Source organism: Dermochelys coriacea, chromosome 18, assembly GCF_009764565.3.
Source record: "Dermochelys coriacea isolate rDerCor1 chromosome 18, rDerCor1.pri.v4, whole genome shotgun sequence".
Lineage (NCBI taxonomy): Eukaryota > Metazoa > Chordata > Testudines > Dermochelyidae > Dermochelys > Dermochelys coriacea.
The window spans coordinates 20156092-20300270 of NC_050085.1; the positions used below are offsets into that span (position 1 = coordinate 20156092).

General features: G+C 43.6%; 4 protein-coding genes across 12 annotated transcripts; 1 reads left to right on the top strand and 3 right to left on the bottom strand.

Moving 5' to 3' along the window:
• Positions 1-3771: 3771 nt before the first annotated feature.
• Positions 3772-57957, bottom strand: CEP104 (centrosomal protein 104). Of its 5 annotated transcripts, none has more exons than XM_043499933.1 (22): positions 57932-57957; positions 41601-41732; positions 40248-40421; positions 38905-39043; positions 33217-33279; positions 32502-32578; positions 30284-30452; positions 29891-30049; positions 28853-29083; positions 27331-27534; positions 26499-26666; positions 22488-22661; positions 18622-18798; positions 17992-18198; positions 17135-17251; positions 16308-16344; positions 15629-15710; positions 14854-14962; positions 12497-12635; positions 11949-12016; positions 11173-11263; positions 3772-10329 (listed from the first exon to the last, which is right to left on the bottom strand). In XM_043499933.1, the coding sequence occupies exons 2-22, from the start codon at positions 41711-41713 to the stop codon at positions 10193-10195; spliced, it is 2835 nt and encodes a 944-aa protein (XP_043355868.1). In that variant the 5' UTR covers positions 41714-41732; positions 57932-57957; the 3' UTR covers positions 3772-10192. The 5 variants fall into 5 exon arrangements, with proteins under 5 accessions (XP_043355868.1, XP_043355870.1, XP_038232265.1 ...); XM_043499935.1 differs by having other exon boundaries at positions 41596-41732; XM_038376337.2 differs by lacking the exon at positions 57932-57957 and adding an exon at positions 48437-48594 and having other exon boundaries at positions 41601-41727.
• On the top strand, positions 48697-54718 carry DFFB (DNA fragmentation factor subunit beta). 5 transcript variants are annotated; one of them, XM_038376345.2, is made up of 7 exons: positions 48697-48829; positions 49406-49574; positions 50314-50556; positions 51310-51389; positions 51600-51770; positions 53180-53280; positions 53856-54718. In XM_038376345.2, the coding sequence occupies exons 1-7, from the start codon at positions 48716-48718 to the stop codon at positions 54073-54075; spliced, it is 1098 nt and encodes a 365-aa protein (XP_038232273.1). In that variant the 5' UTR covers positions 48697-48715; the 3' UTR covers positions 54076-54718. The 5 variants fall into 5 exon arrangements, with proteins under 5 accessions (XP_038232273.1, XP_043355872.1, XP_038232271.1 ...); XM_043499937.1 differs by having other exon boundaries at positions 49406-49532; positions 50368-50556; positions 51600-51806; XM_038376343.2 differs by having other exon boundaries at positions 49406-49532; positions 50368-50556.
• C18H1orf174 (chromosome 18 C1orf174 homolog) lies at positions 52033-65116 on the bottom strand. Its single transcript, XM_038376346.2, has 4 exons — positions 64864-65116; positions 60843-60956; positions 58435-58947; positions 52033-57034 (listed from the first exon to the last, which is right to left on the bottom strand). The coding sequence occupies exons 1-4, from the start codon at positions 64876-64878 to the stop codon at positions 56930-56932; spliced, it is 747 nt and encodes a 248-aa protein (XP_038232274.1). The 5' UTR covers positions 64879-65116; the 3' UTR covers positions 52033-56929.
• Positions 65117-107012: 41896 nt separating this feature from the next.
• On the bottom strand, positions 107013-107474 carry LOC119845235 (40S ribosomal protein S26-like). The gene is given in 2 exon segments (XM_038377210.1): positions 107013-107147; positions 107150-107474. Coding segments are annotated over 2 exon segments (438 nt in total). The 3' UTR covers positions 107013-107034.
• Positions 107475-144179: the final 36705 nt, after the last annotated feature.

Consider the following 144179-nt stretch of genomic DNA (forward strand, 5'->3'; position numbering starts at 1 on the left):
GCTCCCTGCAGGGCCATGAGGTTATCTGCGGCTTGGGCATCAAGCCAAGCATATTTGGATGCCCGCTGATATATTTAAAAGATGAATATTTAATTCCTTTATTATTATTAACAAGAGATAATCGTTAATCAACCTCATTTACAAGACTCCCCTATGAAGGGACTTGGGGTTCTTCAAACAGTGAAAATGTAATAATTATAAACTAGAGCTATGCAAACTTGTTAAGAGACACAATATAAAAGCCAAACACTTCAAAAAGCCAAACAAACCAAGTAGGACAATTAAGTATACTCTATCTGGGTATCATAAAGAACCAATTTACATTCTCCTGTCATACTGAAAGAAACTTCAAAAAAATTTACACTGTGTTACAGAAACACAGTTACCAGCAAAATCAAATGCTATCTGTGTCTTCAGAGTATGTTTCTAACTTCTAGTTAAAACACTAGGAGTGAATCTATTGCTCTGCCAACAAAGGGGGTATCTTGTCCACATATGTATCAGTATACTACCAGAAAGCAAGATGACTAGGGCCATATGTTGCTCAATTAGAGCAAGAAAATATTATAAAGGGGTGTTATAGCAAGGAATATTAATACTCTCCACACAGAGGGTCCCAGGCTCGGGGCTCCCTGCAGGGCCATGCGGATATCTGCAGCTCGGGCATCAAGCCGAGCAGTTTCAGCCTCAGGTGGTGGCCCGGGGAGCCTGACCTATCCTGGCAAGCCCGCCCTGGGGAGTGGCCCTGCAGTTGGCCCAAGGCCAGGACACCAGAAGCACTCTGCACATCTCTCCATCTCCCGGGGTGGGCTAGCTCCAGGCTAGGGAAGTGGTAAGCTGGAGCCAGACCTGCTGACGGTGCCCCTGGCAGGTGGCGAGTGTAGGGGCCCAGGCGGGGCGCACGGATGCCTAACTGCTGGCAAGGGTTTGCTGCCCAGCATGGAGGGCAGCTACTGGCTGCACATGGTGCTGAGGACTGGCCTGAGCATCTACTGTCTCCTGCCACGCTGCTCAACCTGCATCAGCTGCAGCAACTAGAGCCAAGGTCCAGGGGGCACTGGGCCCCCTGGGGCTGGCTCCAGCTGGCCCATAATAGCTTGAGCCCGGGCTCCGCTTGGGAGCCACTGCACCCTTCCCCAAGGGGCAGGATGCTAAACTGCATGGTGCATGGTGCCGGGTGCCCTGGGCTGGCTTGGGCAGGTGGATAGGTGATTCCACCCCTTCCTAATGCACCACCACTGCCGTTACCTCCTGCTGTGGCTCAGCCACCTGAGAAGTGCCAGGGCGACCACACTGCCCTGCTCTTTGCTGTCAAGTCAGGGCTGGAGCACTTTGAGTGGCAAGTGGCCGTGCAGGGCCATGAGCTGGAGGTGGCCAGAGGTGGCCGGGTCCGGACCCTCTTCCTTGTGGGAACCCTGCAGAAGGTCAACTTCCTGCACTGGTTCCACCGGCACTGCCCACAGGTCGAGTTCATCTTCCGAGACAGTGATGTCTTTGCGCACACGGGTAACGTGCTGGATTTCCTAGACTCCCAGTGTGGAGACCCCAACCTGCCCTGGCCCTTTGTCAGGGACGTCATCAGTGGGGCCTTCCCCATGCGGAACAGGCACAGCAAGTACATCATCCCCAAGGGGCTCTATGACAAGCCCTACTCCCTGTATGCCAGTGGGGGAGGCTTCCTCATAGCCTACGCCTTGGCCAGAAGATTGTTCTTGGCCTCTGAGACAATCCAGCTCTTTCCCACTGACATGTTCCTGGGCATATGCCCAAGGCCCACCCAGGCTTCAGGACTTTTGGGACTGTCAGGCGCTTGAGCAGTTATGAACAGGGACTCATGCTTCTACAAGGGCTTGCTATTGGTGCACAGGATGACCCCAGAGGCCTTACTAAGGATGTGGGAGCTTGTGCATGACAAGAGAATCAGCTGTGCTAGGACAGTTCATTTCACTTGAAAAGCTCTGGCTGGAGTGGCCCGGTAGCATTAATCCTCTAGGGCCTTACGATAAGCATTTCTGCACTGTGTGAAATCCTTTGCTTTGCAGTGCGACTGGGCATTGCCTCCCCAGATTTACATTTCCTGGTCACTTCTACATTTATTCTGCAACTTTCCCAAAAAACTGAAAACAAAACCCAAGGCTAGATGGCAAATTTGTGAACTCAAACCACAGCGCACACTTGCTCAGACACCAGGGGTCAGCTTTAAACTAGGTGCGGAAAGAGGCTTGTTTTTATGAATAAATGAGACTTACTAAGTCATCAATTAACTAGTTTTTTTTTTTAACCTGGTTACAAGATACAAGGACAAATTCAGAGCTCATGCAAGTTACATGGACATCGGTATACCCTGAGGCAGGAAGGCAAAGAATGTGTGTGTGTGTGTCATAGTAGAATAAGTTTACTATGATGCAAGATAAAGCCTGGGTCTCCCCTTGGAGAGTACATTTCACCTTTTTATTCAGGTTTACACATGGTGATTTACCTCTAACTGCTTGTTCCAGGTTTTCTCAGGACATATTTTCAGGGGGAAAAGATCAGTGATTTAGATGCCTTGTTTGAAAAGAGCAGCTAAAAATCTGCATTTCCTGAGTTCCCTTTTAATTAATGTTCCTGAAAGGTGAGGTGCAGTCATACCAGTGAGCTGTGCCTGCAACTTTAACTTCACCTGCAAAGGTTTCGTGTGGGAACTGAGTAAATCAGAAATCAAACCACTGGCAGGTTAGTGAGCTCAGCATGTGTGCCAGACAATAGCACACACAGGACAGAGCATATTTGTAAAAAGCAGAGACACCATCAGTACTTGCTAAAATAGATGGAATTTTATTAGAATATAGCAATAAAATTTAAATTATATATTTCATCTAGGTGTTCACCCCCTACACATGATGACTGAAGACCTCTAGGATCAGGCCTGCTTTCCACAGATAGTTTATCAATCAAGGAAAAGCATCACAACTGCTAAGTTCTGAACAATCAAATCATCTGTTGTAGTGGAATTCCAAGCAGAGGCCAAGGAGACTCTCCTGGAGAGAGTGAATGCTGTATGCGCTTGAATAGTCTCTGCAGTTTAGACAGATGAAAAAATTGGCAGATACTCTCAGAGCCCACTACTTTAAAATGGAAAAGCCACCTAATAGGAGCCAAAGTCTGTTCTCTCTTTAGAAGGTATGCTGCACCATTGCTGAGCTAAGAGTACACAGGATGTTTTTGGAGGGAAGGGAATTCCTTTATCCTGCAAGATGTGACCTTGCAAAATAGTTTTAGCTCCAGAATATTTTACTCCAGAACCACAAAAGCCACTGGAAACACCTATGTTTCTTCTTTCATAGCATGGGAATGTGTCTTGTGTTTTTCACTCAGGAGTTTATTTTAACAAAGGATGGAAAACAGACTGTTTATTAAAAAGAAAGCAGCCTGTTAAATCATCATTTAAAAATATATCTATAAATAGTGTTACTGTGTTTATTAATAAAGGTGTTCTAAGGTCTCTGAAAATTTCCACTTATCCACCTCTAAATTGTGTTTCTAATTCTAGATGGTTTAATAGGATTAAACCTCTATTTTGGGATTGCAATTTTGATTTCATAGTACATGCTCAGATATATATAGACTATTACACACTCTAAAATCCTTATTAAAGTGTTCACTTCCTAGAAGATGTTGCCAAAAAAAACAAAACAAAAAAAACCCAAACCAACCAACCAACCAAAATCCCTTAAACTACCCTGGACTTAATGAAAGGAATTAAGGACTTAAAAGATGACTTCACAGGAGTTGCCATGGGGTACATATTTTTATTGTTATTTTAAATGCTGTGTGACAACAGGCTGCATCCTCATTTCCTCCTGTGAAACACGCTTTCCAATCCATAGTACGGTTTTGTAAAATAGTTGAGATAATGTGGAAAAAAGATCATCAGAAAAAGTTTGTTCTTATGTTACTAAAACCTTAGGTATTACCCTACTATATTTACTACGACAAACAGAATTTTAAACCTATATTTATTTTTCACCATTTATGCTGTGTTTACTTTTTGCACATCAGTCACTAGAGACAATGAAAACAGAACTGACCTGTCTTGTCACGTTCATAAAGTTGTGTTTGGATCACAACCCTGAAGGGGAAAGTTTACATGTAAACAAAGTTTCCATTGAAAATTAAAAAACACACAAATACACAAAAACATTTAAAAGCTTTAAAAAGTGTTAACACAACATCCCTTTGGGTATGATCGACACTAGCAAACTATGTAGCCATAAGTCAACAGCGGTGGAACCACTGGAAGGCAGCAGATGTTGAAGCTGTAGTGTAGGGCTCAGCTATTTTTGCTACTGTCTCATCTAACTTTGCTCAAAAGCTGAAGGACATCAGCAAGGTGTGGCTCCTCTAGTGCTAGCAATGATATGAATGGAACAATGATAACCTGCCCGTGCTTTAAGCCCTGAGGTGCATAGACCTGCACAGAACAGAATTAGTGCTGCACCAGGAGTGAGTTACAGCTATGATGTTTACTAGGGCAGATGCAGCCAACAGAAATTTGGATCCATTCTGTTCATCCCAGAAGCCTGGAATGTCAGAAGAGAAATAAGGTTATTTACAATATGTAATCCTGAGTTTATTCATGGAGAGAGGAGCTGCTTGCATTTTAGAATTTCATGGTACTAGCCTGCAGAAAAATGAGTACCGTTCTCCTTTACATAACATGAAACGTGTGCAACATTAAAAAAAAAAGCTATCAAAATAATGTAGGAATGGCGTTACTAGGTCAGACCAATGGTCCATCTAGCCCAGTATCCTGTCTCTGACAGTGGCCGGTACCAGAGCTTCAGGGGGAGTGATCCACTGGTCTTCCCCTCCTGGCTTCTGGCAGTCAGAGATTTAGAGTTGCCCAACCATGTGGTTGCATTCCTGACTATCTTGGCTAATAGCCATTGGTCCATCTAGTCTCCATGAATTTATCTAGTTCTTTTTTTAACGGAGTTTATTTTTGGCCATCACAACATTCCATGACAATCAGTTTCACAGGCTAGTTGTGCTTTGTGTGAAGAAGTACTTCCTCTTATTTATATTAAACCTGCTGCCTGTTAATTTCATCAGGTGACCCCTGATTTTTGTATTGTGTGAAAGAGTAAATAACACTTCTCTATTCACTTTTTCCACTCCACTCATGATTTTGTAGACCTCTATTTTATCCCACCTCCCTTAGTGACCTCTTTTCTAAACTGAGCAGCACTTGCGTCCCTCTGTGTAGGGAAGCTGTTCCATACCCTAGATCATATTTGTTGCGTCTCTCTGAACCTTTCTGTATTTTATTTAGGGAGTAAGCAATGTCCCCAGTCCCGATAATGTTCAAAAGTGCTGAAGTTTTTGGGTCTTTGTATTAGCAAGTATAAATCCAAAAGCATTTAGCACTGACTAGTAGAACGTAAGGAACCTGTGCAGTTATTGCACAGACGAGAGGCCTAGTTAAATTCTAGAAAGTAGCTTAAGATAGTAGGAAAGCAGTTCATAAACCTGCTGTGAGGTGCTGATACATGAAATGGGAAGATACACATTTTAGACAAGTGACCTAAGCATCACAACTTTCAAACACCTTTGAGATGAGTGAGTCCGAGCCCAGGGAAGGATTGGAGATGCCAGAAAGAAGCAATAGTGAATTCCTGAAAACAATGCCAAGTTCAGTCCCAAATTACAGATATTCAAAATGGTGAGTAACAATAGAAATATGGCCTTTATTCCAATTCCTGGGGCTTAACCTATAGATATAGTTATAAAAGTCTACCCCTGACCCTGTTTTCTCGGCTGCCCCCTAGTCAAATTAAGAGACAGCGAGCATATTTGCTGCTTCAGTAATGTGAAGGATTTAACTAAATGCCTTTGTTTTAACTATTAATCACCTGATTCGTAAGACACCACACTCTAAGAAGGGTCACATTTACCAATGCAGTACACCCCAGGAGGGCCCAATCCAGCAAACATTTACACGCACAAGAACCTTTCTAGACAGGAGTAGGTCCATTGAATTCCAGGTGTAAAAGATTACAGGTTTGGACCAATCAAAGGTAAATTGTACTCTGGGATCTTATCAATCGACCCTGCAGTTACTACATAGGCTAAACTCTGAGCAAAGTCAACAGGACTTTTGCCTGCATAATGGACTCCAGGATCAGGTTCTAAAATGGAGAGACAGTTTAATTTCTAACAAATATGTGAAGGAGTGTTTAAAGGTTACATACAACAGCATTTCAAATGCAAGTGCTGCAACGTGCTTATAAAATTCATAGACATGTACAGAGCACACAAACAAGCTCTATTAAAAACTGTACACTACAAATATAGTATATACAAAATACAATAAATACAGCAAATTCGTATCAATGTGGCAAAAGAAAAAATATTGCTTTCAGATTACTAATAATCCCATATTTCTGGATCCTGCTGTGGACAGTGGTGCAGAACAATTAATTTTATCTTGGAAGGAAATATCCTGAAATTTATAATGAATAAAAGGTGTTTTAAGTGCTGTTCCAGAGTGTACATGAATTTTAACACACTACACCTCAGAACTCAGTGTTCCGTTTAAAGCAAAACTGCACAGTGGAATGTCGATTTATGAATGTTTATTTTACTAAAAAGCTAATGAGAGAAACTGTTATTATGAAACTGTTATTAGGGCACTGAAAATAGCCAGGGGAGAAGGTCACTAGAGCTAAAGCTTTAAAATATATATTTTTTAAAACGGATTTTTACTTTTTAGTAATTATAGTTCCTAAAACCCTTCCTCATTTTTAAGGCAATATTCAACCAACCTCTGGGATTCTATTTGGAGCTGAGTCTTGGCGTTAACTAGGATTTGGGCAGCACTCCTCCTTGAAAAGTCTAGACTTATGATTAAACAGAAGGGAAGGCCAAATTTCACTACAGGTACCAGGTCTTTCCTCTGAGTATAAACGGCTTTTGTTCACGCCTCCAAGGATCATTTTGGTAGGGTGAGCTACAGAGGGGAAATCAGTTTCAAGACTATACCCCTCCCCTATTGCTCCCAGCAGTGGAGCTACACAGGTGGCAAATTATGGATCACAAATTTCCTAGAGAGAGACAGAATCTCCGAGGTATACCACATTTTCCTTCTCATGCAGTCAGTGCTCCTGCTAATACCCAAGGAAGGTGCTTGTCCACACACACAAGGGAGGGCATACAGTTAAACATTTTACTATGCATTTACACTAGTGTTATTAACAATTTAATGAGCTGCAAATTCCTGTGGTTATACAAACTGTTCCCTTCTAATCAAGAAGTATTTTCTCCTGCAACAGACATTTCCCCCTCCCACTCTATAGCCTTTATTGGTAGCAGGTTTCTATTAGCCCACTCTTACGAAATCAAACAATTCTATCTAAAGGAACCTTTTGCCATCCCAACAGACTACTAGGCAATGGAGCAACAATCTTATTCAGCTCTGTGGGTGGAAAGTGATGTAGAAGTGCAGCATGTTATGTTAAAAGTTAAATAATAAATAGATTGGGGTAACACTTCAAACAGCTGCTCACAAACACATAGCTGTAGAGTAAGTTAGACTGTGGGTGAAATTCCAGCCCCACTGAAGTCAATAGCAAGACTTCTATTGAATTCAACAGGGCCAGGATTTCATCATGCATTTTTATGAATAGGCTAGTCTCTTGTTTGCAGTTCAGAAAGCATTATGTTGTCTGAGCAAATAGGATGGGGAAATCATTGATGGAGACTATGTGGTTGTCAAAGAGGCCATTTAAACAGCAACTTTTCTAACACTTTGGTGACTGTAAAAAAAATTAAAATTTATTGGGAACTTTTATTGTCTATTGGAGAACCACATTTTGGAATATGTACTGCACTAACTATGCACAGCAAATGCATGTCGTAAAACCCACTGAAAAGTGTAGTAAAAGCCTTTGAACAGTAACTTCTCTCCTTTGAGAGAAACTATTTTTCAAAGCTACACTTCCTGGTAGTTTTTACTCACAGACATGTATTGTTATAAGGGCTGATCCAAAACCCACTGAAGTCAATCAGAATCTTTCCACTAAACTTCACTGGGAGTCGAATTTGGTCCTAAATGAAGAATAAATCATTGTTACAGAAAAATACTATGCACAATCTCAGTTTAGAAACATGGCAGGTTTGAGCTGAAGCACACAGAAGAAATGACTAGTTTTTTACAGTTCTGTAAGTTAAATGACCAAAATTATTTCATCCACTTTTGCTAAAACAAAATTTTTCTCCTCAGCCAACAACCTGCCTCCCAGAATGATTAGAAACCCCTGGACAGATGGGATTGCTGTAGACACATAGATGGTACCCACAGTCAATGGTTGTTGCTGAATTACTATCAAATCATGTTAGTATGTGGCATAATGGAGAATTACAGTCTCCATAGAATGGGATGATATTTTGCTTTACAAGATGTTAGGGTGGATAATAGAGAACAAGGCAGTTGACAAAAACTTTTCAGTTTCTTGTCCTGTTTATAAACTGGGCACCTTATGGGTAGAGAGAAACTACAGGTTGGGTCTTGCAGGATTCAAAATATGTTCCTGGCCTGTGCTGGTGACTCTCCAATGTTATTTCTGAATTAAACAGCTCTGGTACAGTTTTATTTTAGGGAAACTAATATTTCACAAGTTCACTGCTCCAGGTGTGTATCTGTTCACAAGAGTCCATCTAATCATATTTATGAAATAATTGTTTTGGAAGTACAATCTGCTTTTTTAAATGTGACTTTAACTGACAGAATAATTTATGCTTAAGCCCTTGCTATAAATGTCTAACAGGTACTCTGTATAGACAGGCATATTTTTCTAAGTATACACAGTTATAATATAATATACAAGCTGCTACCTGAAATATTCATTATACTGATCATATCAAACTTGGATCTGGAGGTAAGAGCCAACCCAAAGGAATATAAGAACAGTTAAAGTTTTTCTAGAAAGAGCATATTGTTTACCCACATCATTCTGTGACTACGGAACATTGGCCAGCTAGAGAATTTCGAAGTGTCTCATAAAGGAATATTTTTAGCTGCTCAAGACTTTTTACTTTAATTTTTGTTAGCTGTACATTAGAACAGTTGGGTTGTGACACTCCTATGACACAAACTTAATGACAGCAAAGCTACTGTGATCGCAATACAGCTATTGTGTTTCTAATATTCAGTGATGTGTTTCAAAGTCTAAATATGATAATTTCTCTGTAGATTGGTTTTGATTTGCTGGACTGGTGCAGAAATAAACCTAGTAGACCTATACTATAAGACTATAGTATTATTTACCTATTGTAGTTCTATTTCTGTACAACTAGCACTTCCCCCCCTCAATCAGGTATGTAGTGACACTATTAATTTTACTTTGTCACACACCCAAGCAAGTTTTGACAGAGAACAATTACCAACAAATTTTATAGTGACTTCATTATAGTGATAAAGTCACATGATACAATGATTGCAATTTCTAAACATTTGGGGAGTATTTGTCAGTGCACATTAGCTTTGGTTCAAAGGAACAGATACCTCAAAGCTTTGTTCTGAAAACCTGATTTAGTTGGACTCAGAGTCTCAGCTATGTCCCGAGGAAGGGCCAAAACAGAGCCAGTTGTGACCCTGGGGCCAGTTCCTTATTTGTCCTAGCATCAAGGATGCTCTTGGTTACGCTGGCTATCACCCTAGTCCCATGGGATCATACACTGACCAGGGATAGCTGAAGCATGCTATATTTTGGCCAGGATCTCTACATTGGTTGCTGCTGCAGTGGATAGCTCAGGATCTGGCTATGCTGGATCTATACTCCCCCATGCTGAGAGAATCCTCACCAGGGAAGATTCAGCTGCTTTCTGCTCCCTCTGTGCTATTGGGGAAGTGCAGAAGGAGTGCAGCAGGCCAGAGGCTCTATCCCCAAAAGACTGCAGATCACTAACAGTGAGATGCAGGTTTCTTGGGATAATTATACACACCACTGCACAGAGAGAACCAATATATAAGCTTTAACTATTGGGTAAATGAAGCAGTCAAACACTATTTATGGTTGATAAACAGCAGCGTGTAGTTCAGGTGAAATGGATGACGTGGGGCTCCTATCACTTGCAAACAAATCTTGAAAATGTTGTGCATTACATAAAACTTGCTCAGTTATGGAGACAAAGGAAACAAGTACTTCTCATGTCATCGCTTTGCATATGTTCTGCCAGTGTTTTTATTCGGGCCCCCTTTTGGGGCAGGGATCTTGCTTCCTACAGAGGGGGATCGAAACTTTGTTGCTGTAGGACCTGATTTGGTTATGGTTAATCCTGCTGCTTTTCCTGGGAAAAGAACAAAGATTATCAATCACAAACAAATACTGCACATCTCTTGCATTTCAAGTACTTGCCTTAGCTACAACATTGACAGAAATAATAAGATTGACTTTGAAGTGACAGGATTACTCACAGGAGTGGTAACTGGAGATGGATCATACATTTGAATCCAGGTCAGGGAGTAAACATTAACATCTGACATCAACATACCATCAGTTTGTTCACAGACCCATCATATGTGGCATGAGTCCATGGTCAGAGTTCAGTTCCCATCTACCTACCTGCCACAGCCATTTGTATGATGCTTATCAACCCAGTGTCCTAATTTCTAGTTCTCTACAGGATAGATAAAGACTACCTATTCACTTCACTCCATCCCATAGTTAGGATTAGATCAGCACCTCTAATTGGCCCGTCTCAGGCCTGAGGCATATTGACAATATAGCATTTAAGCAGCTGCCTGTGCACTACTGTATCTTTTCGGTTTATAGCATACCGTGTGATATAAGAGGGCAATTACAGCAAGAAGAGTCTTTGGGGTATGCTGCTCCATAAAATGAGACAAACAATAAAACAAAATTAAAAACGAGGCAACTTCTCCACTCCATTACAACAGCGCATCTGTGCTGAAGTAATTGAGATTGACTGGAGTATCAAAGGGTAATTTGCCCTCTGTATGTGCTATTCTATACCAACATATTTAGAAATACAGAGAGTCAGCATATACAAATACTTGAATAATGCATTGAACTGTTCTTGACTAAGGATCAACTTGCTTTCTAGAATAGAGCCTTTTGCTTAAATAAGTAAACCAAGTGAAAAGCATAGTAATCACAAGGAAATCCATACCAGGCTGCATCAGCAGAGTTTTATTTAGCGTAGGTACCCTCCGCAGATTCATTTTACAGCCATCTTTGCCCATTAGGTGAGATTTCCAGGCCTATGATCAATTAAGAAACAAATGGTGTTACAAAAGCAGAGAAATAGCAGGTCTTTCATACGAACACTATTTCTGTATCTACACATATGCACAGCCATGCAAACGCGCACACACCTTTTATAGCCTCAAAGGAAAAATGAAATGCTAGGTGTCATTTTACTGAGAAAAGCAAGCAGATTTCAACAGTTTTGACCCACACTGAGGACAAAATCTGGAACATCTCACAGTCAGCTTGGGTTTAAGGTGACACTGAGCTCATTGTCTTAGTCTTTTGCCTATTAACTACAGTCTTGATCAGATTTAGAAGAGACCTCTGAATGAAAGCCAAACATAGATAATCAATTCCTGCTGTAACCTGAACAAGCCTAAATGTAACTCCATCAAATCACTTAGCAAAGCAAATTAAGGCAGGGGGAGAATTGGAGGCACCATTTTCTGCTTCAAGGCTGATCTCAAAAGAAGTAAGGTGGCCATTAAATTCCTGTTTTGCACAGCCTTTGAAAGTAGTTTGCTACCAGTTTGCTTTATTATTCTTGTTCTGAAGCCACAGGCAGAGAATCCAGGCACTTTTTGATATGGTTATGTTCAGACAATGTAGGTAATTTCAGTGTTAAAGAACAAACTATTGAAGTCTTAGTGACAAGACTACCAAGACCAATTTGACATTACACTCATTTTCTCTTACCTCCTCTCCTGGGGCGAAGTTTTCGTGGCACAATGGACAATGGTTCGCCACCTTTTCTGGTTTTGCAGCTGAAATGATTAGAAAGAGAAAAAAAAGTTACGCTATTGCCAGTGTTTCGCCAAATGCAAGAGGAACAGATTGATCTCTGCCAGTTTCTGTGAGCAAGGGATGGAACTGGCTACTATTCTATCTTCCCCTGCCTAGTCAAGAAACCGATTATCAAGAGAAAAAATGAAAAGGAAAGGGAGAAAAGCTAACACAGAAGTGCCTTCAGCTTGTTCTACAGTGATGAGGGTGCTCTAAACTGTGGAGCAATCTTCAGGGGTTTTCTGTTCTTGCTCATAAGACACTACCACATACATTAATAGGAGGTAAGTGCAGGGAGCACTGAAAGGCAAAAACATTTAGGCCAAAAATATTCAATCCTTAGCCTCAAGTTAGGATTCCAACACCAGCACCTAAATTCGAAGAGGCTTGATTTTCCAAAGGTATTGAGCTTTTGAGATATTGAGCAGCTCCCCCTGCTTATTCCATTTGAAACTACTCACGATTGCAAGTCCTGCCCTTCACATGTTTGGGCAGTTCCTCTTTTGGAAGGGCCTCACTACAGCGCTGACATTTCCCAAAGCCATCTTTTTTATCACACTCAGTCAGCAAGTGTTCTGTCAGGCTTGCTATCTCCACCACCTGCAACAAGAACACAGACAGGTGGCTGAGAATATAAGAAATACAGGAATAGACTTGTATTGGGCTATGAAATTAAGAATAATATTTTCAAAAGATCTTAAGTGACTTTAGAGCTCAAGTCTCATTTTTAAAAGCGACTTAGGCAATTACAAGCCTAAATGTCATTGAAAATCAATTAGACTTGGGCTCCTAATTCACCTTTGAAAATGGGGCTCAGGGTAAAATTTCAAAAATGCCTAAAACTGATAACATTCTGCTTGTGTTTTATATACATGTAACCTGCAAATTTAAAGCAAAAATGTATCATTATAGGCTTAAAAAACAAAACAAGGAAAGGTAACTTAAAACTTGTTCCTGTGTTTAACTCTATTCTTACCTTGAAATACAGTTGTTAGAAATGATTCCATGTATTGTACTGTGTATGAACACAGAAGTTGCTAACACTGCATGTATGTACAGGCAGGCACTGTGACAAAACAGGAATACATGCTTTTCCCTGGGATAATCTTTGTACAACATAGCTAGCAGCATCTAGATAGATGCTTCAAAGCCACCTTGACTGGCAGTGGTTGAGTAAATCAATGAAAGATTCACATTAAACATCTCAGTAAGGGCTCCTAGGCCAAGTTCATTGTGAAATAAATGGATGCAACTCTTGGGGCCCACAAGTGGCATTGTAAGCTGAACTTCAGGTAGAAGTTGGTCACAAAGCAGATGTAAATATTGAAGTACATTTGGACTGATCTAAAAGTCAATGGGTGTACAAAATAATGGCGCTTACACACTAAAGAACATAAAGGTAGAGGTGGGAGGAGGAACAGGAAAAGCAATTGAAATAAGCTGTCCCAGGCCTCTCGCTTTTTAGTCCTTGTTTTAATTGCTTCTCCAGCTACATCCCTCTTCTGCCCACCCGAGGTGTAAGTTACATTTGTTTTGCACTTTCAGTTTATGACAAATTGAAGCAAGTTACTCGACAAGGAACACTGGAATGTTAAAGTGTCCCCACAAATAAATACATATCTGAAACAGGGCCCACACTGAGCTGGTTAGTAGTCATATGGCATGCTGCCTTGTTCTCCAGAATCTCAGCACTTTTTAAAAGACAAAATCTAGTCTCTAGATGTGATAATTATCAACACAGCTCAGAAACATGTATGCCTGCCCACGTTTGCAGAACCTGAACCAACGGCACTGAGTGTAATCAGCTGCCTGATTCATCTCAATGGGAGCTTTTTGAGATGCCTAAAATGTTAACAATACAGCTGATTGTCAGACTGTGTAAAAAAGGAGAGGGAGGGTTAGATTATGAAAATCTGCACATGCACAATCTACTGTGAATGACAGCTCCCTTTGGCACCTGCAGTAAATGGGTTTGGGAGACACTGCTACATTCCTCCCTCAATCAAGAAAGAGTTGAGCCCAGCAGAATCCTATTAATGAGAAGCCAAGCTCAAGGAGCCCAGCAGAGTCAGCAGTGTATTAGGACCCAAGTGGTGGAAAAGCCGAACCCAGAGAGCATGCGGGATCATATTTTGAATATCTGCACAATCAACTATGACTACATGTCTCCTGTGGGCAGAGCTGATTTCGTGGGTGGAATCTGGAAGAGTATCACTAACTTCTCCTCCCCAAATATGACTTCTGGTCTGAAATGATTTAGAATTTCACACACAGCAAGAGCTCTGATTTTCACACATGCATCCACAGCTTATACTGCATAGCAGTGATTCCCCTATAGATGGAAAAAGAAAAGGAGTTCTTGTGGCACCTTAGAGACTAACAAATTTATTTCAGCATAAGTTTTCGTGAGCTACAGCTCACTTCATCAGATGCATCCTAACACGGCTGCTACTCTGTCCCCTATAGATATGACACTGCCTTTCCTTCCAAACAACACTATTTAAAAGGTATTTGTCCTAACCCAGAAGAGAGATCCCCTTCCTTTTCCGTTTCCTCATTCTAATGGTGTTACATTTTAAATGGACAAGTATGTTGAGCAGACTTACTTTGGTTGTTAATTAGGTTCCTTATACTGCTCTTTTCCTTGTGTTATTTTCCATGACAACGATTCTGCTACAAACTGAACTTTTTGTTAAACAGCAATTTTCACCTTTTGCAGCTTATCAATTGACAACAGAATAATTCACTACTTGTGTTAGTTCTGGAATGTGTAAGTTAGGTTGAATATTGATACAGGCTTTCGAGTCCAATGCCTGACCTGTTTGCAGTGCTCACATCTTGTCAACATAGGGCAATGTTTCCAGTAATGGAGATCCAAACCTTCCTCTGTGAAGGATTCATCCCTTTCACCACAAAAAATGCATAGGCTGGAGAAGACAGAAGAAGAACAATAGATGCTATACATTACTAAAAGAAACAAGGGAAGGGAACCTCCTTCCAGTTTAAAATCATTCTGTGACAGACAGTTTGTTTTGTACAAAACATCTTCCCTACATAATACCTGCCTTTGATTGGGCTCAGGCAGAGACTTTTGTAAAGTTGAAGTGTAGCTATAACTAAAAACATTCACTCAAAGAGAGAGACATTATTACACATAAATACCGGGAGGACTCACTTAGACAGTTTACCTGATCTCAGAAAGCATTGTATATCTTCATCAAGCTCTTACGTGTGACAATCTTAGTCTTAGTTTTGCCTCTGTTTCTGTAGCAGTGATATGCTGTTATATTGTGACAGTTTTCTAATCCATGGACACAACTTCTCAAACACATGTACAAACCTCACGCTGTACAAGTGGTGAAAGATATGTAATCCTGATTTGTCCAATATTAAGTATATTTATTTTGGAAGATAAAGAATAAGGAGGAAGAAATTAAAATATTCAAAATGCCACCTATTAACACTTAACAATTTAAATCTTATTTAATGAACTGTCCACAAATGTCAGTATAGATATTTGCATTTGGATGATCATTAACTGCTCTTTATCAATTACTTTTTTAAAGTGGTTAGAAGCTGCTGATTTTACTTACTTATCTAAATAATTTGCAACCGAGGAATGATCATCTGGAATCTCTGTTGCCGCAGGTAGGGTGACTTTCTTTCCCTGCTCACCTGTAACAAGGAATCTATTAAACTCAATAGATGGTTCTTAGTTCTTTTTGGATAAATATTGTTTCTCAAGGTCTTACTGGCAACTGACTATTTGGAATAGTACATTCCTAAACGTTGAAAAGCACAAGAAGAAATGCTTCCTGGATACAGCAGGACAATTGCTTGCCTTTTGAGTGCACTGCCATATACAAAACAACAGCAATGGATTGTTTGCACACACAGTCATCACTTAAAATGTTGGTGAACATTTTGAAAATAAAGCAGCAGATGATTTCACCTCAATGTGAGGAGAAATGCAAACTGGCTCCAATCCAAGCCAATCTGAGTTGGTGTAAGAAACCACCCACCTAGCTGATGGCAACCAATGTTGGCACACTAAATGGTCAATTATCCCCTGAAGACTGAATGATTCTCTATGTCAGATTGAGTCAGCCAATCCAAAGCTCTAGGATTTGTGTGTTTCTCAACTCAGATGAGTCAGCGTGCATTATATCATAGTCAGTCACCTATTGGTTATGTATCCTAACTACTTCCCCATCCAAAACATTTCAAGGCTAATTTGGTTTCTGTGTTTCGTTGAATAGTTTTAAGCTTTACCTTGAGTCTTTAGCTTTTGAAAATCATTTTCTTTCTCCTGCCAAACAGAGAAATAGATGTCAGTAATTCCCTTGGTGACTAAGGCACCACACAGGAAAGAACAATTTCTTGGTATTTCAAGAAAGAAGAACAGATAAATCCAGAGAAAGTTCAGTCAGTGAACAAACGAGAAGCATGGTCAAGGCAGCACAGGTTGTGGTGCAGACAGTCAGCCTTCCCAAAGAGGATATCTCCTAAGTGCTGGGACACAACAGTGTTCCTCCAGGAGACATATCCCTTTCCCTGCCTTGGTACAGGCACATATATTGCAGCAGGGTGGGCAACAGCCCCTCTACCATGTCAGGGTGCAGTTACTAACCTTTTAAAGTCAGGTATGTTCAAATCCAATTGATGACAATTATATAGTATAGCATCCTTCTAAAGTGACCTACATGAGTTATTATGTATAGTATCCTTGCACTGCTCTAACAAGTACTTGCACATTTTAAAGCTTGTAGAAGCAGCCTCCAACCACCACATGATGGATTAAACAATTCAACATGGATGTAATTTTTGTACCACTGTACCAAAAACAAAGCATAGAATTTTAATTTTGACTTCTCTTTCTGCCGTGAGTAAAGACCAGTCCCTTCATGTATTTCACTTAAACTTCTTGTGGTTTAATATAGTACCAGAGTTATCACAAAGCAACCTTCATCTCACAGAACACAGCAGCTTAATCTGTTTCCAGCATCCATCAGGGAAAAATAATAGGACCAGTACCTGTAATTATACCACCATTACAAGATAATTTCAACCCAGGACATCTGATCAAAAATGATATTGACCTTTCCAGCCTGAACTTCTGCCTGGATCTCCTTCAGTGCTGCTAGCTGCCCTTGCAGGACCTTAATCTCCTCTTTCTTCTGTTTTTCTGCTTCTTCTGTGGCTGCTTTTTTCTGTGCCTGTTAAGAAATACTCTTTCAGTTACAGTGGTTTTGTAATACTCTCTCATACAGGGAAGGATGCAAAAACACCATTTAAGCTAGAACATAATGTTGTTTTCTTACTGTGTGCAAAACTAACAACTGGTCCATTACAATATAAACAAAAAAGGATCTTCTATGCTAATTTTAAATAAATGCATTATGATTCAGACATGTTTATCATGTAAATACCCCACTGACAGATAATGAATAAATTAACACATCTTCCATTTGTCCCTCCGTCAAAGAATGACCATACTGCCACTGACACCTAGATTTTTACAGGTTTCAGAGTAGCAGCCGTGTTAGTCTGCATTCGCAAAAAGAAAAGGAGTACTTGTGGCACCTTAGAGACTAACAAATTTATTTGAGCATAAGCTTTTGTGAGCTACAGCTCACTTCATCGGATGCATCTTTTTTCTAGATTTTTACCTTACTGATGTGAAAATATTGTTACTGTTTCAGAAATATAACCTGTGCTTTTTTCTATGTTTGATCCCTATCATAACAGTGATTAAAAATGGATTTATATAGTAAAGTGAGTGCAAGTCTGTTTTTTACTATACAACCGTGATATTTACAATTATGAAATTCTGCCATAAGTGTTATAACCATTTTTTTTTTACCATCAGTGCAGCTACAAATTCAATACACAGTTCCACCAAGACACTGCTGAAAATACAATATCTTAACACACCTTCCACAGTCTTATTACTTACCCTAAGCTCGGCCTCAGTAAGTCTACCATCTATTTTAGTAAATCCATCAAAGAGTGTTTTATAGAGAACATTCTTGCGTGTGTTGGCATCATCTGGAGGAAGATAGTCCAGTACAATGGCCTGATGCTGCCTGTACATGTCGAAGATAATCCGTAATGCTGTATCGCGTACCTCATATACTCTGTGCTCCAACGCCCCTGTCGCAAACTGAAAATATTGGGGAAAAAGGTTATTCTTACTTTCTTCTGGAGTTAAACTGGGCCGGACTATTCTCACCACATGTGGGGGAAAAACAAAGATAGCTTTAAACCACCTTCGCCAGCCCCGATTTCCACTGTGTGCTGAGCATACCTCGATCAGACCAAAGGATCTCTCGCTTAATTTGGAGCGACTGCCCACTGCAGTGGGAACATTGATATTGCCTAGTTAGACAGACAGACATGTTTCTCCAACCAAATATCTTTTATAGCTTTTCTTTTGAATTATGGATCTTCACAAGGTTGACTAATGCCACCTAGAGAAGCTCACTGGGCCTTATTGACTGGTATATGTGCCAGGCACTCTAACACAAATAAACTAATAATCATTCAAGAAAAAGAGACTTAAAATACTGTAGTTTCAGATGCTTACCCTCATGACGTTGTCAATGGTAAACCCAGAGTTTTCTGTTCCCAGGTCTTTCAACAGGCGTTCCACCAAGTCCACCTGACTCATTGCCAGATGAGTAGGAGAATTCGGTTTCAATGGCTGGACCAGATGAACCGGAATGATTTGAAGAGGTTTAACTTCATTACACAGTGCCATTTCCTATAGGGAAATACAGAGTTAACCCGCACAGGAAAATGCTGAAACAGGATGAAACGCTTTGCAAAGCGAATGTTATTCAGGACCTCATAACCAAGAATGTCCTGTGTTAGTTACAATGAGATAAGCCTTTCAGGAGAGGAAGATGGTCATTCATTATTTCAAACAGTCTGCTGTACACAGCATAAAGAGAAGAAAAAAGTGTCAGTCTTGCTATTGACAACAGCTTTATTGATAGAGAACATGCAAATATTGCATCTGCTGAGAAATATGTATTTCACTGGGATCTCTCATCTGAACAAGACCTGCAGAATTGGATACTAAGTTTTTTTTGTTTTTAGATATCTGAAGGAGAGAGGAAATTTCCTAGAGGAAGTCTGATGATAATGCCTCAAGACTGATCTCAGGAAAGTGCTTTAGCAGAGGAAATCTACCACCTCACATTTTATTGATCTACTAAGGAAAGAGCCTCACAGCTGAATTCTGTCGTCATAAGATGCTTGCTGTTCCATCCTTTCAATGCTAGATAGTACCTATTCTAGCTGTATGTGCAAAACTGATAATTTTAATGTTTGTAGAAAAAAATACAGTAACTTTCACTTAACATTTTAGTTTTATTAGGCTAGATTCTGATTTCAATACGAAACCTGGATTAAATCCACCAGCTCCTGATTTAGTATGTAGCATAACAGATCAGAATCTGACCCATTGAGTACATTTAACTAATAAATCCAGTTATTTTTCCCGGTGAATAAATATTATTATGCATGAATCAATTTTTGTTCCTTCCACTAATGAACAGTGAAGACTAGCATTTTCATATCTTCTGTGCTTTTATGAAGGGTAAAGAAATGCATATTTCTAGGACAGTTCTCCATTCCTACATAAGTTCTAAATCCTAAAACATGGTCAATGCAATTGGAGTCTCACTTGTGTTCAAATTACACTAACTTCTGTGCCCATTTCATTTCTTCAATGCCACATTGCAAAGATAAGATTTTGGTTTGAATTTTTTAACGTTTCAAGTAATGTTTGTAATTTGGATCACTGGTTTATTTTTACTTTCAGTGTGGTGCCAAGCATCATTATTGTCTTCAACACCAAAAAAAGTCATAACATTTAGTTTAATAGTTGTGCTTTAAATTTGCTAAGGTCACATGAAAAAGGATAAAAGTATATTTAAGCTAAGGTTTCCTGACTTGTCTAAGGAGCTACCAACAACAAGGAGATTAAAAGAAACACCCAAGTCAGTTGTGACAATAGAAGTATGGAAGTAACAGGCACCAAATCATGAGGCTATGAAGCCAGGTAGTATTCCTTTGAAATCACTGCACTCTGTCCTCTTGTAAGCAAACTTGACAAAAAGGGGAAAAATTGAGAAGCAGCCAGACATTAGTTCAGGTAGGTTGTACAGAAAGAAGAATCTGTTGTAACAGGTTTACTGCAACATAGCTCAGACCATAAGCCACTATTGGTCTTGTCATCACAACTGACTGAATAATGATTGTCAGTGGCTAGGAAAGAGAGAGTAACAGCTTACAGGAGAAAAGTGAGACGTGTGAAGCAGCTTGCACTAGGATCAAAAGAATATGTAGTGGATGCACATGGAGGAACAACATTGGTCTGCATTGCACAGGATAATTTATGAAACTTTCATGTGTCTGTTCTGTGTGGGAGCCCTGTGCCAAAGGAGGAAGTGGTGGTAGCAGTGGCATTAGAGAAACAGCTTCTTTTATAAATTGGTTTGATTTTAAGTGTCTATGGAGCAATGTTTCATTTAAAGTTAGTTCATATTTCTTAAAGGACACATGAATTATCTGCATTCACTTTTCAAGTAAGAAGCAAACCTACTGGAAAAGGTATTAAGTGTATATAGGAAAAGGGATGCTTGACCATCTTTTATACCTCCTGTAGGGAAATGTCATACAAAAATCCTACAGGAATATTACACTGTCACTCTAAATATTTCTTAAGTTTTACTGTTTAGGTTCTATTAAGCTTTATTTTCTGCTAGCAATAATGTAGTAAGTACATCTTCCTCCTTTTCAAAGCCAAGTACTCTATGTCCTGGCTACAAAACTACAACAGTAATGGCTTCCTCATTTCCTTTCAAGTATACAATTACGAATCTAGTGTACACGAGCAAAGAGGTATTCATTAAAAAAAAAAGAGCCACCTTTGGCTTTAGAGTGACAAACCAGAGCAGTTCTCACACTATCCCTGTTAAAATCTGAGTCAAGTCTGCAGTGAAAGAAAAACTGTTTCTCCCAATCTCAATGAATGCAATGATAAAATAACCCAGAGCCAGTGACTCACCTAGTATCCTCCTGAGATTATATTAACACATATACACAGAATTACTGTTCCTGCTTTGAAGTTTTACTGGAAAACAGAGTCTGTACTTCTTCAACAACTGTTCACAAATGCTCACTGCCACCACACAAGGAATAGATTGCAATAATTTATTGCAATTAGGTTAAAATAGCTCTATAAAATTATCTAAAATTCAGACACAGAACAGGTAAGTTTATTTATAATTTTACAATTAGTTTGAGTGTAAATATATTTTCTTTTAATCAAAAATTATACCATATTACAAATAGGAGTCAAGGAGTATCTAGGTACTTTCATAGCTCTTATCACTGCAGTACCCCTCAAATTCATAATAAATAATAATAATAAAAAAAAAGGCAAAATAAACTGTGTGTCCATTCTGCTCTTGCAGGAGTAGACTGAAAGCTAGCAGATTACTCCACAACCAGTAGATTTGAGCAAGCTGCTGAAAAAGTAATTGTGAGGAAGCTAAGTCAAACAAATGGAGTTAGTTCCAACTACTGTGAGGTTCATGGTCATTATCTCTTCTGTGAGTGAATTCCACAGTTTAGGTCCAAATCCTGTGAGAGTTCTGTCTCCTGCATTCACAAGCAGTTCAAGATGAATCTCAGGAGTTCCAGTTCACAAGAAATTTCAACATTTTGAAATATGGTTTAATTCCAATTCAGCACAATATTTTGAAATTTCTTGTGAACTGGAAATCCTGAAAAATATTTTGCTTCTCATACACCAACACATTACATTTCCAAAAAAAGAAACACGCTTTCCAGAGGGCAGCTGTTGACTAAAATTGACTTTCTTGGCAGTTTAGCCACTGCTACAGCAGTGAAATGGACAAGAATGTCAATTTCAGTCAGCAGTTGCGGGAGATTCCAAGTTTTGCAACTTTTGGGGTAGACCTTCTTGGGGCTGGGGATGGAAGGCTTCCAGACCCGAGGGCAAGCTGGCTTCCATGGCTGCCTGCTTGGGAGCTGAGCAGCCCAGGAGGCAGCCAGCCGAGGAGCCTGGAAGTCCTTGGTGGCCCTGAACAATCCACATGAAAATATGATAGTGGAATCTGTAATGAAGTATTTACCAGAAATATCACATTCAAACCAAAAGGGGTAATTAACATTTAGTGTCAAAACGTACAACCATGATATGGAGCTTATTTAGGTTAATCCAGCAGCAGTAAACTGATTACTGTAGCGCCAATATATCTTACTACATTTTCATATATTAACTTTACATTTGATTTTGGACAGATGTCATGCAGTCCGTGTCTTGGTGGCATTCTAAGTCTGTCATATGTGTGGGTAAAACAGTTAAATGTTGTTTTAAAAGTCAATCTAATATGCATTTCCAGATGACATTCCTACCTGAATAAAGTTGGCAGCCACAATACGAAGACGGGTTGAGGAGTCGCCTGTTCTAGAAAGCAGATTTGGAAGCGTTCTTTCCACACAATGAGCTGTTTCCAATTTACCTAGTTTATGCTTTGGTATATACTGAGTGATGATCATTTTCAAAAGTTTCAGGGAAGCTTGGAAAACCTGAGTTAAAAAGATTATTAAAACAAAAAATATTTTAAAATTTCCTATTTCCACGTAATATCACTCGGTTTGTTTTCTAGAATTAACAGAAACAGCAGAAGTCTAGAATTACCAATAGGGAAAACACGGTAATGGAAGTGACCTCAGTTTTTTTTCCCCTAGAAAATATGAGTTAAATCCTCAAGTGAAGGCCCAAACAATATATTCTACTGATTTTCTATAAAGCCCAGCAAGCTCTTGAAAAAACTGAGCTTTTCCCATCTCCTAAGGCCTAGCTGGAGACTAAAAGTTACCCCCCTGCAATCCCTTCTGTTCCCTGTATCAACTTTATAAAAAGTAGTATAGCCCAATTTTAGTACATATTGCATCAGTAGTTATTTCTTCAAGCCCATTACTCAACTTTGGCTTACACAAACGTGGAAAATATTGCCTTGATTTTATCCAACCCTAGATTAAATGACTTAAATTAAGGCAGATATTCAAGTAAAGGCAGATAGTCTAGCTTTCTTTATTCATTCTGAAAAAGTCTGCACAAACTATTTGTTGCAAGAACCAAGTTGATTTAACTACACCAAAAGAAACTACAGCATTTGCTCAAGAAACTCCCTGAAAAAGCACAAGAACAAATTCGCACGAACACACCCCTGGAGCCCCGACCTGGGGTATTCTATCTGCTACCCAAGATCCATAAACCTGGAAATCCTGGATGCCCCATCATCTCAGGCATTGGCACCCTGACAGCAGGATTGTCTGCCTATGTAGAATCCCTACTCAGGCCCGACATTACCAGCACTCCCAGCTATCTTCGAGACACCACTGACTTCCTGAGGAAACTAGAATCCATCGGTGATCTTCCTGAAAACACCATCCTAGCCACTATGGATGTAGAAGCCTCTACACCAACATTCCACACAAAGATGGACTACAAGTCATCAGGAACAGTAACCCCGATAATGTCACGGCTAACTTGGTGGCTGAACTTTGTGACTTTGTCCTCACCCATAACTGTTTCACATTTGGGGACAATGTATACCTTCAAATCAGAGGCACTGTGATGGGTACCCGTATGGCCCCACAGCATGCCAACATTTTTACGGATGACTTAGAACAACGCTTCCTCAGCTGTCTTCCCCTAATGCCCCTACTCTACTTGCGCTACATTGATGACATCTTCATCATCTGGACCCATGGAAAAGAAGCCCTTGAGGAATTCCACCAGGATTTCAACAATTTCCATCCCACCATCAACCTCAGCCTGGACCAGTCCACACAAGAGATCCACTTCCTGGACACTACGGTGCTAATAAGTGATGGTCACATAAACACCACCCTATATTGGAAGCCTACAGACCGCTATTCCTACCTACATGCCTCTAGCTTTCATCCAGATCACACCACACGATCCATTGTCTACAGCCAAGCGCTACGATATAACCGCATTTGCTCCAACCCCTCAGACAGAGACAAACACCTACAAGATCTCTATCAAGCATTCTTACAACTACAATACCCACCTGCTGAAGTGAAGAAACAGATTGACAGAGCCAGAAGAGTACCCAGAAGTCACCTACTACAGGACAGGCCCAACAAAGAAAATAACAGAACGCCACTAGCCCATCACCTTCAGCCCCCAACTAAAACCTCTCCAACGCATCATCAAGGATCTACAACCTATCCTGAAGGACGACCCATCGCTCTCACAGATCTTGGGAGACAGGCCAGTCCTTGCTTACAGACATCCCCCAACCCGAAGCAAATACTCACCAACAACCACACACCACACAACAGAACCACTAACCCAGGAACCTATCCTTGCAACAAAGCCCGTTGCCAACTCTGTCCACATTATCTATTCAGGGGACACCATCATAGGGCCTAATCACATCAGCCACAATATAAGAGGCTTGTTCACCTGCACATCTACCAATGTGATATATGCCATCACATGCCAGCAATGCCCCTCTGCCATGTACATTGGTCAAACCGGACAGTCTCTATGTAAAAGAATAAATGGACACAAATCAGACGTCAAGAATTATAACATTCAAAAACTAGTTGGAGAACACTTCAATTCTCCGGTCACCCGATTACAGACCTGAGAGTGGCTATCCTTCAACAAAAAAAACTTCAAAAACAGACTCCAATGAGAGAGTGCTGATTTGGAATTAATTTTCAAACTGGATACAATTAACTTAGGTTTGAATAGAGACTGGGAGCAGATGGGTCATTATACAAAGTAAAACTATTTCCCCATGTTATTTCTCCCCCCCCACCCCACCCTCCACTGTTCCTCAGATGTTTTTGTTAACTGCTGGAAATGGCCCACCTTGATTGTCACCATGAAAGACTTTCCCCCCCTCCTGCTGATGATGGCTCATCTTAAGTGATCATTCTCCTTACAGTGTGTATGATAAAACCCATTGTTTCATGTTCTCTGTGAGTGTATATAAATCTCCCCACTGTATTTTCCACCGAATGCATCCGATGAAGTGAGCAGTAGCTCATGAAAGCTTATGCTCAAATAAATTTGTTAGTCTCTAAGGTGCCACAAGTACTCCTTTTCTTTTTGCGAATGCAGATTAACACAGCTGCTACTCTGAAACTTCTGCTATGCAAATTTAACTGTTACTTGTTCTTTGGGTATTTTATAGAATTAAATTGTTAAATTTAAGATGAATTTTAGGATTCTCAGCTTTCATTCATGTTTTGTGGAGCACAGCGGATAATTACAGGGTAAATTACCCATAAATAAGGCTACATTTTAGTCACGGTATATTTAGTAAAAGACATGGATAGGTTACGGGCAGTAAACAAAAATTCACGGCCTGTGACCTGTCCATGACTTCTATTATATACCCCTGACTAAAATTTAGGAAGGGGTCAGCTTGGGAGGATGGCCCTGGGAGCGCCACGGGGGCTTGGGGAGAGGGGATTGGTGGGGCTGGGGCAGGCTCACTACCTGGCTCCTGAGAAGTGGTGATCCCAGCTCCTAGTTCCACGTGCTGCCTCCGCTCTGTCCCAAGCCCTGGTTCTGCAGCTCCCATTGGCTGGGAACCATGGCCAATGGGAGCTGCAGGGGTGGTACTTGCAGGCAGAAGCAGCGTGTGGAGCTAGGAGCTGAGGGAGGGGAGTTTTTGTCGCCCTTCTGGGGAGCCTCCCCCCGACTAGGTAAGTACCGTCCCACATCCTAACCCCCAGCCCTCCCACACCCAAACTCCTGCTGCTAGGGGTGGGAGGGCCTGAGACTGCCCCAGGAGAGGCTGGTGTACCCTGAGCTGCTCAGGCAGCCCCTGGGCCAGGCGCTCTGGCTGCTGCAGAAGTCACAGAGGCCACGGAAAGTCACGGAATCCGTGACAAACATGGAGCCTTACCCATAAAATATGTTATTTGCTAAATAACCCAAGTTTCTCTTTCTACTATAGCATTTAAGTTCTGTATAAAAGTTTCACAAAAAACTTATTTATTGAGCACTGTCAGTATTCTTAGTGGTATGCAATATACAGACAACTCAAGATGCTCACATTTTATAAACTATTTACCTCTGTATATTATGCAGTTCCCTAAATTCTGCAGCAATTAAAAAGCTGCATGAACTCACATTTTTGTAAAATTGCACCTATAATTCAAAGCCAAAGTTAATATAACAGCATTCCCTTTTAGAGTGTAGGCTATTCAGATATTTATTATTATTAAATTACCATTATTTTCTCAACTAAAAGCCTTCATTTACTAGGCCCTGATCCTGAAGCTTGTTCCATGTGAGTATAACCTTGCACAAGGCTGTGCAGGACTGGAGTGTCAATGAGGATATTTTTATTATGAAACAGTATTACTCACTGAAGACACTATGTCTTTTATGGCTCTTCTTATAAGAAAGACAGCAGCTCTAAGCATATTCTTTAAATCATCCTTAGATGTGCTGGCAGAGATTTCCATCAGCTTTTTATATATAGCAAGCAATGCATCTTCTCGATACGACCAAGTCTTGGAATATGCTCCTGCAACCTGATACAGAGCAAGATTACTGTTAAAATGGCTAATACTGGCAACTCAATGCATAATTTAGTGTGACATAGGAAGAGATTTGCAAAGGCAAAATGGAAATTAGGCGCCCAAATCCCATTTACTTTCAATGGGACTGAGGCATCTTACTTCTTTTGCATTCTTGAAAATCCCTCCTATAAAATTGCTTAAAGGTAAAATGAGACTTTATACCAAAGGAAATGGGATTAATACTTTAACCTCAACAAACTAACCCAGATTTTGGCAACTATGTATCTACCGACAAAGCACCATTCACTGTGGCACTAGCAGTGAAACTTCCATCAGAGGACAAATTCTAAAGCAGATAATCTGTAAACGTCTTCTTATCTCACTCTTGAAAATGGATGAACTAAATCTACACGAATTTATCTATATATAATAGATTCCTCTGATAATATGTAATCAGCTCATTAGCAACCGAAAGTTAGGTAGCCATGTAAATGCTGAAAATAGGTACCTGATTTTAACACTAGTTATAGCAATACCAAACTTTAGATTTGCAGTTCTATTTAATCATTACATATATGAAGCCATTATCTCATCATGCTTTTGTTCACAAAGTGAATTCTAAAATGACTAAGATCTGGATTATAAATGTGAAGTGGTTTATTTTTCTGGTCTTTACCAAGGCCTCTCCGAAAACTTCAGTGGCAGGGCTGGCCTCCCTCAGCGCTTTCTCAGTTAATGGTTCTGGTTCCCCAGTGATGCCACTTCTTGGAGTATCACTGATATCTTCTTCATTCATCTCTGGCTCAAGGTAGGCAAATCCATCCTCATGCTGCTTACGAATAGCTGGAAGAGGTCTCTCATCATAAGGCAAAAATTCAACCTAAGGGAGAAGATAAGGAAAGTAATTCTAATTGTGACTCAGATCTGATATTGTTCCATCACTACTTTGATTCATTTCAACACAATCCACCCAGACTTTTCTCCAGAGTTGTATCTCCTGCATTTTAAATGCAGGTTTGGAAGTTTTCATTTTTTTAATCATCCTGTTACCATGGCAACAGTGCTTTCAGAATGGAAGTCAGAAGTAAGGATATATTTTATATGACATTAAGCAGATAAGATAAAAACATTATGGAATTCCATTTATAGCCACTCTCCAGATATGAAGACAACGCAAACAGTTACATTATTTTACTCCAATGTGCTGTAAAGAGATTATTGCTGCTCTTAGGGTCCAATCCAACTCCTACTGAAGTCAATGGGAGTCTCCACTGGCTTCAGAGGAAGTTGGACTGGCCTTATTGGTTATGTCTGCACTGCAATTAGACATCTAGAGCTGGAGGGTGCATCTGACTTGGGCTTAGGCTAAGAGGCTGTTTAACTGCAGTACAGATATTCCAGCTCAGGTTGTAGTCTGAGCACCAGGCCATCCCACCTCACAGGATCCTAGAGTCTGGGCTCCAGCCTGAGCCTGGATGTCTATACTGCAATGAAACAGCCCTGTAGCTACAGCCCTGTGAGCCCGAGTCAGCTGGCATTGGCCAGATTAGGGTTTTTAACTGCAGTATAGACATAGTTTTAGTGTTTCTGGTTCCAAGAATTTTATTACAATTACTGCCTGGATTACTTTTCCTCATGGTGCATGTGACATCAAGCCATTACTGTGTTCTTCAGTCTCATTCTAGCATATTCTTTGCTGCTGTTTTGGCCCTGAGCCTAGAATCACACATGATCATTTTTAAAAGAGGAGTGTTATCAGATCATTAGAGGAACCGGCTGAGTTGTAGCCCAGCTCTAAAGTGAATCAGCAGTGTGATCTCAGACAAGTCACTTAATCTCTCTTTACGTCAGTTTCCCTATTCGTAAATTGGGTCTAATCTTACTTAACTCATCTTCATGAATGTTTGTAAAGGCTTTCAAGGGTCTCACACAAACATCATTACTACTAGATGAACACAGATTAACAGCAGAGGAAGCCAACCTCTGATGCCATATGAGACATCAGCATAACCAAAAGATGATCATATTTCTAAAGGAAGCTCAATGTATTAAGAAAATAATTTTCTTTGGTAGATTCCTATAGAAATGGCCAAGAAAGGTGACTTTTGGCTAGACATGATTATATGACAATCTCTTGCAAATGTGGGAGGCCTCCAATCAGAGAAGCAGAGAAGACTCAGATAAACAAGATCACTTACATTTATCTTTGGAAAACCCTCTACAGAGGCTGGTGGCTGGGCTACAGGAGAAGTGGAGTGGTCAGGGACAATGGGCTCAGGAGAAGTTGTCTCAGGTGGCTTTTCTTGTGGCAAAGGCTCAGTCTTCTGTGCTTCTGTTTTTTCATGCTGGGGTGACTGCATGGGTTTCTTTTGCCGAGGGCTAACTGAATAAACCATAGGCTCAAGGGGAAATTCAGGAGGTCTTCGGATCTGAGACAAGAAAGGGCAATTTTGTACAATTAGATTTCCAGACATGGCTTCAAACTAAAATGCTGAAAGTGAAGCTCAGTCACCACTACTATATCAGCTGCTTTTGTACAAACAAAACGTCACTTATAAAAATTAGTGGAAATCGTGGCTCTAAATGCAGGTGTCTGGCATAACAGCAAAGCAACACAAGGGAGAAGACAACAGATTATAAGGAGCCTCACCTAATTGGCAAATAATGCTTTCCCAATAGCTTTCCAAGCTATAATACCCCTTGGGGTTGTGGTATGTCCTCATTTTGAACTCCTGTGATTTGCAGTCAAGCCACCAGAAGCCCTTTATGCATGTATGTTAGCAACAACAAGAGGTGCTTAGTAATATGAGAAAGCCACATGTCTTGGTTATGTTTAGGTCAGACTAAGTGATCTAATGGCCTCTTTTATCCTTGAAAATCTGTGACTCTATGCTGGATGGCCTTTAAATTAGACAAAAGACGTGAGTATATCTAGTGTAATTGTGATTGTTAGTGCCTTTTCATTATTATTTATAGACCACTAAGTGTATATGGCTGGAAAAACTAGATGAGTACAGATCAACAGCAGAGAAAGCCAACGTCTGATGCTATATGAGCAACTAACAATCCAAGTAAAAAAAATAAAGATTTAACAAAAATACTCTATGACAATTATCTAATGAGTCCTATCCCTTGAGTTTATTTTAGCTTCTCAGATACATATAATACCACATGATAAAGCCTTCTGAGTCAAGCCACCATGTGTTTATTTTTATATTATGACTAGTGATCCCTACCATCAGCTCTGGATCCAGAAGGTTGTGCAGCTCCAGTTGCTGATACACCTTCAGGCGGTACTCTTCCATCTGCTGTTTCTTCTGTTTAGCAAGATCATAATCTTCCTTCTCTACAGCACAGCGCTTTTCTACCTCATACCGCCCGAGTCGTTCCCCAACCTGAAAAATGGTGCTTTTGTGTCATTAAGGTTGCTGGAAATCACATTCTTTTAAATGTATATAGAATTCCAGCCTGTAAAATTCAATTGTCTGACTCTTCATTTGTTATTTTTAAAAACACCAGAGGGGTCACCTGCAGCCACCAAAAATGCATTTTACTGCAAAGATTGAAGACCATCTTATGGACAAATTAAAAACTCATGGATTTGTGACATGACAGTCATTAAACAGTACCTTTTGCAAATCAGCAATAGCTTGTTTGAGTTTCTTGGCATAGTCATAACGTTCATGATGGACAGCTTCATGCTTTTTCTCATCCAGTTTACGAATTATCTGAGCAACTTCCGGATCCTGGTACATATCGAAAGCCAAATCATCCAGTGGTGAAATAGAGTCAGGTTTTCTGGAGAAATATATATATTTTTTAGGTTAATCTGAAGCACCAGCTACATATATTCCTTCTCTTTTTGCTGTGAGAAGATTAATATATATTAAGATGACAATTATTTTTTTCTCATTCTTCAGTATACTGTGGATCTCACTTACTTTAAATGGCTCATCGAAGTCACATTTTTCCTGTTTTACTTTGAAATACAAGTTTAGCTCTTGTAAGTGTTATTTCTTCTGTTGGGTTCAATAACATTTAAGCAAATGTATATTTTCCATTTTACTCTACACAGAAGTTTAGTGGATATGTTATCCCCTTACTCAATGTTCTAGACCTATCACTAACGAGACTTTGATGTGATCTGTTGTTTTCAGTGACATCTATATGATTAAATTATCACATTTCTGTGTAAATGAAAGAGTTCCTCAAGACTCTGGTCATTGAGATTTTCTAAGGAAGAAGAACAGATGTCTGTTGTAATGTTCATACGCTGCTTTGAAGATTTAAAGTACTAAATAGCTAATTATTATACTCTTGTTATTTCCATCATTCACCAACACCTCTTCCTCCCAGCCCAGATCCAATTTGAAGTGTTTCTTCCTCCAAATCCGATAAACTGGAAAATGCTGCCTCTAGCACTAGTCTATGTTGCTATGACGGCAGCGATTTTAGTAAGTAAACAATTTGTCAGTGACCACAGAAAATTGTCTTTTATTCAAAAGAAAATGCCTTCTACTTACAAGGGAAATTAACCACTATAACATCTTATCAAGGAACATGGTAGATTCTCCATCATTTAAGTCTTTAAATGACAATTGGATGTCTTTCTCAAAATATATTCTCTAACCCAACCATAAAATAAGGGTTTGATAGCATTTCACCCAGTAATTTCTGTAAGGTCTGTGTTATACAGTTCAGACTACAATCCTAGATGATCACAATGGTTCCTTCTGATCTTAAAAATATATGAATTTATAACTGAGAGTAACACTCTCTTCTTTTAAGTGAGATGCTAACATTTTTAAAATGAACAAAGAAAAAAGATCCAGAAATATAAAATTCCTGAAAACTAAAATATTGTGTTATTCTGATTGAGTGTTTTTGTGTACTAGGCATGCAATGATATGACCTCTAGTTGTCATACAGGTAATTCAATAATCTGCTGATTATTCTGAACAAATAATGCTAAGATTGGATCAATTTGATCAGAACAAGCAGGAAGTATTGTAGGCCAAAATATCAAAATCTTATGCAATGGACACAGATTGTTCATATACCGCCAACACATGCAAAAACCAACGTGTGTGTAAATCAAGTAACTGCACATTTACTGGCATACAAACTGAGTCAGTTACTTGATCTGCATGCCCAAAAGAGGGCTTCTGTAGGCACAATTTGTATGGCTTTTGTAGAGGTTTGAAATATGTGGGCCATATAATTATGCAGCCTAAAAAGCCTAACTGAGAAACACAAGCTCTCTGACATGGCTGTTTGCTATGACAATATTATCGGTAGGAGAGTAACTCAGTAAGACTCAGAGATCTAGCTAGCTTCTGGAGAGTATAGTCTAGTCTGTTAGCCAAACTACTCTCCTCATCTGTCACCTGATAAAAGAACTACCACTGGACAAATTTGCAGTGCCGCCACTGGTTGAATCCCTGACAGCCAGCATACATGTTGTTATGGCAACCACACTGTAAATGTTAAAGAGGAAAATAGGATGAATGGTAGTTAAAACTGGGCTGGTTCACAAGACGCCAAGAAGAATAGCTAGTGCTATCAATTCTGTAATAACTGCTTGGGTTCAAATTTTGCATTCAAGGAACAACGTTTCTGAGAAATAAGACACAAGGGTAGCTGATGAAGAAATAAGACCCAACAGAATGTGACTGCACTCTGTTAATTCATTAAGCATAATTAAGTGCTGAAGTTCAACAATAATCAGCACAATTCACAGCTTGGAAATGACAAAGTTCTGGCACGTAAAATTGTTTTTAGTTATAGCTCATCGGGTCACTAGTTTTATTAACTCCTCTGATCCAAATCTCAGCAGAGAAATCTTACCGAAGGTATGTTCCATCTAAGGTTAGGTCATCTAGATTGTTCCCAAGGTAATGGTCAATCAACTTCTCTCTTGAAGACTTTGAAAGAAAAAGGTTAATGAAATGTCACCAATTTTTTTTGTGAACAGGATAGAAACTATAGATTCAAACAATTAAAATTAAATGTGAGACATCATGTCATGCCTTTTTCTATATGCCTCTATTTTTAGACTTAAATAATTAAGTTGAATTAACAGCATCTTCAAACAAACTCACATATATAAAAAGGTCTCACAGTGTTAGTAGAGTTTTTACTACATCTCTGACAAAATACTAGTTTTGTTTAGCACAACAGTAAAAGTAAACATGGCAAAACTATTCTCTTATATGCAAATTACACAGTAAGATTTAAAATAAAACTATCATTTATATTTACTGTACTATAAGAGAACAACAGCATTTGTTCCAAACATACTCAGTTCCGTTATGCTATTTTGGTTTACTTCTTCCAAGGGAATTTCTTTTCAAAATTACATTAAAAAGAAACAATCAACCAAAAACCAGAAAATAAGTGCATGACAGCTCTGTTTAAACAACACTAATGTAACAACAACAAAAATCAAAAGGCACCCTACATTAGGTGAAGGACATCATTATTAAGTATGTGTAGCAACATTCAAAGGACAGTTTATGTTTGAGATGGAAACTTTCTTCCATAATCTACTTTATATACTTACGTTATTGCTGTCATTGCTGTAGTCTGCAGGTTCCCCAATTATATTTATTGCTACCAGAGCAACCTAAGATAGAATTAAAAAGAAATACAGATATACAAGACCACTATTACTTTACTTGCATTTTATGAAGACTGGAACAACGTCATTATATAACATGCATTGAGCCATTACACAGCTTGTGCTGGCACCTCTAAAGAATTTTTATCACTTTCTGAAAATTATCTAGGAGTGAATTACTTAAATTCATACAGTCTATGGGCCCTATGCACCCAAACATACATAGGCAAGAGCTCATTGTAAGCGTAAGATGCGTAAGTTCAAAAATTTGTTATTAAATTAGCTAAAGGTAACTTCGCTGGAAACAACATGGTGTAGTGGTCCGCTACTCCCCTTTTAGGGCCATAATCCCTGGTCTACACTAGGAGTTGACGTCGAATTTAGCAGCGTTAAATCGATTTAACTCTGCACCTGTCCACACGACAAAGCCCTTTTTTTCGACTTAAAGGGCTCTTAAAATCGATTTCCTTACTCCACCCCTGACAAGGGGATTAGCGCTGAAATCGGCCTTGCTGGGTTGAATTTGGGGTACTGTAGATGCAATTAGATGGTATTGGCCTCCGGGAGCTATCCCAGAGTGCTCCATTGTGACCTCTCTGGACAGCACTCTCAACTCAGATGCACTGACCAGGTAGACAGGAAAAGGCCCGCGAACATTTGAATTTCAATCTCCTGTTTGGCCAGCGTGGCAAGCTGCAGGTGAGTGCAGAGCTCATCAGCAGAAGTGACCATGATGGAGTCCCAGAATTGCAAGAGAGCTCCAGTATGGACTGAACAGGAGGTACGGGATCTGATCGCTGTATGGGGAAAGGAATCCACGCAATCAGAACTCCGTTCCAGTTTTTGAAATGTCAAAGCATTTGTCAAAATCTCCCAGGGCATGAAGGACAGAGGCCATAAAGGGACCTGAAGCAATGCCGCGTGAAACTTAAGGAGCTGAGGCAAGCCTACCAGAAAACCAGAGAGGCTAATGGCCGCTCCGGGTCAGAACCCCAAACATGCTGCTTCTATGATGAGATGCATGCCATTTTAGGGGGTTCAGCCACCACCACCCCAGCCGTGTTGTTTGACTCCTTCAATGGAGATGGTGGCAACATGGAATCAGGTTTTGGGGATGAGGAAGATGATGATGATGAAGTTGTAGATAGCTCACAGCAAGCAAGTGGAGAAACCATTTTCCCAACAGCCAGGAACTGTTTCTCACCCTGGACCTGGAGCCAGTACCCCCCGAACCCACCCAAGGCTGCCTCCCAGACCCACCAGGCGGAGAAGGGACCTCTGGTGAGTGTACCTTTTAAAATAGTATACATGGTTTAAAAGCAAGCATTTTTAATGATTAATTTGCCTGGCATTTGCAGCTATCCTGGATGTACTCCCAAAGCCTTTGCAAAAGGTTTCTGGGGAGGGCAGCCTTATTCCATCCACCATGGTAGGACACTTTACCACACTAGGCCAGTAGCACGTACTCGGGAATCATTGTAGATCAAAGCATTGCAGTGTGTTTGCTGGCATTCAAACAACATCTGTTCTTTATCTCTCTGTGTTATCCTCAGGAGCTTGATATAATTCATGGTCACCTGGTTGAAATAGGTGCTGTTCTTAAGGGGACATTCAGAGGTGCCAGTTCCTGCTGGGCTGTTTCCCTGTGGCTGAACAGAAACATTCCCCGCTGTTAGCCACGGGGAGAGGTGAGGGGCTAGCCATGTGGTGGGGGGAAGCAAAATGCAACCTTGGAACGAAAGCACATGTGCTATGTATGTAACGTTAACAGCAAAGTTTACCATGAAAGAGTGTACCCATTGTTCTATAAAATGTGTCTTTTTAAATACCACTGTCCCTTTTTTTGTTTCAAGGATCACAGGATCTTCTCCTTCCCAGAGGCTAGTGAAGATTAGAAGGCGAAAAAAATGCACTTATGATGAAATGTTCTCTGAGCTCATGCTGTCCTCCCACACTGACAGAGCACAGACGAATGTGTGGAGGCAGACAATGTCAGAGTGCAGGAAAGCACAAAATCACCGGGAGGAGAGGTGGCGGGCTGAGGAGAGTAAGTGGCAGGCTGAAGAGAGGGCTGAAGCTGAAAGGTGGCGGCAGCGTGATGAGAGGAGGCAGGATTCAATGCTGAGGCTGCTGGAGAATCAAACTAATACGCTCCAGTGTAAGGTTGAGCTGCAGGAAAGGCAGCTGGAGCACAGTCCCTGTGTAACCAACCGCCCTCCTCCCCAAGTTCCATAGCCTCCTCACCCAGATGCCCAAGAACGTGGTGGGGGGGGCCTCCGACCACCCAGCCACTCCACCCCAGAGGATTGCCCAAGTAACAGAAGGCTGGCATTCAGTAAATTTTAAAGTTTTAAACTTTTAAAGTGCTGTGTGGCCTTGTCCTTCCCTCCTCCGCCACCCCTCCTGGGCTACCTTGGCAATTATCCCCCTATTTGTGTGATGAATAAAGAATGCATGAATGTGAAGCAACAATGACTTTATTGCCTCTGCAAGCAGTGATCGAAGGGAGGAGGGGAGGGTGGTTAGCTTACAGGGAAGTAGAGTGAACCAAGGGGCGGAGGGTTTCATCAAGGAGAAACAGAACTTTCACACTGTAGCTTGGCCAGTCATGAAACTGGTTTTCAAAGCTTCTCTGATGTGCACCATGCCCTCCTGTGCTCTTCTAATTGCCTTGGTGTCTGGCTGCTCATAATCAGCGGCCAGGCCATTATGCCTCAACCTCCCACCCCGCCATAAACGTCTCCCCCTTACTCTCACAGATATTGTGGAGCGCACAGCAAGCAGTAATAACAGTGGGAATATTGGTTTCGCTGAGGTCTGAGCGAGTCAGTAAACTGTGCCAGCACGCTTTTAAACGTCCAAATGCACATTGTACCACCATTCTGCACTTGCTTAGCCTGTAGTTGAACAGCTCCTGACTACTCTCCAGGCTGCCTATGTATGGCTTCATGAGCCATAGCATTAAGGGGTAGGCTGGGTCCCCAAGAATAACTATAGGCATTTCAACATCCCCAATGGTTATTTTCTGGTCTGGGAAGAAAGTCCCTTCCTGCAGCTTTTGAAACAGACCAGAGTTCCTGAAGATGCGAGCGTCATGTACCTTTCCCGGCCATCCCACGTTGATGTTGGTGAAACGTCCCTTGTGATCCACCAGTGCTTGCAGCACTATTGAAAAGTACCCCTTGCGGTTTATGTACTCGCCGGCTTGCTGCTCCGGTGCCAAGATAGGGATATGGGTTCCGTCTATCGCGACATCACAATTAGGGAATCCCATTGCAGCAAAGCCATCCACTATGACCTGCACATTTCCCAGGGTCACTACCCTTGATATCAGCAGATCTTTGATTGCGTTGGCTACTTGCATCACAGCAGCCCCCACAGTAGATTTGCCCACTCCAAATTGATTCCCGACTGATCGGTAGCTATCTGGCGTTGCAAGCTTCCACAGGGCTATTGCCACTCGCTTCTCAACTGTGAGGGCTGCTCTCATCTTGGTATTCTTGCGCCTCAGGGGAGGGGAAAGCAAGTCACAAAGTTCCATGAAAGTGCCCTTACACATGCGAAAGTTTCGCAGCCACTGGGAATTGTCCCAGACCTGCATCACTATGCCGTCCCACCTATTTGTGCTTGTTTCCCAGGCCCAGAATTGGTGTTCCACGGCATGAACCTGCCCCATTAGCACCATGATGCCCGCATTGCCGGGGCCCGTGCTTTGAGAGAAGTCTGTGTCCATGTCCTCATCACTCTCGTCACCGCGCTGACGTTGCCTACTCACCTGGTTTTGCTTTGCCAGGTTCTGGTGCCGCATATACTGCTGGATAATGCGCGTGGTGTTTAATGTGCTCCTAATTGCCAAAGTGATCTGAGCGGGCTCCATGCTTGCCGTGGTATGGCGTCTGCACAGAAAAAAGGTGCGGAACGATTGTCTGCTGTTGCCCTGACGGAGGGAGGGGCGACTGATGACATGGCTTACAGAGTTGGCTAACAGGGAATTAATATCAACAAAGGGGGTGGCTTTACATCAAGGAGAAACAAAAACAACTGTCACACAGAATGGCCCCCTCAAGGACTGAACTCAAAACCCTGGGTTTAGCAGGCCAATGCTCAACCCACTAAGCTATCCCTCCCTCTGGTATTTCAGGCAGGACTTCACGGGGGGGGTGTGTGTGTGGAGCAAATGAATACAAAACAAATCTGGTCTATTTCTTGTTTAATCCACTCCATCTATCTCTTATATCTTTGGCTAGCAGCAGACGGTGCAGAAGGACTGCAAGCCATCCACATCTCCTGGCTGGTTGGCAGAAGATGGTGCAATAGGACTGCTACCCATCCTCATCTCCTGCCTGCCCGGCAGAAGGTGGTACAATAGGACTGCTAGCCATCCACATCTCCTGCCTGCTCACCATAAGATGGTACAATGCCTGCAGGACTAAAGAGAATGACCTGGTCGAGTCACTCCTAATTTAGTCCCTGCATCCATATCTGCCCAGGCGCTCTTGACTGACCTTACAGAGGTGGCCAGGAGCACCTCGAACATGATGAGGATGGTTTTCAAGCCTATTGTACTGTCTGCTGTCACAAGGCAATGGGTTGCTGCTGCCCTGTAGCAATGCAGTACCGCGTCTGCCAGCACCCAGGAGACATACGGTGACAGTGAGCTGAGCGGGCTCCATGCTTGCTGTGTTATGGCATCTGCACAGGTAACTCAGGAAAAAAGGCGCAAAATGATTGTCTGCCGTTGCTTTCACAGAGGGAGGGAGGGTCTGATGACATGTACCCAGAACCGCCCGTGACAATGTTTTTTGCCCTATCAGGCATTGGGATCTCAACCCAGAATTCCAATGCACAGCGGAGACTGCGGAAACTGTGGGATAGCTACCCACAGTGCAACACTCCTCAAGTCGACGCTAGCCTTGGTACTGTGGAAGCACTCCGCTGAGTTAATGCACTTAATGCACTTAGAGCATTTTGTGTGGGGGGACACACAATCAACTATATAAAAATGATTTCTAAAAAAACGACTTCTATAAATTCGACCTAATTTCGTAGTGTAGACATAAGTCTGATTTATACACAGCATAAGTATGCAAAGTTAGAGAGGGTGATTCTCAGCTTCTTTCATTTTGGATAGATGTGCAGTGTAACTACTTAATTGTTTTGGTTGTATTATACAATAAGCACTCAGAGCTCAAAATGAAAAACAGCATAGAACTGCACACTTGATTAATCTGTTCTGGATACACTGAATACCACTTCTGGCCAATCTGATAGAAGAGCAGCCAGCAAGAGAACTTTTACCTTCACATATTATCTACACTCTTAATATACAATGCAGTGCTTGGATGAAAATGTGCCAAATGAAAGCTCTCATGATTATATCCAAATGTCTTAAGTGTAGTATAGAAATCTTTAGAATCCTATATATGGAAGCTAATTGAAGCTAATAATTTGCACATTAAAAAAAAAAGAGACACCAGACTTTTAATTGACATTTTTCTGAAAATTACTCATTCACAACAACTTCCCACTGGCAATTTTAGTTTTATAAATCAAGGCAGCATTTTGCTACGGCAGTCTTGGACAACTGCAATATTGTCTAAAGCATCAAGTCACCATTTTAATTAATCTTACCTGACTGTACAAGTTGTATCTATTGATGTAATTTTTATGGAAAGTGAGTTTTAGATACTGTCCTACTGCATCCACGTAGACTGACTTCAGCTCCCGTGCTTTGTACCCAGTCTTCTCATTGTCTGAGAGAGAGACATAACTGTAGAAAGAAAATTGATTAGGCAGATGGAATGTGTAAAAACATGCACAAATAAGTAAAATATATTTTGTTAATATAGAAAATCCATTCAAATTAGTATTTTGATAAGTTTTAAAATGGTATTGAGAACTGAACTAAAGAATGCCATTTCTCTTTTTAAAAAAGCATTCTACAGTCTTAATTCAAAGTGCACTGAAATCAACAGAAGTTTTCGCAAAAAGTAAAGGAGTACTTGTGGCACCTTAGAGACTAACATTTATTTGAGCATAAGCTTTCGTGAGCTACAGCTCACTTCATTGGATGCTGAGTGCTCCTTCTAACATGGCTGCTACTCTGAAACAGAAGTTTTGACACTGACTTCCAAGGGCTTTGGATCACTTCCTATATCACTTCAGTAGAATAAGCCCCAAAGCCCTGAGCCCGCATTGAGAAAACATGTAAGTGAACCCTTGGGGTTCTACTCTGGCAGCCACACATATGGACACAATTGCAGCCCTGGGGCCTAGGTATTAAAAGAGTTGGTGTGTTAAATATGCTCAACTATTAATAGAATACCAGAGAACAGAGATGCATAAAACCACCTGAAGTTATGGCAACCACCATCCCTTTAAAACTGCAATAAAAAGGATTTTTCTATCTGAAGATATTAAAATTGAAATCATGTACTTAGAGTATAAGGTCTTTGGGACACAGATCATATTTTTGTCATGTGTTTGTATGGCATCTAGCACAGTGAGGCTTACAACTAGGGCTTCTAAGTGCTACCACAATACAAATAAGTAATAACAACACAGGACTTAATATATACTGTTTTTTTATAGATTTTTCTTCTTTCGACAACTGTGCCTGCTCCACATGCATATTTAAAAAGATGACATGTCAGCTTGTGTACTGAGAGATATTGGTCAATAAGTCTAGTAAGATGTCTATATCCATGTTTAATAAAAACACAGAAAAGAATGCAGCTGTCATGTGTGTTCTGAAAGTCCGGGGAAAAATTTTGTCTTCAGTTGCACCCATACAATTCGAGCGACTTCAACTTTATTACTATAGCATTCCACAGATGCAACTGCGGGACAGAATTTCCCTTCCCTATTTCCTTAACATCACGTCAACATTTTACCCATGACTAACATACCACTCCCTTCCCCAATCTTACCTTTCTGATTAAAGTGACACTATCATTTAGCACCTTTTGACTTACCCCAGTCTGCGAAACCTCTCTGACTGATACGGTGCAAAGTACTCAGGCAGATTTTCACTAATGTAGAACTCAATTTTGCTTGAAATCATATACTGGTGAGCGAGTAATTGCAGCTTTCGAACTCGACATCTCTCCACCATCTGAAGGACGATTTCTTGTGGATACTGGCAGAGTCTGAAAGTAAAGAAAATTTTCAATAGTCATCTTCTTAAAGGAGTTATTGCCAACTTGAATCACATTTTGTCTAAAAATGGTTTCTCTCTTATTGCTACAAGTAGCCCCTAACATTCAGAGCCATGCTGGGAAGGATGGGGGGAGGAGGGACAGCTTGCCCAGGTGCCTTGTTTGAGAGGGCTCCTAAAACCAAGTGATATTGTTGCCTGGCATGCAGGGTCATAGTGCCACTCACAATAGAAGGTCAGCCAGATCAAACCTCAATGGCTCTGCAACTCCATGTAATAGGTTGGAAAGCTCAGACTAGGGAGCCAGGCCCAGCCCTGTGACACAGGAGCCAAGCTCCTGCTGCGGGCTGAGTGTAGTGGGGCTCACTCTCCAATTCCTCACCTTCCCTCAGTGGTAACTTTTTTAGCAGGGTGGGGGCCCTCGGTTTCAGATCTTGCCCAGGCACACCAAAATGTGCAGCCCTGCTAACATCACTATAGCAAGTTTTTTTTTTTGGGGGGGGGGGGGGGAAGAGGCTCTTTTTTCAATGTACTTTGTTTATTTAACAGCAGTATGTATAGACATGGCCCCCTGCTGGATGTGTGGGCTGTGGGCCTGTCACACAATAGAAGTGGAGAGAAAAGCATTAAAAAAATAATAATAATAAAAAAAAAAATTAAGAGAAAGCAAGTGATTGTAAAACCACAAAAATTGGCAGGAAGACTCAGAGGCAGATGTAGTGCCCAAAATCACTTTTTTTTTTTAAATTGACTTGTTTCAAGTTAATGGTATCCCTTTTAAGAACACTCTGGAGTTTTGGGGGACAAGAGCTGTCTGGGATGAAAGGCAACTAAAGAACTTGGTCCATAGTTCTCACAATCAGTGAGGTCCCTCATCCTGCAATCTGCTTTGGGCAGACAGAACCAGGGCGCTGATTTTGATGGGGTCTCACGTGGACACAGGAGTCTGCCTGGAGCAGTTCACAGGACTGGGGCTGGATTTTGTCAAACTCTTTGAGATCTTGAATGAGAGGCAATTATGCAAAATCATGATTTTCTATCTTAGATTTCTTATTTTTTGATGTAATCAGATACCCAGGGTAGAATTATTTCCCTGTGAATTACTTATATCTCATATTTTAGAGACACTTCAATGCATCCTTAATATAAATAACTCTTTCACTTACAGTACCTTGGTGATCTCCATCCATTGACTGTTGGTGCATGAACCATCAGTTCTTTTGCACTGAAGCCATCTTCATGTCCCGATGAACTGATAACTACAAATCCAATTTTGTGTGGCATTCTGCACAGTTGAGCTGATAAAACAATGACTTTTTAAAATTAAGTTAATCCATTTTATAAAAGCTACAACTAAATAAGTACAACCCACTCCGGCAGTCTCTACTTAGACAAATTTCAGAGTAGCAGCCGTGTTAGTCTGTATTCGCAAAAAGAAAAGGAGTACTTGTGGCACCTTAGAGACTAACAAATTTATTTGAGCATAAGCTTTCACGAGCTATAGCTCACTTAGACAAAATGACTGTTGACTTTCATGGGAACTTTCTTGAATAAATACTAGCACATCAGATTCTTAATCTAAATCCTATCAAACCTCATTAATATTAAAGGTATTAGTTTTAGCTAACTTTACAAGCATTGTTTAATAAAGCCAATAAAAACTTCCAAACTCAGAGGGAACTTTGTACTATTAGCCAAGATGGTTAGGAATGCAACCCCATGCTTTGGATGTCCCTAAACTCTGACTGCTAGAAGCTGGGACTGGACAACAAGGGATGGATCAGTCAATAAATTGCTCTATTCTGATCATTCCCTCTAAAGCATCTGGCAACGGTCACTGTCAGAAGACAGGACACTGGACTTGATGGACCATTGGTCTGACTCAGTGTGGCTGTTCTTATGTAATAAATGGAACTGGTAAGTGAGAAAAGTAGATTTACCGAAATACCTCTGATATCACAACACTCTACATAACTCAGTTGCTCATGAGGCAAAAGCACAAAAAAGTGCATGGATCTCTCTGATCAAAGAACAGCCTCCTGGTTAGTGATTCTGGTTAGTGATCTTATAAAACTGAACTCATTTCACAGTGAAAGGATACAGAGCTAACATGTAACACCTGCTTTCCTATAATGTCTGTAAAACATATCCATCATTCCCGCACTTAGAATGGTCTGCAAACAGGTTAATTGGCAACAAAATAACTAAGAAGTAATGTATTAAGTTATCTTTGAAAACTGAGCACATGGTAGTTTCACTCAAAAAGTAGGCGGCAGGAAGGGATGACGAGCTCCCTTCTCCTGTAAAGTTCATGAACTTTGTAAAAGAAATGCTCCCTTCTAGTAGAACACTTTCAGTTTTCATCAGCATCTGCCTCAAAATTCATCACCTCGTTTTAAACTCTCACAAGCTGGTTTGTCATGAGTTGCACTCTGTTTTGAAAACTAACATAAATGGTCTATAACATCTGACAAAGTAAATAAAATGTATCATGATTAGATTAAAATGAGATACATGCAAAATCCTGGGAGTTTGTGAGCCTACCACAAAAAATATTAAACAGAATTCAACCAGACCACTGGTACTGGTGACTGGAGCAGGCTTTAACACCACAGAACACATTATCTTGTGGGCTGCCCTGTACACCCATTACTGTTATCCACTTGCATGTGTTAAAATGGTTCTCTTGGGAGGAAATTCAGTTTTGCTAAGCTTCTAGGCCACCTCATCATGTTTTGTGCACAGCAACCAGTGGCAAGTATTAATACAGCACATGCACTTTCCCATTTCTCACATTCTCTGAGCCTGCACTCCTCGAGCCCCCTCAACTCTCAGTGACCCTGGGACAGGGCACAGGGGTGCCATTTCAGATTTCGGTAAGTGGGGGGGCAACTTTAATTGTGATTCCAAGGGCTACTTAGGCACCTGAAAACTCTAGGTTTTTTTTGTTTTTTTGCAGATGACTTCAAAATAGGAGCACTGTATCTAATTCATATATAAATAAAGGATTTAATAAATATTACTCACTTAGCTTTAATACTAACATGTTCTCACATCTTGCATCAAAATCACTTAAGGAACACTGGTTAGGTTTAAAATTTTAATGTATATTCTTTGTTATTAACTCTTGAATACAACAATTGAAACAATTGCAGAAATATCTAGATTACTTTCTATCACTTTTTTGAAGTTCATCAAGCTTGGAGTAGATCATTTAACTTTGGAAACATCCTACTAGGGCAAGGCCCCCTGAGTTTATACTGCACCTGCCTGGGGCTCTAGAGGCGTTATCTCACTATAAATAATAGACTAGAAACTAATCTTAAACAGGAGTGAAGCTGACACTTTCACAGTATTGCCAATCCCAAATGTTCAAAAATGATGAATCAGACTCCACAAAAATCATGAGATTGGCTTTAAAATCATGAGATTATGTCAAAATAACAGAATTGGGATTCTTTTTTTTTGCCTTCTGCTTTTTGAGATATTAGGGTGCACTAGTGTCACAGTTTGAAGCTTTCTCCACAGCCAGGAGGACTAAAAACTTCATTTTTCTTTAAGAACGAAGGCTAAAATCATCACATAGCCACCTGACTCCAGGAGCTGGAGCTTTAAGGAAAACAATCATCATAAGACACATGACAAAAATAATAAGAGTTGGCAACACTGCTTACTTCTGTTTAAAAGCTAGTTACTTTTCAGAAAGCTCTTAAACACAACACTACAGCAATTGTGTTGCAGTTCTCACAGGAGAATATTTAAAACCAAACACCAAGAAAATTCCATATTTTAAAGTTGAGAAAAAAAACAGACTTCTGAGGTATATCAGGGCAACTGCAGGCAGGAAAGGAAAATAAACAGGCACAGGAGCTCTGGGCAGCTCTTCCTTTAGAAAGAAAGTTGGAGGGTCAAATCTTCTAGTCCTTAATCAAGTAAAACTTCTATTGCCGTAAGTGCCTCCACTCAGAGCTATAAACATCACAGTGAACATGTGATAACGTGTGGTCAATAACTGTACAACCTCATACTTAAATATCTGAGCCATCTTATCCAGATTTACACATTTTATATGCATTGGCTCAGGGTCTGGATTTTCTGAAGAGTGCTGAGCACACATATGGTGCCCAGTGAATAATTCAAATCATGACAATCATTGACTTTATGAAAAGAGAAAAGGAGTACTTGTGGCACCTTAGAGACTAACAAATTTATTTGAGCATAAGCTTTCGTGAGCTACAGCTCACTTCATCGGATGCATGCGATGAAGTGAGCTGTAGCTCACGAAAGCTTATGCTCTAATAAATTTGTTAGTCTCTAAGGTGCCATAAGTACTCCTTTTCTTTTTTATCTGATACTTATATGACACTTTCTCGTTCCTTCCCTTTCTCAAACTCGGAACAAATAATGACTGAACAAAATGGTTTTCAGTTAAAATGTAAAACTGCACAGCAGCCATTGCTCTACAACCCAGCATGGCGCAGAACCTGCCACCCCTTGGGAGTTAAGTGATCTCCTCTCATCTGACTCTCATTCTCCATCCTTCCTAACCTCTGTGCTGCTTTTCATGCTGTCAACCATGACATCCATGCTGGGACCATTTGCTGGAGTCTCAGAGAACTGGCCGCCTTGGTTTTGCTCCCATCTATCAGAGTCCTCTTTTTTGCAGCATGCAGCAGAGAGAGAGGGTGGTCTGCTAGAGAGGGAGCTAGCCCTGAGAGACCTGGGTTCTGCCCCCCCGCATGGACTTCCTGTCTGACCTCACCCCAGGCCAATGCTTTAAGGACAGAATTTCAAAGGTGTTTAGGCACCCAAAGATGCAGTTAGATATCTAGTGGGTTTTACAAAGTACCAAATCTTCTAAGTGCATTTGAAAACCTCACTAGGTGCATAAATACCTTTGAAAATCTGGCCATTAGTCTGTGTGTGCCTCCGTGCTCCGCCTGTACAATGAGGATAACAGCATTGCTCTACCGTGCCATGGGGTTGGGAGGAGAAATAGGTTATATGTTGTGAGGCGCAGCCTCAGATACTGCGGTGATGGGGCCACGTAAGTACCCCGGGTAGAGCGGGAACCTCTCTATACACAGCTAGCGCTGCCCTGGGTCTGACGCCTTCTTTCCACCTACACCCCCAAATCTCCCCCTTTTATGAATGTAACCTTGGCTCAGTGCTTCGCTGTATTTTTTCTAACTCCCCCGTTCTTTCTAACACATCTAATCCAGGGACAGATTCCTCTTTTACAGGCTAAACTTCCATATCCTTAATTTAATGACCAGCCAACTCCCTGAAAAAGCACAAGAGCAAATCCTCACAGACACACCCGTAGAACCCCAAGCAGGGGTATTCTATCTGCTACCCAAGATCCATAAACCTGGAAATCCTGGATGCCCCATCATCTCAGGCATTGGCACCCTAACAGCAGGATTGTCTGCCTATGTAGACTCCCTACTTAGGCCCTACATTACCAGCACTCCCAGCTATCTTCGAGACACCACTGACTTCCTGAGGAAACTACAATCCATCGGTGATCTTCCTGAAAACACCATCCTGGCCACTATGGATGTAGAAGCCTCTACATCAACATTCCACACAAAGATGGACTACAAGTCGTCAGGAACAGTAACCCTGATAACGTCACGGCTAATTTGGTGGCTGAACTTTGTGACTTTGTCCTCACCCATAACTATTTCACATTTGGGGACAATGTATACCTTCAAAATCAGTGGCACTGCGATGGGTACCTGCATGGCCCCACAGTATGCCAACATTTTTATGGGTGACTTAGAACCACACTTCCTCAGCTCTCGTCCCATAATGCCCCTACTCTACTTGCGCTACATTGATGACATCTTCATCATCTGGACCCATGGAAAAGAAGCCCTTGAGGAATTCCACCAGGATTTCAACAATTTCCATCCCACCATCAACCTCAGCCTGGACCAGTCCACACAAGAGAGCCACTTCCTGGACACTACAGTGCTAATAAGCGATGGTCACATAAACACCACCCTATACCAGAAACCTACTCACCGCTATACTTACCTACATGCCTCCAGCTTTCATCCAGATCATACCACACGATCCATTGTCTACAGCCATGCTCTACGATACAACCGCATTTGCTCCAACTCCTCAGACAGAGACAAACACCTACAAGATCTCTATCAAGCGTTCTTACCACTATAATACCCACCTGCTGAAGTGAAGAAACAGATTGACAGAGCCAGAAGAGTACCCAGAAGTCACCTACTACAGGACAGGCCCAACAAAGAAAGTAACAGAACGCCACTAGCCATCACCTTCACCCCTAACTAAAACCTCTCCAGCGCATCATCAAGGATCTACAACCTATCCTGAAGGATGACCCATCACTCTCACAGGTCTTGGGACCAATTCTCGCTTACAGACAGCCCCGCATTCTGAAGCAAATACTCACCAGCAACCACACACCACATAACAAAACCACTAACCCAGGAACCTATCCTTGCAACAAAGCCCGTTGCCTACTGTGTCCACATATCTATTCAGGGGACACCATCATAGGGCCTAATCACATCAGTCACACTATCAGAGGCTCATTCACCTGCGCATCTACCAATGTGATATATGCCATCATGTGCCAGCAATGCCCCTCTGCCATGTACATTGGCCAAACTGGACAGTCTCTATGTAAAAGAATGAATGGACACAAATCAGACGTCAAGAATTATAACATTCAAAAACCAGTCAGAGAACATTTCAATCTCTCTGGTCACTCGATTACAGACCTAAAAGTCACAATATTACAAAAAAAAAACCCAACCCTTCAGAAACAGACTCCAATGAGAGACTGCTGACTTGGAATTAATTTGCAAACTGGACACCATTTACTTAGGCTTGAATAAAGACTGTGAGTGGATATGTCATTACACAAAGTAAAACTATTTCCCCATGTTTATTTTTCCCCCCCACTGTTCCTCAGACGTTCTTGTCAACTGCTAGAAATTGCCCATCTTGATTATCACTACAAAAGGTGTTTTTTCCCTCTCCTCCTGGTAATAGCTCCCCTTACCTGATCACTCTCCTTACAGTTTTCATAGTAACAGCCGTGTTAGTCTGTATTCGCAAAAAGAAAAGGAGGACTTGTGGCACCTTAGAGACTAACAAATTTATTAGAGCATAAGCTTTCGTGAGCTACAGCCCACTTCATCGGATGCATTTTACAGTGTGTATGGTAACACCCATTGTTTCATGTTCTCTGTGTGTGTATATCAATCTCCCCTCTGTATTTTCCACCAAATGCATCCGATGAAGTGAGCTGTAGCTCACGAAAGCTTATGCTCTAATAAATGTGTTAGTCTCTAAGGTGCCACAAGTCCTGCTTTTCTTTTTCTGATGCAGACTAACTGGGCTGCTACTCTGAAACCGGCCTCTGTTTGTAAACAAAATCCTGACTCCCTGCCCCAGGGGCACGTCTCCTTTGCACAGCGTCGCACTAACCCGGTGCTGCAGTGAAGGGCTCCCCCTGGGAGCTTGCACACCTCCTGTTCGAAACTCGGGGGGGCGCTCTGCCCTGCTCAATTGGCGCTCTTGGGGGGGCGGGGGAGCTTGCTGAGGCGCCTGCACAGAGGGGCTGAACACAGAAACCGGAGCGGGGGGAGGGGGGGGCTCATCCCCGCTGGAAACCAGGCTCTATCTCCAGGGCGGTCAAAGGGGAAGGGTCCGGGGGCCAGGCCCTAAACGCTGGGGCTGGGTGTGTTTGTACAACTCGACACAGACTCCGGCGGGGGCGTCACTGACAAACGCAACCTGCGGCGGCGGCGGCGCCAGGGGCTCACACGGGGGCCCCGGCCCTGGCCCAGGCCCGAGCCCGGGGGTGCCGTGGGGGAGGCGGGACCCCACAGGAAGGGTGAGTCGCGAGGCCTGTGGGGGCGGGGCGGGGCGGGGCCGGGCAAGGACACACGTTACCGAGGACCCCGAGCGGGGCGAGGACCCCCCCCTTCCCGGCAGCCCTCGCCCTCAACCTACTTCACTCCGGCGCCATCGCCAGGGCCACCGCTCTCATGGCAACCGGCCTAGTACGCGCCCCCTGCGCATGCGCAAGATCCTGCCGCGCGGCCGGGCCGCATCTGCGCATGCGCCAGCCGAGCTGGTGAAGGGGGTGGGGGGAGACTGCTTCCGCCTCGGTAACTCTCATGGCGTCCGGAGCCGGGGGCCTGCCTGTGAGCATGCGCAGAGTGATGCGCGGGGCGCTAGGGCCCGGGAGCGGCTGATGCCAGAGGCTCGGGCCCCGCTCTCGGCTGGGCCATGGCCCCGCGGCCCAAGGCCTTCAAGATCCGCAGCCTGCGCGGCCCCCAGAAGTACGGGGTGGCGGGGCGGAGCCTGCCGGAGCTGCTGCGCAAGGCGGCCAAGCTGCTGCAGGTGCTGCCTGAGCCCGCCGCCCCCGGGACATAGGCGAGCCCGGCTGCAGGCAGCCCCGGGGCTCGGCCGTGGCCCCGGGGGCCGATGCGGGGGAGCTCGGCCTGGCTGCGCGCCGTCGCTCCCCTGGGGCGGGGACCAAGGCGCTGTCAGTACCGCCTCCTCCCACGAGCCCTGCGCCCCCGCTGTACATCGGCGGGGGGCCGCCCGCTTTGTGCATCTCGGGGTGTTCGTGGCTGCCCCAGAGCTAGCGCACCTCAGCGCCCCCCCAGACAGGCGCGTCCGAGTGTGGGAGTAAGGGGCGCATCACAGCCCCCCCCCGCTCGGAGCGATCTGCCCGGGTACCCCCCCTCCGCTCTTCGGGAGCGGAAGATCATGGAGCCACTGCACCTTCCCCCTGTCCCGGAGTCCAGAGACACCGGTCGGTGCTCGTCGAATCTGTATTGTTGCACCTTCACTGCTGTTCCCTTGTTTATTTTAACAGATTTCACTCGTAAAGTTTTCTCTGTGTCCATTTTCAGACTAGCTTCATTAAAGTGCAAATGTGTGTCTGTGTGTGTGTTTTCTTTTTGTGAACAGCTTTCTTTTCCCGACTGCCGGCTCTGTTTGTATGAGGATGGGACAGAACTGACTGAAGGTTACTTCCACAGCATTCCAGCCAATACAGACCTTGTACTGCTAGCCCCAGGGGAGACCTGGCAGGGTTGTAAGTGGGAAAAATTTATCCATTTATCTTGCCACTTAAACAGTTTCACATTTCAAAACCCCAAAAGGGAAGGAGTCAGAATTTAGGATCGTATCTCCATCTTTGCAACTGTTGCTCAATGTGACCTTGTAAAGGCCTCCTTGTGCCTGAGTTTACCAATCTGCAAAAAGGAGTATGATACCATACTAAAACTTCATTACAACATTCTACGATGCATTTACTAGTCTGAACTACTAAAACTAAAGCTAATCTACTGCGGTCATCTTAAAAATACGTGTGGATGCGTTATCATTTGGTTTTTGTTCACACCCTTATTTTAAAAATGTGTGCAATGGGCCACCCACTTCTTAGTGATGTGTTACTATATTACTAAGGTAAAAGTAAACTGGAAGAAATTTCCCTCATTTTTCAGAGTTGGTCACAGGGGTGGAGAAAAGCCTGGTAGGTTTTTGAACAGGTGCAGAATAAAAGTAAAGATGCCTTTACTCACCCTGTGTGGAATCTTACTCCCCCCAGTAGTCATGTTGAAGTCAATGGGGCTACTCTGAGCAAGGTGCTATTCAACATGAATAAGGTGAGGGGAAGTTGGCCTGAAGGGAAACCCTTTGCTCCCACATTTCTGATGAAACACTAGAAAGTCAATACTGCGGGTTTGGATTTACTTTTAATTAAGATATAAATGTTGGCAAGTAGCGTAATACTCTTTTAAAATGTTTTTTATTCAGTCCCAGAGAAACTTTTTATGGAACACATCAAAACCCCAGCTGAAAGCACAGTTCAGACTACATAAGTTGCCTAGCACTAGTTTGTTTTTTTTCTTCATTTAAAACTACAGTTGTCAGTGACATAGATCACTTCCTAAATACATTTTACACACAAAAAGATGATGTTGTTGAGGCTGCACAAAAGCTGCTATCAGATGAGCAGGCTCCCAAGAGACAGAAGCTTCTAGTGGATCTCATTCAAAACCTAAGTGAAAACATTTTGGCGGAAAGCAGAGAGGAAGACAGAAAGTGGTTTGAAGGTAAGTTCTGTATCAGTATAGCAGTTAAATCTCTGAGCGGAGTGATAAATGAGATAGTTTAAAACCATTTCCATCTTTAATTTCTGTGATTTGATCACAACACATGGTCTAGATCTTCAACTCCTCTATGCTTTATCAAATCTAATTCTAAAATTACCCAAGTGAAGAGGATCCTGCCATTTTCCTAGGAACATTATTGTACAGATCAGTACATATGTCAGATATTCCTCTTACTTGCCTCCCATTTCTTCTACATGTACAGTCTCTGGGCAACTCTTTAGTATTTAGATGTAATTCCTCTTTATGTTTAGATATCTATTCCCTTTAGATGTCACTCAGTTAAGCTATATCTATTTGGCTCTTTCCATATCTCCTTTTAAACCCATCCATTTGTTACCCTAATCATTGTGATGTTCCTTTCTAAACACCCTTCAGTTTGTCATCTATCTGATACAGAAGTGCCTGGAACTAAACATCGTATTCCAGGTATGGGCCATCAAGGAGTACCATTAGGAGCAATGATTGGTATATGATTTATTAAGTGCAAACAATGTACTGAGCCCTATGTAAAGCCAAAATAGTAAGGCATTCTTGGTGTCCAGAATGCTTACACTATGAACAGGGAAGCAAAGCAAATAAACAATCATACTCACTTCATTTCATAAAGAAAAGGAGCTAGAGATCCAGCCAAGTAAAACAACACCTTGAGATTTTTTTGTACAAGAAGTCAAATATAATATTTATTTCTTTTAGGTATAGAGTCTCGCTTTAAGAATAAATCAAGTTATATGAGATACAGTTGTGAAAGCAGAATACGAAGTTATATGAAAGAGGTAAAAATTGCTGTTTTGAATGTAGCTTGGTTTCAAGCTGTTATTAAAAATAAATCTTTATATTAGACTGAACAGCTGAATTTTTTTCCCATAAACAGCCATGGAACTATAAGTTTTACATTTAAATCTATTGGATTTATTAAGTAGATTCAGGGTGCAGTAGGCACCATCTGAGCTAGGAATGACATAGTGCTTTTTATTTTCTTAAAGGTTAGCAGTTATACTTCAGCTGTTCATCCAGCAGCACAAGCAGAATATAAAAGAATAACTGACTTTATGTTGGATAAACTAAAGTCCGTTAAATATAATGGCTGTTACTTTGACAGAAGAGAGGAGGCGGCGGTCCGCCTCTGCACTACTGAGGGATGGTTCTCCTGTCAAGTAAGAAACTATTTAAGACAAATAAGTGTGTGTAAGATATATTTTAAGTGCTATGCTTATGAAAATAAATTGTAATGGGAGTTATGCATTTAAAGGCAGAATAAGCGTCTGGGCACTGCAAACTATTAAACTAAAGAGAAATAACTTACCTACCTACAGTGACTGAAGGACGCTGCCAGCATAATTTGTTCTCAGATAAAATTCTTTGGTGTTTTTACTAAATTTAAACAAGACTTAAGACCAACAAGTGTTTTGTTTTGCCTTTTGGAGTGATATTTTAAACATCACAGCACTGAGAGTGAAACTGACTAATTACTCTGAGCATCCAACTTTTGAGAAGCAAAGTGTGGCATATTACCTCTTTTATTAATCAAGGGTGTGGGTAACATAACTGATTTACAACATTTTAAGTTGACAGTGCCCCTTTGCTGATTGTCATACTGCTGAACAAATTCAAGCCTTATTAAAGGAGGCAGGGCTTTCCAGGATTCTGTATTTTATTTAAGTAAAAATGTCTGATTTAGGCTGACATTTCATTTAGGCTTTCAGCAGGACAATGTGCCAACGGTTGTGTAAACAATCACTCAGCTTTAAAAGAGGACTTGTTTCTTGCCCTTTATAAGCTAAAAATTGGATTTCACATCTGCTCTCCTGAACCACTGATCCTCAAATTGTTGTAAAACAGCAGCGGTATCGGGCTTCAGTACTAGCTTTCCAATCATTGTTAAAAAGTTCCACCATGCCAAGAGCTGCCCCCCATTCACCTCTTACATTGCCTAAGAAATGACTGTGAAATGTGTGCCTGAGTTCTCTGCTGCAGGAAGTGCTGGCATGCTCTACAGCAGTGGTGGGCAACCTGCAGCCCATCAGTGTAATCCGCTGGTGGGCCGCAAGACAGTGTTTACATTGAGCATCCTTAGGCACAGCCTCCACGGCTCCCAGTGGTCACGGTTCACTGTTCTCAGCCAATGGGAGCTGCGGGAAGCGGCGTGGGCTGCAGGGATGTGCTGCCTGCCGCTTCCCACAGCTCCTATTGGCCAGGAATGGCAAACTGTGGTCACTGGGAGCTGCGGGCAGCCGTGCCTAAGGATGGTCAATGTAAACACCGTCTTGTGGCCCACCAGCGGATTACCCTGATGGGCTGCAGGTTGCTCACCACTGCTCTACAGTGATGGAATTTGAGGAAAGAGATAACTACTTAGATACCTAATTAAATACAAAGCATAAGTTAGCTTACTGATATTGATTGCTTATTTGTGCAGGGAAGAACTATTAAAATTTTAACCTGTATTTCCAAAGGCAGGCTTTGTCAGTGGATGGCCTTGATTCTTCCCATATCTTTTCCTATGCAACAAGTTGAATACATTTTGCTGGGTGGATACCATCCCACTGCCTTTATCTTTTTACAGGGTCCTTTTGACAGGGATTACTGCCTGTGTAAACATTCCATCAATCCCTACAGTAACAGGGAGAGCAGAATCCTCTTCAGTACATGGAATCTCGATCATATGTACGTATAAAACATTAAATCAAACATACCTGTTACGCACTGTCCACCTTCAGCATCAAACAAGATACCAACCCACCTTGTTTTCATCTTATGGGGAAGTCTGATAGTTGGTCTGCTCATTTTATCCTAAATCCACTGAGATGGAAGGTACTCAGATATTGCAGCAATGGGTGGCAAGATAGAACTCTACAATACATACTACATCCTAGTACATTCATTGTTAACTGCTCTTCCCTTACCCCTAACTTCTGTTTATTAAAAACATCCCCCACTAGGCTCCTCAGATGACTGGTCTTTCATTTCTGCCCCTGCCCAAAGCTGTTTCAGGCGTTATGTACTTAGAAATTACATAGGATTCTAGGGTCCACATTACTCATGCTAAGCTCCTTTCTTTAGAATTTAAAAAAAAAACCTACCATCACCACAACATACATCCTAATATCAATGCAGAAAAATCTTACACATGACTGAAAGGTTAGCTCCCATCCTTCCTTTAGGGAATACATACATGGTTTGTAAAAAGAAAGTTTGTTACGGTCAATAATAGGAAATGCTTCTCTCATTTTATATTGCAGAATAGAGAAGAAACGTACTATTGTCCCAACACTGGCAGAAGCTGTCAAAGAACAAGATGGAAGGGAAGTTGCCTGGGAATACTTCTATCAGTTGCTATTTACTCTGGAAAATTTAAAACTAGTGCATATTGCTTGCCATAAGAAAACCAGCCATAATCTCACCTGTGATAAAACTAAAATATACAGAAAAAGAAAGCGAATACAGAAGGTCTCAAAGTGACTTCCCTAAAAGTGGCTTTTTGCTATGGTTTTCTAAACTATATGAAAGGACACTATTTATAATAATATTTCTGAAATTCTTAGTAAAAGATCATAATAGATTGATTGCAGCCACATCTATATTAGGGAATTTAGCAAGAAGAGATCAAACCTCATTCAAACATTTGTCATTCCACCTTTTATACACTTGGTTCCTGAGGCCCCAGCTCATTTTCTGTAAGGCAGTAAAGTTGTTCTACAGAGCTTATAGCTAAGCAAACAATCCCCGTGCCTTAGATTTACCAAAGGCCACCATACAGTTAGTGGCAGAGCTACTCCCAGTTCTGTGTCCCTGTGACCTCTGCTCTAATCTACTAATGGTTCCCATTTTTTAACCTATTATTTTACATACATATTTTCTAAAGAAACTATCCATGGTGCTAGATTCTGTCTTTTTTCTTGGTTCATATTCCCCTTTTGTTTATTTAAATACCATCTTCCAACTTCCTTGGCTGTTTGACTTTTCTTAGTGTTGTGCAGTACTACATACGAAGGCTATTATAGGAAAAGGTACTGTATGTTCAATCTCTTTGATAATTATCTGTTCATCAGCTGTGCTCCCCTCTACCTCTTAATTATGTAGTAAAATGTGAATGATTTTTTTTTAAAAAAGGCCATCTGAAATCAACTGAATTCTCAGAAACTATGTTAATGTAAAACTTCAATGTATTTTTATATATTTGTTTAATAAAGATCTTTCAGGCATCTTTTGCCTCGTACATAAGTTTAAAGGAGAGACAAGGTGTGTACAAGCAACTAGTGCAAAATCAAATTAACTAAGACCCACTTCTGATAGAGTGAAGTATAAATTGGTCAGGCTAGAATAATGTTTTTTGGCACAGAGTTGTATTTTTACATTTGGTGAAACACTGGTCACAACATGCCCGTCTGTTTTTTTCCATGTACTTGCTTCTCTCTTTTTTCCACCACAAACACTACTCCAAGTAGCATTAGGTTATTAGTAAAAAAGTACCATCTTATTATTCAAAGTGGGGAAGTTTTACTATATTAAAAAAAAGTGAGTAACAAACTCAGAAAATAAGCATTCAGCATTGCTGCTATACAATGAGCAGGTGCATTTTTAAAGCAGGGCTATGGCAGACCCAATAGTTACCTGTCCCTGTTAATTTTTAAACATATACTTCTTTATACAATCAAAACAATTGAATAATAATCTGTAACTGTTTTAATACCTGTAAATAAGAAATCACACTCCAGGATATTTTTGGAGATGTCATAAAAAATGAAGATCCTGTTCTTGCCCTGCTGACAAATATAATGTGGTCTATACAGTATGTTCTCTAAATAACTTATCACCCTTCAAGATGCTATTCAAAATAAATGTTATTCTGCCTGAATAGACACTTAGGAGGGACAGTAGTTCACACGTAAATCCCCAAAAGCCTGAAGAACAAAGATATAGGGATTACAGCAAGATTTAGTTGTTAAAAATCATAACTACACTATTTAAAAAAAGTTGAATGCCTTTATATTAGAAAAGAGGAAAAGCAGTAAGACATTGCTGACAGCAATATCATATCAGAAGTGAAAATAAGTGAATGAACATACCATATACAATTCATTCAGCTTTTATGTGGATGCTTAATAGGCAATAGCTGTAGAAATGAATATTTATGTAAGCCATCTGCTGATACGTTTCCTACTTTTCTAGAAATATAGAGAGCAAGTACTTAAAAGTTTCAAAAATAAAGATCCTGAAGCTTATTGCCTAATAACCTCTTCCAATGAAGTGTTACCAATGTTAGATGAACTAACAATTTTCATGAAGTCATTTGAAGCTGCTCATTTTCCAAAACCACTACAACCTGGGAAAATCAGGCAGACCGACCTTATTCTGTACTTCCAACACCCATTCATCTAGTAATAAACTGTTGACGAAAGCTCAGAGATTAGTTTTTATTCCTTCTTGAGCATCAACAGAATTATTTACTGAGCTCCCATAAATAAGAGCTGTGTAAACCAACTGAAGAAAACAGTAAAGTTACATAGGTATAAATGAGGGCAATATTTATCCTGCAGTATCTTTACTGCTAGTAATATGTGTGAAAGAAAACAAACCCATCTTATAGCTCAGATAGTAGATGGAGTTCATTGAACAGGCAGAGAGTAAAGCTCTCATACTTGTTTGTAAAATAAGCACATTTGGTCATCTAGAGACAAAACAGAACCCACACTGACATTTGTACAGGGCCAGTTTTCCCAACAGAACCGCAATTTAAAGGTTTGTAAGTTGAATTGATTAGTTTCAGAAGTAAACAAATGGTATAACACTAAACATAAGAAATACAGGATGGACTCTCTCTTAGGTATTGGGTACCAGCAGCTTACTTACTAGGCACCTATGATGAACACAAACATGTGTTAGTCGCATTTTGCTTTTAAGAAGATCACTGTTAGCCCCACGGCGACCTATCTGTGTTGTATGTGCTCAAATTTACATATCTCTTTGCAACAAAGAGATAAAGTAAAATTGCTTAGTTTATTAAAGCAACAAGTCTTTTAATTCTGTTAAATTGGTAAATCAGTAGCTGTGGCTTCTAAATCCTACAGACTTCATATTTCCACATTCACTAGTAAAGGCACTCACTCTCTTCCACACCCAGCTTTGGGGTTTTGTCTAGGATTCCCAGAGAAATAGACAGTTTCTCTAGGAAAGGCACTTGCAGAAAGATGTCATGCCAGTGAAATGTGATGGGTAGGATAGCTAATTATAATAGGATCACTAATTATTTTAACAGACTTGTAGAAAAAGAGAATTTAACAACTATAAAAGTTTTGTTTTTTGCATTCTGTGTTTAAAGTGCATCATCGTCGTCATCATCTTCCTTTGCAATGAAGTGCAGCTTTCTAAATTCTCGCCTGCTCATTGTGGTGCACGTGACTGCAGCTGCTGGGAGATCCTTTAAGAAAGAGAATTTATTAACAAAAGCCAGCTGCTGTAGCAACTAAACAGCCCTCCCATACAGACATTTCACATTACTTTATACAGGTTCCTCAACTGGTATATGCTAGACATTAACATATACACTACTGCAGCTGAATGTGTTCACATAAAATCTTAAGTAAAAGCAGAAGCAGTTTGAGGTGAGCCTACTCAAACTGCTCATTTTTTGCTCTTAACATATCTGCCTTAGTGTGTGGTTCTTGCTTTCTTTTTTTAATACTTGGGGAAAAAAATTGGGCTAAGTGCTCTACAAACAAATCTGCACATTACCCCTGTATGATGGTTAAGCAAGTATTATTCCTCATTAAAACAGCTGGGGGAAAAGATTATGTCTTGTCCAAAATTACAATGCATCAGTGGTGGATCTGGGAATAGAACTCAAAATCCTGTCCCATACTCAATCCATTAGTTCAGCTGGTGGGAAATTTCTGTTCTGTGAGAAAATTCTCAAAAATCCTGATTCAGAAACATTCTTTTGCTTAGGTAAAAATGTTTAGTTTTGGTTGTTATATTAGAATATGAAAGATGGTCATATTTATTATATTATTAAAACATAGTAAGTCAATAATTTGACACTATTGAAACGAAACATTTTACCTTATCAAAACAAAATGATAAAGCTGAAAAAACATTTAGACATTTTCCTTTCAAAATCAAAAGTTCCTGAAAAATGTTTCAATTTAGATTAAACTGCCCCCCCCCATTTAAAACAAACAAAAACAAAACAAAAAGAAAAAAGGAGTTTCCAGCAGTTAGCAAGAAAATGGCCCACCTTGATTATCACCATAAAAGGTTTTCCTCCTTCCCTCCCCCCCCCCCCACTTCCTGCTGGTAATAGCTCATCTTAAGTGATCACTCTCCTTACAGTGTGTATGATAAAACCCATTGTTTCATATTCTCTGTGTGTATATAAATCTCCCCACTGTATTTTCCACCGAATGCATCCGATGAAGTGAGCTGTAGCTCACAAAAGCTTATGCTCAAATAAATTTGTTAGTCTCTAAGGTGCCACAAGTACTCCTTTTCTTTTTGCGAATACAGACTAACATGGCTGCTACTCAAAAACAAAACATCAAACTGTTCAGTTGAAAGATTTTCAGCCGGCTGTATCCAATAGCTCAGAATGCTTTGAGCAGGGGGTTAGACTAGATGACCTCCTGAGGTCCCTTCCAACCCTGATATTCTATGATTCTATGTTTGTCTAATAAATTGTCAATATTGGTCAAATTTGCTTGAAGTTTTGGCACCACTAACATTTTTTGGACATATTGACTAGAAGCTAGAAAGAAGTTCATAAGAGCAAAATTAAAAAACAAAACAAACAAAAAAGACACTTCAGAGTTTTATTCCTCTTACCTGCATGAACTCAATGTTTCCAAAGAATCGATCCACTGGCATTGGCTGGTTACTGTCCTCATCTAAGAAAGCACTATTATCCAATTGTATTGGTTTCTTCTGGAGATCCACAGTCTCCAGCCCAGACTCATCTGAAAACGCAGTTCCACAGCTGCTCTCCTCTTCCACATTTGGGATATGGTTTTGCAGAAAAGTTTCACCTTCTTCTTTCTTTGGTGGGCAGCTATTTCCCTTCAGCGCAGATGGTTTTATGGAAATATCATCATCATCATCCCCCTCTCTCTCTTCATTAATCTTTGGAGTACTTTTGATTTTACTCTGTAAAGGCTTCATATTGGGGTCAACTGAGTCTCCCAAGAGTTGATTCTCATCAGATGTTTCTGTTGGTTCTTTCAGACGGTGAACACTTCCATTTCCAGATACAAGTTCTTGTAACTGCAGTTTCACTAGACTGTTTTTTTCACATTTTAGCCTCTTTGAAGGGCGTCTGTCAGTTGCTTTGTGTGAAGAAGCCTATCACAAAAGAAAGAAGATCTAAGGTCTAGTTCAAACAAACTTCACTAGACAACATTAGTGGCAGGCTGGATATGAAGCTGAACAGCTTAATGAAGTGAGCACTGGGTGTTCTTTAAGGGGCTGCCGTTTGATCTAAAGCTATATGCCTAAGTAAAGTTGATTTTATGATAAACAGTGGGTTTAAAATTTGATGCAATTACATTTCACAAAATTACAAACAAACAAACAAAAAAAACAACCACCATTTGGAATCCTCTTCCCATGGAAAGCACAGAACTAATGTAGCATGTGGATAATCACTCATCATATTTTTCACAATATTCTTCTTGATAATTACCATAACAGAACGAACAACTTTATACACCTTATTTTATAAGATAGCTATTATATAGGAATTCATAAGACAGTACATACACACACTGTTTACCACAGTGCACTTTATGCTGTGAACAACAAATCCAGAAAACTGACTCCACAATGTATAAACTTGTTCCCTTGATTGTGTTTTTTTTGCATGGCCATATATCAAATAATGTAAATATAGTGAATCTGAAAAAAGTTTTCTTTAACCAGTTCTCAAGCTAAATCTATCACACTGGTGACTCATTTTGTAGCTGTTTATAATTAGATGCAAAAAACCCTTCGTTGCTGTGTTTAAACAGATTTTAAACCTCAGAAGAACTGTGGTTCCCACAGCAGCCATAAATAGGCCACATTGCACATATATTAAAGTTAAAACCCTAGACAAAAAGTAAGGGATAATGATTGCTGGGGAGGACATATTATTTCTTAGTAATTAGTGACTTGCTGAAGCAATGGAGTCATTAACCTCACCAGCCATTGACTGACCAGAAAATGCCTTAACTATTCATTATTGCCATTATCAACCATGAAACTACAAGTTTAAGGAAAAATAAATTACTACTTTATAAACTCAAGATAAAAACTACATATTAGTATAGAGTACTTCTGTTTAAAAAAAAAAAAAAAAAAAAAACCCAAAAACAAAAACTCCACAGGTTAACTGCCAGTACAGTAGTCAACAGGAAGACAGGATTTAATTTTCAGTGTGTTCCTCTATAGTATGCTGTTGTTCCTTAGAACCATTTCCAAGGTTTTATGATACAAAATTTGGACAATTCAACCTTAGTATAGACATAATATGCAAAAAAAAAAACCCTTGTTTTTAGAGTGAAAAGAAAAAGGTGCCAGTGCATTTATTTGTATGTATGCACTACTGGTTGCATGTTTAGAAAACACATGCCACTGCCACCCTGATATTCTGAAGTAACAACCTGAGGAATCAGAATTAGTTGTATCTAATCTGGAGTACCTCAAATTACTGACACATCCATATTAACAAGCAGAAATGAATGTTTCATACGTCAATATATTAAATGTTCATCACTATGTTTATTTATATAGCTAATACAAGGCATGTATGTTATGCATGTTTATTTCCATCTCCCTTGCTCTCTGGATAATCATGTGTAAATTAACTAAAGTTTAGCTGTAGCCATGTCAGTCCCAGGATGTTGGAGAGACAAGGTGGGTGAGGTAATATCTTTTATAGGACCAATTTCTATTGAATGGTCCCTTAGCATTTAGCTGCGACACTCTAGAGTACCTTTCCCAGACCTGAAGAAGAGCTCTGTGTGGCTCAAAAGCTAGTCCCTCTCACTAACAGAAGTTGGTCCAATAAAAGATATTATTACAGAGACAAAATGGGTGAAGTAACTAAAAACATTTTGCTCAACATGTAATTTTCATGGCCTTACTAAAAGTCAAAACATCCCCTATATCATATTCCAAAATGAACAGCTCATTGCAAAATGAAATTACTTCACTTTCTGAAATGTTTTAAGAATGTTAAAGTCACAGATTTTTCCTACCAGACACACTGTTTTTGTAGATTTGCAAAGATCAACTTCTTGATGAGATGAAGACTGGGTTGCTGTGTTGTTTCCAGCCTTCTGGGGTGCTGAAGATGGCACTCCATCTGCAAGCTAAACAAGATGCAATTTTACAATGCAGAAGGGATGTGGGGGTTTTGTTAAATCTTTAGCAATAGAAACATCCATTCGAGCAACAAGGACGCTCCGAAAGTATCCCAGCGTGCACCCAAACGATCTGACACAGATCCCACAGGAATGCAGGGCAGACCACTGAGGCAGAATCCGCTCTCCATTTAGGTAAGGCAGGAGGTTCGCCTCCTTATCACCTGGGAGAAGTCCGCACCCGAACTTGGAAGTGGTTAGGGTTAGCAAGAGAGATCGGGACAGGAACAAGGCGGCTCCTGCGGGGGGCAGTCTGGGGGAGGGGTAAAGGGCGCCCGGGGGGGACGCTGGTGGGGGACAGTCGGGGGGGTAAAGGGCGCCCGGGGGGGACGAAGGTGGGGGACAGTCGGGGGGGTAAAGGGCGCCCGGGGGGGACGCTGGTGGGGGACAGTCGGGGGGGGGTAAAGGGCGCCCGGGGGGGGGGACGCTGGTGGGGGCAGTCACGGGGGGGGTAAAGGGCGCCCGGGGGGGGGACGCTGGTGGGGGGCAGTCACGGGGGGGTAAGGGCGCCCGGGGGGGGGACGCTGGTGGGGGGCAGTCACGGGGGGGGAAAGGGCGCCCGGGGGGGACGCTGGATGGGGCAGTCACGGGGGGGTAAAGGGCGCCCGGGGGGGCCGCTGGTGGGGGGCAGTCGCGGGGGTAAAGGGCGCCCGGGGGGGGACGCTGGTGGGGGGCAGTCGCGGGGGTAAAGGGCGCCCGGGGGGGGACGCTGGTGGGGGGGCAGTCGGGGGGGTAAAGGGCGCCCGGGGGGGGACGCTGGGGGGGGCAGTCGGGGGGGGTAAAGGGCGCCCGGGGGGGACGCTGGTGGGGGGCGTCGGGGGGGGTAAAGGGCGCCCGGGGGGGACGCTGGTGGGGGGCAGTCGGGGGGGTAAAGGGCGCCCGGGGGGGGACGCTGGTGGGGGGCAGTCCGGGGGGTAAAGGGCGCCCGGGGGGGGACGCTGGTGGGGGGCAGTCACGGGGGGGTAAAGGGGGCCCGGGGCGGGGACGCTGGTGGGGGGCAGTCACGGGGGGGGTAAAGGGGGCCCGGGGCGGGGACGCTGGTGGGGGGCAGTCACGGGGGGGTAAAGGGCGCCCGGGGCGGGGACGCTGGTGGGGGGCAGTCACGGGGGGGTAAAGGGCGCCCGGGGCGGGGACGCTGGTGGGGGGCAGTCACGGGGGGGTTAAAGGGCGGCCCAGGGGCGGGGACGCTGGTGGGGCAGTAGCACGGGGGGTAAAGGGCGCCCGGGGCGGGGACGCTGGTGGGGGGCAGTCACGGGGGGGTAAAGGGCGCCCGGGGGGGGACGCTGGTGGGGGGCAGTCACGGGGGGTAAAGGGCGCCCGGGGGGGGACGCTGGTGGGGGGCAGTCACGGGGGGGTAAAGGGCGCCCGGGGGGGACGCTGGTGGGGGGCAGTCACGGGGGGGTAAAGGGCGCCCGGGGGGGGACGCTGGTGGGGGGCAGTCACGGGGGGGTAAAGGGCGCCCGGGGGGGGGCCGCTGGTGGGGGGCAGTCGTGGGGGTAAAGGGCGCCCGGGGGGGACGCTGTGGGGGACAGTCGGGGGGGTAAAGGGCGCCCGGGGGGGACGCTGGTGGGGGACAGTCGGGGGGGGGTAAAGGGCGCCCGGGGGGGGGACGCTGGTGGGGGGCAGTCACGGGGGGGTAAAGGGCGCCCGGGGGGGACGCTGGATGGGGCAGTCACGGGGGTAAAGGGCGCCCGGGGGGGGACGCTGGTGGGGGGCAGTCGCGGGGGTAAAGGGCGCCCGGGGGGGGGGACGCTGGTGGAGGGCAGTCACGGGGGGGTAAAGGGCGCCCGGGGGGGCCGCTGGTGGGGGGCAGTCGTGGGGGTAAAGGGCGCCCGGGGGGGACGCTGTGGGGGACAGTCGGGGGGGGTAAAGGGCGCCCGGGGGGGACGCTGGTGGGGGACAGTCGGGGGGGGTAAAGGGCGCCCGGGGGTGGGGACGCTGGTGGGGGGGCAGTCACGGGGGGGTAAAGGGCGCCCGGGGGGGACGCTGGATGGGGCAGTCACGGGGGTAAAGGGCGCCCGGGGGGGGACGCTGGTGGGGGGCAGTCGCGGGGGTAAAGGGCGCCCGGGGGGGGACGCTGGTGGGGGGTAGTCGGGGGGGTAAAGGGCGCCCGGGGGGGACGCTGGTGGGGGGCAGTCGGGGGGGTAAAGGGCGCCCGGGGGGGGACGCTGGTGGGGGGCAGTCGGGGGGGTAAAGGGCGCCCGGGGGGGGCCGCTGGTGGGGGGCAGTCGGGGGGGTAAAGGGCGCCCGGGGGGGGACGCTGGTGGGGGGCAGACGGGGGGGGTAAAGGGCGCCCGGGGGGGACGCTGGTGGGGGACAGTCGGGGGGGGTAAAGGGCGCCCGGGGGGGGACGCTGGTGGGGGGCAGTCACGGGGGGGGTAAAGGGCGCCCGGGGGGACGCTGGATGGGGCAGTCACGGGGGTGTAAAGGGCGCCCGGGGGGGGACGCTGGTGGGGGGGCAGTCGCGGGGGGTAAAGGCGCCCGGGGGGGGACGTGGTGGAGGGCAGTCACGGGGGGGTAAAGGGCGCCCGGGGGGGCCGCTGGTGGGGGGCCAGTCGTGGGGGTAAAGGGCGGCCCGGGGGGGACGCTGTGGGGGACCGTCGGGGGGGGTAAAGGGCGCCCGGGGGGGACGCTGGTGGGGGCAGTCACGGGGGGGTAAAGGGCGCCCGGGGCGGGGACGCTGGTGGGGGGCAGTCACGGGGGGGTAAAGGGCGCCCGGGGGCGGGGACGCTGGTGGGGGGCAGTCACGGGGGGTAAAGGGCGCCCGGGGGGGACGCTGGTGGGGGGCAGTCGGGGGGGTAAAGGGCGCCGGGGGGGGACGCTGGTGGGGGACAGTCGGGGGGGGTAAAGGGCGCCCGGGGGGGGACGCTGGTGGGGGGCAGTCGGGGGGGTAAAGGGCGCCCGGGGGGGGACGCTGGTGGGGGGCAGTCGGGGGGGGTAAAGGGCGCCCGGGGGGGGACGCTGGTGGGGGGCAGTCGGGGGGGGAAAGGGCGCCCGGGGCGGGGACGCTGGTGGGGGGCAGTCGGGGGGGTACAGGGCGCCCGGGGGGGGACGCTGGTGGGGGGCAGTCGGGGGGGTAAAGGGCGCCCGGGGCGGGGACGCTGGTGGGGGGCAGTCACGGGGGGGTAAAGGGCGCCCGGGGGGGACGCTGGTGGGGGGCAGTCACGGGGGGGTAAAGGGCGCCCGGGGGGGGGACGCTGGTGGGGGGCAGTCACGGGGGGGTAAAGGGCGCCCGGGGCGGGGACGCTGGTGGGGGGCAGTCACGGGGGGGTAAAGGGCGCCCGGGGGGGGACGCTGGTGGGGGGGCAGTCACGGGGGGGTAAAGGGCGCCCGGGGCGGGGACGCTGGTGGGGGGCAGTCACGGGGGGGTAAAGGGCGCCCGGGGCGGGGCCGCTGGTGGGGGGCAGTCACGGGGGGTAAAGGGCGCCCGGGGGGGGACGCTGGTGGGGGGCAGTCACGGGGGGGTAAAGGGCGCCCGGGGCGGGGACGCTGGTGGGGGGCAGTCACGGGGGGGTAAAGGGCGCCCGGGGGGGGACGCTGGTGGGGGGCAGTCACGGGGGGGTAAAGGGCGCCCGGGGCGGGGACGCTGGTGGGGGGCAGTCACGGGGGGGTAAAGGGCGCCCGGGGCGGGGACGCTGGTGGGGGGCAGTCACGGGGGGGTAAAGGGCGCCGGGGGGGGACGCTGGTGGGGGGCAGTCACGGGGGGGTAAAGGGCGCCCGGGGGGGGCCGCTGGGGGGGGGCAGTCGCGGGGTGGGGAGAGGAGAGGCGCTCGGCAGGGGGTTGCCTTTGAGCGCGTAGCCCCGAGCCCAGGGGGGCGGGACTGGCCCGGCCAGCGCAGCTCCAGGCTCTCCTCACCTTTCGGGTCCTCATAAGACGCCCAGGAGGGGGCGGCTCTGGCCGGGCGCCACCAGCCCCAGCCGCCTTCCCCGCCCCAGCCGGCGCCGCGCCGCTTCCGGGACGAGCTCGGACGTCGCCCGCCCCCGTGCTGACGACACTACGCCACGCACGCAGCGGCCGCCATCTTTGTGATGGGCATTCTGACCGTCGCGGGCCGGGGGCGAAAGGCGGGGGAAGTCAGACAAAGAACAGGCGCCATCTTTGTGAGGGGGGCGCTAGCGCACGCGGAGGGGAAGAGTTCGGACGCCATCTTTCTGAAGGGCATGAATCGGGGCGGGGCGGACACCACCGCCCTCTTTGTGACGGGCACCGCCCCCCTCCCCCCGCCGGGCACGTGGGAGCCCTCGCAGTTGCATCACAGTGTGGGTTTCAGAGGAGCAGCCGTGTTAGTCTGTATTCGCAAAAAGAAAAGGAGGACTTGTGGCACCTTAGAGACTAACCCATTTATTAGAGCATCAGCTTTCGTGAGCTACAGCTCACTTCATCGGATGCATTTGGTGGAAAAAAACCCACCAAATGCATCCGATGAAGTGAGCTGTAGCTCATGAAAGCTTATGCTCTAATAAATGTGTTAGTCTCTAAGGTGCCACAAGTCCTCCTTTTCTTATCACATTGTGGGGTTTCTGGTCCCTCTAGGTCTGTCAGTTGTGGGAAATTGTGGCAGGGCCGGGGCCAGAGACTATTTAATACAGTCCAGGCTGAGATTCGGGAAGTTGATGCTTGATAGCCTTCAACCGAACTTGTCCACACGCCCCATGTCAAAACATGCAAAGGAAATAGCCTTAAATCAAACTCCCTTAAGGTCTCAAGCAACATGTTTCGTACTTCGCCTCTCTGTACATTTCCATTATTACTGCTGGGAATATTCTTCACCAGTGTCTGCGTGGCTGGTGAAAGCAATGTTTATCCATACAAATCTATTTTTCCAACCCCAGTTATGTGCAATTCGATGGGGGAATTCTTCTCCACAGAAGTTCCCATGGCTCGGAGGGGCCACAGAGAGATTAGATCACTATTGCCAATCGCCAGCTTTAAGAAATCCTGAGGCAGCCTTCTTCACTCCACAATAGGTCACATGGTTGGCTTAAAAATAATGAGATTTAAAAGATAATGATTTTGCAGTTTGACATGATATTTGTTACCATGCTTTTGCTGCCTTGTGTTGTCACCCGGTGGGAGTCCTGCAATGACTGGTGTTTTTCATGATGCTCCAGTTCTTGGAGTCATGGGAGTATGGGGGAATCTCAGCTTTAATTTAAAATAGAGTAAATTTCTAGTTCCCCGTGGTTGTGAAGAAAAGCTTGAAAATGTGACCCTTAAAAAAGCTCAAAGTCCAGAAAGCAAAAATAACCCCACATTTATTGTTTTAGAAAAAATCATGATTTTAAACTAATCTCATGATTTCCAGGGCTGCACTCATGATGTTTGAATGCCTGATATTGCAATATTATAGCTTATGTTTCACATCTCTGGGATGAGGGCAATAGGGGTGTATGTGAGGGAAAGTCACTTCATTTTTTATGAGATCCTTTCAGCTTCGTCTTGCTCTGACCTTTGCTTTCTCAGAAACGTGGCACACCTGCAAAGCCATGGCTCTCAAATGTCACCCATCACAAGGGAACATCACTCATTTTAGTGTTAAAGTTACTTATACCCCTCTCCACCACTGTGACAAACTTTTATTATGGACAATTATTTTACATCAGAAATAAAGGGTCTGGAAACTGGTGCTATCAAAAGACTGATTACACAACACGATTGAATCCTGCAGGGTTTGAAATTGCCTGAATTAATAATTTTGGTGTGTTCCCCATTTTGGGTCTGTGTCACATTTGTTCCACATTTGGGCCTTGGCATGGAGAGTTTGGAGGAGACGGAGGAAGGAACACATGCATCTTGAATTCATTCCTTCGCTGTTCTCTCCTTTAACTTCCTGTACATTTATGATCTTTTCTGTAATGGTTGTTTTTGTCAAAAAACATTGTGGAAATCACACATATTCCCCTTTCTGAAGGAGGGAGAACAAAGGAGACCCATTCCCCTCACCAAAAGTTTGCAAACAAACAAATGGTTATATTTTGGGAGATAATTCAGGGCATAAAAAGAGTTTTAAAGTGGATATAATAAAGGGGCAAAATTCTCCTCTGCATGCTGGGTCTCTAGTGCACATTTTGAATGTGGAATAGCAATTGATGCTAATTATGGGCAGAACATTCACTGGAGGCTGGCCGTGCAGCTGGGAGTAGAGAATTTTGCCCACAGACAGGACTATGTTAAAATCAACTTTTTATAAAAATGAAGAATCTTGCTTCAAGTTGCTCCCCAATGGGCTGACGTTTGGAAAAACACAATTTTTGCCTTGTCGCTCTATCAGTTATAAACATTGCAGATCCTTTTCCTTTCCACTGCATCTCCTTTCTGTAACTGTAGTTTGATTTATAATATGTGCAGTTAGGGACTTATTCAGATTTGCCTCTCACTTCAGTTGTGCAACCCACAGGGAACAAAGTATGTTAGTAACTCAAATCTCTGTTTAACTTCAAGGACTCCAGTGACACCAATGATAATAGATGAATTTATGTGAAGCAAGGAATGAGACATTTCTGCATTTAAATATGTAGTTATTTTTTTAGTAAGAATTATTTAGTATTTTATCATTTCAAGTAATGATTGGTATCTGTGGTCTGTAACTGATCATGTTACAATACCCAGAGCACATATGCTAGGAAAGAGTTGGAGCCCTATCCAAAGTCCATTTAAGCCAATGGAAGCTATTGACTTCAGTGGGTTCTGGATTCGGGCCTTGGTGCATGCATATCTGTGAGTGTCACCCTAAATTGCACATCTGCTTTTTGTTGGTTTAATGGATCAAGAATAATATGGAAACTTTTATTGCTATGTCATCAGTTGAATAACAATGCAGTACAATACCATAACTGTGACTCTGAAGTGACAAGTGACCATATTAAAGGCCTGAATGCTGAATTCTTCACAGGGAACTTTTCAAACATTTGCAGATTTCAAAACCATACAAACACTCATCAGTGGTTTGATGTTCCCACCTTCTGTCTCCAAATCCCTATTGCTCAGGGAACAACTCTTGTCCACACCTCTCGGCCTTAAAAGAGTGAACAACAACTTATGTCTTAGAAACAAATGGCAACAGCTTAATGTTTTACCTATGAGAAAATTCAGATAAGACATTTTTCTCAGCAGCATAAAGTTCTCACAGTTAAACTGAGGTTGAGAGACATGCCTGCTATATTGTTCTGCAATTTCATGCACTGCTCAAGGGTCCTTCTGTGCTTTGTTCTTTAGCTGAAGTGTAATTCATATCCTTCTCCAAAAGCATCCTAATGTTCTCTATTCTCTTACAGAATTGTCACTTGCAGCCGAGCAATACAGACAATTGTTTTTATTATATAGTGAAAATGTCTATCCTGCTTTGAAAACACATCAGGACCAACATTCAACTTTGCTTTAGCTTGGCCAGTCTTGGCCAATACTTGAAATTAGCAACTCTTCCTTTTCAGAATAATCTAATCTAACACGTTGCACTACCTGAGCTTCTCTCCTCTGAAGATCTTAAAGCATGTTCTGAACAGGGGTGAAAGTAACTTAAGGGACTTACCTGTACGCAGGGCTGGGGTCCTGAGCAGGGGGTTGGGGCCTCAACCGGAAGGGGTGGGGCCTTTAAATCTCAAGGTCCTTTAAATCGCAATTTAAAGGGCCCGGGACTCCGGCCCTTTTAAATTGCTGCCTGAGAAGCTGCCCCCTGCTGGTACGGTTGGCTGTGTACCGGCTCTTGCTGGTATGCTGTACAGGACCATACCGGCTTACTTCACCTGTGGTTCTGAACAATTATGCCTCGCATAATTCATTAAAGTTGGGAGGTGGGTATTGTCATTATGGGGAAAATGAGGTGCTCAGTGGCCAAGGTGCTTGCTCATGGTCATACAGTGAGTCAGAGGCAGGTGTGAGAAGATAACTTAGATGTCCTGCTTCCAGCTCCTAATACTGTTCCTTTCAAATACTTCACCCTGTAACTTCTGACAAGATAAAGTACACTAGAAACCAAGTGGCTTGATATCCTCTCTAAATGAGGTTCTTCCCCTCTCCTTCCTAAACATGTTATACTCAGTGGCCATGGATGTTATATAAGAATGTATGACTTGCCATTCTGACTCAGATCAACATTCCATGGCAATACGATATGATAATTCTGTTCTTTACTGTAGTTTCTACCAGTTTGCCTGATACCGTCCTGTAATTGCTAGGATCAACTCTGGAGCCCTTTTAAAAAATTGACATTACATTAGCTACTTTCCAGTCATCTGGTACAGAGGCTGATTTAAGTGATAGGTTATACAGTACAGTTAGTTCTGCAGTTTAATATTTGAGTTTCTTCAGAACTCTTGGTGAATACTTTCTGGTCCTGGGGACTTATTACTTTTTAGTTTATCAATTTGTTCTCAAACCTCTTCTACTGACACATCAGTTTGGGACAGTACTTTGTATTTATTGCACAAAAAGAATAGCTCTGATGTGGGTATCTCCCCCACATCGTCTGCAGTGGAGACCAATGCAAAGAATTCATGGAAGTTCTGAATTCTTGCAGCTGAAGATCTGGGACCTTTTCTGAAGTAGCCCTGCTACTATGCAGAGTAGTGTGACATAGAAAATGCACCATAAAAAGGGAGCTGGAATGGAGATCCCCTTTGAGGCCAGTCCAGACTTCTTCAGGGGACAAGTGACTTGAGAAATTGCAATGTGACCAGTAACCAAGGAGCCCTACAAGGGGATCAGATTGCATAAAAGAGGATGTATTTTCAATTAGATTAAAAAGTGTCTTTTTTAACCTTTGGGCTGACAGGCAGGAGAAAAAAAAAAGATGAAAAATGCTGTATTGAGAGCTCGCTTGTCTTTAAGCAAGGGGAGTCTGGGGTGGGGAAACCGGACTATAATCTTATTAAACATGCAGCAAGGTACAAGCTGTGAAATGGAATGTGTAAATTAGTCTGTTACAGCACATTTCTCTGTGTCTGCCACACTCATCAGTGTCTCTATTTTTTTTTTTTATAACCTTCTGGGCTCATTTGGCTGAACATTAGGGACATGATAGGGACAGCAGTCAAAGGAATGAATTTTGCCTGTAAGTGTAATGACTATTAACTGTTGGATGGTTCCCCCCACCCTCCAAGCCAAGTAATTATCGAACAGAGACACTTGGTGATGCTTTTCTGAATCAGAAAGTAACGATCTTGAGCTAAGGTGTCCAAATTCCTCTTTGTTAAGAAAATGTGGGGGTATTGAGAGTGAGAGCATGAAGGCTAGGGAACGGTCTACTAATCAGCAGGATACTTCTGCCCAGAATGGGCTCCACATCCCTTTCTATGTCTGATTGAGAAAAGATGACAATTGGGAATAGTCCCAGCTGCATGAGTTAATCTTTACTCAAGCTGTTGAGAACTTTAGCTCTGGAGTTCTCTGGTTCAATCCATAGTCTCAACCAAGATGAAAAGGAGGACTTGTGGCACCTTAAAGACTAACAAATTTATCTGAGCATAAGCTTTCGTGAGCTACAGCTCACTTCATCGGATGCATTCGGTGGAAAATACAGTGGGGAGATTTATACACACACACACAGAGAACATGAAACAATGGGTTTTATCATACACACTGTAAGGAGAGTGATCACTTAAGATGAGCCATCAAGAGCAGGAGTGGGGGGAAAGGAGGAAAATCTTTCATGGTGACAAGCAAGGTGGGCCATTTCCAGCAGTTAACAAGAATGTCTGAGGAACAGTGGAGAGTGGGGTGGCGGGGGGCGGGGAGAAATAACATGGGGAAATAGTTTTACTTTGTGTAATGACTCTTCCACACCCAGTTTCTATTCAAGCCTAAGTTAATTGTATCCAGTTTGCAAATTAATTCCAATTCAGCAGTCTCTCGCTGGAGTCTGTTTTTGAAGTTTTTTTGTTGAAGGATAGCCACCCTCAGGTCTGTAATTGAGTGACTGTAGAGATTGAAGTGTTCTCCAACTGGTTTTTGAATGTTATAATTCTTGACGTCTGATTTGTGTCCATTTATTCTTTTATGTAGAGACTGTCCAGTTTGACCAATGTACATGGCAGAGGGGCATTGCTGGCACATGATGGCATATGTCACATTGGTAGATGCACACTGCAGAACCACCTGATCAACATCCTCTACAGCAAACAGGGAAAGATTAAGAATGAGCTCTCAAAACTGGATACTCTCATAAAGAACCAACTTTCCACCCAAACTTCCTCGTGGCTGGACTTTACAAAAACTAGACAAGCCATCTACAACACACACTTTGCTTCTCTTCAAAAGAAAAAGGACACTAAACTCTCGAAACTACTACATGCCACAAGGGGCCACAACAGTGGTTCCCGTAACCCACCCAGCAATATTGTTAATCTATCCAACTATACTTTTAACCCAGCAGAAGAATCTGTCCTATCTCGGGGCCTCTCCTTTTGCCCCTCCCCCCCGCGAACATGATACAGTTCTGTGGTGACCTAGAATCCTATTTTCGATGTCTCCGACTCAAGGAATATTTCCAACACACCTCTGACCAACATATTAACCCACAGAGACCTTCCTACCAACACGACAAAAAGAAGGATTCTGGGTGGACTCCTCCTGAAGGTCGAAACAGCAGACTGGACTTCTACATAGAGTACTTCCGCCGACGTGCACGGGCTGAAATTGTGGAAAAGCAGCATCACTTGCCCCATAACCTCAGCCGTGCAGAACACAATGCCATCCACAGCCTCAGAAACAACTCTGACATCATAATCAAAAAGGCTGACAAAGGAGGTGCTGTCGTCATCATGAATAGGTCGGATTATGAACAAGAGGCTACTAGGCAGTTCTCCAACACCACTTTTTACAAGCCATTACCCTCTGATCCCATTGAAGGTTACAAAAAGAAACTACAGCATTTGCTCAAGAAACTCCCTGAAAAAGCACAAGAACAAATCCGCACAGACACATCCCTGGAACCCTGACCTGGGGTATTCTATCTGCTACCCAAGATCCATAAACCTGGAAATCCTGGACGCCCCATCATCTCAGGCATTGGCACCCTGACAGCAGGATTGTTTGGCTATGTAGACTCCCTCCTCAGGCCCTATGCTACCAGCACTCCCAGCTATCTTCGAGACCACTGACTTCCTGAGGAAACTACAGTCCATCGGTGATCTTCCTAAAAACACCATCCTAGCCACTATGGATGTAGAAGCCTCTACACCAACATTCCACACAAAGATGGACTACAAGCCATCAGGAACAGTATCCCCGATAATGTCATGGCAAACCTGGTGGCTGAACTTTGTAACTTTGTCCTCACCCATAACTATTTCACATTTGGGGACAATGTATACCTTCAAATCAGCGGCACTGCGATGGGTACCCGCATGGCCCCACAATATGCCAACATTTTTATGGCTGACTTAGAACAACGCTTCCTCAGCTCTCGTCCCCTAATGCGCCTACTCTACTTGCGCTACATTGATGACATCTTCATCATCTGGACCCATGGAAAAGAAGCCCTTGAGGAATTCCACCATGATTTCAACAATTTCCATCCGACCATCAACCTCAGCCTGGACCAGTCCACACAAGAGATCCACTTCCTGGACACTACGGTGCTAATAAGCGATGGTCACATAAACACCACCCTATATCGGAAACCTACTGACCGCTATTCCTACCTACATGCCTCTAGCTTTCATCCAGATCACACCACACGATCCATTGTCTACAGCCAAGCTCTACAATATAACCGCATTTGCTCCAACCCCTCAGACAGAGACAAACACCTACAAGATCTCTCTCATGCCTTCTTACAACTACAATACCCACCTGCTGAAGTGAAGAAACAGATTGACAGAGCCAGAAGAGTACCCAGAAGTCACATACTACAGACAGGCCCAACAAAGAAAATAACAGAACGCCACTAGCCATCACCTTCAGCCCCCAACTAAAACCTCTCCAACGCATCATCAAGGATCTACAACCTATCCTGAAGGACGACCCATCACTCTCACAGATCTTGGGAGACAGGCCAGTCCTTGCTTACAGCCAGCCCCCCAATCGGAAGCAAATACTCACCAGCAACCACACACCACACAACAGAACCACTAACCCAGGAACCTATCCTTGCAACAAAGCCCATTGCCAACTCTGTCCACATATCTATTCAGGGGACACCATCATAGGGCCTAATCACATCAGCCACAATATAAGAGGCTCGTTCACCTGCGCATCTACCAATGTGATATATGCCATCATGTGCCAGCAATATCCCTCTGCCATGTACATTAGTCAAACTGGACAGTCTCTATGTAAAAGAATAAATGGACACAAATCAAACGTCAAGAATTATAACATTCAAAAACCAGTCGGAGAACACTTCAATCTCTCCGGTCACTCGATTACAGACCTGAGAGTGGCTATCCTTCAACAAAAAAACTTCAAAAACAGACTCCAGCGAGAGACTGCTGAATTGGAATTAATTTGCAAACTGGATACAATTAACTTAGGCTTGAATAGAGACTGGGAGTGGATGAATCATTACACAAAGTAAAACTATTTCCCCATGGTATTTCTCCCCCCCACCCCACCCCACCCCCCACTGTTCCTCAGACATTCTTGTTAACTGCTGGAAATGGCCCACCTTGCTTGTCACCATGAAAGATTTTCCTCCTTTCCCCCCCCTCCTGCTGTTGATGGCTCATCTTAAGTGATCACTCTCCTTACAGTGTGTATGATAAAACCCATTGTTTCATGTTCTCTGTGTGTATATAAATCTCCCCACTGTATTTTCCACTGAATGCATCCGATGAAGTGAGCTGTAGCTCGCGAAAGCTTATGCTCAAATAAATTTGTTAGTCTCTAAGGTGCCACAAGTACTCCTTTTCTTTTTGTGAATACAGACTAATACGGCTGCTACTCTGAAACCTGTCAACCAAGATGGCGGTTGTCACGCAAGCTTAGTAATACATTAAACCCTCTACTCCCAGTTGTGGTGTGTCCTTCTATCATTTCATCTCAGTTCAAATAAAATAGATCTTATTTAGACTCCTGAATCATTCTAAGGTGCCTAGCCCAGCATGAACAACAGAAAGTGTCACTCCATAACCTAACTCTCCAATATCCCAAGTCGCACTGTACAACTCTAGTGTGCCTTTATTAATATCACAGAAAATTATTCACATCAGAAATAAAGAGTGCTGAAGCAGAGATTATAGACAAAGTTATTTACATTAAAGGAAGGGATTTTTTGTGTCCTGCTCTTCGGATCTTTCTCATATACTGCATCCTACATTAGAGTCTTAGCAGGGTGAGAGGTGTGGTCAGAAGGGATGGAATTAAGCAAGTTCCGCAGTAAGGTACAGCTAAGAGAGGATTTATGATATGCATGACCTTAGCCAAAAAGTTTAAGGGAAGGAGACAGGGAATCAGAAATTTCATGGTCAGATGGGAATGTTATTTACCAGAATATACAGTTATCTCTTGCAGGCCTCTGAATGTTTCTGGTATTACAAAAGATACTGGATCCTGGCCTGTGTTCCCTGTTGTTGGCAGTAGAATCCATTTAATAGGTCCCAGTAATCAGCACATTTACTCAGTCCTTAGCCCCGATGTGCTACTCATTGTCAAAGCACTTTGCAAACCTTAACTCATGAGTGAATGGCTTTGAAATGAGTCCGCCTCGGTTCTATACCCCTTGCAATGCTTAATTGCTTTTTATAATGCTTATTTTCAAAGAATTTCATCAAAAATAATAAATCTCTCCTAGCAGTTATCCCACTGAGCATCTAAGAGTATGTCTCCATGGCAATTAGACACCCACGGCTGGCCCATGCCAGCTGACTTGGGCTTGCAAGACTCTGGTGAAAGGGCTGTTTAATTGCAGGGTAGAGTTCAGGCTCAGGCTGCAACCCAAGCTCTGGGACCCTGCCCCTCACAGGGTCCTAGAGCCGGGGCTCTAGCCCAAGCTTGAACATTTACATTGCAATGAAACAGCTCCTTAGCCCGAATCCTGGAGCCTGAGTCAGCTGGCACAGGCCAGTCACAGGTCTCTAATTGCAGTATAGACCTACCCTTAGAATCGCTACCATTGCTTCAGGAGCTCGTCTGATCCTTTAGAGCAGGGCTGAAGGAATGAGCATTGTCCTGAGGAAGCAACAGAAATCAGGGATTCACAGAACTTTTGTTCTGAGTTAATTTAACTATGGCTAAGTTAACCACGCCAATGTAATACCGACAGACCCCGGTCATCGTCGGGCGGGATCGAACCTCGGACCTCTGGAGCTAAATGCATGAGTCTCTACTGTATGAGCTAAAAGCCATAGAAGAGATTAACTAGTCTGCTCTACAGCCTTAGCTAAGTGGTCTCGGTGCCACTTGATGGGACAGAACACCACACCCAGAGGGTATGTGCGTTACACCAACACCCACTTTTTAACCACTTTCCATTTCCTTCCCAAACCTTAGTTCTCCGGGTTTATGGGTGAAATTGCATCAAGCTCTGAGTGCTTCTACCCACCGAGTTACTTATATGGTCCCCTCACTGGAGTATCTGAGTCCCTCCCAATCATTAGTGAATAACTCTCACAACCCCCACATTCTCCTTTTGTGTATGAGAAAGGGGAGCCAAGGCATAGACAGGTTAAATGACCCAGTCTAGTTTACATAGAAAACAGGTGGAAGAGGTAGGAAATGAAGCCAAATCTCTTGACTCTGCATCCAGTGCAAACCTCAGCAAGCTTCACCGCGTGGGGGTGAACCAGGATTAATTTGCAGCACCAGCAGCAGCTACTTATTTTGAGTCCTTCGATGCAAATTACTTGTCAGCTGTTTGTCTGTCTGTCTTTCTTAGTGCCTCTCCCCTTGGTGTTGTAAAGGCTAAACAAGTCATCAAATAATGAGCGCTGGGTTGGAAACTCTCTGATTTTGTTTAAACCTCCCAGTTCCCAAACACTTGGGGTCAGTATTAGACAGGAAATTAACTACATAGACAAGGAAGCAGGCAGCAAGGGCAGCTCACTGCCATGTGGTCATAGTGGTTCTGGACCCTGGCTATCCCTATGTGGGGGAAGGGAGGAATGTTCCAGGTGTGGGGCAGGGTGGGGCTTGGCAAAATAGAGGGAGCAAGCAGCACATCTCTTGACTCCCAGGGTTGACAAGTACAGCCTGAAGCCACAGCAGGGCTGGGGGAAATGTTGATTTTCCATTTCTCCATTTGCAGACTCCCTCTCAGCACCCTTGAGACAACTGGGGAATGAACATGTAATATTAAAAATGTATTAATGGGTGAGGAGCAGCTGTTCTCTGTTGTAGAGCTGATTATCATGAAAGGAACTTACCTACTGTGTCAAGCCATTTAGCTCTCTTGCGGGTGGCCAGATTCCCTTGCTGCGGAGCCCGTGGGGAGTCACAGAGCCAGAGCTGTTATTTTATTTAATAGCCCTGACAATCTGCTATTCCCAGCTAGCGTGGCACTTGACATCAAACAGTTTCACTCTTGTTTCCATCAGTCTACTGTCACTGTTTCCATTTGCCTGTTGGGTGCAGGTAAGCAGTCTGGGCCTGGGGTCCCCACCACTCCCGAATTTCAGCTGAGCAATCCAGATTTTGATAGCTTTACTTCCTGTCTCCTGCAGGACTAAACTTGGGGAATGCTTAAAAGTCCAAAGTTTACAGCGGAAATTCTTTTCCTGTTATTCATTTGTTTTTATTTACTCTCCAATAATTTAGAAAAGGGTATAAAATGCACCTGGCAAAACACCTCTGGGCACAAGAGCAAGATTTCACACAACACAGCAGGTGACTTATTCCCACATAGAGTGACTTCTTTCCACCCACCCGCAGGTCCTTTCAGGCAACTCACACAGATCCACTCCCTCACACACACATGCTTGGCACATCAAGCTGGGTTCCATCCTCCATGAAATCTCTTAGTCAGGAGTCCAGAAAGCAGGTTGGGAATGGATTAAAATAAAAAAAACAACAACTGATACTTGAGGTTGCAAAATGAAGTCCAGATAGAGGAAGGGCATGGGTGGCTTTAGGCCACCTCTGCACGCTCTAAATTCTGGCTTTGCCTGGCATCTGTCTCACTTTAGAGCAATTCCAGGGCAGGGCCTTACATGTGAGGCTAAGAATCATTCCCCCCTTGCTCTGAACCACTCCCTATTCTGGGGACTGTGCAGGAGCTTGATATTAGTGAGGGAACCCTTGTATATAAAATGATATTCCTTTACAATGCTTTTGTGCTCACATCTCTCCTCTACATCTGAGAGACCTGGACACCATACAAATGGGATATCTAACAGCTAGAGGCCTTCCATATGCAGTCTCTGCACACCATTATGGGGATCCACTGGCAAGACAAAATTACCAACCTGAAGGTTTTCCAAAAGTCAAATACCACAAGCATCAAGGTCATGCTGATAAAAGCCCAACTACGTTGGGTTGGACACGTCATTAGAATGCCTGAACATTGACTCCCCAGAAAAATTCTCTTTGGAGAATTGGCAACAGAATCCAGGCTGCCTCAGAAAGCGCAAAAAGGACAGCATCGAGAGCAGCACACACCTTGGTGCAATAAAACCAGATGATCTCCAAGGCTGTGTCAAGTAGATCAGCCTGGTGATGCACAGCACCCAGAGGTTTCCAAGCCTTTCAAGAAGCCAGAAATAATCAACTGTTAGCTGCAAGGGGAAAGCATCAGACCACTGCTATAGTCACCAAGATGCTCACCCATGACTTTGTCTGCCCGATATGCTCATGAGCTTGCACATCATGCTTTGGACTTCAAAGTCATTCCAGAATCAACAAAAAGAGATAGCACGGAAATGTCACTGTCGAACCAATGGACTACGCAAGAGAGATTTCTCAGAATGGTCATTTCACCTCCTTTATGCCTCCAGAGCAGTGCAAAGGGGCTGAAGTGGGAGATAGAAACAAGCATCATTCATGTCTAAGGCCCTCCCAGTTTTGGACTTTTCTGTCCCTCTCTGCTACTCCCCTCCCTTGGGAGAGGCCTGCTGTCTCTTTCTCTTTCATGTCTGTACTGGGCCATTTCCCCTCTGACTCTGCTGGCTCCTAGGTTTGGTCTAAGGAGTACTTGTGGCACCTTAGAGACTAACAAATTTATTAGAGCATAAGCTTTCGTGAGCTACAGCTCACTTCATCGGATGCATCGAAATGCATCCGATGAAGTGAGCTGTAGTTCACGAAAGCTTATGCTCTAATAAATTTGTTAGTCTCTAAGGTGCCACAAGTACTCCTTTTCTTTTTGCGAATACAGACTAACATGGCTGCTACTCTGAAACCTAAGTTTGGTCTGTGTTTGATCTGTCATTGCTGGACTTCCTGCAACCCACTGGTCCTCAGAGTAATCTGATTGCCAAGCAGCTGTGGTTCCACATGGAGAGAAGGCTCCTTACCCCCTCCCTTCTTAGATTTCCGCTTAATTACCAGGCTTTCTGTACTGACCGGATTCATGCAGAACATTCTTACAGCTCTGTCATCCTGTGTGATACACCTAACAGTTTGGAATCTCCCTTTGTTCCACGTTAACACTTGCTCCCAATATCTGCCTCTTTCAAAAAGCCTATTGATGCTTTGCCAGCTCATCAGGACTTTGACAATATTGGCCTAAGGCCTGAAAAAATACGCTGCTGGACGGCTTTTTGTTTGAGAGATTTCAGGCATTATCCTCCTCACAGCCACTGGAACTACCTGGTATTGGTGCTAGCTAATGAGCTGCACTCAGTCACGCCTCCATTTGTCCATCGCTTTTTCAGAGAGGTTTTCTTCCAGGGAAGGTCTTCCCTTCTCTTTCCTGTCTTGTGGCTTCCTCGTTCCCTGCTGATTCCTCTCTGCCCATCACACTCTCTCACCCTTGGGTGTCTGTTCTTATTAGAGAGTGACATAAAGCACTTCCTCTCCAGAGACAGTGCATGTCCCTTTGGAGGAGCATGCACTAGCAATTCTGCCACTAGCTCACGAGACCAGCCCCCTATACTTATTCTCTGTTTCTACTAATATAGGCTAATAATTCTCTGTGATTTGCGCTGCTGCCCTCTGACCCAAGCGCTGAGCACCAAACACCTCATTCAGGAGGAACTCTGATTGAAGACTCAAGGTTCTGTTGCTCAGAAGATTGTCTGTTATGTGGGGAAGGGTTTTAGTGGAGTGGGTCCCCAGTTAGATTGCTGGATGTGAGCTACTCCCTTGCTCCCTAGGCTTTGGGGAAATCCCATTCAGGTTTGATTCCAGGTCTATATTTGGTGTCTAAAGCCCATCTCTAGTTCTTAGACATCCTTGAAAGTCAGGGACACACGACACATAAAAGCAGACCTTTGTGTTATGAACTGGAGGACAGTAAGGTGGTACTGTCTTCCCTCACTCGGTTCTAAAACTTTTTGTTGAGACTGGATGTAGGAGGTCTGAAGCAAAGTTGGACAACCTGGTGTGCTCATTTGTCCCACCTCCCTCCCATCTCCAGGTATTTCATAGCAGGCTTAGTGTCAGATCTCTGACAACAAATTGAATAGTGTGTTGCACTGAGATCCTGTCTCTGCAGTTTGCAAGCATGTATTGTAGGAGGCTACACCTCATATGCCTCTGGACATCTCTTCCAAGGGAAGTGCGGGACACCTTATTGCCTGGAGCTTTGAACACTAGTCTGGATAAAGCAAAGGAGAATTTTCTATAGACTAGATGCTGTCTCTAACTTCTGTCTGGGATATAAATTCAAACATTAGGTGCAATAAACATGGTTCTAGGCTTAAACTGCTCAGGTCAGCCTCTGTCAAAGCTTTCCGTGGAGCATATTTCAGAGGAAATAGCAAGAGAATGCAAGATGCATCCATCCTACATTTTAATGAATATCAGGCTTAACTGCATCCAGATTTTCCTTCAGTACCAGGAAACATTTTAGTAAATGTTCTGCATTATTTAGTATTGTTTCTTTGGGGAGATTAAAATTGCTTTGTGTAAATAGTAGCTCTCCACCACACATACCTGACAATGACAGAGGAGCCCGCTTTTCAGAAGGCTCATTAAAAATATAAACGTTATGTTGATTTCAGCAGCTTAAATTACTTAAGCCAGTGTAATGGAATAAATATTTGATGCTGAACTTTTATTAAATTTCCATCAATAATATGTTGTTGCTAAATATGCGGAGGGCTCTTTAAAAGCGGCTTGGTGGTCTAGGCAGGGAGATTATTTAAAACCCATCTCAAAGCTCTGTGCTCATTGCTTTTGGGCTGGAAACGAATTGCATTCTTCCTGTTATCATCTGCAGGTAATAGCAAATAATTTCTGGTGCCATCAGACCACAAAATATCCTGGGTCAGATTCTCAGCTGAGGTAAATTGGCTTAACCCCATTGAAATCATTGATGATTTACATCAACTGAGGATCTAGCCCACTCTAGCCCAGTCTGTAAGCAGTGGGTAATTTCTAGGCATCACATTGAAAAGTGAAGGCACATTCTGTCATGCTGCAGTGGAAAGTTGACTTGTGGGAGTGCGTGTTTAGGGGATGTTCTACTTTTTAAATGGTTTGTTTGCATAGTATCTTTTATTGTCACCTTCTTGGACTTTCCCATCCCACTGCTGTGCACTTGGCCACAGGAAATGGATTGAGGTGAGAAGCTGATGGAGAGGAGAGGCAGAGCTGAGGACAGGACATGCTGCATTAAAGAGAGAAAACTCAAGAAAGCTTGAAAGAGAACCATCTGACGTAAATGATGCATGTTCCTGAAGTCCAGCTCCTAATCAGGCAAAAAGTGGCATTCACAGAAGATTACTGTAAAGATGAAGTCAGACAATGAGTCTGAGAAACTGCTGATCCAGCAACCTCCTCTCCTGGGGAGAAGGGACTGGGAAGGGAGTATCTCTCAAGAGGCTTCTTGGGAGGTGACAGATGCAGGAAGTGGTGCTGACAGGCCCTGGAGGGAGTCTTACTCTACCTTATCAATCACAAGAAGGATCCTTTGTGAGGAGCAGAGTGTTAGGTTAAATGGGAAATCCCAGATGATCTCCCTGCGCCCACAGATCCAGCTGTTTTTTATTGCTAAGCTATAATCAAGAAGTTGTTTTCAGTGTGTTAGTTCCCCAAGTGATTAGGGCTCCATTCCGCACCCCTTGCTCAGGCAAAGCTCCCTCAGAAGTTAATGGGACTTTTGCCTGAGTCAATAGTGCTCTAAAGTCCAGTGCAGTCCAAAGGGCTGAGGCAGCCACCTTGGGGCAGTGTGTAATAAAGGCCTGTGTTTTCCAGGCCACTGCCCCAATTATTTAAGCTGAGAATTGCTATTTCCCAAAGCTGCTGGGCTCTGCAGAACGGGGGATGGGGGTGGGTTCTCCACTCCTTTTAGCGCTGGGAAAGCAGTAAAGGGTGGTTGCGATGCAGGTGACATCCTCTTCTAATCCTCAAAGTGCAGAGAGGGAGTTAGGAAACAGGGTCTGGCTTTGATTCATCTCTAACTTCTAACCTTCAGTCTCCACTGCCTGGAAGCTGACTGACATAATGGTCCCAGTCTCCCCAAAATTGCCACAAACCACATCTTTCCCCTTGATTATGAGTTTCCTTAAAATGCACTTGGGTGTCCCATTGCTCCTGCTGTGCCTAGGGACTCAGGTGTTTGTGTTTTGCTTATTCAGGTAAGAACAGTACTTAAAAGGTCAACATGGTTTCAAATTAATTGGAGTTTGTCCGGCCATCTGACAGGGTACACTGTGCATTAGCTCTCTAGTGGAACCGTGGTTCAGAGCAGGTGAACAGGGCCAGCTTGAAGGATGGGAGGCAAAATGGAGGGGGCCTTCCCAAAGTCTGAGGTGAATATTTAGCTCCAACTTCGTATATTAAAAAATAAAATCCAAACAGTCCCTTAAAGAGACCTTTTCCCAGGTGACCACCGAATTCTGACCCATCAATGACACTATTTGGCTGTGAATAAAGATAGGACTTATCCTGCCTTTGTGAGAATAGACTGAGTAACACCATGAACCTCTTCAGCAAAAAACATTGTATAACACCGATGAAGGAACTGGGGCAGACACTGAAAGGCCTAGCTCTACAGCTCTTACTAAGAGGCGTAGTCTCATAGACTCCAGCAGTATTACCGACCCCAAGTATCCAAAAATCACGAGTTTGGCTTAAAAATCATGAGACTCTAAAACAATGCATGTGGTGTTCTTTTTATTTATCTGCTGGTGTTCATGTTCTCCACCTTTTCTTCATAAGTGTGCGGGACAGAAACATATGGATTTATAATAACATGAATCCAGGAACTGGGACTTTAAACCTCCCCCCCAAAAACCACCACTGAAATGTTGCGAGACTCTAGAATTGTGAGAGTTGGCAATACCACTTTAATAGTACCTGGATTCCATCTAAAACACCTTATGTAGACTGGCTAGTCTGAGCAAGAGCTGCAGGATTTGACCCTTAATTTGTGTTTGTATTGATAGCAAGTATATCGTAGCAATGTTATTGGCAGTCACTGGCAATGAGCTGTAGCCATGTGGAAACTTATCAAGATGGACAGAAACTAGAAGGTTGCATGACTAGATTCTGTGCTGATCTGAGTTGAGGGGTCTTTCAATTAATTGTCATTGGGGCCATCTAAGGAGGAACCACAAGATTTTGCCTGGTCAGATAGTTTGGCAACACCATTTTGTTTCATTTGGGAAAAAAAAATCTTTAACAAAATCTACCATGAGGATAAAGTGTTTCCACTTTGATTTAAAGAAAAGGAGTACTTGTGGCACCTTAGAGACTAACAAATTTATTAGAGCATAAGCTTTAGTGAGCTACAGCTCACTTCATTGGATGCATTTGGTGGAAAAAACATGAAGTGAGCTGTAGCTCATGAAAGTTTATGCTCTAATAAATTTGTTAGTCTCTAAGGTGCCACAAGTACTCCTTTTCTTTTTGTGAATACAGACTAACACGGCTGCTACTCTAAAACATGTCACTTTGATTTAATTTAATTGAAATTAGTTATTGAAATCTAGACTTTCCTCTGCTGTGTCTGCAACCCAAACACAACATCCTTTGCTGGTGCAGGAGAATCAGAAAATGAAACTGATCAGTCTGGCTTCTCTATTTCAAGTGGAGAGAAATGCAAAGAAGTTAGCAGAGTACAAAAATGTGGAAAACGTCAATGAGATTGTGTTGGATTTGGAGCTGCCTGTAATAATTTATGAATATCATATGTTGACCTGGTTAAGTGATGTTTACTATATACGTACACTGAGTTAATTCAGGTTTCATAGTAGCAGCCGTGTTAGTCTGTATTCACAAAAAGAAAAGGAGTACTTGTGGCACCTTAGAGACTAACAAATTTATTTGAGCATAAGCTTTTGTGAGCTACAGCTCACTTCACCAGATGCATCTAAGGTGCCACAAGTACTCCTTTTCTTTTTGAGTTAATTCAGTAGCAGCATTTTCAGTTAGGGGTGTGGTGAGGTGGATCCTGGTATTCACTTTTCACAAAAACTTGAAGCACAATGCAAGAGCCATTGGCTTAGATGTTGTGCTTGGATTGCCATACCCATTTCCTGAATGAATCAGTCCCTGTGTGAGGAAGGAAGATCAAATGGTCCAAGAGGTTTTAAAGAGAGACACAGTCCATCAAGCAGGAGGAGAGAGAGTTAACACCCAGCACAGACTTTAGGGGTGGTTTAGCCTTAGTCTGCTAGGTCGCCATGTTGGCATGGCAGGACTCTAGGAAAATCCATTTTCTTCCAGTGCTTTGTTCCTACAAAATAAACCATACTTTGGTTTCAAAGGGCTGTATGGGGTCTCTGAATACCATTGGTCACAGGCTCCTGAAGAGGAACAAGGATCCTAAATCTCATTCAAACTGCAGGGTATGAGCGGTTGATGCATAGGTACTGCAGCCAAAGGCATGGTAGGATAATCGTGTGAGTTCTCTGAGAGGAGTGAAGGCAGCCCCTGACACCAGAGGATGTGCACTCAGAGAGACCACAGAGAAACAGAAGTGCAGTGAGTGAAGCAACTGTGACAGAGATTTTAAAATTTTCCTCAGGTTCACCAGCTTCTAGTATTATTAGTAGCACAGGGAAGGACAACAATTGTTAAAATATTAATGTTTATTTTAAGTAATATTAATTTTATCCTGACAGTGTCTCTCCAAGGACAGTCAGAATGTTTTAAACCTTGATCCTACAAAGACTTACACGCATGCTTAACTTTAAGCTTCTGAGTAGTCCCATTGAGATCAAATTAAAGTTAAGCACATGTGTAAGTTGTTGCCTTGTGAAGTGATTACCATGTGGCCTCTCTCCCTCCTTGTCATTCTAAATTCACGGTTGTTATTTTTCCATTTCTTATCCCGTGAAAACTCAATAAAAATAAAGTTTAGGAAACACCAGCGGTTCAATTCCTGCCTCCTAAGAAATGCCAGTTCTTAAGAAGATGAGTCATATCCCTATGGACTCAAGTCAGCCAAAACAGAGAAGCATAAGAAATAAAACTTTCTGCCAGTCACTGATCTGAGATGAAGTTAGCTAGGCCAAGTAGCATCTCACCATTGCAAGGAAAAAACCCCACAAATATTTTCCTTGGCAGGTGTATCTTTCTCCAGTGTCTTACAGGGTGGGAGTTTACACCACTGTAGAAATATCATTCTGGTTCACTGCTTTCATGCTTCCCCCATGATAAAAGGCTAATTACCAATGAACACATGCTAGAGAAAAAGAATATGGCCAGGCGTTTCCCTTAAAGAGCTGCACTCATCTCTTTATCCGAGAGTGTGAGGAGATGTGGAAGTAGTGGTGGTTGCACCAGTGGGTCCTGGGGGCACTGTTCCCTCTGAGCTGTGCCTGTGTGCACGTATACACAGATCCTAAACCCCGCGCACATGGCAAAACCCCACGTGCACAAAAATTTGCACAGAAGAAATTTTTTGCGCACACTGCCTGTCAGAAATTAGAGGGAACGTTGCCTGGGGGCAGGATTTATATTTGTAAAATGGGAAAAGAGAATCAGGAAAATATTCTTACTTTCCTCCCAGTTCTCTTTAAGAGCTGCTAAATTAACAGATTTCAGAATAGCAGCAGTGTTAGTCTGTATTCGCAAAAAGAAAAGGAGTACTTGTGGCACCTTAGAGACTAACAAATTTATTAGAGCATAAGCTTTCGTGAGCTACAGATGAAGTGAGCTGTAGCTCACGAAAGCTTATGCTCTAATAAATTTGTTAGTCTCTAAGGTGCCACAAGTACTCCTTTTCTTTTTGTAAATTAACAGAGCAACTCTTCCGCTGGAAAGGTCCATGCTAAGGCAACTTCTCCAATGTCCCAGTCTGTAGTGGACTTATGGACTCAGTCCATTCCGGGTCTCCAATGCAGCAGCAGCACTTCAATGACCAGCCTTGCATCCACTCAGATTCAGGGAGCCAAGGCTTTGGCACAGACTCCTCCGTCCCTGACATTCCATCGATATGATCATATCCCAGGAATGTCACTCTGTCTTCGTTCACGTTGAAGACTGCCACGCGACGGGAGCAACTACAAGCCTGGCTGAGGGCTCTTTTGGTTCAGAATCTCACCAGGCTGAATCATTATGGATTTTATGCTGTGTTACTATCCCGTTTTAAAGTTCTCAGCCGTTTTGAATGGTGTGCAGCGACAGTAGGGCAGGTACCTATGCCATGCCAAGAGTCCCCAGTGATATCAGAGCTGACTCAACCAATTACCACCCTGCCTCTACAGCTAATTTGCACTCAACAATTTCATTGGTGATCTAAGGGAGACTGGTTGTTTACTTGGGCAAATGGCCACACCTATGCGCCCAACTGCCATGAGCACAAATCAACACAAATCACTCAACACAACCCAGACAACAACACAACCAGCCTACCCAGCCCCAAACACACATAGTCCCTCACCACTGCATCCCCCCATTTGCCACTCACACAAAACTACACAACTTTGCCAGCACAAATACACAACTAGTGTGCAAATATCCCCCTACATCCTCCTACCAACCACCAAAGGGAACATTACATCACTGATTCATTAAAAGCACTTTTTGCAAGAGCAGGAAGGGTTGCCTGCGTGTCCTGGCCAGATTTGGACCTTCTGCAATTTCAGCTGCGTATGATGTAATTCACACCACAGCTTCCCTTGTTGCGTGTAACCATATAGAGTCTCTGCAATCAGTTGTTCCATGACAGGTGGGTAAGCTCTTCCAGGCTTCTTCTGTGCACACTGACAGTGCTCAGTGCATGATGCGGAATCACTCAAACAGAATTAAATAATAGAACCTTTGGGATGAAAAGTGCTATCAAAACGCACAATCCTGGCTGAAAATCTACCTGGTGTTTTCTGCCTGCCTTCAGCATACTATATCTCTTTAAAACCAACCCTCTGGGGCTGCTGGGAATGAAAACAGCTTTTTATACTTGGAGAGTTTTTGATTTGAGTAACACGTCTGGGCTTGAGACTGTCATGCCAGGTCATTTGTGCTGAATCATGAACTGTCACTGGAAGGAAGTGCATTGTAAGCATGTGTTTGCAGAGTCTGGGGTGGCTTTGCTTTGAGGGCATAAACACAGATTGTCACTTCCCATCTTTGTCTGCCCGGATGGCTGAGATGCAGGAAGGTGAATAACAGGCTTTACAGTTCCAAGGCATCTGTGTTTTCAGTCCATTTGCACACGGATTCTGGTTGAGGTTTGTGTCATAAACCCTGTGTCTGTTGAAAAGGGGCAAGTTTTGACTTATTCTCTGGGCACACTGATTTCTGCTCTTTGGAAATACTAACATGCTGCTCTTTTGCCATAGCTTTCAAGGCTGTAAAAGATGTCAAGAGCTTACTGCTGTCTTAAAGCAGCTAAAGTACTAAAGCCTAATTGGTTATAAAGTCAGGGCACTTACAACACCAAACAGGAATCATCCACCCTGGCCAAATTCAGTTTTGGGAGAACTCCACTGGCACCATTAACCAGATATCGAGATTTTTGTGAATTTTTTTGAAAGGACACCTTCCCTCTCTCTTTTCTGAGTGCAATTTGCGCCTGTAAAATTTGCACCTTCATTTTCTGCCCACCAATCAGGGATGCAGATCAGGTCATTAGAGGTGCAAGCACTCAGAGCTGTGCACACGGTTCATTTGCAGATGCCAACATGGCAGATGGGACTTGTGCCCCCCAGAAAAGGAAACTGGGCCTTAACCAGGCTTGATACTTGACCCAGAATTTGTAAAGAGCTTGGGATCCTTCAGGACAAAAGGTGCTATACATACATGTGAGATAACAACAACAGTCATACCTGTTAGCGTACATACAGGATCTTCCTTACCAGATTTTCATAGTCAACCCCCATTGGTGATCTCTTTTCAACCAAAGAATCAGTCCTTCAAATGCCATCTTAAAGGGACAGAGGTTGTGTGCTGTCGAATTTTGACATTTTGTGACATGACGTCAGCCAACATGAGAGACTTCTTAAAAGAATAAACTATTTCCTGCTTTCCTCCCTCATGTTGTGATTTTAAATGGAAAACAAAGCATGCAGCTCTTGGCACTGTTGGGGAATTGGAGCTCGGGCATGAAGGACAATTTCCTTAAGGGAGCAAGCATAAGATAATAAAGTAATGGACTGCAAGGTGCAGACTGGCCTCCTGTGGCCAGTGAGATCAGAAGGAAGCACTTGAATGGATCTTTTAATCCTATGCCTGGGTGGAGGATGGAAAATGGTTTTAGCCAGGTTAACATAGGAAGGATCTAACCTTGATCAGTCTGCATGATAAATAAGCGCAAGTATTAGTAGGGTTAAAGTAAAATTAAGTCAGTCTATCATGCTACAAATGAGTAATATGGATGGCCCAAATAATGGTATTTGCCATACAGAGCTAAGAATATAAACATACAAATAGGTCAACTACAGAATGCCTCAACAGCAGTCATTCTAGGTGTGGGGATCTATCATTCTGGGGCTCTGCTGAATGACAGAGGAAACACATAATTTGCTATCCAAGTTGTTCAGAGATGCAGCTAATAAGCTGTTAGTACATTGCAGCTACACATCTCCATGATTTTTCACACAGTTAGCAGGGCTGCATTCCCCTTTGTGAGTCATGGATTGTATATGGAGATGAGAGGAGCATTCTTGATGAAATATGCTGTTTTGTCAAAGCCAAAACATTTAGGTTTTGACAACGTTTCATTGGGAAGGCAAATTGGGTCAAAAGTAATGGGGGAGAGAGAGCAAATGCTACTGAGACTGACTTGATAACCTGGTAGCTAGGACATTGGCCTGGAATGTAGAAGACACAGGTTTAAGTCCCTACTTTGCTGGATTCAGAGCAGAGTATGTTATCCCCAATCCTGCTGAATCAACAACAGAATGAAAACAAATTTCTAAACTTTGAAAGTTACCATGAAACACATTGCTGTCCTCTAAAGGGCTCTAGTCCTGTATATTTCCCATAGGTCCTGATTTTTTAGGGCCACATGTGTCTCATCTGGTGTTTAAGCCAAGGTTGCTACATAGATTTATATTGGGGTGTTGATCTGGTTCTTATGTCAGCAGGGACCTATGTTCTTACTCAGGGGGCACATTGTGTTGTTTTTTGTCATATGATTTGTCCACAGGATTGTGCTGTGGTCAAGCATACAGAGTATAGGTCCCCCAGCTGCTTACCTATAGCAGTTTAAAGGCAATGCATTCTAATGTAGGGTATATGTTCCACTTTGCTTTGTGCTTTGGGTCACAAGCTCTTGCTGCAGCAGTGAGCTTTCCCCTGTTTTGTTTCAACAGTGTAGAATCAGGGAAGGGAAGAAAAACCCCAAGACTCATTCGTGTTGCATCTTCGGCGAAATGTAAAGAAATGGATCTCCATAAATATTTCATGATGGAGTTTATTAAACTACTAAAATGATGATTACTGCATTAAATATGTCTGAGGCTCCAGTGGGGTATTTTTTAAAAACAATCCCAGAAGTTCCTGCTGTGCTCACCATCTTCAGAGCAAAGATACCTGGCCTGAAAGGGTGAATGGGGCCTGCACAGCCGGGTGGACTTTATGTCTAGTGGTTCATCAAGGTTCCTTCCCCACTCTGAACTCTAGCGTACAGATGTGGGAACCTGCATGAAAACCTCCTAAGCTTACTTTTACCAGCTTAGGTTAAAACTTCCCCAAGGTACAAACTATTTTACCTTTTGCCCTTGGACTTTCGCTGCCACCACCAAACGTCTAACTGGGTTTTTTATTAGGAAAGAGCCATTTGGAAACGTCTTTCCCCAAAAAATCCTCACCAAAACTTTGAAGCCACCTTCCTGGGGAAGGTTTGGTAAAAATTCTCACCAATTTGCATAGGTGACTACAGACCCAAACTCTTGGATCTTAAGAACAATGAAAAAAGCATTCAGTTTCTTAAAAGAAGAATTTTAATAGAAGAAAAAGTAAAAAGAATCACCTCTGTAAAATCAGGATGGTAAATACCTTACAGGGTAATTAGATTCAAAACATAGAGAATCCCTCTAGGCAAAACCTTAAGTTACAAAAAGACACAAAAACAGGAATATCCATTCTATTCAGCACATCTTATTTTCTCAGCTATTTAAAGAAATCATAATCTAACACATATCTAGCTAGATTACTTACTAAATTCTAAGACTCCATTCTTGTTCTGTCCCTAGCAAAAACATCACCCAGACAGACCCAGACCCTTTGTTTCTCCCCCCTCCAGCTTTGAAAGTATCTTGTCTCCTCATTGGTCATTGTGGTCAGGTGCCAGCGAGGTTATCCTAGCTTCTTAACCCTTTACAGGTGAAAGGGTTTTTCCTCTGGCCAGGAGGGATTTTAAAGGTGTTTACCCTTCCCTTTATATTTATGACATGGTTGTTTGTTCCTCTCCTCTGCAATTAAAATAAGGCACAAAGATGTGTTTTGTTGTTTGGTGGACTCTTGGGAAGATGTTTGGAATACATGGGCTTCATTAATTCAGCTGCAATTCAACTGTGAGCCTGATTATAGTAATAACAACAATACCTAGATCTTCATCAGTAGATCTTAATGTGTTTTACAAAGGAGGTTAGTGCCATTATCCCCATTTCACAGATGGGGAAACTGAGATACAAAATGACTTGCCCAAGGTCACCCAGCAAGCCTGTGTCAGAGCCACGAATAAACCCCAGGTCTCCTAAGACCCCATGCAGTGCTCTGTCCAATAGGTCACCCTGCCTCCCAGGATACTGCACAGGACCTATCCTTTATAGAAAAACAAAATCTATAGTTTTGAGAAGAAAGTGAAATGTGGTGGTGAACTATTAGATACTGTGCCTAGTGACTGGAGCAGAGGACAGAGACTGAGGATTCCTGGGTTCTCTTGCTGGCAGAAAGAGGAGTATTTATGGCAAGTAACTGAGAACTGATGCTCTTGAATGCTGGTTCCAGCTCTGTGTGGAGTTGGGAAGTGTGGTTGGAGTGGGAATCAGGAGTCCTCATTTCTATTCTTGGATCTGGTTTTCACTCACTACAGAGATATTCTATTGAAAAGGACTATAGAATCGAAAGCATTATTACTGGTATAAGATGCTGCACTCACCATATATTGTGTGTGTATTAGGGATAAAAGCCAGGTCTGGAATAGGTTTTATCCTTAGTAATCAAACGTCCAGATTGGCAGGTCTGAAAGATGATATTGTCCAGCCCAGGGATGTCTATTCCAGGTCATTAGTTTGTGATTTCGAAGTGAAAAATTCAATCTGAGCATATTCATAAGAGAGACACCAAGGACTGTAATATCCTGTCAGTGCATGAGATCATATCTGATATGTTTGCAAATCCCACTGTTAATACTAAGGGAAGTTTCCTATACAAATCTCCTTTCTCCCCAAACAGAGAGGAAAATATGTCTCATACATTTAGAATGGATTTTGAGTCTCTCTAACTGTGAAAGGGAGTGGTTGGGTCATTACATCCGATGCAGCCGATGAAGTGAGCTGTAGCTCACGAAAGCTTATGCTCGAATAAATTTGTTAGTCTTTAAGGTGCCACAAGTGCTCCTTTTCTTTTTGCAAATACAGACTAACACGGCTGCTACTCTGAAATAGGTCATTACACATATTGAATCTATTTCCCCATGTTAAGTATCCTCACACTTTCTTGTCAACTGTCTAAATGGGCCATCTTGATTATCACTACAAAAGTTTTTTTCTCCTGCTCATAATAGCTCATCTTAATTAATTAGCCTCTTACAGTTTGTATGGCAACTTCCACCTTCTCTGTATGAATATATCTATCTTCTTACTATATGTTCCATTCTATGCATCCGATGAAGTGAGCTGTAATCCACGAAAGCTTATGCTTAAATAAATCTGTTAGTCTCTAAGATGCCACAAGTCCTCCTGTTCTTTTTGTGAAAAGGATGTTGCTCCTTAAATATTTAAGACTGTCAGTGAGAAACACAGGAGACAGCTGTAATGTTCATATTGCTGTTTGGGCTGGTATCTTCTCCAGATCCCAAAAGGACTGGAGAGATAACTCCAACTCCATTTTCTTTGTGACGGTAACAGCGCTGACAAGGGTTATGGCAATTACAAGAGGGCTTGAATTTATGGTTTGTCTGGAATCACAAGCACTCATTGGTCACCAGTTCTTTGCCCAGGCTGCAGAATGACAGGGCTGTGCAGCTGGGACCAAGACACCATGGGGAAATAGTAATGCTGAGTTTGATGTTGGATCAGATGAACTCCCTTTTTCCATTGCTTCAGCTCTTCTCCCATCAGTTTCAAGTGGAAAACTTGGTAAAGGATCAGAGCTAATGTGGGCAGCCTTAAAATGACACCCGACTTAAAGGAAGGTTTTGTTTTTAACGTGTGGTTTTATTTGCAAAAGTGACTATGTAAAAATGGTGTCACTTCATAGATCTACTGAGTCTTTAGTCCAGCTAGCTCACTTTATTGTTTAGAACAAGTTGTACTGCTCTTTACCGACCTTAGATTCTTCTGCAGCACCCATCATTCCCATATCTATGAGCTCTAAAACCCATTAGCCCTGCAGGGCTAACACAGCTAAGAGAGCAAATGAGCTGGATTCTACCCCTGCTCGTGTGTCATCAATAGAACGGCTTGCTACATTTCTATCACTTGCACCTGGCAAACTTGTTGGCAACAATGGGGCTGCACAGGTGTCACCAAGGGCCTCATTTGACCTGTGGAAACTTTACTGGTGGCAATGAGCAAGGGAAGAGCCCAGCTTGGCTCTCCGATCCCAGGCTGAGTTTGCAGGGATGAAAGTTAGAGAGAAAAGCCATTATTTTATTTATAAACTGAGTGGATTTGACTAGGTGTCCCTGGGAGACAATGAAACCCCTGCAAAGCCATTTTCCAGTCATGTTTCAGAGCAGAAATGCACATTAACTGACATGCGGATTCTGGAAAGACTGAAACCTCCCCTCTTCCTAAGCTCCGCTCCCTGAGACCCAAGGACTGCACTGTTCTGCAGCTCTTCTCTGAATGACATGAGGGCAGCATTTGACAAATGCTGTTGGGAGATGCATCCAGCCACCCATCCCAGCCACAAGGAAGGTCATCTTGACACAACAGGGAGCAGAGAAAGACAACTTGGGGCAAATTTTTGCCTAGAATGGCTGGTGAAATTGTCCTACTCTCCCTGCTGTCTCTAGTGCTGCTCTGAATGCTGGACAGTGACACATGTGATAGGTGGCTAGTCTCAATCAGGTTCCCTGAGATCAGGTGTCCACATCACCCCAAACAACCTGGAGCCGCTAGCTCCCCTCTCAGCAGGGAGGATAAGGAATAAATGTACCAACCTCCACTCTCACTGTTGGGAACCCCAGGGCACATGGTGAGGAGCATTAAGCAGGGGTCCACTTGGTTGTGTTTTCACTGCTGTCCCTGTCTATGGATAAATGTAGGATCTCATTCTCCAGGGTGATAGTATGGCCCTTTTCAGCAATGTTACATCCAAGTGCAGGACAGATTTTTTTTTTAAAAAGCAGCAGACTCTCTAGGGATTTCTTCTCTTCTTAATTAGGCAAAATGCATCCGCCTAATGTGATCTTGTTGCTTAAATCCCAATTCTAGCCTCTTGAGATTAATTACCTTCCCCCTGTATTGGCATCCTGCCTTTTGCATTTACATTCAAATCAGTTTAAGAGATTATGTGGTCTTGGAAGTAGAACTCCCTGTCACTAACCGGCAAAACAACTTCTTGAGAAGTTTCAGAGTAGCAGCCGTGTTAGTCTGTATTCGCAAAAAGAAAAGGAGTACTTGTGGCACCTTAGAGACTAACAAATTTATTAGAGCATAAGCTTTCGTGAGCTACAGCTCACTTCATCGGATGCATTTGCTTTTTTTTTTTTTTTTGCTTTTTTTTTTCTTGAGAAGTGGCTCAGAAGGGAGCCAAGGGAGGGTGCCTGTGGTGAGTGCTGCCCAGCCGAGCTGCACTCACCCCTTTGGCCAGCTGGCACTTCACAGCGCCAGTTACACAGGCCTTCAGATCTAGCTCTGCATGGAGCAGAGGAGAATTGGGCCTTTTGCACTTCCACAAAACATTCTGTGTCTCCAAAACCACCAGCGACAGCGAGGATGTGCCATGGTACAGCAGCACCTGGCGGTGAGGGAAGTCCTCAGTGACACTGAGAAAAAGGGTCAGCATCAGCTGATGCTTCAAATGCTGCACAGACACGGCCACCGACCCTTCTTCTCATTTGAACCTGGGAGCTGCTAGCTCTTGTAAGTGCCTGAAGTGAATATGTCCATGACACTGATGTGCCAGACATATTTCTCTCCTCTGGAAGTACAGTCTTGTGGCATGCTCTGCCGAACATTACATCCTGCAAGGGGCACATGCACATGAGCCAGCAGCTCCCAGGTTTAAATTGGAGGAGGCACTGGTGCTGGCATCTGTTCAGTGAGGGGCCATCGATATTGCAACTTACTCCCCTGCCTCAGTCTATCAGAGCTTGGATACATCAATTTTCAAGGCATGCTGAAAGGCCTATCCACTCTCCCTGGTGGTTCCTGACAGGACAGGTTAAATGGGGTGTGGATGGGGGATGAATGCACAGTGGATGGGATTTGTGGTGGAAGGACAGCATTTGAATCTTTGCAGACAATTTTGAAATGGCCGATATTGATTTAGATTTATCAAGTATCCTTTTGTCACTAACAGTCTATTTCCCTCCCTCTTTCCTTAGGTTTTTATGGTGCTGCTCACAGAGTAAGGATGACAAGATCAGGCCTTAACTAAAGAGGAACAAAGCACACACATGCAATCAAACGCAGAGCCATGTGCTCACACCCAGTCACCCATAGGTGCATCCCCCCAACAGAAATGCCTAACTCCCATTCCATTGACATTTAACCAAGCACTGCTTTGTGTTTCAAGGGCAATTCATTGCCAATAGCCATTCCTTCTCTTGGCTGCCCATTGCTTTGAAATCCTGAACTCATTTCTCACCCCAGATCAACAGCCGTAGCTGCATTCTGCTAACTGGGCATGTATGTTCCAAATCCATCACTCTAACAACCCCATGGAAATGCAAATAAAAGTGAGATTATGATATTTTACGTAAATAAGCAATGTAGCAACTCCAATCTGGTTCAGGCTGTCAGTGGAATTCACTGGAGAGATATTAACACTGAAAGATTTGAGCATGTTCTCATGGAACATTTATTGTGCAACTCTGGGCTCCAATAAAGCTTTTCTATAAATTATTCATTATGGAATTCAGATGAAATGCCAAAAATCCCTCCCATCAAGAGACTGTTTTGTTTATTACTACGAAAATCTAGTCTTAGTTAGCAACTAAGCTGTTATATTGGCATGCAAGGTAACTAGGAGGGGGAAATGAACAGTTATATCATTGCCTCACGGATCATACACTATTACCCTTCAAATATGCTTGACATCCACAGATAAGGGTTTTCTCAGCTAAAACACAAAAAGTTTCTGTTTATCAAAGAATATGAGCATTTAACTACTCTGCTTCTCCTTCTGGGCTATGGAAAGGGACAAGTAAATATTTTGCACAGAGAGAACTACAGGGGTCTGTAGGCAGTGCAAAATTACCTCGCACACTGTTAGCACTATGAGGAATAATAAGTAGCCACTCCACCATAACTGCAACCTAATTGGATCTCACTAGGCAAGGCTGGGCTTGGTCAGTGCTTGGATGGGAGAGCAAGAGGAAATATGTACTACAAACAGCAGTGTCAGTGGTATTGCCCGGTGGGTGAGCAACCTAGAAGTGTATGATGAGTATCAAGGTCTGGGTGAGGGGTGGAACTGCTGGTGTATTTGGGAGAGGGGACAGATTTTTAAGAAGAAGAATAGGTGTTTCAGGGTAGGGAGGGTATTTCATCTGTTTATGGCCGTCGAGGTAAAACATTTTCAAAGGGAGCCTCTTCACTGATGCGCAGCCTCAGCACAGAGGGTGAGGCTGAATGTGACATGGGCTGGCATTTTCCAGTGTGCCTAAGGGAATTAGGCACCCCAACACCATTGACATTCAACTGGAGTTGAGCACTTAACTCCCTTGGGCTCCTTCGGCACTCCCAGTCCTGGAGCATAAACTGCTGTCTCATCCCTGGATGGGGCTGCTGATACCATGGGGGCAAATGCAGTATGAAGCCCTAGGGAGAGAAGGCCATAACTGAGACATGTTGGCTGACGTAGCTTAGGTCAACTTGCTGCGGTGTTTACACCGTGCTGTGTCAACGGGAGACGCCCTCACAATGACCCATCTTGGGGAGCTGGAGTACTGGAGTTGATGGGAGAGTGCCTCAAACCACATCATCTCCCTAAACCAGGTGATGCAAGTCCTAGATGATACAAAGGCTTGGCAGGTAGCAGAGGAGGTTTGGCTGCGTCTCTGGAGAGTAAACTCCTGTGGCTCCCATCCCAAAAACCGAGACTCCACCAAGAAGGGTGTTAGAACTGGCCAAGGGATGTATCTATAGCAAAGGTATGGGGAGCCGGGCACAGTTGTACCAAGAGCTGCCTTAGATGTCAGCACATTAGTGAACAGCTTTGAAGGCAGAGCAGCCAGTCCTACATCAACGAGGCAAGACTTCAGGGTGTAATACAACACACACAAACGCTGCTGATAAATAATGGATCAAGCCTGCTGCCTTCCAAAATCTGCTCAGGGTGAGAATCCACAGGCTGGGCTTTGCTAGAAGACGGTGCCAGCTGGCAAACAGTTCTGTTTAGTAATTTCACTGGCCTAGTGGGCACTTCTCATCTTCTCTCAATTCCTTCCGCTGCAATTAATGTGGATTGGATGCAAGAAGCCAGCACAGTCCTGGGCGAGGGGTTAGGCAGACCTCCGGGCAGCACTGCGGTTTTGCTGTGACTCTGTCACACACAAAGTCCCGTGTTCTACACATTGAATAGAAGAAAGTTAATGCCCTGTGCAGACCTTGTGAGAATGGCTACAGAGCGGCTAATCTCGGGCTGACTTTCCATCTCCCTTAGTTTTAAAAAGCCAGGGAGCCCTCCTAGAGAGTTGGTATCCTCCCAGGGAACAGCACAATCTCCTCTAGCTTGAAAGTTCCTCGGGGGCAGAGGCAGCATTGCAGAAATAATTAATGATGTTCTGAATCTCAGCATGTCCTTTTAAAAACTCCTTGGCAACCTCCTAAGCCTCCATTTTCAAGGTCCCCCTGTTTAAATTGTAATGGAGACCGTGTCTTCATCAGGCTTTCTGCCACCATTTCTAGCACCCTCCTGCTGGCAGCAGCAGAGAAGCCCTAGTGTAGACCAGCTCCTGCCGTAATCTCTGTGCCACTGAGACCTGCTCTGACAATCACCACATTGCTTACAACACTGCTGACCAGCTGGCCTCTGCTGTCCTGGCTGCTGTTTCCACTTCTCCAGTGCCTCACGAGGGTGATTGTCACAAGAGCGCAATGCATCCTGGGAGATTCAGGGATTCTGGAGAGTAAAGCGGTTATATAAGGAACTGATGACTGGGAGCAAAAGAGCTCCTGAAGGAGACAACTGCCAATTTGCTTGGAAATAAGATTCTGCCTTTCAAGGAAGAGCGTAACGATTTGCATTATGGCTACACACACACAGCATAAGTGTTTCCCTTTATGGCTGTGTGAAGGACCACAGTGTGGCAGTTGCCATGGCAACTCCCTTTTTGAACACTCCATTGTTAAATAGTCACGTAAACTCCCCAGTAAGCGTTGCTGCAGCGCCCTGGGCGCTGACACTCTCCGGCTTTTCTCCTTTCACTCCAGGAGCCCGTCTTGCTTCAGATCACTGGTATCCTGCAAAAGCCTGGGCTCATCAGCTGATTTGTACTGCCTAGAGGGTGCTGCTGGATGCTGCTCATGTGCTGACCATGAGGGGGTCCCTGACCCTCGGGGCTGCAGGCAGGGGGTGGGAAAAGGAAGGCCAAATGGAGCCCAAATCACCCAAAATCTTACATTTCTGTGAGAGGGCTCAGTCCCCTGACCTGTCCGTGGGCCTCTGGAGAGTCTACCGGCCCTTTGAGAGCTTGCTCTCTTAGCCTTTTGGCACAGCTCCTGCTATCTTCAAATCCTTATGTGGTATCCCTCTTGGGCTTGGTCACAAGACCTAGGGCCCAGAGAACAGGAGAAGGGGGACCCACTTAGGCTGGCAGGATTTCCCCAGCTGTCTCAACCCAGTCCCCAGGGAACTTCAGGTTCTGCTCCTAAGGCAGCTTCCTGCTACTTGGCTGTTCAGGCTGGGTATTCCCCAGCCTCTCTAGCAGCCCCCCTCTCCTCTTGCAGCCCCTTATCCCAAGCATGGCTGGGCAGCCAATTAGCGGCAGCTGGGGAGATAGTGACTGTGTCCCTTAACCCCTTAGTGGCTGTGGCAGAGTGGGGTTTATTCATCCTCATCCCATGCTGCTACAGGTTTGTTTTTTTTTTTTAAACTATTTATTTACCTAGAAAATTTTACAGGTTTCCAAATTCTGGTCTATAATACCAGAGACAGAAGCTACCACCATTACAACAGGGAGCTTTTGTTTAGAGAAACATTACACAGCCATCTAATCATTCAATCTCTCTAATATAATCCTTTTCTAATCTTCCTCTCATTGAAGGCTGCCTGCCCTTCCCTAGGTGAAGGGCAAAATGAGTGTCACACAAAAATAAACATCTGCCATGCTGGAGAGCCATGGGTACCTCCACCTGAGACCCTTCCTACAGGAGTCAGCCCTGGGGCATGGTAGCTAATCCTCACTGCACCCAATATACAGTGCCTCGGAGACATGGGAAATGCCATGGTACTACCAATACCATGGGACAGTTGCTGTTTACTTGTTGTTGGTGCCCAGGGTTAATCAGACTTTGATTAGAGTGTTGATGTAGAAGTATTATTTTCATGCCCAGGGGGTGCAGAACCAAAGGCAGGGTTGGCGGTAAGCCCAGGAGGCTGTGAGGAGGCTGAGTTCCACAAGGATGTGGTGTGAATAGCATCTCCCCAGGGGAATCATTAGGGCTCTAAAATATTAACAGTGACATGGCAAAACCAAAGAAGAAAACAGCACTTAAAATCCATAGAGACTGGAGCTTCCAGGGAATGGCTTGCCCAATGCCCATTGACTTTCAGTGGGATTTGGGTACTTTAGCTTCCTTTGAAAGTTCCAGCCCGTATATTGGTGATAATCCCATGGTGGATATGATTGGGTGAAATGTAAGATGGGCCCCTGGTGACCAGCGTGGGTTCTGTCCTTGCAGGAGCTCATCTTATTCTCACCACCTTGCTATCTACTCCCCTCTCTGGTCAATGTTGTTTGGTGATGATGTGTTATAACATGTTGCCGTAGTTCTGGGATAACAAATGGAATGATTGCAACAGAAGATTACTTTTTTCACTTTGAATGCAATGACACTAACACTCCTGCGGTGTAGCTGCACTTGCAATTAGTTATTTTGTGGGTTTTTTCCACAAATACTATTTTTTTTCCATTTGTGACTCTTCCTCTTTAGCTTCAGTATATGTTTCTTGAGGATGATTTAGGCTGCCCTCATGGAGGCAGGGGGATCAGACCCCAAATAGGTAGGCTTTTGTTTCATTACTGGTTTACAATGACTGTGCCACAGATACCCCTAAATTTAAACAAAATAAGTTGAAGTTAACAGCTCCTGAGTTTGCACACACAAATGGACAGTTAGGCATGCAAAAGAGGCATTTTAAAATACTGATCTGAGCATCCAGAGGTGAGATTTGTATGTGTTATTTAGCTTCCATGTTTATAAAGTAAGCTCCCTTTCTTTAGGGAACCCTTAAGGACACTGTATAGTGTGAGGCTTGCCTATTTGCAGCCTGACCTACTTCCCAACAGACATTTATATTTGTAGCATTACACTGCGGCCTCTGGCGGGAGTGTTAACATGCTAAAATTCAGTTAAACTGGCATAACAACGAAGTCCCCATTGCTCTGGATGGTATGGTGATACCATCTAATAATTACTGTTTCTTTCCTAAAGCTCTTTAACAAATTAATCTTGTAAAACTGTGCCTACATCTGCACCTACATCTGCAATGCAGCCATTTCTACAGCTGTTAACAACTATACAGTGATACTGCATATGGGAGTAAAAAAAAAATCACGGCTGGATTCTCCACTGTTTTGCATTTGGTGCCATCATTTATTTCTGTGCAAACTCGGAGTAAAACTCTACCAGAACAGAGTAGTAGCCTTTTACATGAGTCTTGCACTGGGATAAATGACCAAACTAGCCGCAAGGGACTGGACACTCCTTCCTTGGCCAGATTCTGATGTTATTTATCATGGTGTAAATCCAGAGTATCTCTACGGAAGTCAGTTGCATTGCCTTGGATTTACACAGGTGTAAATGAGCTCAGAGTCTGTCCCTGTCTCTCTTACCGGGAGTGTCATGGGCCTGTCCTGTACAGAAATGGCCAGGGCCCTTGGCTTTACATCTCATTTCAAAGACAGCATCTCCAGTGGCTCAGTCCCCCCCGAGCAAACTCTCAGGGCCATTGGTTCAGTACTGATTCAGAGGATAGGGGACTGACACCATTTCCTGCAGTGCTTGTGGGGCCAGGAGATTCCTTAGAGGGGTCTGATCCTGTTAAATGATGACAGGAGGGAGTCACACACCCAGGGAGAACAGAGCCCTACAGATGGCCCCCCCCCCCTAAATTGACACGTGGCACCTGCATAAATAAAGATGGGAAAGTAACACATTGCAATAGTTACTGCACTTTATTAGCTTGTTCACAGTGTAGCACTTGCAGTCCTACATAGCCCATAGAACCGTAACTGTAACTTTTTTATATCAGCAGCTGTCTCTGCCTCTGGCAGCCTTTTATGGATCATCAGAAAAGCTAAATGGAACTTTCTCTTTCTTTTGGAAGCACATCAAACACCACTACTGGTGTATTGTTCTCTGGAGCAGAGGGCTGTGTGCAGGCCACCTGGGAAAGAGAGAGCAGTGGTGAGTTGAAAGCAGCTCAGCGGCTTCTCCGGTACCTCTCTGCTTCTTCCTTACCCCACTGCCATCCCCCTGCTTTGTGGGAGACAGGGCCAGCCTCATGGTGCTGGGGCCCCAAGCAAGAACTCAGAGGATTTGGAATCTGTAACCACAGACATGTACCAGGAGCTAAATCCTCTGGCTTTTTGACAGTTAGAAAGTATTCCCTGAAGTGAGTGTGTTTTGTGCATCATGGGTGTATGTTAACATGTGTGTTCATGTGCATGCTTAGTGCTCTGGATGTGATGCTGGCACCTGTCTTCATGCATATTGAGAATTAAACAGCTCGCAATGGCAGCAATGACAGGTTTCAGAGTAGTAGCCGTGTTAGTCTGTATTCGCAAAAAGAAAAGGAGTACTTGTGGCACCTTAGAGACTAACAATTGCAGCAACTTATCCTGGGGGAGGGTTGGGTGAAAAGCTATTGCAGCTTGTCCTGCTTTTGCAGGAAGTGAGCTGGGGCTGGAGATGCTGTTGGCATGAAGCAGAACTCTATGGCTTTGCCGATTTGAAATATTTAGAAAGTAAAACAATGAAGCAACCCCGCTTGTTATGTCCACCAGGCTGTGTTCAACTGGGAGCGTTCACATCCCTACTTTTGGTTTCTCCTGGACAAACTAGGATGTCTGTGTCCCACCAAAAGTAACAGCAAGCTTTTACAACAGCAAGGAAAAGCAAACAGAGGGTAAACACAAGAGGAAAGGCCCAGGGACTTTGCCATGTCTTGCACTGGTGGCACTCATGCTGTGACCTACACCCAGTGAGTGACAATCCAGCAGGACACGTCACTCTCACTACAGATGCAGAGTGAGTGCAGTTGCTCAGTGTGTGTGCCACAGGCAGTGAGGGTGCTGCTCTCCAGTGAGTGGCAGAGGTAAAGGGCCCTGGGATATTGACTGCTGAAAGGACTGAGATTCTGGAAAGGGGCAGGGAGGCCAGGGGGCAGGAATCAGAGAGACTCCTGCAGAAGGGAAATGGTAAAGTGTTGTTAAGAAGCCAATCAAGGCAGCAAAGTGAAAGGAGGTGCCACTCCATTCTGGCAGAGTCAGGCGGGACTGGGAAAGGTGCCAAAGGAGCCCTGGCAGCAGAGAGGAGAGGTAAGGACAGTGCCCTTTGGTGGGGAGGGAGGGCATTCAGCACAAAGGAAGAAAACACAGATCAGCAGTTCAATAGCAAACAACCACACTCTGACAGCAGAGAAGCGTAGGGAGCTGCTTGCGCTGGGAGAGGGGAGCGTGAGGCGGCCAGGGTGGGAGCTGTGCAAGAGACATAGGCCTGACACAACCCATGCAGGAATGGAACAACCGACATGGCAGAGGGAGAGGGTGGGTCCTAGGGGGGCTGACATCGCAGGGGAGAAGAGGCCAGGAGGAGGAGGAATAAGAAACAAACCTTCTGCATATGGCTGCACTGTGGGGGTTGGGGGTGGAGGTGGAAGGGGCTGGGTTTGCAAGGATGTTGGGATGTCCTTGGATTCCCTGGGAGCAGAATGGAGCCCTGCCTGGTTGTGTCATGTCAGGCCTCTAGCTTAGCTTACCTTGGCTGGCACAAAGGACAACCCAACGTTTGCTGCCTCCTGGCAGGTGCAGCTAAGGCTTGGTGGCACAATGGGCTCAGGCATCCACTATTCACTTGTCTACTTTTGCTAAAGTGATCCAGCTACTCCTAGACTCCAGTTCTTCTGGAGTCTATGTTGTTTCCCTAAGGCCACTGTCACGTTAAATAAAAAGAAGTGGGATACAGCAGAGGCAGAGTGGGGCAGTCGGGTTCAGTGTGAGGCTCACATACTGTGTGTGGAACCAGCTGAGCACGCGTTGTGGTAGCTTTCCCTGTGTGCCCTCCAGTGGGGAATAGGGATCGCTACTGCTCACTCCAGGGATGGAGGCTCAGCTTCCCTTTACAGTGTATATGATGGTCACAAGTGGAAATGCATTTACTGGGTCTCAGCCAAAGCTCTGGGGGGCTCTTATCCACATCACACACCCACTATGTGCCATCTGTACCTGACAAGTGCAAAAGTCAAGCAGGTGGAATAGAGAATGTTAAGAATGAGGCTCAACATTAGGCAAATTTCCCTCCCACTCACAGGTTTCCATATTGCATTAAAGGAGCTGGCTAAGGAACACATGCAATATTTTCTGTCCTTCTCCATTAGGGTACGGGGGTTATCAGGAGGAGGAATGGCCAGAAGTTATATTTCAATGAAGCATGAGGAAATGCTGACCTGTAGCACTGGCAAAAGGTTTAGCCACACCTTTGTGGAAGTACAGAATTGATGGATAGGTTGGCTGACCCCAAGGACACAATGGGAACTTGTTGGAAGCCACAGATCATCTTCTCTGGCAATAAATCAAGCAGATTGTGGTTGCCTTGGTAGTACTCACAAGGGATCCGTGGTCTGGGAGGGTAACACCTCTCCTTTGTCTTTCCTAATGAGGTGTGGCTCACACGGAGAACTCAGCTTGCAACACGTGATCCTAGGTGGCACATCTGTGTTAAAGGACAAGAAAGCCACAGGCCATCCCCTCCATGGGTTACATTTGCCTGTGGAAATTGCTCTGACAAGCCTTGATTTGTTTCTTGTAGCTTTGCATTCTTGTGTCAGGCAGCAATCTCAGCACAGTGTGTGGTGCGTGTCTCTTTGTGGGCATGATTATGTTGCTAGGTCTTTTTTGGGAGTCTATTTTTTGCTCATCTTGCTCACAATAGTTTATAGCTGTGTGGTAACTTCAACACTGAGAATGTGTCCTGAGCAGCACACAAACCATACTGGAGGTCACTCGGTAGCCTGTTGAAATGCTGATGCTCATTGAGATTGTCCTTATTATGCACAAAGACTTCAGAAAGTTCGCTGTCACATGGATTCTGCTGATGCTAGACAATAGCAGCAAAAGGTATTTTTCCTCAGGGATGGGGAATGCCCCAAGTTAGTCCCTTTTTCAGAGCAGTTGGGCCTTGTCTGTATGAGAAAGTTGCCCTGGTTTAACTTAAATTGGTTTATAAACCAATGTAGCAAACCTGGGGCAATCCCCTGTGCAGACCCCATTATTTCTGTTTAACGGTGGTTTATTTAGCTTAAACTGATTCTTCCCTCTTGAAAGCTAAACTGAACTAAAGGCCTCCCCACAGGCTTTTGCACTGGTTTAACATCCCACCTTAAGTTAAATTGGTTCATAGACAAGCCCTTAGACAGACAGATGTTGTAAACAGGAGTGACAGCCCTACCACATCCTCTGGATCCTTCATCTATGATAGATGCCTGAGAAAAAGGTGGCAGAGAGCGATTTCGATAAGCTCTGCTTAGTGCAGTGAGAATCTCTGGGGAATCCATGTTTAACAGAAATAAAACTGTATCCACTTCTGAGCAATATGATCTATCACCTCTAATACACATAACAATTAGGGATTTAAAACAACAGTAGTTTTCTATGACAGCATTTACTTTTAGGACAAAAGCCTGCCCTCCAGTGTGCATGTATCGCCCCCAGAGGACAATGTAAGCACTTCGGAGAGCAGAACCTAGCTCTAAGCATCTGCTTCTATTCATCTACAATCACACTCCTCTCCCTAGAACTCCTGGAAGCAAAGTGTGAATTTTTTGCCATTCGCTGAAAAGCTGCACAGTGCCTCCATGCACTGCTCCTGGTGACACTGCTCTTTGTTAACATAATGTGTGAAAGATAACAGCAAGAGAACGGTAATTATAACATTACACTCTTAGGCTTCAACCTCTGTTCGGCTTGTTTCATTGGTAGGATGGGAAATAATTTCACTATAGAGAATGTTAATAAGGGCTTTGTATAAGAGATGAACACACAATATCTACCTATCTATCGCAATACCGAATAATGAAATTCAGGGAGTAATAATAATCAGTGCCTGCGGATTCCAGACAGAGCAATTATCACAAGTGCTGTATGATTAACTACTTTTTATTTTTACAGCTATCTCCCATCCCTTAGTTTGTTTTCACAAAACATTGCTTCAGGTGGCTCCATCTCACACTGATAAGGCTTCTAGTGTTTTTTGTTTAGTACTCTCATCTTAAGATGCCTGTCAGGGACTTACAATTAAACGCATTCCCAGCAAATTTCAGCAAGCAAATGTGCAAGATCTTAAGAAATCAATTGCATTGAAAATTAAAGCTGGAATCACTGTTACAGTGAGAAAAGATTTGCTAACATTTTGTTTACAAATCACAGATACTGAAGACGGCAAAGTGGATATGGAGTGACATGGAAAACTCCCCCTCCTCCCCCACCAATTATGGTGCAGTCTGAGATGCCTCCTATCCTTAGGGTTAGTAGAGTTGGCACGATTTAAGGAGCATTTCTTGGTCCTATTGCAACTGAATGGGGAAGCAGGTAGGTGACTAATCCCTCTTTTGGCCCTGTGTTTGGATGTGAAGGCAAATGAGTTTGGTTGCTGCTGCCAGATCACATAGGCACAGCAGATACCTCTTGCAGCACATCCCCCCTCTTGAGACAGGATTGTTCCCCACTTTAGATGAACTACTAACATTTAGCTGCTTGGTTCTGCAGAGAAAGGCAGAGCCGCCAACATGATTCCCACGCCTCCTAAAGTCTGCATGTGAAGTTGGAATATCAGCTCCATAATCCTTGATGCTGTAACACTCAAGAAATAGAAAAGGAGTACTTGTGTACTAACAAATTTACCAGAGCATAAGCCCTCGTGAGCCACAGCTCACTTCATCGGATGCATCCGATGAAGTGAACTGTAGCTCACGAAAGCTTATGCTCTAATAAATTTGTTAGTCTCTAAGGTGCCACAAGTACTCCTTTTCTTTTTGCGAATACAGACTAACACAGCTGCTACTCTGAAACCTGTCAAGAAATAGAGACATTGAAAGCACCAAGGTTGCATATATGATGCTTCCAGGCCAGATGCCAGCTCTTGCCCAGGCTGCAGGCATTAGCTGGAATGGACAAACGTGTAGCTGCAGACCAGACCAGTTGACCTGTATGTTAGTTTGGCTCAAAATAGGTATTCATCTTATAAGAATGTATTTAGTGTTTAGACTCTATGAAATGCTTTTAAGTTGCTGCCTGCGTTAATCTCACTTGCAATGTGGGTATTGCATGCTGTAAGAAAATATGTAAGTTTTGCTTTATAACTTTGAAAATGTTTGCTCTGAATTTGTGAACCCAGGCACGAGAATCATCTCCCTCGCCTATCCAGAAGGACAATCAACTCAGATAGGCCATCAAGGAAAATTGCAATACAAAGGGTTGGTTAATGGCCCGATGGCACCTTGAAAATGCTACATGCAAGGAAGCGCATCTTGTGGACTTGGAAAATTTTCCTATGACTTTGTTTATTTCCTTAATTCATCTTCCATCTCTTCACTGTTTGAACTCTCACGGGGCTAGAGATACCAAATGGAAACCAGAGATCCCTTCTGAGTCTGCCCTGAAAGATACTTTGAATTGACAGAACACTATAGCTCTGTCACTCTTAGGATTTAAATGATAATCCATTTGTGTGTATGTTTGCTGCTTTAAACTTTAAATAACTCTTATTTCCTTTTCCTAGTTAATACACCTTTAGATAGTTTATTACGGACTGGCTACAAGCATTGTCTTTGGTGTAAGATCTAGGTACCAATGATCTGGGGGTACGTGACTGGTGTCTGGGCACTGAATATTGTGTGAGTTTTGGTGTAATTGACCATTTATCACCAAGTCCAGTTTGTCTGGGTGGCAGGATAGACTGGAGAGTCCAAAGGGACTGTCTGTGACTCCATGGTAAGACTGTGATAGCAATCCAGGAAGTCACATTTGTTACTTGCTTGGAGAAAGCTACTTATAGAACACACCACAAGTTGGGGTGTCTGCCCTGGTTTTGACAGTCTGCCCTGAGATAGGCGCTCACACTTCTGAGCCGCTCCAGACAGCGTGACAGCATGGGCTCATTAAAACCTGCTCTGTTATTGCGTGCTACTTTCTGAAGCCGCTAACTCCGCCACCCTGAAATGAAGCCTGGCATCTCAGCAAGGATTTTTTCTGCAATATAAATATTTATAATAAAATATACTTTAAAACAATGGCAGAAAGAGCATGTTAGGCATTAAGAGCCAAATTCTGCCATCCTCTTTTGTGATGAGAGATGATGTAATTACAGATTGCGCCTTTTTTTGCATGAATTTATTTCCTAGCCTGTAGCACAGTATGTCTTCAGAATGTCTTTGTTTTGTCTGAGAGATGATCGAGTGACTGGGGACCTTGAGAAAGACAGCAATGTCAGTTTCTCATCACAAAGTTTCTATTTAAGATCTGTGGCGTATGCTGGCAAATATGTCGAAGGTTTCCTCAGCTGCCTGCCTCTCCCCAGCACTCTCATGCACTGCTTGGGCCATACCCAGCAGCTCTTGCAAAACTCAGGTAAGTAGTTCTTTGAACAGGCTAAACTTTAAGAGGACATCCTGTGGCATGAGTCAGCGCTGCTTACCCCAGAATAAGTCTGGAGTGGTTCCGGTGGAATCAGTGAACAAAATACAGAGATCCAGCTGGTGAAAGCAAACTGATTTTGGTTAACAGGAGAGAGGAGAGGGAATTTTTTTTTTCCAGATGTAAAGTCATTTATTGAGGCAATGGCTCAAGGTGCACATTTCCAGCACCATCTCCTTACATGGGCTTGGGGGAGGTCTCGGGGCAGCACCCGCTGGCCTGAACCTGGGCGGAGGGGTACCTGGGCCTCCCAGGAATGGTTCCTCACCACCTTGCTGTGGATGGTGCAGCTGACGCAGTAATGCAGCTTCACATACAGCTTGGGCAGCACGTACGAATTGAAGATGCTGGCTTTGGAGATGTCCCGGACGACGAACTTCTTGATGGCCTTGTCCTTGGGCATGCAGCGGGCACAGCGGATGGCCTGGACGTGCCCAGGGCCCTTCTTAGCGCGCCCGTTGTTCTGCCTCTTCTTGGTCCTCTTGGAACAGACGAGGTGAAGTAACTTAATCCCTGTCCCCTGCCCCGACAAGTGGATCTGGCAGCCAGGACCAGCCCAAGCAAACATGTCGTTCACAGGGCTGATGGTGAGGGGAGCAAGGCACAGAGAAGTGAGTCAGTATCTGTGCTGGGGTTAGAAATGTGCAGCTCCTAATCTTGTGTTTACCACCAGCATCCACACTCCTGTCTCAACAGACAGCCCTGGGCCCTGCTGCTGCAATGGGATCTTCAGGTGCAAACCTTCTTGAGTCTTCCGGACTTCAGCAGGACTTTGCTTGGGGGCCAGGGACTAACCAAGTGGATCCTGCTGCAGCATCTGGGCTTTGCATCAGTTTGGTGGATTTTGTTCTGTCTGGGTCGGGTCTCCCTCCTGGCTTCTCAGCAGAAATGACACAGTCTCTGGGGTGGTGTGTGTGGGGACATGATGGGAGAACCCCCAATGTCCTGACCTGCAGGAGTTTGTGGGGTAGGACGGACTGAGGGACAGAAGAAGCTGGGGGATCCACAGCTACACTGATCCACTGTTTTGCCACCCCCCCCACTCAGCACCCAGGTAGGAGACGAAAGCAGCCACGGTGATGCAGTCTTGGCCATGGAGTGTGGTCTGGGAGAGTGGGGGGGTTCTCCCTCTGCCCCAGGCAGTTCCAGTAAATCTCTGCCGAGCATGGCCAGTGCATTCAGGTCGTGCACTTAGGAGGAGGAGGAGGAGGAGGAGGAGGAGGAGCTGGCGGCCCCATGTCCAGCTCTGCACTTAGCTAAGCATGCATGGCCTGCCTTGGGGCGGCAGGTGTTTGCGGGTCTGTGCACATTCCAAATACATATGTTGCTTTAAAGCCACATTTTAAGAACTGGCCTCTGGTTTTGCATTGAGCATGAATTGTGCCTACAGAGAAGGCAGATGGGACATCACCATAGGTGCAAAGGTAGAGGCTGGGATGAGGGTCATTTAAACATATGGAGCTCAGCATGTCTGTGCTGTGACATAAGCAGGTGTTAAGCATGAGCCCTTGGGTAAAACTCAGACAGCACACACATTCTCTGCTGAGGGAGCCTCGCCCTTTGCTGCACTGGACCCTGGCTTGCAGAGACTGACTAGATTTTAAGTGTCATTATTTAGAATTTAGCAAGTCTTCCTCTGTGTTCACCCCCTCCGGTCATGACTTCAAATCCCAGCTTCCCTCTCTCCCAGTCATGAGTGAGGACGGGAAGGGAACAGTGGGAAGGGATCATAGACAGGGGCTTTCCTGCAGCCCTGCAGCATCTATGTCTAGCAAGCCAGGAGGATTCACTTTCCCAGTCAGACATACTCCTATGGAAGTTGGGATGTCAGGCAGGCCAATAGGCACCTGGAGAAATGGGCCCTTGCTAGGACTTTTCTATGGGTTATGAGAAGCCTTAAATGAATGAGGATATTGCATGGATTCCTTTAGCTGCTCAGGTACAAAGCAGATTACAAACCTACCACCTGAACAGGGACTTGACCCCTTGGATTAGGACTCTAATGCTCTGTTGACTGAGCTATCCAGCATCACAGGGGCAGATGGCTGGTTAGGCCAGAAAAGCAACTGGGTAGACACACTATAGGCAAAAACCTGCAGGAACATTGCATTTTTTTGGTCCAGGGCTCTAGCCCATGGGTGAGAATCGCCCTCTTGGTTCTGCCTTCCTTCCTCCAGCACCCAGAGGCTTTTCTGCCTCCTGACAAAGATGTGAGTCCAGCCTTCCCATAGTCTAGGACCCGTGACACTAGCAAACCAGGTGCCAGCTCATGCCAAAGTTCCCATGTCTCAATGGAACATTGACAGATACACGGCTGGAGCCAGTCTGGCTCATCTGTGTAATAATTTTGTTAAAATAGGTGTTAGAATTATAAACTGTGTCTAGTGTTTAGGCTTTATTGAATAGTTATGAGTTTCTAGATGCATTAATCTCACTTTTAATGTCTGTATCCCATACTGTAAGGTAATATTTGAGCAGTTGTATTGTGAGTCTGTGTGATGCCCAGGGGGGTATATCTGAAGGAACTGTATCTCTGTACTGCTTGGAGTCTGCAGGGCAAGGTTTCTAGGCATAAGCAGCAGATCCCCAGCTGCTCAGCCTGGATTAGCACTAAAGGACATATAGAACTTGCTTATTATAGAAGCTTCTATTGCCTTTTGCAACCTATGATTGTAACTCATTTGTGTATCTGTTTACCTGCTTTAACCTTGTAACTAACTCTCATTTCCCTTTTTAATAACTCAATGTAGTTTATGATAGAATTGGATACAAAGGATGTCTTTGGTATGAGATGTAAGGTACAATTTACCTGGAGTAAGTGACAGGTCCTTTGGGACTGGGAGTTACATGAATACTGCTGTGATTCTTGCTGTAAGGGACCATCTCTCACAAAGGTAAGCTCACCTGGGTGGCAAGGTAGATCAATGTACCCAAGGGGACTGTCTGTGACTCATGGTTAGGCTGTTATAGTGCCTGAGGAGTTTATACTTGATAACTGGTTGGTGAAATCTAAGTATAGAATTCACATTTAATTTGGGGTTTGTGCCCTGCTTCTTAGCAGCCTTCCCTGAGGTTGGTATTCATGCTCTTGAGCCACTGCCAGCAGCATTACAGACCCAACTAATAAGTGCACGTTTAAATTTTAAAAAGCAGTTATCTCCCTCTAACCAGCTCTTTGGCTGCAATTGCACCAGGCTATTTAATTCCTCTACAAGCAAAACATTTCATTTGGCTAATATTGTGTAATAGGAATATTAATGAATTTCCCCCTCCATAGCAGACAGTTTTCAAGAGATTTTTTAATATCCCAATCTGGAAAAAAAAAAGTTAATCCCCTAGTTCTAGTTTATGTGCAGATAATGCAATTACATTGCTAAAATCCTCCCCGAAATGAATACAGATGGTTAAAAAACCAAAACATTTTAATTAATCTCTACAATGAACACATGAATATAAGTAGATCATTATCTCTCTCCACGAGCTCTTGCACAGCAGAGAAGGGTTTATGATTTCTTGACAACGGTCATTAGAGGACTTGAATAATTTATAGCCTGGTGGACAGATCAAGTCACAGCTGATTTGGCCTCAGAGCAGAGGACAAATCTGCTACTACAAGACTAGTAACCTAGTCTGTGATCATTGGTCTTGCTATTCACTGACCTTCTAGATTCTAATTTGAAAAAAAAAATTCCACTGCATTAATGCTTCAGTCTATTAAACACTAATGGCCAAGTTACAGAATGAAATAAATAAATGAAGTAATAAACATACACAGCCTAGTGATACCACCCTCCATGCTCATTGCTGTAACCCTATCCTCACATCCCCCGGCCCCATTGTCTTGCCCCACCTGTTATCTCGTTAAGGTCTCCATAGCAGGGACTGTGTTTGTTTGTTCTGCAAAGTGATTTAGTAAAGGGACCACTCAGTGATTGAGAAACATTTCATTTACAGTACTTCAAGGTGTTATCAAAAAGAAAAGGAGTACTTGTGGCACCTTAGAGACTAACAAATTTATTAGAGCATAAGCTTTTGTGAGCTACGAGCAGCTCACGAAAGCTTATGCTCTAATAAATTTGTTAGTCTCTAAGGTGCCACAAGTACTCCTTTTCTTTTTGCGAATACAGACTAACACGGCTGCTACTCTGAATCAAGGTGTTATGTAGTTGAATAAAGCAGTAACAAATGGAGAGAGGGGAAAACACACACACTTAAGCTGTGTCTGTACTCCAACTTTGGTTGAGGTAAGTTACATCATTGTACAGCAGCTGAAGTTTGTATACCACTCAGGTGCATGCATACTTGCCTGCTTGCGTTGATGCTGCGCGAACACACCGGGAGTGCTCAGGTCAATGCAAAGTGCAATGTATGATGGGTAGGTATCCCAGTGTGCTACACTCTGCCATTCGGCACAAAGCCATTTGGGAAATTTTCACAAAGTGTTGTGGGGATGGAATGGGATCAACAGCTTGGGAAAAACCTGACCATGCTCAGTTCCAGTCTGTTGAAGCAGAGACACTAGTACATGTTTGGTTTCAGAGTAGCAGCCGTGTTAGTCTGTATTCGCAAAAAGAAAAGGAGTACTTGTGGCACCTTAGAGACTAACAAATTTATTAGAGCATAAGCTTTCGTGAGCTACAGCTCACTTCATCGGATGCATTTGGTGGAAAATTTTTTCTTAATACATGTTTGTAAGTGTTCCTATACTGCTCAGACACATATTGATGAAACCAAGTAATCTCCTGTGCAGGAGAGGGCCACGTTAAACCCAGCTGCTGTAATGTGCTATTGTTATTGCAGGGAGAAACCTGACTCTGTACTTCATAGCAGCTTTCAGTTTTCCCTTTTGAATCTTTGTGCTAAAAAGTATTACCTCAGGCAGCACTTGAGGCTAGCTCTTGGTCAAAACAGAAAGCCTTATGGAAGCTCCCCTTGAGAAGTTAACTGTGGGTAATTATACCACTCTACTACCAGCTGTGTGCCCACAGCTCACTATGCATCAGCTGGAATCAAAGTGATATGGATATTGCCTTTCTCTCCTCTCTCCATGAGGATCTGCTTCCTCCATTCAAAGTTAAAGCTGGGTTGTAGCTAAGTCATTCATTTCAACACATGTACACACACATACACACACACTGCAATGCCAGTTTGGTGGTGTTTGTTTTTTTTTACTTAAACACTCCAGTAAGAGGCAGGAAGGTAAATGATGAATAATCATGATAAATAGAGCTGATCAAAAAATTGGTTGACTAAATTTTAAATATTTTTTTTAATCAGAAAATGCCAGTTCACTGAAATCAACACCTTTAATGGGAAGTTTGACAGGAAACATCTTTGGGGGAAAAAAAGTTTTGAACTTGTTGACACAAAATATTTGGACATTTTCAAAACAAAATTCCACTTCAAAATTACTTTTTATTTTGAAATTTAAAATTATAATACAAATATATAAATAAATAATTACAAAATGTTTTATTTTGATAAAATAAAAAGGTCAATCAAAATGAAACTCTGGTAGTCTCAAACGGAATGCTTTCCACTCAGACTTTCAGTTCACAAACATTTTCGAGATTTTGTGGGATGGGAAAATATTTCCATTTCTTAAACAAAACCAATGCGGAAAACAGTTGCCTGCCTGCTGTAATAAAGAATAAGCGTTTTTCACCCATAGATCTCAAGCTGTTTTCCAAAGGCAGGTATTATGATACCCACTGATACCCCTCCTCCCTCAAGATGTGGAAATGAAGCCATAGAGAGAGGAAGTAACTTGCATAAGATCATGGAGCAGAGGGAGGAATGGAACCAGCTCTCACACTCCTAGTCAAGCCCATAAGATCATGTTGACAAAAGACCTCTTACAAAGAGACTAATACCTTTTGTGTCTGCAAATGAAATAAAATATCAGGTTGAGAAGACCTTGCTCTTTGAATCTTAGTTATGACTTCACACTTCCTGTTCTCAAATGTCCCTTACGCTAAGGGATGGGACCCTGTTTTACTTGCCTGTTATTTAACAACACAATGTATAGAGTCTACTCACCTACATACTTTAGCGTCTAAGGAGGAACAGGAGACTCCAGTTTATTCTGGATCTCTGGCTCACAGAACTGAGCCAAATTTCAGGTAACAGACTGGGACTACAGTTAGCAATTTGTGCTCCGGGTGAGCATTCATGATTTCAGTTATTGAATTCACTAGTGTCAGAACTTGTGCTGATAAAAATCTTGTTACAGGGTCTGCTTCTCCTCTTAAGAGTGATATGAATCAGGAGTCACTCCACTGAATCAATGGAGTTGCACTGTGTAAAACTGAAGTGAGAGGAGAATGGAGCTCGCTGGCCCCTGTTATGCTGCTCAGGTTTGTGGGAATGGGCCCATTTTCTCACTATCTAAGGATGTCCTTGTTGGCAACCTGAATTTAAATGGAACACTTTGCCCCTTTAAAAAATCCCTGCATCAGAAAAAGCCCTGATTTGCTGCACCACCTATAGATTGTTAACAAGCTGCTCACATTGGTTACTGGGTAAATGTCTCTCTGCAATCTTTCTAAGGGATGGAGAATTGACATTAGCCCCCACTGGCTCTCTCAAACTTCACGTGTGATGTTACAGTTAAAAAGTTCCAATGACTAAAATCTGAATCCCTGTGCGATGACTTAAACATCTCAGTTATGAAGGGTGATTACCATTTCTTTCACTTGTGGGGGAAAAAATAGACAATAAAAGAGCTTTCTCTCATGCCTTCAGCATCCTTGAGTTATAGGTGTCTCCTAGCCATAAAAGAAACATAATGCTCACCCTTCACGAGTGAGGTACCCAAGATCAGCTGCCAAAGTGTGAGGCTGTTTTATGGATGTTCTGCATCCTTAACCTTCCTATCTGCAGAGCAGACATTACTTTGGTTTGAAGACACTGAACTTCTCATGGAAATAATGGAGGGTCTAGCTACACTACAGTGGTACAACCACAGCACCATAGTCTATGTAGATGCTTCCAACATCAAAGAAGGGGTTTTCCATTGACGTAGTTAGTATAATAGCTGTTGCCAACTTGCTATTATAACATAAGATAGTGGAGACTTCACTGAATTTGTTGCTGAGAATTGTACCAACGGGCATTTCTGGCTTTCCTGCCTGGCTCCGTAGGTGCTGGAACATAGGTGCTGCCACGCCTCCTGGTTTGAAGTGGTTTCCATCACACACAAGGTTTACCGTTTGATTCAATGGCTCTCAGCTCCCCCACTATACACACTGTTCAGCACCCTTGCCTGGCTCCCAACTGCCATAGCAACATGCTTCTGCTAAGGGTCACTTCACCATGATTCCCCCCCCCATACAACACTTTGGTTCCTACTCTGAAGTTCCCACTATCATTACAATTAATCCACCTCTCCGAGAGGCAGCAGCTAGGTCAACAGAAGAATTCTTCCATCAACCTACCTGGGGCTAGGTCAACCTAACTATGGCCCTCAGAGTGTGAAATGCTCAGGGCTATGAAAAAATGTAGACCAGGTTTCAGTCCACCTACAGCAATGTTATGTAGAAACAATGACATTAAGTAGCCATGAAAGGGAAAAAAGAGGTGGGACCCTCCCCACCCAAAGACTTTGAGGTGGAGAGCAAACTTTAAATACATGATTCATCTGAAAGCCCTTCCCTAAAAGCCAGCGGAGGTATATCTGGCTCCTGTAGCACAGAGAACTTGCATGGAAGTCAAAGAGACGTCAGTCTTGCTGCTCGCCTCTTTGAGCACAGTGATTTTTCATATATATTTGTAGCTCAACAGAAAAAGCTGTGCTTCATATTCAGAGCCATAATATTGCAAATTCTCCTGCTGCTCTTGGAAACCTCAGCAGTTTTTGGAAGGATGAAAAAGCTCTGAATTCATGCTGATCCACTGGCTTTCCGAAAGGAGATTACAGACAGGCACTCTGGTGTCACAAAATCAGGCACAGACTCTTTGATCACTGCTGTTGTCTGACTTTTTCCTTCCAGCATTGTTACTTTAGGCTTTTCTATTCTGAATTGGTTCCTAATCTCCCTTCAAATAAGGATCAAACAGGGCCCTGTCTCTTTGTAGGTTGCTTCCTTTGTTTACTTTTAGGTCATTACCCTGCACTGGCTCCAGGAGTTTTGAAGTATGATTAAAAGGGAAATGAGAGTTCTGAGTGCTGGGTTCAAAACAGGGTGAGACTGTTCCAGGTTGTAAGAGAACCAGGTTACTTTGCTGAATGGTGCATACAAAAATCCTACAGTAACCCCCCCCCAAGCCACAGCACAAAAGCAAATGATCTATATGGGGATTTTTAATAGACGCTGCAATAGTCTGTTCAATCCCTCTATTTCGCCATGGGGGGAGCCATTAGTGTCAGCCTGTTTCTACTTCACATTACGCTAGAGCTGCATTTGGACTCTATAGCCAACACGTCCATCCCCAAAGAGAAAAAACAGTGAGAAAGGTAAAAAACTCCTGCAAGCTGATTCTACAGCCCTTTGAAGAAATGGCTGCGGCCATGCATTGCCGTGCTTGTCTCTGATATTCCAGAGCATTAATGTACCATAGGCAGCCATTATCCTCCTGTTTGATGCATTTAGCAAAGTCATTCCCCTCCCCCCAGGACAAATTACACCACAAATGATCTGTCTGAGGACAGGCCAATTCTCCTGGTTTCCATTTCTCTGATGAGCAGCCACCTGGCCCTTGTGCCTCCAGTTCACCACTAACTTCACTAATGGAATCTTACACCTCTCAATTCCTGAAGGGCACTAGCAGCAACACAACTGTGACAAGCCTGCATTTCAATGGAGCCAGAGTTCTTGATTTTAGGACTTGGATGTTTTGGGTTTTGTGCTATTTAGGAGTGTTGGGAATGTAATTGCCAGACCAGCAATGGCCAATGGTCCATTTGGTCCAGTAGTCCACTTCCTGACATTCCAGACCTAAGCACTTGCTCAATTAGTATTGTGAAAGACATCAATACCAGATTCTTCAGATTTCAGAGTAGCAGCCATGTTAGTCTGTATTCGCAAAAAGAAAAGGAGTACCCGTGGCACCTTAGAGACTAACAAATTTATTAGAGCATAAGCTTTCGTGAGCTACAGCTCACTTCATCGGATGCATTTGGTGGAAAAAGCAGAGGAGAGATTTATATACACACACACAGAGAACATGAAACAATGGGTTTATCATACACACTGTAAGGAGAGTGATCACTTAAGATAAGCCATCACCAGCAGCAGGGGGGGGAAAGGAGGAAAACCTTTCATGGTGACAAGCAAGGTAGGCTAATTCCAGCAGTTAACAAGAATATCAGAGGAACAGTGGGGGGGGGGAGGGAGAAATACCATGGGGAAATAGTTTACTTTGTGTAATGACTCATCCATTCCCAGTCTCTATTCAAGCCTAAGTTAATTGTATCCAGTTTGCAAATTAATTCCAATTCAGCAGTCTCTCGTTGGAGTCTGTTTTTGAAGCTTTTTTGTTGAAGTATAGCCACTCTTAGGTCTGTGATCGAGTGACCAGAGAGATCACATCAGCCACACTATAAGAGGCTCGTTCACCTGCGCATCTACCAATGTGATATATGCCATCATGTGCCAGCAATGCCCCTCTGCCATGTACATTGGCCAAACTGGACAGTCTCTATGTAAAAGAATGAATGGACACAAATCAGACGTCAAGAATTATAACATTCAAAAACCAGTTGGAGAACACTTCAATCTCTCTGGTCACTCGATCACAGACCTAAGAGTGGCTATCCTTCAACAAAAAAGCTTCAAAAACAGACTCCAACGAGAGACTGCTGAATTGGAATTAATTTGCAAACTGGATACAATTAACTTAGGCTTGAATAGAGACTGGGAATGGATGAGTCATTACACAAAGTAAAACTATTTCCCCATGGTATTTCTCCCTCCCCTCCCCCCCCCCACTGTTCCTCTGATATTCTTGTTAACTGCTGGAATTAGCCTACCTTGCTTGTCACCATGAAAGGTTTTCCTCCTTTCCCCCCCCTGCTGCTGGTGATGGCTTATCTTAAGTGATCACTCTCCTTACAGTGTGTATGATAAACCCATTGTTTCATGTTCTCTGTGTGTGTGTATATAAATCTCTCCTCTGCTTTTTCCACCAAATGCATCCGATGAAGTGAGCTGTAGCTCACGAAAGCTTATGCTCTAATAAATTTGTTAGTCTCTAAGGTGCCACGGGTACTCCTTTTCTTTTTGAGATTCTTCAGAGGAACTCATATCTGTACAATACTATGGAGAAAATCTTCCAGCAGCTGACCAGTTTATACATCTTTGCAATTTTATCCCAGATATCTTCCGATACTCTTGCCCCAGCCACTACTAGATTATGTTTCTTGCTACATTTGAAAGCACCATATTAAAACGAGCTTTGCTGATAAAAATCCCAAGCAGGAGGGCCATGACTTTGATAAAGAACTTGTACTGTTTTCCCCCCAAGATTCTTGTAGGCACTACATCTTGGAATAAAAAGTGGTAGTGTGCTAATAAAATGTGTGGATGATACAGAGTTGGAAGGTATTGCCAATATGAAGAAGATCTGGATTACTTTAAAAAGTAGAGTTTTGCATCTAGAAATATGTAAAGTGCAAGGTCATGGATTTAGGGATTAACAACAAGAATTTTTGCTATAAACTGGGGACTTATCAGTTGGGAGTGACAGAGGAAAAGAAATATCGGGATGTATTAGTTGATCACAGGCTGACTATGAGCCACCAATGTGATATGGATGTGAAAAAGGCTAATGCAATCCTAGATGCATCAGACAAGGTATCTCCCGTAGAGATAGGGAAGTGTTAGTTCTGTTTTACAAGGCACAAGTGAGACCTCATCTGGACTACTGTGTGTAATTCTGGTCTCCCATGTAAGATGAATTCAAACTGGAGCAGGTACAGAAAAGGGCAACTAGAATGATCAGAGGAGTGGAAAACCTACCTTCTGAGAAGAGATTCAAAGAGCTTGGCTTGTTTATCTTAGCCAAACAAAGGCTGAGGGGTGAGATGATTGCCCTCTATAAATACATCAGTGGGATAAATACCAGGGAGGGAGAGGAGTTATTTAAGTTAAGTGCCAATGACAAATGGATATAAACTGGCCATCAATAAGTTTAGGTTTGAAATTGGATGAAGATTTCTAACCATCAGAGGAGTGAAGTTCTGGACCAGTCTTCCTAAGGAAACAATGGTGGCAAAAAAACTTAACGGGCTTCAAGACTGAGCTTGACAAGTTTATGGAGGGGATGGTGTGATGAGACTCCCTACAATGGTATAAGGCCCATCCATGATTGCTACTAGCAAGTATCCCGAACAACCGGAGATGGACCGCTAGATGGGGAGGGTTTTGAGTGACTACAAAGAATTTTTTCTCAGGTGACTAACTGGTGGGTCTAGCTGACATTCTCACAGTTCATCTGACTGCCATATTTGGGGTCGGGAAGGAATTTTCCCCCAGGTCAGATTGACTGAGACCCTGGGTTTTTTGTGTGTGTGTGTGTGTGTGTGTGTGTGTGTGTGTGCCTTCCTCTGCAGCATGGGGCATGGGTCACTTGCAGATTTAAACTAGAGTAAATGGTGGAGTCTCTGTAAGTTGAAGTCTTGAAATCATGATGTGAGGACTTCAGTAACTCAGCCAGAGGTGAGGAGTCTATTACAGGCGTGGGCGGGTGAGGTTCTGGGGCCTGCAATGTGCAGGAGGTCAGACTAGATGATCACAATGGTCCCTTCTGGCCTTAAAGTCTGTGAGGCTAGGTGTTAGTGGGATCTTTAAGATTCTTAGAACACTGCCAGCATCTCTTTCCATAATGACTGGCGGGAACTCAGAGACTATATGAGATGCAGGCTATAATTGTCCTGGGTAGCCAGCAGAAGCGGTTGCCTAAACTCTTATTGAGCCTACTCTGGAGTAAATTGTGAAAAATGGGTTGCTAATCTAACATGGGGGTTAGCAGCAGGGTCACGTACAATTATGTGAAACAGGGTTTCTGTGACCTTATGAGATGGGTAATAAACCTGAATGAGATATGCTTTGTTCCCTGGAATAATAGTTTCCCTCTTTCAAGAAAGGACAAGATATGCCTGCTTAATGGTACATAGAAGAACAAGGGGAACTGTGTTGGCTTGTGACTGCAATGTCGGCTTAGAAGAACTCTAGGAGAAATGGTTTAGCTTATGAGAGGTTAATGCTAAGACACAGGCAACCTATAGAGCAAACTAAAGAATCTGTAGCAAATGGGACCACCTATAGCTTCCTTATTCTAAGCCAGGAGGACATTTTCATAGAATCATAGAATATCAGGGCTGGAAGGGACCTCCTAGTCCAACTCCCTGCTCAAAGCAGGACCAATCCCCCACTAAATCATCCCAGCCAGGGCTTTGTCAAGCCTGACCTTTTTCATTTTCATGGTTTTCTATATGTGCTTGTAATGCAGCATACTCACTACAAGTGTGCTCCCTTGTGTCAGGGTGTGATGTTGCAGGGTTTTTCATCTCTGGCACCCCCTGCAAGTCACCTGTCTTTGCCACCTGCCTCTAGGGTCTTCTGGGGCCTGACCCTCCAGCAAAGTCATGTAAGAGTTCAAAACCCCTCTCAGTTCTCTTACTGCCCCTTCCTGGGGGCTTCCTCCACAGGATGCTAACATGCTCCTGCAGAGTTTCTCCTATGGTGCTTCTGATGGAGCAGGTTTCCTCCCCTCCCTAGGGACTCTGACAGCTTCCCTAAGGGATCTCTTTCTTTATCAGAGCCCTAACATACCCATAGAAGGTGATAAATTCTTTCTTTCTTTCCCTTACTGTGCTCTCTCAGTCTGCTTATATGGCCCAAGTGACCCACAGTTCATCTCCTAGCTCTTTCCCCCTGTGGCCAAGGGGTACTCAATCGCCCCGCAGGGGTAGGATTTTTCCCCCTTTTCAGGCAGGTGATGGAATTCAACTGCATCACAGTGCTTTCCAGTGCTCACTGGTGGTTCGAATAGGGACTATGAGTTCAGCCCCACCCACCCTTTCCTCCCCAGTTGGAATTAAATATCTCCAACAACTGATCTCTGTCCCTGGCCCTAGTTATTGTTAACTGGCTATCTGTTTGTGTGCAGCTAGGAGCAGGTACCTGGGAGGGTTAGCGCTCACATTTAGGAAGTAAATTGTACAATATTACCTTACGCAGAGTACTCAGTCCAGCAAATCTAGGAAGATATTTGGAAAAACTGTCAGGGTTATGGAAGAAAGGGAAAAACACCTGAGATATAGATGAGAGGTAATGGAGACATTAAGAGGCTACCCCCAGAGGATGGTTTCTTTTAGAAGGAGCTGTAACAAGAAGAGACAAAGAAGCCAGTCTGGGATCTCCCATGCCTTTGGTGGTGCCACCATCCAACCGTTTGGAAGGAGAATGCAGAAAAAGAGTCATCAGGAGGTGGAGTGAGAGATGCCGGGAGAATCGTAGCCTGGACTGAAGCTCTAGGTCTGTAGCACAAGGCCATTATTACTATAATCAGCCCCAATGGACATAGGCAGTGGTCTCTCTGCTGTCCTCTGAGGAATGGCTCTGGTGCAGCTGTTTGGAATAGTTTATTTAGTTCTTAGCTTTACCCCTCAGGCAGGTTGATAGTGAGTTTAAAATTCCTGTCAGGCTTGAAAGGCAGATCAGAGCGGAGTTGCTGAACTTGTCTGGGTTTACCTATTATTGCTGCATTTGTTTCTTTCATTTATTAAGCCTTCTCCGGAGGATGAAGATAACCTGAGCTTGTGCCTGCATCTCTGTGCCCCGGTTGGGATGCTTGTATGTGTGTTTGCATGCATGAGGCAACAGCGTTTGCACACCTGGGACTTGCGTGTGTGTCTGTGCACGGCTGTGCTGTGTTTGGGCCCCTGCCAACATCAGAACAGAGAAATACAGCAAAACAACAGCACACATAGACATGGTAATGTTGCTAGGCAACAAGAAGTTAGTTGTTGAGCAGGACGAGGAGCCTAACCCGCTGCTGGTTCAGCTGCAGCCAACTGGATTTACCCAGAATGTGCTTCCGCGTGGCTCCCACCCTACTTCCATTGAAATCAATGGCACAGCTAGCTCTCCAGAACAGCTGTGGGAGGAGGGTCGGGCCCTGGGGTAATGGCAGGAGTACTCGGCTCCAGTACTGTTATCAACACAGGCCTCAGAGAGAAAAGGGACAGAGACCAGAAACATCAAGGTCCCCTGCGGAAGTGGAGTGTTGGTGTCCTGCTGGCCAAAATTCAGTGGGAGCTTTGCCTGCAGAAGGACTGGGTCTTTAAGGTGGTAATAAGAGGAACAGGATCAGGGACCAAGCCCAGAACCGATTTGCTCTTATGTCATCGGGAAGGGGGAGGCCTAGCAACAGTGCAGTGTTACGGCCCTTACACTCCAGGGTCAGCCAAAGAGCCCCGACTAGAGAATGAGCGACCAAAGTAGTTGAATGATGCATACCCCAGAGAATGGGTCAGCTCTAAGCCCCTGTCCAAGGTGCCTCCTGGAGGGATTGCAGGGTGTGATAGGACAGCTGGTGTTTCTCTTACCCATCCACTGCTCTCAATGCTGAGTGGAGATAATTGTGTATTACTGCTGGCATCATCACAGACCTTGGAATGACAAACTCCCAGTTAGAGCTGCATGTAAAACAGCCTATTACCAGATTTCCAGAGCTTGAATGATACTGTATTTAATTTAATATAATGAGTTATCGTTTTCCCCCCAGAGTGTTATCAATAAGACAATTTAACTGCAATTGATGAAGGCATCTCCAGTAATTTATGCATGTGGAGGTTGGGCAGCCTATTAAAATGCGCAGCATAAATTCATTGCCCTGAATGAATTTTTTTAATGACATATATTTCTATACCAGATTCGCTGGTATCCAGGAACAACTGTGCTGACTAGGAGAGAATGATTTGGGGCCGTCAACGCTGCCACAGACGCTTCCCTGTGAAGCAAGTGAATTTAATGCTTATCAGAGAGGAAGCCAGTCCAGCAAATTGCTATGCTGAGGCGACTAGCTCCCACTGAATTCAGTGGGAGCGGAAGGGCTGAGGACCTCGCAGGATCAGCCCTTAGGCCCTTATCCAGTGAAGCACTTGAGCATATGCTTACCTTTAAGCACAAGTGGTCCCACTGGAGTCCCAAGGCTAAGCAGGTGCTTAAGAGCTTTGCAGGATCAGGACTTTAGTGCTGTCACTTAGGGCTTGCCTGCACTGGGAAAATGCATCCTATTGTGACACATGTTGGCTAACACCATGCCCAAAACTCCAGGTATGTCTACACTGCGATGAAAGACCTGCGGCATGGCCGCAGCTGGCCTGGGCCTGCTGACTTAGGATCATGGGGCTGAAAATTGTCGTGTAGGCGGTCGGGCTCAGGCTGGAGCCCTGGCTCTCAGACCCTATGAAGTGGGAGGGTCTCAGAGCCCAGGCCTGAGTCCGAACGTCTACACAGCTAGTTTTAGCCCTGCAGCCCGAGCCCTGCAGCCCCAGCCGGCTGACCTGGACTCCGAGACTTGGTGTCGTAGGTTTTTTCATCGCAATGGAGACATACCCTCCTTGTGGACAAAGGCTCTCATGTTAGCTGCTCACAGCTGATGTTATTATCATGGGGTTAGTCCCAAGCAGCTAACGCAATTGTCAGTGTGGCAGTCCTCATCTACAGTGAGTGCTAAACCATGTCTTACATTGTGTGAGTTCACACATTTGCTATCACAATGTATTATCCCAGTGTAAACACACTCTGAGTACTTGTGGCACCTTAGAGACTAACAAATTTATTAGAGCATAAGCTTTCGTGAGCTACAGCTCACTTCATCGGATGCATCCGATGAAGTGAGCTGTAGCTCACGAAAGCTTATGCTCTAATAAATTTGTTAGTCTCTAAGGTGCCATAAGTACTCCTTTTCTTTTTGCGAATACAGACTAACACGGCTGCTACTCTGAAACCTGTCACACTCTGAGTGCAAGCCTCACTCAGCTCTGGGTCATACCACTCAGGTTTGACCTGCAGCACTTCATGCTACTCAGATCCTGGACCTTCTTGAACACAGACCCCTGGCTTGTCCATATGGGTGGCATGGGTAAAATAAGACCTTATGAATGTATTTTTGCTTGTGACCTAAATTGGCCTTAAACCCCAAGTCCTTACAGATACAGGCCTAGAGCACTATGCACTGCCTAATCAAGGTCTCTTTCTTCTGTCTTTCAGTGGCTGGGGATTGTGGAACCAGCTGTTTCATCAGTTTACTCCAGCATTCTTCATGTTAATATAAAATATTTAGGGGTTGTTTTTTTGCAATAGACTAACATCATCTCCTAGGTCATATCATGGCTCAGAGTTAGGAAACATTAAAGAACTTTCAAACTAGGCAGAAAAGAGTTTTCTTTTTCCCTGAAGTTTTATCCTTAGCTGTTGTTTTTTAAAAGGTTACTATAATGGAACAATAAGAAGACCCAACCTCCCTCCCACTCCAAACAATTCACCACTTTGCTTCATCTCACTGGACTTTTAAAGAAAGCTGCAGGCTAAGCTAATCAAAGAACTCCTAATAACATTGCTCTAACCAGACACGCAGCTACTTCTCTTTATTCTAGTCCACCTCAGGCAATTTCATTATTTTCTTCACAGATTTAACCTCAAATTTAGATTTTCTCCCCTTTGTTGCCTGTCAAAGGTAAAAACAAATGGAAGCTGTAGCATTCCCATATGGACTGGCTGGCTCTGTAAGGAAGAGAGACACACAAAGCCACAGGCTCCCTGAACCCCCATCTTCACTTGTTATTTCACTCTCATTGCTGTGGTATAGGCTTTTGTTTCAGCACCAGCCACAGGACTTACAGGAGTTTAAAGGAACAGGGAGCCCCCACGGAAGGGACTATTGAACCTCTTGGGGTTTTGGGGTAGAAGCCAGGTGTTAGGTGCACGTTATACCAGCTGTGCTGTATGGGAAAATCTGCCTCTGTATTATTATTATTTTTGCTAGTATAGCAAGTTTGGTAACTCATGGGATCATAATGTTCCGATCCTAGTAAACACAAAGCGAATCTAAACCAGAGATGAATCCGGATGTTTATCCAAACCCTTTGCATTCAAGCATTAACTGGGATCTCAGTAAAACCAGGCCAGGCTCTCGGGTGAAACCTCTCAGATTTCCTGGTTCTGCCTGCGTGGGAAATGCTGGGAAAATAGCTGGGTCAGACTCTTTCAGTTTCCTTTATCAGCTGAACCCACACAGCACAGATGCACAGGGAAAAACGAAGCCCATCTTTTTCAAACCTCAGACAATGTTGGGTTCTGTTTATGGCGTGGCCCAAAGTTTGGATCAGTTCCAATTCTGAGCCAAACTAGTTCCCACAGCCCCGGTACTACTGCAAGATTATCGAGAACTTGGTTTACCCAGAAGAAGTGCCTGGAGCAGGAGTAGCAGCCATTTCATTGAGGTATACCATGTCTACGATACACTGACTATTGAATGAACTGGGAATTTATTGAAAATAAATGCTTTTATTCTTAGAACCTTTTTCTCTTTTTGCAGTAAGCAGTATTTTTAACTGCAAAGGGACAGAGCTCTTCCATGAATGTTTTGGTCTCTTTGGCTGCACATGAAACCTAAGGCAGGGAATTATTGTGTGATGTTCAGAGATGGAGTTGTCTGAATTCTTTTGTTGGCATATCGGGTCCTGGTCGGGGAAGTTAAGGGCAACTGACAGCTCTTACTCCAACAGCTAGCCCCTGTGGCATGAAGGAAGTTGTCCATCTGAGCTTGTAGCTAGTGGAAATGTGCCCTCATGACAGAGCCAAGGAAACAAGAAGACCTAAAACAGAGACAGATGAGCACTTTCTAGCAGCAACGTTGAGATGAAGCTCAATTGCTCTCGGTTTAGTCCAGACTCTGAAATCCTGTGTCCCAGCCCTGGAATCTGCTTTTCTCTTCAAATGATAGAGATTCCCTCAGAGGAAAACAAACACAAACAAATGATCAAAACAGCAGATGTCTCCACAGTCAAACATTTAATTCAAACCCAAAACAAACCCAGAATCCAGCACTGTATTGGCACAACACAGATGGAGCCAGCTTCAACTGGGCTGGGGCATTGTGTCACTTAATATGCAAACATGAATGAGAACATATTGCCTATTAACTGTGCTTTCAGTCTCATTATAGAAACTCCAAGGTTTACTTCTGGATGTTGTCACCCTTCCATTTCCCCATATATTGTGCAGCAATAATTATACAGTTCATAAACATGTGCTGGTTCTTCTTCAAACTACGCAGTCAGAGCGGTGGCAAGGGCTTAGAAAGTGCAAAGAGGCCTATTTACCTGTGCTATGAAAAGTTAAAAAGGAACAGCCAGACTTAGTATCACCAACATTATTTATTATGACTGCTTGGACTGCGGTAGCACCTAGAAACCCCAGTCCTGGACCCCATTGTGTGAGGTGCTGTGAAAACACAGAACAAAAAGGCAGCCCCTGTCCTGAAGGCCAGTAGAATGCACTCTGGAATGATCTCTAGGCTTTGAGCTCTAGCTCTCTGTACCATATCATCTGCACCCTTCACTGAATTATTCTTATTTTTGATGTAGCACCATAGATGTGTAGGATGCTTGTTTTAAAAATACCAGGTGAAACATAGATTCCCTGCAACAAGGAATTCAGAACTTAAAGCTCTGATTCTGCAAATGTGCACACCATGAACAAAATTAAACATATCAGTGTTTGCAGGATCAGGACCTAAGTTAAGACAAAGACAGACCCAAGAAAATAACACCACAGGGGATGAAGGGCGGGACAGTGTAACCATGTGGATGTTTGGAAGGATAAGATTTGGAGGGGAGGGTAGCTAACACATGGGCTAAAGGGAAATGGAGTGTTTTTAATGGAATATTATTGTGTTAGAGAGAAACGTGCTTTCTTGGTGATGTACCTCTGTTTGAAGAAATCATAGTGCCCGTTGCTTGGCTATGTCAAACACAGGTCAGCAGTCAGTGTAGACATCACAGAGTACCATATGGGAATATGTCCCTGGCCCTCATTATTATTTATTTGTAATCTGGATTTGCATTAGTCTTCATCATTGTACCTGTCAAATCTGGCATTTTTTGCTCTGTACATTTCAGTGAATGTTATTCAACCTGCCACTAGCTAAATTACATGCACATTGCTGGTTTCGAAGGTGGGTCGCTTTGTCTCATGGCAGTCAAAGTTTCTGCCCAGTGGAGATTGCTGCAATGGGTGTGGAGGAAGTAGCTATGGTTACTCCATGTGTTTCCTCGGCAGATTGTGCATTTGTCTGTGAATGTGCCTGGATGTGTGTGTGTCTCCCATATTGTGTGTGTGTCTATATGCGCCTGTGAGAAGATACATGGTCTGGGTGAGTGATGCAGTATACATGCATGTTCATGTGTGAAGGGATGAACTCTGTGACTCTGTGTGTGTGTGTGTGTCTGTGAGTGTGTGTGAGAAGATACATGGTTCTGCGTGAGCAATGCAAGTGTGCATGTTCGTGTGTGTGTAGGGATGAATTCTCTCTGTGTGTGTGTGCATAGGTAGGGATGAATTCTGTGTGTGTGCATATGTGTTTCTGGACGAGTGAAGGCACACATGCATTTCTGTATCTTTGCAGGAAGGATGTTTAAACTTAATTAACCAAGTTATACGACAGAAATTTTTTTGCCTTATTGACTGGTGTACTCACTTAGACATTGTAATGTGATCTTTCTCTAACTTTATTTTCAGAAAATTTTGCATTGTGATGAGACAGACATTACAATTTTCATTGCTTAATGCCAGGGTATTGTAAGAAAATACCAGTAATGCGCTCTTCAAATGAGGATGATATCATTATGCAAGCAGCTTTGGAAGGAGAAACATATTTACTAACTCTGGGCTTAATAATGCATCCCTTTCCCAACTGCTCCTTTGCTATTACTTTATTTGTCTCCATCCTCCTGTTTTCTTCTTGTCATTAGCCTACAAAGAAGAGAGTTCTGTTAGGGTGGCTTGTCTCTCATATCAGGTCTTTCTCTAATGCCCCTATGGAGGCTAATTTACTAGCTCTGGTCTTGTTGCAGGGAGTCCTGGAAGGGAGGATTCATTCCCTCTCTGAAAGCAGAGGGGGGAAAAAGGTTGACCAGCATCTTGCATTTTCAGCATAATGAGTCTATTATGCTGAAAGAAATGTACAAAGTGCTTTGCAAATACGAATTGCTTCATCCACCCTTGAAGTGCAACCATCTCTGGGGTTGAACTCGGCAGCTGTTTAATAGGATCAGCAAAACTCCACAGTGTCTTAACAAGGAAGAATTCTATAGCCCAGCAGTTCCCAAGCCATGTTCCTTAGAGAGCAGTGTTCCTTAGAGAGCTTATTGGTGGTCGATAGAGAGCGTGTCGGTTATTTGGTGTTGGCTCCTCCTTGTTTTCAGTTGCTATGTCACCTGAAATGACAGCTACATACCCCTCTAATGTCACTTTTCCATGTAAGCCAGTCATGGCTATAGTTTCTACACAAACTTGAATGTGTGGGGAGGAGGCCTATGCAATCGGGAATGGGCAGGGAGATGCTCTGTGATACAAACTTTCTATGAAGAGGTGGTCCAGACTGCGAAAAAGTTTGGGAACCTGAGTTCCAGCCTGCGCAACCTGTAACAAGCTGGAGAGGGGTCAAGCTCCGCATTGCTGCAAAACAACGTTCTTTGCACACCTTGCTTTGCAGGAAGAAACTAAATTGTCCCTCTTTCTGAGCATGTCAGTATCAAGAAGTCCATACAGCTCAATGGAATTCACGTCTGAGATGCATTCTTATGTTAGCTCAGCTGAACGTGATTCATGCTTTATGTATTTTAAATAGTTTTAGGGTGAAAACTGCCTGCAGTTAATGGATACAGGCCGAGTATCTAACATCTTCTGGGATCTTCCTGATTTAGATGGATGGGTCCCAGTCTGCCAGACAATCAAAGCCAGTCTCCTGGAGAGGTTTTAATAGAGATAGATACTAGCAGGCTTCAAACAGTTTGAACTTTTGGTGTATAATATGGCTCACTTGCAAATAAAACAAAATAAAAACCTAGCACACGTCTAAGTGATGGAAAATATGCATTGATTTTGAAAAGCTGAAAAGTTCAGTTTGCAAGGCCTTCATAAAAAAAATCCTCTGGTGCCAAGGGTCAATTTTTGTTATTATAACTTTTAAAATAAAGGTTAAATAGATAATATGAAGCATAGGGAATGAATATCATGTGGGCCCTCAACCTCTTCTTTCCCAGATATGCCTTTCAGATCACATAACTTATTGAGACAGTCACGACTTACAGGACTCCGAAATGCTAGATATTTTGGCTCCCCACCGCCACCCCTCCACTCCAGTTTTCCTGCTGTGAAAATGAATGGCATAACAGTGACAAGAGAGGGAAGGAAACATTAAAGGGAGAATGGAGTTAAGGGAAAAAAAGAAGGGAAGATGGTTAAAAGAAGCAGGAAGCCAGAGAGAGAAGATATAGGACAGCAAAGTGGTTCAAAATGGAAGGGTTGTAATTTATTTTGACACTAATCATGTATTATTCAATTGGAGTAAAAATAAACCTTATTAACTAAGAAAATAGACCTCCCTTTTCAAGCCCACACTGAAACATAATCACAATAATCTTGAAAATCATAAAGTTTGCTCAAAAATCTCACCCTGCATGCTAAGAATCAGATCCTCTCAGGGCAGAATTGCACGAACAGGCACTTGCAGCTAATGTTCTGATTCCTCACATATTACCACTCTGTCTGAGCTACAAACATTTCTAGCCACTGCACATGCAGGATAAAGTGCCAGAATGAAATGAATTGTCAAAGAAGCTAGATATTGAGCCTTTTTTGTTTTTAACCTCTGTTAAAAATACCTTTCAGACCCCCCCCACCCCCGAAGGATCTCAGTGCACTTTGCAAACTATATACAAATGGGTCAGTTCATCCACTACTGAAATGCAGTCACCTCTGGGTTGTAATGTGGCAGCTGTTTAATCAGTGCACAGAACCTCTATATAGTAGTTAGAAGAGGAAATAATGAAAAAGACTATTTATCCGAAACTGTAGTGAGAATTTTAGGGAAGTAGAATGTAATTAGATAACCTGGAATTTGCCCAGGACATCTGGGTTAAACATTTCTATTGTGAAAAGTGCCATGGGATTCCAAGATAATATAAGGCCAACACTTTGGTTTTATGTCTCATTTGAAACAGCACAGTTTCCCCAACATTATGCTGCTGCATTGGGTGAATACTAAGAAGGAAGAATGCCACCTACTGCACCCTCCAAATCACTTCCTGAAATACCTGGGCATTCTTTGGAGGTAGCTCCTCTGAGTACTGATCTATCCTAACCTCATCTTGTTTAGTTTATGAGGTTGGACAAGATTACGGTCCAAAGATCTATGGTTTCACTTCATAGACGACAATCTGCTGTAGATCTTTTAGTGACTACCAGAGTAGTTGGTAATTTGGGAGATTCACAGCATTGCTCAGGAAACATGTAGCCATTGATGGACACCTGAGAAAAAGCAGAGAGAATTTTCTCTTCCTTTTTGCCTATTTAGACCATGTCTGCAAATTCAGAGAAGAGTTTATCTGCTACCTAAATTACATGACATTGCAAGTCACACCTCTGAAGGGTAGTGATTATTTATTTCCTTAGGCAAGGGGCTGTTTTGCCAGTCCAATAACCTTTTTGCAAGTGCTGGTGCGTGTTCTGCAGGTTCATGCTAGGCTCTGCTGTTTGAAAATTTGGCTTTTAGTCTGGAACTAATGAAAGCTGTGAAAACTGCTAAAAATGTGTATCTGGGCTTTTGTGCCATTAGAAACTTGAAGCCCTGTGCAGATTCAGTGGGAGCTTAGTTTCCAGTAAACCTGAGATTGATTTATGGTTCAGTGATGCAACCCTGTGAAATTCACATTTGTAACTAGGATTTGCTTTGAAGTGTTGAAATTCAAAGTAACTCCTGGGTTCAAAATACATGAATTTAAACAGATTAATAGGGAAGCGGTGAACCCCCTGAAACTGCTAATGACACAATTACAGGTGCTACTATACAATTTTTAATGCCTGAGGTTAATTCTTTTCTCCCTGTACCAACAGGAGACCACTATACAAATTGCATTTCTGCGGGATGGTCAAGGAACTCACTCAGTCTGTTCTGGGCACTGGTTAGAAAGTTGGTTTAGAATAAGTGGTTTTATTAAGATCAAACTGGGATGGAATCCTGGTTCTGCCTACATGAGAGTGGAGAATGAATTAAAAAGAAAATGAGGGAACCAGGATTGTCAGCTCCAGGCATTCACAAACCATGCGTCAGCCATTACCTTCCTCCCAAATAATGAGATTTTAAAAGGTAATAAATGTTGGGTTCTTTTGATTTCCCTTCTGGTTTCTGGGCCTTCAGGGTACACTCAGGACAAATTTTCAAGCTTTTCTCTGCAATCATTAGGCATGTTCTTTATGCAGGAATCTCAGCTTTAATTTTTTTTAATCATCTGACTCCAGGAGCTGGGATTTTAATAAAAAAAAATCAAATGTCATGAGACTTGTGCAAATCTGCAGAAGCCTTCTCTTGAAAGTGATTCCATTGCTTTCAGTTTTGCCAACTCTCAAGATTTTATCACAACATATGTTTTTGTTAAATAATTGGTATCAGATTGTAAAATCTGCGGACTAACACATTTTCCACTGAACCCTTAAAAACAAATCTCAAACAAATAAATCCAAAATGAAATGATCTGCATCTTGTTTCTTTTAACACTGGGCACAGTTACAGCTGTCACTTGTACTGCATTCCATGTGTATAGGGAAAAATGATTTGAGCCAGCTCTATATATGTACATGAAATATGTTTTAATTGAGTGGTTATTTTCTTGATGATTCTTCAGACCCTTCAGACCCCAGAGGAGGAACATACTCCAAGCAGCATTGCTCAAAGTGTGATTAGCAAGTACGTGTTTTATTAAGTGTGGAGACAGTCCTGAAAACAATTGCGAGGGGCACCAATAAAAACATAACACTCATCACCTCAGGTTAATGTGGGTGGATATACAGTTGGCTTTTTCTGTGGCAATATTTGTTTAAGAACATAAGAACTCAGAGTGTAGTCTAATGGTTAGATCCATGGGATCAAATTCAGCTGACATTGACACTGATGGAAAAGAGTAACTTCCAATGACTTTGCCTACAGGTAAATTCTTGACATTCCTCTGGTGTCACTAAAAGGACCATTTTGCCCATGGACTGGGAGATGGGATTTCTGGGTTTGGTTTTTGCCTGGTTTTTTGACCTTGGGCAAGTCATTCTTGGTGACTCAATTTCCCCAGCTGTAATACCCAAGAAAGATTACAGAGGTGTAAAAATATTGTCCTCATCACATGGCTGATGGGGCTCTTCTGTTGCAGATTAAAAGCAGCAGAAAGTCCATGTAGTGAGCATGTGAGTAAAAAATACCAGATCTCTAAGAGGCAGCGAATGGAGCTGAAACGTGTCAATGGAAGGATATTAATATATTGCTTCCCTGTTTTGTTTGCCGTGATGTTAATAATGGGAACCCTACATTTATTCCAATGAGCAAAGCTCAGGGGACAAGCACTAAATAGCTCTGTTTCCCCACTTCAGAAAAACTAAATCACAAACCCAGAATCACTAGGGATTTGCTGTTTCTGCTACTCACGAGTCATCCATGCAATTACAGAACTAAACCCTTTTACTGGCAGACAAAACCATTTCCTTTAAGCCAAAAACCAAAAATATCCCTCCCTCCCCAACACACACAATCCCCCTCTGCTGACTGGGGGAGCTGACTCTGATTTCAATTCCTGATCAAATCCTTCAGGCTCTGAAGAGACTCCTTGGGAAAGGGGAGATATGCTGACCTGAAAGAAGGCATTTCCCTGTGCTTTTTCTCATTGTTAGTGGCTCCCTTCAACATACTCTGCAAATATGTGAGATTGGGTGAAGTAAATCCCATTGATTTATTTACATGTGTAAAACCATTGTGCTGGATGCTTTCACACTAATAAAAGCCTCACAATATCCAATCACATTATCCATCCAATCCAATGCAACAGACTGCCTGTCGTACCTGCAGTAATGAACACCCTCCAATTACTCTCCGTGAAAATCAGTGTCACCTCCTCAAACCTTGACAAAAATATCCCCTGCCTATTAGGACACACAGAGTATGAGGACAAAGTAATCGCTAAGCAGGGAAGCAGCTTCCTGTCCAATCAGCCGGGTTGCATGTTCATTCGCTGTATTATTCAGAGCCTGTAAAAAGTTTTGAGAGAAGAGGAAGCCAGTTTACACGTGCTGCTGGGTTCAGAGCTTTTCTCCTGCAGGGTCAGCAGTACTCACTGTGGTGCTCATCTCTTGCTCTGTCTAGTCTGGGCTGAGGCTGCCCACACGGTGTTATTTGAGGGAGCGGAGGTTGTTTTTTCTATGCTCAAAGCTGAACTAAGGAACTGGGCTAGGGCTGTGCCTGGAAAGAGGCAGCTGGCAGCCCTGGGGCTTAAACTCCCCTTCTCATGCTTGGAGGTGTTTTTTCCAGGTCAGGGGTGGTGACGCAGACATGCTGGTAGGGTGTGGGCTGAATGGGGGCAGGAGGGGAATTTGCCCAGCTGCTGCCATCACTGGCCCTGTTCTGTGGATAAATAAATGTCTTCCATCTCCTCCAGGGCTGCTGTGAGTTCTCTGGAAAATCCTATTACAATTGAAAGAAATGGCCCTGGTAAAAGGGATGTGTTTGTAGAGCAGTTTAAGGACTCTGGGGGTTTTCCTGGGCCCCTGAAGCATGTGAGTTTCAAATGAGACCAAGGCCTTGTTAAAAAGTTTCTTGGATCGTCAGGGCAAACAACACCAAAATCATGCTCCAAACTCAGCCCCTTCTCCTGTTCAGCCCATGCTCACTTGGACGGGTTTTCTGTAATCAAAAGGTGTCTCGTCTGTGGGGGGAGTGAGTTTTAACAACAAATACTTGCCCTTTAATTACCAATCACTCCTCTTTGCTGGATGTGATTATCTGACATCACAACTTGTTGCCATGGAGACGAATGTGACAGCATCAGCCTGCAAGCATGACTATTCTGTGTTTTGCAAGAAAGGGCACAGGGGCTGCTGATGATCAGCCGCTGCACACAGACAGAGAGGGGCGTGTAGCCCAGTTGCCTTGCTGTGGAAGAACATTTATCTGAAACCAGGAGAAGGAGCATATCTCAGGGTCCCTGAGCTCGGCACAAACAAGTTATTTGTTAGCAAGGCAAGCAGCAGTAGGGAGAGGAAATTAAAACCACTGCTAATTTACTTTTAATGAACCCTGTGAGCATCAGCTGTGGATAGGCCCAAAATGAATATGGAAAATAGCACAGTAAGTGAGAAAGCACTGATTGGGTTTGCATTGGGGGAGGCAAGCAGCGGGCTCGATGTCTGAGACCATTTATTTCTCTAGATCCTAAGTAATAATTAAAGCTGAGCCTAAAGAGTATGGTAGTGCTGCTAATTTGGTTCATATTATGATTGCTCGCTGGTTTCCAGCCCTGTTGTTTTAATGGGAAGCACAGGAGTGCAGACAATTTCTCCCAGATACAAACCAGGAAGGTTCACAGTATGTGATCAGTTTATTGCTGAAGATGACCCCAAAATAGATTGGTCTGCCCTGAGGTGGGCTCAGCCAGCACAGAGTGCAAATCTGTCTGTGACCATCACCGAGAGATAGAAAACATGATAATAGATGGCCCAATCAGGCCTCCCGATATTTTTATCGGCAACATAACACCTCTCCCCAGGTCTTCAGTTTGGAACCCTTCCTGGCATTTGTAGCACAAATAATGAAATAGTCTTGTAAGTAGCAACAAATGGGTTGAAATTAATGCAGTGGCATTAATGTATTCTGATGGCGGGATATATAATCCTGATGTTTTATCTCCCCATTGGACAGAAGAATGTTCTGCGTATTTGTAAGTTTGGAGGTGTTTTAGGAACAGGGGGTGACTTAACTTTTGCCTAAATCCTCAGTGGGTGTAAAGGGGCTTAGCTCCGTTGGAGTCACTGATTTATACCAGCGGAGGCGTTGGCCCTTTGACTTGGCACAACTAGGCCTCATTGACCAAGGAATCCAATTCCTATGTTGAGGATTGGCTTCTGATTAGCAGCTAGAGGCACCCGGGAGGCAAGTAGCCATGGAGAGCGCATGCCCTGGCAGAGTCTCCTTCATTAATTCTACCTGGGCTGCATGCTTCAGGGAGCACTGGAAGTGCTGCCTGGCTCAACCACTGGGGTCGCTGGGGCATCCCCATACCCAGCACTTCAGTCCAGGGTGTGCCTGGAATCACTGGACTCCTGCTTGGGAGGGCTGGAGGCAAAGGCATTCCAGAATCTTGGCCTTACTTTAATGGGCAGGCTCAGAAGTAGCAACGGGTGAACCAGCTTGGAAATGATAACAGCGGGGCCATTCCCAGCCCTGATCCTGGAGTTGCTGAAGTGCTGTGTTTTTGTCACCATTGTTTTTCATTTTCACTATGCCTTCAAACACCTGGTTCTCTGGCCAGGACCAGGAGTGGAAACACCAAATGCTCCCATTCTTCATCCACTCTTGTGCTGTTTCCAGGAGGCACCATAAAAAGTCTTCATAAAAAGCCCATGCTTGTGGACTCTCCAACCTGAGTTTGTAGACTTGAGAGATCTAAGCAGTTCAGAGAAGCCACTGAAATTGCCTGAGCTGCCCAGGAGCTCTGATCTTTTGAGGGCCCAGGTCTATCTCTGAAACATTAAGGAGGGGAGACTGGAGTTCCTACAGCACTGGAGTTTCCCTTGTGCATTTGCCATCCCAGTCCAAGCCCGTGTAAGATTGTGACTTCTGATGTATTCACTGCACAAGCTGGTGGGGCTGCAAACAACCGTCATCAAATCCAGAGCAGGCAACAATGCAATAAACCAGGGATGAGTTCCCTATTAAAAACACACTCTCATTCAATAAACTATTTCAGCTCTCAGCATTTCTTTCTGACCCGCACTCATTTTTCAGAGAAGAATCATACCTTTGGGCCCAGTCTAATGATCTCAGCAGCACCATTCCACAGGTGAGAGATATTTTATGCATTTCAGGGGCACAGAGGAGATTGGAACTCCTACAAATATCAGATGGTTTTAGATCTGACATACTTTCCAACACTATTGTTCTAATTTGGCTTTAGCAGACTGACCTCCCAACATGGATCTCAAATCACTGCTATGTTGAATTGAGGTCGCACCAGAATGATCCTGGTGCTTTCCGCATGTAGGATTGGGGGCCTGTTTGTGTTTATTCAGAACCCTACCTCCCTTCCACCAAAGTTTGGGGAAAAAATATTTTGTTCTTTTTCTGTTTTTAAGTATCTCACTCACAACATCTAAGATGCAGCTCATCAGATCATATTATCCCAGTATAAAACAAACCTTCCCTGACTTGTGGTGAGATTTAGGATTGATTTTAAAGTGTTATTACTGACTTATGAGGCTTTAAATAATATTGGAACCCTCGTATCTTTCAAATCTACTTTCCTTTAATATCCCTGATCAATTTTTTAGATCTAAGTCTGGAGATTTATAGGGTTGCCCTGAATATAATTTAGAGTCATTTGTGGCTTTTGTTTTTAGCATTTATGCTCCTAGATTTTGGAAGTGTTTCTTACTTCAAACTGTAGGGAATTGGAGTTGGCTTTCGTTTTAAAACTAAGTTAAAGGAATAACTATTCAGCAACGTTTTCCACTGGGCTGAAGCATACTGGATCTTAGGGAAATGCCATGCAAAGAAGTGATATTATTACTAAGTAATGCAATTTTAGCTAAATAAAAAATAAAGTAAAAACAATCGAAATTTCCAATTATTTATTGAAAAGGCAGGATTTGAATTGCTCTAGTGTGAGGCTATAGAGTTTTAGATCAGCATTATATACAAACAGGCCCTCACAAAGAGATGTCCCTTTTCATCTTCCAAGTGGCTTACACACATTAGTCGTCATGGCCCCCTCTTCTATATGTCAGAATGATTCATATTTTCCAGCAAGGTGGTGAGGTTTGGTGCTTTAAACCCCCTGCACATTCCTTCAGCACTTTGTGCCACTTCCCAGGTGTGAGGCAGGTGCTCTAACTTGGGTTGTTTCCTCTGCTCCTCCCACAGCTTCCAGGAGCTTGATTGCTGTGGCATCAGAGAGCCCCATTCCCATGGCCCCTGCACTCACCTCAGGTGTTGGTGGGAATTCTCCAGTGGCCAGTAAAGCAGCCCCTAGCGCAGCTTTGCACCTGTTGAATGATACTTGGCTGACCTGGCCTCTGATATTTCCCCTTTCCTGTAGCAGCTGGTCTTAGTGTTCCATTATAGAGACACGGCTCCAGCATCATCTTGCTGTTAAACAGTTTAATCGGCGTTCGGTAAATTTTATTAGACAGCAGCATAACTGCTAATAATTCACTCCTGAAGATGTATTGAGAGCTGCTGGCTGTAAAACAATCCATATCCATAGACACTCTGTTACTAAAAGTTCCTTTTGTGTCTTTCATGGTTGCTAGGCTAAGAAATGAAAAGGCACTAAAAGCTGCCTTGCTCCATAAAGAAAGCCATCAAGGGTTTATAATAAAGCACAAAGGATTCCATATTGCATTTAACCTTCAATTAGCAGGCAATAAATACATTGCAAAGAGTGGCCGGGTGCAAGAGGGCCAAGGGTAGGTGTTATGAGCCTCCCCTGTGCTCAGGCTTCATGGATACAGGTCACAACCTGGCTCCAACTCCCAAGAGGCAGGATTGTCCATGCTGATGATCTCTTTCTACCCTCCTTTAATAACCATTTCCCCATGTCTTTCTGACAATGTTTACCAGGAAAATTAGTCGTAGGTCCCTGTGCTACAACTTGTGCTCATGGACAGCCTCAGTGGCTGGCGAACTGTTGCCTTCATGTCCTGCTAGTGCTACCCGCACCGTAACTAGGGGGCACTAAGGAGACATGTGGTTCTGGAAGGCGAATGTGAAGAATGAAATGATAAAATAAACATTGCGTCTAACCATCCAAACAACATTGAGAAGATGTTGGCTTCCGCTGAGGTTAACGTCAAGATGTATTGACCTTTAGGTTGGTATTTATAAGAAGTAATTCTTCTACTCTACTCCCCGCTGATTAGGCCCCAACTGGAGTATTGTGTCCAGTTCTAGATGCCACATTTCAGGAAAGATGTGGACAAATTGGAGAAAGTCCAGAGAAGAGCAACAAAAATGACGAAAGGTCTAGAAAACATGACCCATGAGCGAAGATTGAAAAAATTGGGTTTGTTTAGTCTGGAGAAGAGAAGACTGAGGGGGTACATGATAACAGTTTTCGAGTACATAAAAGGTTGTTACAAGAAGGAGGGAGAAAAATTGTTCTCTTTAATCTCTGAGGACAGGAAAAGAAGCAATGGGCTTAAATTGGAGCAAGGCTGGTTTAGGTTGGATATTAGGAAAAACTTCCAAACTGTCAGGGTGGTTAAACACTGGAATAAATTGCCTAGGGAGGTTGTGGAATCTCCATTATTGTGGATTTTTAAGAGCAGGTTAGACAAACATCTGTCAGGGATAGCCTAGATAATACTTAGTTTCCTCAAGAGGTCATCTAGTCCAGTTCCCCGCATTCATGGCAAGATTAAGTCTTGAAGTTCATTGAAAGATAACATCAAGATGTATTGTGAATGTTTTCATTAGAAACACAGAGAAAATTTCCATTATGGTTATGGATCTCTGCTTTGTTAAATGCTCGAAAGTGGGAGAACTTTAGAAAGTTGATACATACCTGAGAAGCCAGTCCAGATAGGGACATAGGTCGGGAAGGAACCTCCTCCAGCATAGAGTCCTGTCCCTTGCCAATGCTGGCAATTCCATCCTATAAGCCAATTTGTAAATTTATCAGGCTCCATCTTAAAACTAATTTGATTGTTTGTCCCACTAAAGATGAAGCATTTGAATAAGCCATCTCATTATTTAATATTATTTCAGTTATCGGTATTAATGACTTTTGAGAAGGTCAGCACAAGATTAGAAACTTGCTGACACATCACATGACTGTTGCCAGCCAACTATGATTCTGCAGGTATGAAATTATGTTAATAAAACAATAATTACATACACTATGCCCGGAGGAGATGGCAATGCAATGCAATCTTTTCAGGGAAAGAATCATAGCAGTACTTATTATTTCTCAGTGGTATTATGAAACAGCGATGAGAGATTAAAGCCATGGCACCATCACAGAGTTAGTTTTTTGGACTTGTTTCCACTACAGCTCAAAACTCTGTTCGCAGGACCCAATACCTTAGATGGGTCTGGAATCTGATTTACAAGTTATCATCCATGAAGCAATTATTTTTTAAAGGGTTGAATGTTTTAATGCCAAATACTGTGTTAGTTCAAGGATGGCACCTCCTTTCTTGCCCTGTTATTACATAGTCTGAGAGGCATTTTTTTTGGTGTGGCTTAAAACTTTTGTGTGTTAAAGAGAGAAGTTTGTGTACATTCAGTTCACATTGGGAAGTAATAGTCTGAAATCACTAACATGTGCATTAATGTGTATTATTATTATTCATCTTGGGAAGCTGGTAAATAACTCTCCCATTGTACAGCAGAGCAAATGGAGGCACGGGAGGCCTGATCTTGCTCCATTGTAATCTATGGAATTTTTGCTATTGACAGCAACAGAAATAGGAACATGCCCAGATCGTGGTCGCCTTCCCTGTGGGGAGTATGAAGTCAATTAGACTTCTCCTGGGGAAGGTGCTAGTCACTGAGAGTAAAGAAATCACAATCCGGCCCTGTGTGACTTGGCTAAGTGAGTTAGACAATCAAATCAAAAAGGATCTTTCACTTGATAATGGGAACAGGTCACATGTAGGATGCTTCTTTTAAAGGAACTGGACTACCAGAACTTTGACTCATAACCTGTGTAACACTTTGTTTCACCTATTTTGTCTGTGTCTGATTGAAGGCCCAATTTTGCAAAATCCTTTATCATGTGACCTATCCGTATTCACATGGATAAGGGTTATTAGAGTGAGTAGGTGCCTCCAGGGCAGGGCTGTAATTTTGCATGGTTCAAAGCATATTGTAGGTTGCCTTTTCTAAATACAATCACATGGCACCATTGTAATGTGCAGATGGATTTTGTATTCATGCATTTGTCTCTATACACTTCAGATTAACTGCTGAAGGGTTTGTTTGCTTTTGGATCACTGTTATAACAGAGAACTAATTACAAAGGTCTAATTAATACCCCTGAAGTAGAAACAAAAAAGGCTTGTACCTATGTATATTATTAAGTTCCTAATATTGATGGCATTGTGAATAGAGCTGTGAGTAAGCAATGGTACAACGTACTTTAGGATGCAACAAATTATAAATCAAGGTATTCAATCTTTAGAAAGCCTACATGTTTAATTATCTAGCAAGACCTTCAGGGAAAAGAATTTAGAACAGTAATTGTCAATTTGTCCTCTGTATCCAAGGGCAAATTTAGCATTTAGAGGACAGGGTTCTTTTTTTTTTTTTTTTTTGCTTTTTGTAATGCTGATTAGCAAAATGTACTGAAGTCTTCAAAATTAATGACTCTCTTCCCCTCCAGTCTGAGGTGCTGTTGTCTTGGAGAATGTCCTGGATTTCAGAATGATCTTGACTCTAATAATGCTAGGGACTCAACAGATTAAGAAATCCTCACTTATAGTAAAGGAAAAAAGCCACTGGAGATATAAATTCAATTTTGACAAAATGGACCTTTTGTTGCTATATTAAGTTTTCCCCCATAGCTGGAACTGAGCCCAGCAGGTCCTAGCAGACAACGAAAATACACCAATCAGGGAACTGCTTCTGCCAGTGGGATCTCAGAACCCTCCTGCTTTCTTCTGGGTGAAACTGAACTATGACAAAGTGGGAATTTTCTGTAATATTTTTATGATGCCTATGTGTGCCTCAGTTTCCCTCCATACTTTGCATTGCTACCCAGTTGTTGCAGAAGGATTAAAAAGCTGCTCTTGGGACAGAGCAGGAGACATGAGCTGTTGTATCAGGTAACTGTTGTGGGCTGGAATAAGCGGGGTCATTAAAGGACTGGCTAAAACGGACACACCGTTTCCCACAAATATAATGGGACCCCCAAGGACTGAACGATTAACACATCTACAGGGATCCCTGGCGGGCAGACTACAAGAACTCAGCACGGGTCTGCGGGGATTGGACAAGAAAAAAAAAGGTGTGAAATTCTCGGGCCAGGAATCTATCCCAGTGAGACTTGCTGGGCCAGGCTCATAGTGTGAAGCAGGAGTGCTAGAGCCCAGAGACTCAGTCTTGGAGGCCTGAGGCTGTGTGCCCTATCCGTAAGGAAGTGTGGGGTGGCACTGGGGTTTGACACACTGGCAGGGTTCCTCCAAAGGATTGTTTAAAAGCTGGGGTGTAGCCCAGGTCCTGTGGATCCATGGCGCCAGCCAATGGCCATCTATTGTGGAATCCTGATCCCACTGAAGTCAACGGCAAAACTCCCATTGACTTCAGTAGGGGAAGGATCGCAGCCCTGAATTGTGTGGGGACTTCCCTCATGTGGATGGTGCCTCCCACTGCCTTCCTAGGTCCCTCGCTCAATCAGACTGACTGGCCTTAGAACATCAAGGGCTGGAACATGTGCAATATACAAGACGGAAAACATTCCATGAGCCATGTGGTTAATGAGTGCTGGCTGATCTGAACGGGGGGGCACCTGTCCCTGGGTGGAGCCCTATTGACTTTTGCAGCCATCCTTGTGGGTGCAAAGGTCTGACCATGCAGAGCAGCTTGCAGGACTGAGGCCAGAGCAACCCCGAAGAGTGGAGACATTCTGATTTGGACCCAGGTGTGAACTGTGTGTTTCAGGCCTATGCCTGGTACAGAATAAACGGTTGTTTACTGCTGTCCTAAGGAAAAGGTGGTAGCAGTTTTTCCAGACACTCACCCACATTCCACCCCCTGAAGCTTGAAATCAGTTATTATGTCCCTAGATTCTTGGGAAGGACTGATGCATCGTGGATGTAACTTAGCGTGGGTCTGGAGGGGGAAACAGAACTATGTGCAGTCTGGGTTTCTTTGTTCTTGCAGGTGCACAAGTGAGGTTATCCTTTTTCATGTCTCGCAAGGAAATATAAAAAAATTGGAAAGGCAATGCTGTCTAGTGGCTAGAGCAGTGTACGAAAATCAGGACTCCTCGGTTCAGTTCCCATGTCTGTCTTGTGCGACATTAGGAAAGTCACTTATATTTTGTACCTCAGCCTCCCTACCTGTCAAATGTGCATAATAATAATGCTTGCCTGGTGTCTCCTGTGAGCTAATTAACTAACGCTTGTACAGCTCAGTAAATAATATTAAGTATTAGTCTTTTAAATTACTAAACAAGCCATGATGCACGGGGATGAACTAGATGACCCATTAAATGATACCTTAAAAGCCCTGAGGTGCAAACTCCTCTCCTTATCATCTGAATTCAGCCCATGTGCACAACGCTGCACCTGTGTAGGAACTGGTTGTATCAACAAAAATTTTTTTTGGTGTACATCTTACAATATATTCACTGCAAGTTGTCTTATTACTGATGGGATTTTATGTTTATAGCTGCATGACCGTGTACCACATCAACTGTAATAAGACATTTCATGTAGATTGTTGATCAATGGGAATTTACAGAAACTATATATTTAATTTACATCACTGTAATATTGAGTTACTGATTCTCTGCAGAATAAATGAGGTTATTTTTTCTGTGATTGCTTCTGCGACTGAATTAAATGAACACATGATTTTCAACAGCAGAAATAACTGTTCCTGCACTAGAAAATGAGAATAATTCTGGTCAAACGGGCTGTCACTCAAATTCTTCTCCTTCTGCATATCACTCTCCTCATGGCTTGTAGGTCTGACTTCAGATGGCCGAGGATGTCCCAGTGTGCAGTTCTCAAGAATCACGTAGGTGAGATGGAGGAAAGAGGAGAATGCAGCGGTTTCATGCAATATTCCAGACAGAGGGACTTGTAACTTTGTACTATGGAACTTTTCTCCTTTTTTCCTTTGTCAACTTCTATGGCACCATCACCAAATTAAATATTTAATATTTATTTGGAAAGAAGGTAATAAAACAAACTTGTAGAACTAAACATTGCTGGGAGGATTTTTTAAAAAAAACATGGTGACGGGCAACATTAATAGAAAGGTTTCACAGTACAACACACACTTTGCTTCTCTACAAAAGAAAAAGGACACTAAACTATCTAAACTATTACATGCCACAAGGGGCCACAACAATGGTTCCCTTAACCCACCCAGCAATATTGTTAATCTATCCAACTAGACTCTTAGCCCAGCAGAAGAATCTGTCCTATCTCGGGGCCTCTCCTTCTGTCCCTCGACCCCCAAGAACATGATACAGTTCTGTGGTGACCTAGAATCCTATTTTTGACACCTCCGACTCAAGAAATATTTCCAGCACACTTCTGAACAACACACTAACCCACAGAGAGCTTCCTACCAAGACTACAAAAAGAAGGATTCTGGGTGGACTCCTCCTGAAGGTCAAAACAGCAGACTGGACTTCTACATAGAGTGCTTCTGCCGACGTGCACGGGCTGAAATTTGGAAAAGCAGCATCACTTGCCCCATAACCTCAGCCGCGCAGAACACAGTGCCATCCACAGCCTCAGAAACAACTCTGACATCATAATCAAAAAGGCTGACAAAGGAGGTGCTGTCGTCATCATGAATAGGTCAGAATATGAACAAAAGGCTGCTAGGCAGCTCTCCAGCACCACTTTCTAAAGCCATTACCCTCTGATCCCACTGAGGGTTACCAAAAAAAACAACAACATTTTCTCAAGAAACTCCCTGAAAAAGCACAAGATCAAATCCGCACAGACACACCCCTGGAACCCTGACCTGGGGTATTCTATCTGCTACCCAAGATCCATAAACCTGGAAATCCTGGATGCCCCATCATCTCAGGCATTGGCACCCTGACAGCAGGATTGTCTGGCTATGTGGACTCCCTCCTCAGGCCCTATGCTACCAGCACTCCCAGCTATCTTCGAGACACCACTGTCTTCCTGAGGAAACTACAATCCATCGGTGATCTTCCTGAAAACACCATCCTAGCCACTATGGATGTAGAAGCCTCTACACAACATTCCACACAAAGATGGACTACAAGCCGTCAGGAACAGTATCCCCGATAATGTCACGGCAAACCTGGTGGCTGAACTTTGTGACTTTGTCCTCACCCGTAACTATTTCACATTTGGGGACAATGTATACCTTCAATCAGCAGCACTGCGATGGGTACCCGCATGGCCCCACAGTATGCCAACATTTTTATGGCTGACTTAGAACAATGCTTCCTCAGCTCTCATTCCCTAATGCCCCTACTCTACTTGCACTACATTGATGACATCTTCATCATCTGGACCCATGAAAAAGAAGCCCTTGAGGAATTCCACCATGATTTCAACAATTTCCATCCCGCCATCAACCTCAGCCTGGACCAGTCCATACAAGATATCACTTCGTGGACACTACGGTGCTAATAAGCGATGGTCACATAAACACCACCCTATATCGGAAACCTACTGACCGCTATTCCTACCTACATGCCTCCAGCTTTCATCCAGACCATACCACATGATCCATTGTCTACAGCCAAGCTCTACGATATAACCGCATTTGCTCCAACCCTTCAGACAGAGACAAACACCTACAAGATCTCTCTCATGCATTCCTACAACTACAATACCCACCTGCTGAAGTGAAGAAACAGATTGACAGAGCCAGAAGAGTACCCAGAAGTCACCTACTACAGGACGGGCCCAACAAAGAAAATAACAGAACACCACTAGCCATCACCTTCAGTCCCCAACTAAAGCCTCTCCAACGCATCATCAAGGATCTACAACCTATCCTGAAGGATGACCCATCACTCTCACAGATCTTGGGAGACAGGCCAGTCCTTGCTTACAGACAGCCCCCCAACCTGAAGCAAATACTCACCAGCAACCACACACCACACAACAGAACCACTAACCCAGGAACCAATCCTTACAACAAAGCCCGTTGCCAACTCTGTCCACATATCTATTCAGGGGACACCATCATAGGGCCTAATCACATCAGCCACAATATAAGAGGCTTATTCACCTGCACATCTACCAATGTGATATATGCCATCATATTGTTGTGCCAACAA

Bases quoted from the DNA above. Each gene is read 5' to 3' on its own strand.
- CEP104 (XM_043499933.1), bottom strand. From the start codon at position 41,713: ATGCCACACAAAATTGGATTTGTAGTTATCAGTTCATCGGGACATGAA. The intron at 18,799-22,487 runs GTAGGAATGTCA...ATTTCCCTATAG, and splicing joins TGGCTGCCAACTTTATTCAG to GAAATGGCACTGTGTAATGA. The intron at 15,711-16,307 runs GTAAAGCTTAAA...TCCTTGTTACAG, and splicing joins TCAAAAGCTAAAGACTCAAG to GTGAGCAGGGAAAGAAAGTC.
- DFFB (XM_043499936.1), top strand. From the start codon at position 48,914: ATGCGGGGGAGCTCGGCCTGGCTGCGCGCCGTCGCTCCCCTGGGGCGG. The intron at 49,533-50,367 runs GTAAGTGGGAAA...TTAAAACTACAG, and splicing joins AGGGGAGACCTGGCAGGGTT to TTGTCAGTGACATAGATCAC. The intron at 50,557-51,309 runs GTAAGTTCTGTA...TATTTCTTTTAG, and splicing joins AGACAGAAAGTGGTTTGAAG to GTATAGAGTCTCGCTTTAAG.
- C18H1orf174 (XM_038376346.2), bottom strand. The intron at 58,948-60,842 runs GTAGGAAAAATC...CTTTTGTGATAG, and splicing joins CTACAAAAACAGTGTGTCTG to GCTTCTTCACACAAAGCAAC. The intron at 57,035-58,434 runs GTAAGAGGAATA...TCTTTCTTAAAG, and splicing joins GAAACATTGAGTTCATGCAG to GATCTCCCAGCAGCTGCAGT.